The sequence below is a fragment of the Dipteris shenzhenensis genome, chromosome 23 (genome assembly GCF_047967505.1).
Source record: "Dipteris shenzhenensis isolate YYH24624 ecotype China chromosome 23, Dip_SZ_1.0, whole genome shotgun sequence".
NCBI lineage: Eukaryota > Viridiplantae > Streptophyta > Polypodiopsida > Gleicheniales > Dipteridaceae > Dipteris > Dipteris shenzhenensis.
Window position 1 is genome coordinate 45,489,970 of NC_141618.1, and position 144,179 is coordinate 45,634,148.

General features: G+C 42.9%; 2 protein-coding genes across 2 annotated transcripts; one reads left to right on the forward strand and one right to left on the reverse strand.

The window, feature by feature from the left end:
* Positions 1-50,789: 50,789 nt before the first annotated feature.
* On the reverse strand, positions 50,790-79,745 carry LPA2 (low psii accumulation2). Its single transcript, XM_087394592.1, has 2 exons — positions 78,887-79,745; positions 50,790-51,137 (listed from the first exon to the last, which is right to left on the reverse strand). The coding sequence occupies exons 1-2, from the start codon at positions 79,404-79,406 to the stop codon at positions 51,001-51,003; spliced, it is 657 nt and encodes a 218-aa protein (XP_087250718.1). The 5' UTR covers positions 79,407-79,745; the 3' UTR covers positions 50,790-51,000.
* Positions 72,928-77,998, forward strand: LOC147887455 (uncharacterized). The gene is made up of 2 exons (XM_087394057.1): positions 72,928-73,819; positions 77,757-77,998. Exons 1-2 carry the CDS (start codon positions 72,928-72,930, stop codon positions 77,996-77,998), a joined length of 1,134 nt encoding a protein of 377 aa, XP_087250183.1.
* Positions 79,746-144,179: the final 64,434 nt, after the last annotated feature.

A 144,179-nucleotide genomic window follows, 5' to 3' on the forward strand; every position in this document is an offset into this window, starting at 1 on the left:
ACATCTTCCTCGGCAATTCTGATTTGATAAAACCCAGAGTAACCATTACAGAAAGTATACATCTCATGACCACTTACCTTCTCAAGAATGAGGTCTTGAAAGGGTAGAGGATGATGATCCCTCTTGGTGGCAGCATTGAGCTTCTTATAGTCGATGCAGACCCGCCACTTGTTGTTTTTCTTTGGGATGACTACCACTGGTGAAACCCATTCAGTATTGTGAACCGGAACAATAAACCCAGCCTCTACAAGCTTCTGTAACTCTGAGTGCAATGCATCGGTCTGCAGGGGCCCTAATCTCCGATACTTCTGAGCCACAGGCTTTGCATCAGGCTTCAGCTCTATCTTGTGCTCTAGGGCAGTCACATGGCGAAGAGGTGGTAGCTAGTTGCAAAGAGGTCAGGGAAATCTTTGAACATTTCAAGAAACTCATCTTTCTCACCTGGAGTGAGGTCTTGAGAAAGCATTGATTCGAGCTGTTGAGGACTAGCTGTTATCTTTTCTGCAGGTGGCAGGGTCGGAGACACCCCCATCATGTAAACTTCCTCCTCTGAGAATTCCTCCCCCCCGTCTAATTCTTCCATGGACTCAGACACTGAGGATGAGAGAGTATCACTGTCATGCTCCTCTTCTTCTTCCGGTTCCATGGCACCAGGTTGCACCGGGATCTTCTCCTTGGAAGCACCAAAAGACATGTGTCCTGTCTTCCAATAGCTGACTGCATCACTTTTTCTCAACCATGGACTCCCGAGTATGGCTGGGTAACTTCTGCCTGTATCTTCAATGTCCACTACATAGAAATTGACAGTGGTGGTCAGCCCGTTGACAGTGATGGGCAAATCCTCAATGACTCCCATGGTGGAGAGTCGTCGACCATCTGCTACCTTGATTCGAGTGAACGCCTTGTACATTTCAAATTCAATTTCTTCATGATGCGGGGCACCATGATATTACATGCAGCTCCCCCATCAACACACACATTTTTGACACGGCAATTATCTATGATGACGTCTACAGTGTGTGGGTGCCGATCAATTTCTTCAGAGATAGAAGATACCTCTCATACCTTCCCCTTTTTCTTGCACTTCCTTGTTGAGAGACCTTGCTGCAACTCACGTCTCACCTTAGGGCTTAATGCTATTAGTTGAGGGAGTGTGATGCTTAAAGACCGATGAGCAAGGTCCTGAACGACCGAATAGTCCTCTTGCCCTGAGCCGATGGGAAAATCCGAGGGTGACCACTTACTCCTGTGAGATCTTTTAGTCTTCTCTGTTGGTGGGTTTGCCATCTCAGCATCTGAGGGCTCTGAGAAGGACATCTTCTTCCTGGGGTGGCCCGGTCCACGGTTTGGAGAGGGGTCTGAGGTAGCACGAGTTCTTTTCCCGAGATCAAGGATATCCACATCAGAATCCTCAGTGCCCGACTCACTTAGAAGTTTCACCCTTGGAATATTGGGGCATTCTGTGCGATAATGACCCTTCTGGTGGCACTCGTAGCATACAACATTAGCACGATCTCTTGGAGGGCGGTTGGCTTGATTTCTGATGCCCACCATCTCAAGCCAAAGATCATTCAGGGCCTTGGCTAGGTCATTGACTCCAGGTTCTATTGCAGGGGGGGCCTCTTTAGTTGGAGGGGCCACGAGAGTAGAGAGGAGGGGAGCTCGTGGGCGAGGCTGGGGAAATCTTCGAGGCGGAGGATGAGGATATCCACCTTGTTGAGGGTAAGCATCTAAGGGAGGACCATACATTTGAGGTGGAGGCGGTGGATACATCCCTAATGAGGGGTGGGGGTATGCCCCTGAGTTAGACCCCCCAGGTGGTTGTTGCAGGAATGGAGGGGGATGCGGAGGGACAATCGTCTTCTTTGAAGCGGGGTCAGACTGAACTTTGTCAAACTTTTGAGCAATCTCATGTGCTTGCACCATAGTTTCTGGATTCTCCCATTTAAGCTTGAGGCGGAATTCATCACTCGCTCCTGCTGCAAGGTAGCCCAGCACATGCTGAGTCATTCCAGCACGAAACCCGACATTGTCCTCCTGTGTGGCAATCAAATGGTCCAAGAGCACGGTCGTTCGATCCACATATCGACGCGCCGTCTCACCTTCTGACTACTTCAAATTTGCCACCTGCAGGTACACATTCTCCGGCTCCTCTTCTTTGCTAAAATACTCAATCATTGCTGCTGTCAACCTTGGCCAGCTTTGGCGAACATTTTCGGTTTGCTTCTCATACCACACTTGAGCCAAACCTTCTAGAAATGTGGGGAGAACCAATAGCCATCTGCCTTCAGTAAGAAAGTTGAGAGAAACACAACGGCGCTTGAAAGCCACAAGATACTCATTTGGATTTTCTTTTACCCGTCCACAAAACACGGGAATGTCAGCCATGCTTGGAAGATGGAAAAGAGGGGCTTATCTATGGACGAACAATAGTAAGAGGAAGCTTGAACTGAAAATCGGGTGAAGATACATCCAAAAAGCACACATAGGCAGGGTAGGGTGTGACTGGTGTAGTGTGAAATATTACACGAGAAGAATCTTCAGCATAGAATAGCACATAGACAATCTTAAAAGGACCAATCCTCATGATATCACATTGATCATTACACGCGAGGGTTAGAGGTGCGACGTTGCATGAGGTTGTTCATCAAGGCAAACAAGAATGCCATGACAAATGTCAGCAGTTGGAGAGCTTGCACATCACCTTCAGCTTCTTCCAGTTCTTGTAGTCACCATTCTATTTCTTCAAGGGGTGTGCGGTCTGGCATCCTTCTTTTGAGCAATGTCCTTGAGAACCCTCTTGATGATCCGTCAAAGTCGGTGAACTCGTATCAAGTATGCCCAACACTTAGTTTCATGATGACCACAACCTTTGCATTCCTTACAAATGATCACCCTCCTTCGTGGCTTGCGGCTTGGTTGGGGTGGCGCTTCCACTCGCATCATGCGTGATTGAAATACAAGCTTCACGTGCCAAGAAATCAGCAACAAGATTTTGAGCTCGAGGGATATGCTGAATTTTTACCTCTTCAAATTGGTTGCAAAGTTCCAAGGCTTGTTGATGTCGTGGAACCAAGCCTTTGCTCCGCACCTTCCACCTTCCACTAACTTGTTCACACACTAGTTGAGAATCTCCTTGCACCTCCAATTGCTTGGCATGATGTTCTTGTGCCTTTTGTAGCCCAAAAATGAGTGCCGAGTACTCAGCTTGATTGCAAGTACTTGCGGGCGAAGACTTGCTGTAACAAAACTCCTCACCACCCGGTGAAGTGAGCTTCACACCCACGCCAGCCGCCTTGGTCGAAGGTTTGTAAGCTCCATCAAATTGAAGAATCCAAGATGTCATCACACCAAGACGAGAATTCGGACATCCCAAGTTTCTCGGTAGTCTAAGATAGGTAGGAGGAGAGGGTGGGGAGAATTCAACACTTGAGCCAAACGTTCAGCACCAAATAAACTTGCTATTCTTTGTTGATAGTTTATCTTAAGCCCAAAAAGAATTACAATTTGAAGCTCGAAATGAGGCACAAAAGGCTGATTAGGTACAAATGGATTCCTTGGTCGAAACATTACCAACCATAGCCAAGGCCTAGAAACCTTTGTAATGAGATTGTGAATTCAGGACAAGCTTTTCCACAGGAATCAACAAGCAGATGCGCCAAATCTCCCCCCAAGCTTGGGGAGCATCCCACCCTTCGAAGAAGGAAACCGTTTTGATTACCTCTGAAGTAGCAAGTAGTTCGATCACCGCACAATGAGTAGAAGTAAAGTCAAAATCCTCCCAGCGTATCAGTAGTTCGTCACCATGAATCATCCACGGTGTGTCATTCCACCCGTCATCACCATCAATAATGCACTGGACAATCAGCCGTTGAAGGTCGACATGAAGATCAAGGAAGACATCTCATGCATTGGTAGCCGTAAGGTGCAGAGGAACAGGCACCAATTCCTTAAACGCGTCGAGAAGTGACATAAATGTCCACCCTTCTCGTGAGGCGTGCGTTCGTGACATGAGCTTGGAGAAGTTCTGAATTTGCAATCTAGCAAGAGATGTGGATAGAGCACATAAAATGAAATATTTTTGCTTTTTACAGCAAGAGCAAACTCCTTATGGTTAGAGAGTTACAGCTCCCGCAATTTCAATATATGAGCAAAAATCATTACATTTTTACCACTTCCAACTTGTTGGCCCAATGATAAGACTTTCTTTTGTGAAGGGGGAGGTCTTGGGTTCCAATCCTACTCTTTAATAAAAAGAGAGGAGAGGAGAGGAGAAGGAGAAGAGAAAGAGAAAGAGAAGAAGAGATAGGGGGGCGCGGGATCTGCTATTACTCTTTTGCAGGGGCTCAGGAAACAGTCCGCAACCAGAGCAGTCCAGAGAACTGTCGCGCAGAAAACTGTCCGCAACCAAAAGTCGCGGCAGTCTAGAGAACTGTCGTGCAGAAAATTGTTCGCAACCAGAAGTCACGGCAGTCCAGAGAACTGTCGCGTAGAAAACTGTCCGCAACCAGAAGTCGCAGCAGTCCAGAGGAACTGAAGCGCAGGAGACGCACGAATCGAATGCACGCGCAGTAGCTTAGAAAGAGCACAGATGGTATAGTTTTGTTGATGTAACCCGTATGAATAGAAGATTCGCCACCAGCCGTGGAGATTCGTATCCCAGCAGCCACACCAAAACTTTTGCCGGAAAAATTATCGAGATCAGAGGCTAGAGACTAAGTATGGCTACGCTCAAAGGCCATAGAGAAAAGGAGATCACGAGGGCGAAGGGATGTCATAGGGGTGAACAAGGAATTAGAAGTGGAGGGAAGGAAAAGGGAGACTATGACACAAGGGGAAAGGGAGAGGGGGAAGAGAAGCATGTACATGATAGGAGGAGGAATGTGGAGATATAGACATCAAGGGAAGTGAGCCATACTTTATTGGAAAGAAGGGATGAGAGGGAAATATCAAAATACTAGCTAGGTGGCTTTACAAGAATGAGCGTGTCTCATCAAGGAATAGCCCCTTCCTTTTATAGCCAAAAGAGGGGGTCTCTCCACATTAATGTATCCTCCCACATGCATGGTGTGTGTGGAAAAGTCTTCCATGTGGGCTAGGTGGGTACGCACTCTCAATTGTGTGCGACAACCCTTTGCCTCCATTTTCCACATAAATCAAGCCCCATATCTCAAGTCTATGATACTCCCTTGGTCTCTTTCCAATTTTATAATAGGTTCAAACCTCTAGGAGGACAAGTGGAGGGTTGGCACAAGGAATCTTGCCACCTCATCCTACTTTCCCCATTATTTAACTAGCTCTCTTTGTCCTTCTATACCTCCCCCACATGGGCCTATCCCATATAGAGGGAATAACTCAATATAATAGCCATCTCCACCCATTTTATATTGCTTCTCCCATGGACTTTGAGCCATATCTCCCTTATTGCATCCTAGGTGGAGGGGTGGCACATGGAGGAGCCATGCCACCTTGCATTTTATAATATTACTATTATGGATTACGTACAACACACCTTATGGGTCCTCTTACATGGAAGGGTGGCACATGGTCATGCCCTGCCACCTCAACCTTGGTCCCTATGCACACCATATTTTATTATTCTATTGCCACATATATAAACACACATACATATTAATGCCTTTTTCCTTAGACAATTTTATCCATAACAGTACATGGCACATTGGATAGAGGAGTTACATAATTTATGGAGAGGAGTGTGGGTCTTTGATATTTCTAGAGCTCCTAGACATACTAATGATATTTTGGTCAAGGGTATCTTGATGTGGGCCATGTATGACTACCTAGGATATGGAGAGTGCATAGGTACGTGATTGTGTCTTTACATGTATAATATAGGATTATGCTTTTATGACTCTCTTTTGCACGCATGTCTTATACGAACACATTCATGCATGCGTGCAAGACTTGCTACAAGTGGGTACCATGTTTGTCCTATTTGTGGACCGGGTTTGATATTGCTTGCACGATACTCTAAACATATGAGAAAAATGTTTATGAAGGTCATGCTCGATACCTTCTACTAGACCATCTCATGCGTGGAGGTCAGCTTGATCCACCACCACCATATTTGAAGGCAAGTGACTGGATTCAGGCTTGGAGGGTAAATGGAGAGGAACCTTCTCGTTGTATGAAGAGGCTATCAATCTTTCACGAGCTTCCTTATTGGGGTCAATTACAAATCAATCATCTCTTGGATCCCATGCATATCTTCAAGAATGTGAGGGCTACTATTTGGGCACACTTGGTTGGTTCCAAAGACTCGAGAGGAGTGTGAGAAGACTTGCGTGCTATGAATAGGATGTCTCGGTTTGTGGCCCCAAGTGCGTGCTTCAGGAAAAGTTATCCTCCCAAAAGCAACATGGATCCTCTCTATGAGAGAGGAGGCAGCGGTCAAGGTAGACATTGCCTCTTTTCAAACACCCATAGGGTACATGCGTTGCTTGAAAGGAGCATTTTCAAAGGACAATAAGCTTAGTGGGCTCAAGTCCCATGATTGGCACAAGGTCTTATAGGTATTCTAAGCTGTAGGATTAGTGTACTGATAATCGTGATGCGCTAGTGTAATTATGATTATGTTATATTGTTGACATGACTTCTTCGTTGCTTTGATAGTTCATCCTCCCAATTACAATAAAAGGGTGCTTACAAGAAGATGTTAGAAATGCTCTATTCAAGATCAGTGGTATTGTGAGGTATGCTTACTATCAAATCACATTGATTGCATTTTCTTTAATTTAAGCTGAATGATTTGTAGATTGATTATGAATATATCTTACATGGGCATGTGAAATAGGTGGATATCTCAAAAAGAGATCTCCATATCGAGCATCAAGAATGCTAGAGTGGAATCCATCGAAGCCGTATGCTTGCTTGAGAAGCACTTTCCCTCGAGCATTATGACAACTCAAGTGCACTTACTTGTGTACATAGTTGATGAGGTGGCCATTGCAGGTACCGTTCATAGTCGGTGGATGTTTTTTCTCGAGCGGTTTATGAAAACTTTAAAGGGATTTGTAAGACAAAGAGCAAGACTAGAAGCAAGCATGGCAGAGGGATGGCTTGTGCAAGAGTCATTAGTATATATCACGGAGTTTCTTGCATCCACAGATCCCGATATGCCGCAAGCTTGGCATAACAAGGATGATGATCGCATTGTTGGCGAGGTTCCCCAAGGAAAAGGGATTGAAAGAAATATGACCGAAGAGCAAATGGAGAAATTCAATAAGTTTTGTATCCTCAATAGCAAGGAGATGTAGAAGTGGATTGAGAGATACGAAGCGGCCAAAGCAGAAAGAATAAATGCAAGGACAAGATTCAGAGTAATGTACAGGCAATCGCAACCATATCCATGGGATCTCACCCTTCTCCCCACTCACATGTCACTTGATTGGCTACAACTGGCTCTATGTAAAGCCAAATGCGATGGAGAGACAATAAACGAGTGAGAGTGAGAGTTATCATCTAGATGTATGATGCATGTAAGTTTCTTACCTCTTAACGTAATTAAGTAATTATTTGTGGCAATATATGCTATGAAATAGATGCATCTTCATTGTTTTAATGATGCTCTTTTATAGTACAAAAAGTACAATGCATTATGGTCATATGGATGACATTTTCACGTGGAACGCATCGATTCAAAGAGAGTCACATATGATTGTGGAGTCATGGCTAACTTCACACAAGATAGTTGAGCAAGTGCTTCGGATACCAATCTTCTCTCCTCACAGTTGGATTATTGTAAAACCATACGCAAAATTTATGAAATTGATTTTAAACGATTTCTACTTCTAACTTCTTGAATTAACTACTTGGTTTGACCTCAAGCTTTTTCCCTATAACCTCTTCCTCTCCCCCAAGACCACATGTTTCTCCAATCTCCCTTGAGTTTTCAATGGAAGACACCATTAATGATTTCATCAATGAGCTTCAAGATTGAATAATCCAATTCGCACACCCATAACAGAGCCTTGGACATAGACATGCATCAATTATGCAAAGCAGTTAGGACAAAACACTTAAGGAAAGTGCAAGACATAATGAAGCCTTAGCAGTCATCCTGAAGGTGTCCCTCACCATTGACGACCATTTGCCCAACCTCAGCTTCAATCCAAATCAATAGATAGATGCTCAAATGACAAGTCGCCTCTTTCAAAGGGCCATATCTCTTCAATGGCATTATGTGTGTTTGTTTGAAGAAATGGTTGACACTAGCTTCTTAAAAACTGAGCAAGCAATCTATGGTGTTCGTGGATTACAAGGAAAAGATCGACAAGAATCTCACTCCATCTATCACCACCGCCATCTTTACCATACTCATTGGGTAACGACAACCGCATCACAACATTGTCTGCAGACCCAACCATAACCCGAGGATGGGTAATCGAGTCACGGTCCAGGGGAATTGTTAACCCTGTGGAAACAAGGGCCAGAAGTGGTCTAGGACAACAACTATGAGAGCATTGTGTGTGTAGAGTAGTGACAAAGCTCTGCTTGTAATATCTTGAGCCTGAAAGATCGTATGATAAATCTTAAAGGATGAGGATAGCCAAAATCCTCTCTAGAAAAGATCCAATCATACTTGCAAAGACTAAATCTAGAGAGAGAAATACTAAAAGCCTACACTTTTGGAGGTCCTTCCACTTTGTGTAGAGACCCAAAAGGTCCCCCTACTTTGTGTAGAGACCCAAAAGGTCCCCCCAAAAAGTGGAGGGACTCCTGTCCAAAAGGTCTCCTACAAAAGAGGTCCCACCATAAAGGTACCTACGGATTGTATAGAGACCAACATGTATAAATATCTCTCAATGGAATGAAGCTTCCACACTCTTTGGGGTTCAGTGTTCAAGCTTACTATTGTGTTCATGCGATTGATCTCCATTGCATCCATGCTCTCTTACACTATTATGTTCTAGCATGCCCTTACCCTTGTAGTCCCTCCTCCTCCTCCTTCTTCCTCCTTCTTCCTCCCTCCTCCTCCTCCTCCTCCATGTCCTCCTCCCCCCTCCTCCTCCTCCTCCCTCCTCCTCCTCCTCCTTTCTCCTCCTTCTCCCATCTCCTTCTCCTTCCTCCTCCTTCCTCCCTCCTCCTCCTCCCTTCTCTTCCTCCTCCCTTCTCCTCCTCCTCCCTCTTCCTCCCCCTCCTTCCTCCCTCCTTCTCCTCCCTCTTCCTCCTCCTCCCTTCTCCTCCTCCTCCCTCCTCCCTCCTCCTCCTCCTCCCTCCCTCCTCCTCAACCCTTACCTCTCAAATCTACGAAGGAGACTAGCTCTCCACTCCTCAACCTTGGACTCCTCCTAAACCTTGCAACCCCCTTTGAACCATGGAACTCCTAGTTAGCTCTCTCAACCCTATCCCCTTTCGAACCGTGAAATCCCCTTCTAAACCGTTGAACTCCTATGGAGGCGAGAGCCTCCATTAATCGTTATAGTCAAGCCCTCTTTCTCATTCATGCGTGCATGAGATCTGCTTTCCATGCTTTAGCCTACACCTCTCACTGGAACATGAATTGAGGACCTATGCTACAATTGTGTACACCTATGCTACAATGAGCAATGACACAACTGTAGGTGACCAACACCCTCAGAACCTGCACCTGGGTAAAACAGAGACAACAAATACATGAGATTTTGGGCAATCAACGTCCAGCACCTATCCAAAAAGCTATTGTGTAGGCCATGTTGTGCGCATGCATAGTCCCATACCCCATGTGGTGTATGGAAACACTGTGTGGTATCACATTGCAAATACCACATGATACATTAGTATACTGTGCCATATCTGACTAATCAACTGGGTTTTTTTTTGGACTGATTAAAAAAAAAACCTTCTTTGTATTTAGATTGTTTCCAAGTGGTTTTTAATCAAACAAATGTATTTTAAAAAACATTTTTAAAAAAACATATGCAAGGGCTATTGAACAAGAGGTGGACAAGAGGTGGTTATGGTTTAGCTGGATATTGAAAAGACTCATGGTTGATCTCATGGAAGGAAGTGGTTAGCACACACTAAATGGAAGGATTCAACTCAATAGTTCTAGATGAATTTTATGGCAGGTGAGGTGCTAGGAACTCCCCAACGTTTGGAGTGGCCTCACAAACCAATTGAGTGACCAAAATTCAATAGAAAGCCTTGGCTAGCACTAGTGAGAATTCCGGATGCTTTGTTGCCCTATAGAGGACAATTATTTTCTTTATGATCAAAATTCAATAGAATTCCTTGGCTAGCGCTTGTGATAATTCAGGATGCTCCGTTGCCCTATAGAGGATAATTATTTTCTTATTAGAAAATCTATCAATATTTTCAGGCTCCTCATGAATATATTGTACATTAATCATTAGGGGAGAATTGGGGTCTCCAAAGGGCTGCCAATTAGTGTTTCCTAATTTCAAGGGATTAGTAAGGTATTTGAGGTGTACCAATGGGAGTGCTCCTTTTGTGGGGCAATGCCATGTTGAGGTGGAGGGTGGGTAGACCTGCAAATAGCCCCTATTGGCTACTCCTCTTACACTGGGGACCACTCAAACCATCCCCCCCCCTCAACCCATGCTTGACCCTTCTCCCATATGCACCTCCCCCAAGCAAACCTACAAGTCATTCAAGAGGTGGTGGGCCCTTTTGGGGCTCATGCATAGTGCCACTTTTATCCCTCCTACAATATTGAAGATTGTAAACAATGTGGGGTGGAACAATTGTGGATTTTGACATTTTTCAATTAATAGTGGTGCGATTAATTTTGATGTTTTGAATGGTTTTGTTTCATGTCAATGTCAAGTTGTTTCCAAAAAAATCTTAATTCTTTTTATTTTTTATATTTAGAACATTTGGGTATATATAGGTTATAAAGTTACTTTAGCTTCAAAGTTTCACTATCATAGCCATATTCCTAGCTACCGAACTACCATGGATTCTACTAGGTCTGCCTTCCACGATTTCATCTCCCATACTCCATTAATTGAAAGAGAGGAGGAGTTATTTCCAATCTTTGATAAGAGAATAGATGTCCTAGGCACCTACTTGGGAGCCTGAGACGATTTTGAAGACCTCATCAAGTACATGCAAGACTACATCGTGAGTTTTGCATATCAACTTGATGAGTCTACAAAAATATGGGTCCCAATTGATTATTTGAAGTACTTGTTCAATCAAGAACCCAGGTTCGTGAAGCATTAAGATCACTTTCGAGCCCAGCTCACACCCCTAGGGTTTAGGGAGGTGGACACTGATGACCTCCTAGCATGTGGAGTCATCGAAAACATAGGAAATAGGTTCCTATCCTAGGATATGACCTTTATTTTCCTTCTCCAAGAGGGATAAATGGAAGAGGAGGCCTCGATCTCAAGCCTTGACCCTGCCTCTGCCCTTTCCAATCCTCTTATTTCTATAGATGAGCCCAACATCTACAATGAAGGGCCCATAGATGAAGAAGCTGAGGAGCAGGAAGCTGCATTGGCCCTGGAAGTGCTCCAGCGACCTCCTAAACCCCATTCTTCTTCTCAAATTCCATCCACCTCGGGCACCACCTCTATTGACCCCGCAACAATGATATGGTTTCTTGCTCCCCTTCTTATCGATGGAGAACAATACCTCTTTCTCCATGACATAGAGGTTATGTTTGGTCTTTGGGAGGGTGAAGCTCTTGGTGTCCTGTGTGGATATCAAGTGGACACGATTATGCAAGAACCTGGGTTTTTGTGAGCATATGATTCAATAGAAGAGGTTCTTGCTTTAACACTGGCCCAAATCAAAGATGCAGAGACATCAATCTACTCTGACCTACTTGATGTTCCAGAAGAAGCCTCCACATCTCACTCCAGATAGCAGGAGGCCTCTGGATCCATCCTCATTGAGAAAGAGGAAGGCTTTGAGCATGACGACTCCATAGTGGTAAGAAACTATGAGCTTTGAATTTCTTCTCTCTTGGTATACTTTTGCTTTAATGGAATTCTGATGTAATGTTGCACTGTTGCAGGAGGCATTTGAGGTCGATCTATTCTCATCTCAGTAATGCCTTGTTCGTAGTAGCTTCAGCCGAGATCACTCACTGGCACATTACCTTGGCCAATCAAAAGGGTGCTTTGTGGTTATCCACCAAAAGCTCTCTCCACATGGCATTGATGACCTCCTAAAGTGCAAGGCCTTCTCACAAGTGATTGGTCATGCTGACATCAATTGCAATGCTGACAAGGTCATTTTGGTGAACCGCATGGCTGCCCTCAATGCCTTTGGAACCGACTTTCAAGGTATGGCATTGACGGCAGCAGCCATGTCCTTGGCCAGCAATGACAATAGCATTGACTCTCTATCGACTAGGTTTAGAGCTAGGAGTGTATTTGGGAATTCAAAGCCCAATGTTCTCAGTGTTTTAGAAAAGAGAGAAAGGCTCTGAAGCCTTATTGTATAGAAATTTTATTTTATATGAATACATATATACTTTTTATACAGTGCCCCATTTTGTGTTGTTTTACGAAATTTATTTTATACTGTCATTGTATTTTGTAACTTTAATTATTGTTGGCATTAATATTTTCATTCACTATTTTGTTCAAAAGCATGCTATTAGATAAATATTCACACTATAAAGGTCATTTCTGAGCAATCCAATAAGAATCTCACCGCGCAACAGAAGGTAAATGTGTTCGACATTGCGCGGGGAGCCTAGAAATGCTAAAACCCGTTGTGGTGCATATCAAGTCAAACAAGCCCCATACATGCCATAGCGGGTTTTAGCATTTTTGGGCTCCCCGCACAATGTCGAACACATTTGCCTTCTACACCACGGTGAAAAAGCATCATTTGACCACTCAAATTCACATTGAACTTGCATAAACTGATGGAAAGCATCATGTAACATGTATAATAACATGGGAAGAGAAATAGAACATAAAAATATCTTTTATTCATTGGCCTCAAAGGGTAGAGATTTACAAAATGATTCAACTTACACTAAATGAACCTAAACAACATCTAGGGCCTAAGGGAGGGATCAAAGCAGATGCGCTTGGTGAGTGCAAGTTCATTGTCCATCACTGTTACTCTTTTGGCATGGATAGCACATAAGTTCGCGTCTTCAAAAAGACCTACTATCATGCTCCATTGCCTCCTAAATTGCTCCCATAGCGCCTAAAGTGAAATGCACATCACTCTTGTAATGCTGTGCTATTTCACGTACAACACACTGGAAGGGTGCACGAGGAATGAGATTGTCCACAGTGGTTTGGAACTTGCGGATCTCCTGAAGTGCCTTCACGCCTGATTTTTTGCACCTCTTAATTTTTGGGGGACCCTGCATTGGCCTTTGGACATGGCTCCATGGCCGCTTGTCTGCTTTGAACTTCTTTCGCCTCTCCTTTCTTGCAACCACCTCTTCCGACTCCTCAACCTATGTCTAGTGGGTCCTTTGAGGTGGCTTGTCGTGCCTAGGGGTCTGCTTTGTCCTTGGTCACTTTTCCTTCTCATGAGGCTATGAGACAGTAGGCTGAGGCTCTTGCTCAGCTCATACTAGCTCATATCTGATAATATTGAGGCACAGAGTGTTGATGGTGCTCTTTCCTGCAGTCTACTTGATTGGAGGATTGGGGCCAAGGTTCATTATATTTGCGAGCCTGCCAAATACTTCCTCTTGTTGTGGCCCCTGTAATCTCTCCATCTCTCTCTTTGCCTTTCTTGCTCCCCTTGTTGGTCTAGATGCTCCACGCTAGGACCCCACGGAGGAGGGAGGGGTAGATGATCAGGATTGACTAGACTATTTTGCCCCTCTTGGGAGATCTCTCTACTTCCATGGTTAGTTGTGTGGAAGGATTGAGAGGACCCCTGATCGTGCTTGGATCCTTCATCGTGTTGGGATTCCTCATGGTGCTGAGATCCTTGGGATCCCCCATGAGAGTTGGATGATGGGGACTCGCATTGCTTAGACTCCTGATGATGAGAACCACCTTCAAATCCCTGCTAATCATTGCCTTCTTGGCCATTGGGGCTTGTAGTGTGTTCGAAGGCCATGGTGTTGTGAGGAGGACAACAGGTAGCATCTAAATGGCATCTAGTGGGTCTAGCAGTTTGTTTAACTCATGCCATAGAAATGAGGGATTTTAGGGTTTTGAAGTGCTTTATATAGTCTTTTTTAAAGCACTTTAGGGTTTTTCTTTTAAATTAGGGTTTTTTGAGTGCACCCCCTCCCCCCTAGTCTTTTGTCGCCAGTTTAGTAATACTTAATCTTCACCACAAACCCACTCACCCCTCTACCCTACCATGTCGCACATGCAATTCTGCAATTTTCAAACAAATTTGTGAATTTTGGAATCTATAATTGACTCAAAATAGTGTTAACTTTATTCATCAAACATTTTACATTTGGGGCTCTCTTAGGACCCAATGCCTCCCCTATTTGACTCTACGTTGCAACCAAAGCGCAACCCCTTGGCTCCCTATTGAGGACTTCCAAGCAGCACATCTCCTTGTCTTCTTGACATGTTGAACCAATTTTGTGAGACTTGAGACCTCTACCTTATCACGCTTGAGATTCCTGGCCTCTAGACATCTATAAAACCAATCAAACATTTCATGTAGTGCATTGCTTCACTCGATACCACCCCCATGCCTTGTATTCTTGAAGTATGCTGCCTTTGATCTGTAGTGTAATTTCTCCATTCCTTGAGTATTCCAAATGGACAGAGGGCTCCATTGCTCCACAAACCATGGTGCATGTGTGTAAAGAATATGCTGTAAAGAAAAACATTGTATTAGAAACATAAACTGACTCAAGTTTATAGCACAAAATTTCAACCTAAGGAGGATTACCATGTAATGTGTAATCTGCGACTCCCCCCATGCTTCTACCATCATTGATATGAATTCTCCCAATGTTGTCCTAAATCTCTCATAGTAAAGCTCATCTGTTTGACCTTGTCTAAGCAAATTTATAAATGCATCAAGATTTGTCCACAGTTTTCCTCTCAAAGTAGCAATTCGTGGATGTGAAGCTTGATTTGTGGTGCACTCACACAAAGCTTTCTAGTACTCCCAACCTAGGGTGCTTTGAGCCAATGTATGTTTTTCTTTATCAGCATAGTGGTTGGACAAGAACCTCCTTTCCTTTCCTCCACCCATGGACACTCTAGCAAGAAGATTTTCTATCTTTCCTGATTGTTTCTTGTCCTGCTTAAGCTTCACATTGCCTCCGAGAAGTCCCATTTGTGAGAGTAGTTCTTCAACTTTTGCAATGCATTGTGCAGATACTTGCTATGGCCTCAAATTCCAAGCATAAACTAGATGGAGATAGAGTAACTTATCAAGTATATGCAATGCAGCATGCAAAGTACACAGTTGTACCTGCTCCAATGGAATTGGTAGAATGGGGTCCCAGTTGGGATCCTTTTTGTGATGATCAGGGGCTGCACTTTGGTTGAAAGAAAGGATGCCATTTTCCCACTGTAGGATTCTCTTTTGCATCTTCTGAGAGTGGGTGCAATACAAGCATGTCCATTTTGCATCTGCACCTGTATCACAACTGTACAAGCACTTGAGGGTCTTCAAATCACCAGCTAGATGCCATTCAACTTGAAACATTCCATGCCCATCCACTATTAATGTTTGCCCTACCTCTTGTCTTCAAATAATCGACCGGATGCTGGTTCTCTCCAAAAAACCCACTTCAATGTCTCGTGGCACTCCTTTGGGGTCTCAAAGGCTACAAGCCACCATATGTCCTTCTCAGATTGGATTGAGAAACCCTGCTCAACTTCCTCATCCCCTTGAGCAAAATGCAAGGCATTGTTCATAATACAAATGCTCACCCTCTCTAGCTTGTGCTCTTTTACCAACTGAGCTTCATCCATTTTTATAACAAGTACTAGCTTGCCATCTGTACAATGAAAGAGAAATACAGTAAGGATATAGAAATGAGAAGAAATAAAGTTGAATGTGAAGAGGGAATTTCTCTTACCTTCTTCTCTCATCCCATAGAATTTGACCATGGCTCTCTGCAAATTCTCTACGTCCATGTAAACATTATTGAAAGCATTCATCTCAAACATTTGGATGCCAGATTTCTTTTCTCTTCCAAGTCATTGTGCCACTTACACAATGGTATCCTCCAAGCTTTTCTCTAGCACATTGGTTTGTTTCTTGACATGCAAGCCTTACAGACCACAGTGTTGGCAATGGCATTGTAGATATCTTATACTTTTTCTCCATAGCAAACTTGAAAATTTTAAAAACAGAGTTGTAAGCTTCACGACTTACACCAGCAGCTTCACAAGCTCCAAGCACCTCCTTTGCTTGGACGAGGCCCTTGAAATCTGGGAACAGGGGAATCAAACCCACTATTCCTAGAAATGTTGAAGACACTTCTTCCACTACAGCCACCAGTCATGCATCCCTTGAACCTACCAATGCACAAAAGCTCATAGAAGGGGATACACAAAGTGACATCAACAATTGGATATAGACATTGGCTACAATAGTTAATTGTAAAACAACACAACTAATGTTGCCAGATGTGGATGCCCAAATGATACAACTAGAAGTATCAATCTAGGGTGATGAATTAGAAGTAGTGGAAATGCCAGTCTTCATGACAGGCATTGAATGGGACAGTGATCCTGAAGAGTCCATAATAGAAGGCTACAGGGCCGACATAGAGTGGGATCTGGAAACAAAAGCTGATAATGCATCCTTGGAAGGCCTGTGAAGATTGTGGGAGAGAGGGAAGGAGTCTCACTTGTGGCTTTCTCACATGCACAATGGGGGAATACACACAAAGGTGGAGGCTGAAAACAGTTTTCCTCTTCTTAGTTGTGAAAGCCAAAAGAACTCTAGTACAAAGAAAATAGAAGAACCCTATATGTGGGTCTCAAACCAAACTCAACTAACTAAGGTGGCATACTAACTGAGCCACAAACTAGAGTAGATAAGGATAGCTGTCATCCAGCTATTATTCGTGGGCGGTGTACCAACCGCATCTCCAGCTAACAAGTCGGTGACATAAATGCACAACAGTCACCCTGGCATATCGCGAGTGGAGCTCGATATCTCAACACTCCCCCTCGAGCTCAATCCCAATTCCTGCACACACCAAGCAGGTCTCTGAACTTGCGCAGCTTCTCTGCGCCCAATGCTTTCGTGAATATGTCAGCTACCTGATCCTCTGTGCTGACATAAACTAGATCAATAAGACCTAGTAAAACCTTCTCCCGCACATAGTGATAATGCACCTCAATGTGCTTTGTTCTAGCATGAAAGACTGGGTTCTTTGCCAAATGTATACTACTCATGTTGTCACAATAAATGACAACCGGCCCATCTGTAGACTGATGCATATCATAGAGTAGCTTATGCAACCAAGCTACCTCACATGCAGCCATTGCCGCACCTCTGTACTCAGCCTCCGTGCTCGATAAGGCAACTGTAGGCTATTTCTTGCTGCTCCAAGTGACTGCAACACTCCCAAAAGAGAACACATATCCACTGGTAGATCGCCTATCAGAAATACTACCAGCCCAATCAGCATCAGTGTATCCATGCAACTGTATCTGAACCCCAGCCTCATAAAATAGTCCATACTGCAATGTGGACTTCACATACCTGAGTATGCGTCTAGCCGCATCCAAATGCGATTTCCTTGGAGCCTGCATAAACTGACTTACCAACCCAATAGCATAGCTCAAATCTGGCCTAGCAATAGTCATGTAAATCAAACTTCCTACTATGCGTCTGTACATAGTAGGGTCTTCCAGAAGCTCACCTGCATCTGCGCTCAGCTTCACATTCTGCTCCAAAGGAACTGAAATAGGCTTACAGCCTGTCATCCCATATTTGGACAGCATGTCCAATCCATACTGCCTCTACGAGAGCTGTATCCCACTTGGTGATCTAATAACCTCAATGCCCAAGAAATAACGCAGCTCTCCCAAATCCTTCATCTTAAACTTCTGCCTCAATAGCATTTTCACATGAAGGATATCTTCATCACTATCACCTGTGATGATCAAATCATCAACATAAATGACCAGCAGCATAATCCCTTTCTCTGTTTTTCTCACATAGAGTGAGAAATCTGCCTTGGAAATCTGAAAGCCAATAGTGACAAGATATTGTCCTATCTTGTCAGACCATGCTCTAGGTGCTTGCTTCAAGCCATACAAGGCTTTCTTCAACCTGCAAACAAACTTAGGATGAATAGCATGAACATAACCTGCTGGCTGTAAAGACCTCTTCTTGTAAATCACCATGCAAGAAGGCATTCTTTACATCCATCTGATGTAAAGACCATCCCTTTGATGCAGCCATAGCAATGGCTGCTCTTACGGTTGCCATCCTTGCAACCAGGCTGAAAGTTTCTTCATAATCAATGCCATATGTCTGTGCATACCCCTTGACAACTAATCTTGCCTTGTATCTATTCACAGAACCATTTGCATTGTGCTTGATCTTATAAACCCACTTACATCCAATTGCATTCTTGCCTTTAGGCAAAGGCACCAATTCCCATGTAGCATTAGCATCCAAGGCATCCATTTCTTCATCCATGGCTTTCTCCCATTTTTCATTTCCCATGGCTTGCTCAAAAGAAGTGGGTTCTGGTTCCTGTATCACTTTGACCATATAGGCATAGTGAATGACTATAAATCCATCATATTTCAGCCTATCCACAGGATACCTAACCCTGGTAGACCTGCGCAAAATAGGCTCACTTCTAGGTGCTCTCAAAACATCCCTGGTCTTCCTTACTGAGAGTGCTCTCAACGGAAGCAAGAACAGAAGAAGGAGAGAGAGAGACAGAGAGCCACACAAGTTTGGTGGGTGCAGAACCACCCTAATCTTCTTTTTCATTCATTTATATATGTGTTTGAGTATTGTACATAACCGGGGTTAAGGCACAGTGACCTTTAACCCCCACAACCTCCCACTTAAAGGATAATGTGCCTTTAAGGGAGAATAACTAGTGAGCATACTATCCAATGCCCATCAATATACGACAATACTCAAACCGCTGACTAGGTAGACTCTTCGTCAGCATATCTGCAGGGTTATCATCTGTATGAACCTTGACAAGCTCTATGCGCTTGTCCTCAAGTACCTCCCTGATGAAATGGTACCTGACCTCAATGTGTTTGGTCTTTGCATGAAAGACCGGATTCCGTGCTAGCTGAATAGCACTCATGGAATCACTATGCAATGTCGGTACACCTGTATGAATCCCCAAATCTCCCACTAGCCGATCAAGCCATATAGCCTCCTTGCAACCCTCTGTGGCTGCAACATACTCAGCCTCTGTGGTAGACAAAGCAATGCACTTCTGTGCGTGAGACATCCACGACACTGCACCACCTGCAAAGGTGAACACATAACCAGAAGTGGATCTCCTACTATCCACATGCCCTGCATAGTCTGAATCTGTGTACCCAAGTACACGCATGTCTCCTTTACCAAAGCAAATGCACATCTCTTTGGTACCCTTCATGTACCTCATGATGCACTTAACTGCCTCCCAATGCCTCTTTCCTGGATTAGCCATATAGCGGCTAACAACTCCCATTGCAAATGCAATGTCTGGTCTAGTAGCTATCATAGCATAGATAAGACTCCCAACTACTGATGCATAAGGAACCTTGGCCATCATGGCCCTTTCCTCATCTGATTTGGGACTATCTGTATGACTCAGTTTCACATATGGAGGCAATGGAGTACTCACTGCCTTCCCCCCCTCCATATTGAAATGCTGCAATACTTTTGTAACATACTCTTTTTGTGAAAGCCAAAGGAGTTTCCTACTCCGATCACGCGTGATGTGCATACCAAGAATATGACCTGCAAGTCCCAAATCCTTCATATCAAAGGCCTCATGCAACTTCTCCTTTAATGCATCTAGCTCATAAGTATTCTTGCTAGCCAATAGCATATCATCCACATATAGTGCCAGGATTATCAGGCTACTATCCTTAGCCTTTTTAGTGTAGAGGCAGTGATCAATTTCACTCCTTCTAAAACCCTGGGACCGCCGAATGAAAGCATCAAACTTCTGATACCATTCTCTAGGTGCTTGCTTAAGACCATAGAGACTCTTCTTCAGCTTGCAAACTAAATGCCCTTTGCCCTTTTCTTCAAAGCCTTCCGGCTGCACCATGTAAATTTCCTCATGCAAATCCCCATGCAAGAAAGCTGTCTTGACATCCATCTGCATAAGCTCCATATCCTCTGATGCCACTAGTCCAAGCATGCATCTAAGTGTGGTCATCTTCACAACCGGAGAGAATATCTCATCAAAGTCCACACCCTTCTCTTGCTTGAACCCTTTAGCAACCAAACGGGCCTTGTACCTAGGCACATCATCACCTGTGACCTTCATTTTGTAGACCCATTTACATGGCAATGCTTTCTTTCCATGTGGCAAAGAAACCAAGTCCCAAGTGTTATTCTTCATAACTGAACTCATCTCTGATTGCATATAGCATACTCCCACTTACGTTGATCCTCACGCATCATAGCCTCTTTGTAGCAAGAAGGCTCCCCGCAATCAGTAAGCATCACATAGTCTACCCCTGGAACAAACCTATCAGGCGGTCTAGACACTCTAGATGATCTTCTCAAGGGCATTTCAGCTTGCTGTCCCACTTGCATATCAGCCACATTTGGCTCATCATTTCCACCAATAGATGATCCATGATCTACCCTTGATTGTATACCTGTGGGAGTACTTGGTGGTACAATTTCTTGCACATTTGGTGCATGGACAGCTTGCTGTCTATCAACATAGGCAGGTGGATTCACATCCTGGAAAGTGATTCTCCTCATTTTGACATCCCTCATGGGTGCCTTATGCATCTTCTTCTCATTGAAGACCACATCATGGCTGCGTATGATCTTCTTTGCTTCTGGATCCCAGAGACGATAGCCCATCTCTCCACTTTCACCATAACCCAGAAAGATGCATTTCCTAGACTTAGGATCTAGCTTCTTTCGAAGCTCTTTCGGCACATGCGCATATGCCTCACACCCAAATATATGCAAATGAGAGTAAGAGGGCTTCTTGCCACTCCATGCCTCTTCAGGAATACCACCATCCAAACTCTTACTAGGTGATCTATTCACATGCACTGTAGTCTTCATTGCCTCAGCCCAAAAACCACCAGAAAGACTTGCATTGGAAAGCATGCATTGCAACCTTTCTTGAATGGTACGGTTCATCTTTTCTGCAACTGGATTTTGCTCTGGAGTACGAGGGGATGTGAGCTCCCTCTTAATCCCATGTGTATCACAGAAATGCTGAAAGTCATGAGAGAGATACTCTCCACCATTATCAGTCTGTAGGCATTTAAGCGTTCTACCTGACTGATTCTCAACCAAGGCTAGCCATTTCTGAAATACCTGGAACACATCACTCTTCCGAGCTATAGCATAAGCCCACACTTTCCTAGTTGCATCATCAATGAATGTCACATAGTATTCAGCCCCGCCTAATGACCGTGTAGGCATGGGACCACATACGTCTGAATGCACCAATCAAGCATTTCAAACTCTTTCTTTCCCCTTCTTTTATGGGCTGATTTAGTCTGCTTCCCATAGAGACAATGCTCACAAAATTCAAAATCAGAGAAACTCAAATGTGGTACATAACCCAAACAGCATAAGAGTTTCATTCCATTCTGGCTCATGTGCCCCAACCTGCAATGTGCTTGGCTGCTCGGTTATTGCAACAACATGATCAAATACCCCTGATACATGTAAGGGATACAAAGTCCCACACTTGGCACCCCTGGCTAAAAGCATAGAGCCCTTCTGAATTTTCCAACTTTGAAAGCCAAAAGTGGTGTGAAAACCAGCATCATCTAGCTGACCCACTGAAATAAGACTCTTGGTCAGCTTAGGCACATGTCTCACATGTTTCAAAACAAATGCAGACCCATTTGCAAAAGAAAACTTTATGTCACCTGCTCCCACTATGTCACATGCATAGTCATTTCCAAGATGCACACAACCTGTCTTTCCACTATCATAAGTGGAGAACCATTCCCTATGGGGAGTAACATGGAATGAAGCACCAGAATCCAAAATCCAATCCTGGGAATATGCATCATCTGAAGTGGTAAGCAACTCTGCAGATAAACTAGACATGAAGAGAACATCATTGTCACTATCATGTGTGACTGCATTGATCTCCTCGATCTTCACTTTTCCTTTGTCCTCCCTTGGACTCTCTTCCTTTTGATTTGCATTCTTTTTCTTATCCTTTTGCTCTCTTTTTAGCTTGTAGCAATCCTTTTTCATATGGCCCTTCTTGCCACAATGGTAACACTCAATGTTCCGTGTCCTGGATTTGCTACGTGACTTCCCTCTTTCTTGGGACTTCCCCCTGAACTGTGATCTACCCCTTTGCACATTTAAGGCTGCATCCTGCTTGTTGCCATCCATAGACTTCCGTCTAATCTCCTCGGCCAACAAGCTACCGACAACATCATCAAATTTCAGTACTCCACCAGGTGCAGAGTTACTGACAGCTGTACGGAAGGTATCCCATGAGGATGGCAATGAACATAAGAGAAATATTACCTTAGTCTCCGCATCAAAATTCATTTTCTGAGCCTGAAGCTGGCTGAAAATAATATTGAATTCATTCAAGTGAGAAGCAATGGAGACCCCTTCCTTCATCTGCAGCTCAAACAACCTCTTCATGAGGTAAACTTTATTAGAGGCAGTTTCCTTCTCATAAGTGGCACACAGTTTCTTCCACAAATCTTCCGTAGTCTGCTCATTTACTACTGTGAAATAAACTGACTCTGCAAGATGAAGTCTAATAGTAGACTTTGCTAATGCATCCAACTCATTCCAATCATCCTCAGACATATTTGCAGGCTTAGCTTCAATCCCTGCCAAGGGTTTAATCTGCTTCTTTTGAATAAGCACATCCCTTATCTGTTCTTTCCACAAAGAAAAGTTTGTCCCATCAAACTTTTTAATGCTGAAAAACTCCTTTTCAGGCATGGAAGAGGATGCCATGATGCAAATAAAGCAAAATCCCAAATGCTAGTGCCTGCAAGAGAGAATCACACCAAATACCAGGTGCACCCAAATGTGTATGCCACAATAGAGTGAAATATCACCAAAATTCAAAGCTCAAAGCATCAAAAGATGCATCTGACTCATGTGCATATACTAGGCATCCATATGAGCAAATCTGGCCCAAAAGAAAATGCCAATAAGTGCCAAATGACTCAAGCATAAACACTGTCCACTGGCATATGCATCAATAATGTCTCATCCAAGAGAGCATAGCACTATCAATGCATCACTTGCAATGTTTCAAAGCTGTCCCTCAGCATAAAATAGCATCCATGTGCAAAGCGTCCATAAAAAAATAGCATCCCACAAGGCAATTTGGGCCTATCAGCGCATCCAACAAGGACCACAATGCATCCAAATGGCCTATAAATCATCCATTGCAACCCAATGCATACCATGAATGAGCGCACACTGCTCAAACTGCAACCAGAGTGATCTGCATAAGGTATGCTCAAGAAATCATAGTCCCACGGTAATGAGCGCTACTGAAAATAGAACCTGAGATGCCTCAAAACATGGGCGCCATTGCATAATCGGACTCAGCAAGAAAATCTGCAAATATCTCTCTTCTGCGAGAACTCCAAAATCCCAACCGATGAGTGAGAAATGGGAGTCAACACTTATCCACTGCCATGTGGCATAAATCTAAGGTTTCAAAACCTTAGAATGAAAAATGCATAACAGAGAGACGAAATCGAATACACAGAGATCTATAACTCTGAAAATCCTCCACCAAATCGCGCAAGAACTGATAGGTAGGGGTTTTTGGGCGTCCGGAACGCAATGGGATAGACGGTTTTGGAAACCGTGGTCTCAATCACTGGGTCCAACACACGGACTGAAAAACGTTTTTGGAAACAGAGCTATCTGTAAACTCCACCGGAGTGCGAATGATGAGCAACATAGAAGTTTTAGGACCTCCTGAGTCCACCGGAACTGATAGATCTGCAAATGGTTGCTCCAAACTTGAGTTCCAACACCCGGGCAAAAAACGCAGGAACTGACACAGTGAGTCAGAAATCCACTGAAATGATCCCAGATTCAAGAATGAAGGTGTTTCCAAGCTCCTGAAGTAATGTGGACACCAAAAGCAAGCAATAGTTGCCTCTACAAGTCAATATGGAGTCTCTGTCATCGAACGGAACAGGGAAAAGCTCAAAAAACGACTTTTTCTTTGAAAGCTCTTAACAGGCTCTCAAAACCACTTCGCAAAGCCAAAGTGACTTTTCAAAGGTTCCTCTAAGGTCTCTGCACACTCGGATGCAAGTAAAGTCGCTCACAAAGCTTCCCACAGAGCTTCTCCTTCCTCCCACAGAGCTGCTGAGCTTCAAGCATTCACGCACGCTCAGCTAGATCACTCGGGCTCTGATACCAGTTGAGAGTGCTCTCAACGGAAGCAAGAACGGAAGAAGGAGAGAGAGAGACAGAGAGCCACACAAGTTTGGTGGGTGCAGAACCACCCTAATCTTCTTTTTCATTCATTTATATATGTGTTTGAGTATTGTACATAACCGGGGTTAAGGCACAGTGACCTTTAACCCCCACACTTACTCCAGGTGTAACAACAGAAGGAATACCCAACTCATCATCAATGCTCTGTTTTGAGCCACTGGATTCACCATCCACACAAGAGTGACCTGTATTCACATCAAACATGGGCTGATCTACCTTCTCTTTTCCTTTTCGTGATACCTGCATACCACTCTCTGCATTGCTTTGAGGAGATTCTCTTGATCTCAATCTACCTATCCATGGTGAAATATGTGAACCACTGCTAGACGACACTACAGGTCCACTGATATTTTGTGATTGCTGCTGTGAATTCTGTGCAGCATTACCATTTTGTGCATCTACATCAATCATCACATTTACTGGTTTATACCAGCTGCTCATCTCATCAAAAACAACATCTCTGCTCACTGTGAACTTTTATGTAGAAGGGTTATAGCATCTATACCCTTTTTGCTGCAGAGAATAACCAATAAAGACGCACTTCTAAGCTTTTGGATCCAACTCGGACCTCAACTCATCTGGCACATGGACATAGGCAATGCAACCAAAAATTTTCAAATGAGAAATATCTGGTTTCCTACCAGTATACATCTCCTCTGGCGTCATGCCATGTATTGCTACAGTGGGAGTCCTGTTCATTATATAAACTGCTGTAGCAACTGCTTCAGCCCAATAATAATCTGGTAGATCTTTTTCATTTAGCATAGCCCGAGATACCTCTCCAATATGCCTGTTTTTCCTTTCTGCAATTCCATTTTGCTATGGGGTATGACTGCATGAATATTGCTGCTTTATACCATGCTCCTGCAAGAACCTTGCAAACTCATTTGAGAGGTACTCTCCCCCTCCATCTAACCTTAGGCATTTTATTTGTAGGCCTGTTTCTTTTTCAACCATAGCTTTGAAAGCTTTGAAGTGCCCAAACACTTCACTTTTCTTTTTCAAAAAATACACCCAAAGTTTTCTGCTGAAGTCATCAATAAATGTGACAAAACAGTGACAGCCACCAATAGATGTAGCTTTAGTAGTCCACACATCAGAGTGGATTAATTCCAATGGCTTTTTACTCTCTTGAACATGCCTAGGAAAAGGTTTCCTTGCCTGTTTCCCAAATTGACAGGCTTCACAAACCTTGTGCATTTCTGCAACCTTGAATTTAGGCAATCCTGCAACAATATTTTGGGCTTGCATTGATTTAAGTCGCTGTATATTAACATGACCAATGCGTTTGTGCCAGATATCAATATCTGCAATTACACCGGTCCCATGTGCAAACATTGCTGCACTCAATTCAGGCATGTCCGCATCTAACGTAAACATCCTACCCTTCTTCTTTCCTTTTGCTATCAAGCGACCATTATTTTTCATATCCTCAACAAAGCATCCATGAGAATTAAATCTGACCTGCAAGCCCTGCTCAACCATCTGACCAACAGAAACCAGGTTCTTGGTGATGTTTGGGACATGAAATACATCAGACAAGTATTTCTTTTTCCCATCTTGCATAAACAAAGGAATTTTGCCAATCTACACAATAGGATGTGCAGTATCATCACCAGTCTCCACAAATCCTAGTTTTTTCATTTTCCTTGCATCTTGCATCCATTCTGCATGACCTGTCATGTGGTTTGACGCACCTGAGTCAACATACCACACATCCTTTCGTTCTTCTGCACTTGTCACAGAATTGGTCATATGCTGCACCATAAATAGATGCTCATTTCTGTCATCACCCTGCCTACTAGAAGATGCATAATTGCCTTGCTGCAATTTTCCAGTCATAATGTCATTCTGCTTTTTATAGCAATCCTTAGCCATATGACCCATTTTGCCACAATAGTAGCATTCAACATTGCTGTTTGCATTTTGGCCTCTCTGCCATCCACCACGTCCTCTTTGGCTCCCCCTGCCTCTAGAGTTACCACGTCCTCCTGCATAGGCTGGTTTTCTTGCGTTTGCTGCATATTCTAATTTCTACCACGGCCAGATCGGCCTCCTCTACCTCTGCCTCTACCTCTGCCAGCATTTGAGTAGAAGACAGTTTCTTTTGAAGTTCCTGCTGAAGAAGATGCACCCCCATTTCTCTGCTCTTCAGAAATTAGAAGAGCAATCAACTCCTCAAAATCTGGAAATTTTTCACGGATCGCAATGGATGTCCGGAATTGTGCATAATCCTTTCCTAGACCATTCAAGGTCATAGAAACCAAATCGTCATCATCCACTGGCAACCCAATGGAAGCAAGTGCATCCGCAATTTTCTTCACCTTCATGTGGTAGTCATTGATGCTCATGTTTTCTCTCTGCACATTGTGCAGCTCCTGCTTGAGCTGCATTTTCCTGGCTTGCGTATTTGTGCTGTACATTTTTGCCAAAGTATCCCATGCCTCCTTTGGCGTACTTGCATCTTGAATATGCACAATCATGGAGTCCGAAATACTGATAGACAGCCAGTACATAACTTTCCTGGCTCTCTCATGCCATCCTTTGAATGCCTGCATTTCCTGTTGACTGGGAACATTAGGAAGAACAGGTTCTTCTTCATTTCCTGTAATGAACTCCCAATAGCCTTTTCCCATTAAGAAATTCGTCATTCTAAACTTCCATGCCTGGAAGTTGTTCTTGTCAAGCTTTTCAGTGACAATCTGTGAAGAGAATCAGATGCCATTACAGAACACTGCAAAATATTCTGTCACTGCAAAAAAACACAGCTTTTGCCTCACACGGGCAGAACTGCAAAACTGACGAAAGTGGTATTTCACCACACAGTCACTTCCTAGTGACGATTTTGCATCAACAGGCAACAAGCATGAATCTGCAACTCCCAATATCTCTGCACAAAGGCATACGATGCAATTTCTGCTGCAAATTTTCATCGACCCGCAGAACAGTGGTCGCACAGCAAAAACAGGGCCTTTTTCTGAGTGCCTGCGGAGAACTTCCGTCTCCAAAACGGGCCCCGAAATGACCTCGAATCAAAAAAATAACATCACTAAGGGCTTTGCCCTTACCCGCAGCATATACTGCGCTCTCGCCACACCGCGAAGGGCATCTCAATCTGAGACAGTGCACTCTTGCACTTCTGGCTGTGCTACCTGTAGAGATTTGCTCGCAAACTCGAAATAGGAAAGCAACACTGGTCCTCTTACCAGGACACCACGAACTTGGCTTGCTTTCTTGAGCTCCTTACCACGAACAAGGCTCTGATACCATGTGAAGATTGTGGGAGAGAGAGAAGGAGTCTCACTTGTGGCTTTCTCACATGCACAATGGGGGAATACACACAAAGGTGGAGGCTGAAAACAGTTTTCCTCTTCTTAGTTGTGAAAGCCAAAAGAACTCTAGTACAAAGAAAATAGAAGAACCCTATATGTGGGTCTCAAACCGAACTCAACTAACTAAGGTGGCATACTAACTGAGCCACAAACTAGAGTAGATAAGGATAGCTGTCATCCACTAGCTATTATTCGTGGGCGGTGTACCAACTACATCTCCAGCTAACAAGTCGGTGACATAAATGCACAACAGTCACCCTGGCATATCGCTAGTGGAGCTCGATATCTCAACAAGGCCAAGTATTTGGCAATGAATTGGCAATCCTCCAGGCACTCATGGCCCCCAAGATTGACCCTCCATCACAATCCAAAAGCAACTGGTCCAGGAAAAAGAAGGAGGGTGTACAGTGCCACAAGGCCAAGATAGAGCATTGATTTGAATTCAAAAGAATGCAAACAAGAGTGGTAGAATTGTACTTGACTAAGCCCACAAAAGCACATGAGTCCCCAAATTTTAAATGGGATCCTGAAGGGCTTGGAGGTTTTTGTATGGCCGAAGAATCACTCCTTGGGAGTGCAACTCCTATTGAAAATCCATCACTGGTCTCACAAAGAAAAAAGCTTAGAAAGTTAAAACCCAATGTGAGAATGAAGAATGAAAAGGTGAATAGTAACAAAAAAGAAAAACAAGGGAACACAGGTGAATTGGACCAAACATATTCCAGTGGAGCTAGTAGCAGCCAAGCAAGCACCTCAAAGTGCCATGAAGGCCTAAGGGAAGTTCCTGATTACTTCAAAAACTACACTAGAGGAGAAGCAACAATAGCAATGCCTAGACCAGTCAGAAAATCAGAGCTCAAAGAAATAGAGAATATTGAGGATACCCCAATTTATGAAGGACCAACCAAGACGAGGAAACTAAATCTTGCCTTGGACAGTGAAGAAGTAAAGTCTATGTACATCGGTGAATAGCTCACTCTAGAAGAAGAAAATGAATTGAAAGCATTGCTAATGGAATATAGAGATTGCATGGCTTGGTCCTACAAAGAAATGAGAGGGATTTCCCAAGAAGTTGCAATACATACCATATCAACAAGGGAAGGATCGAAACCAAAGGTATGTGGACCTTACAAGACAAATCCCAAGTATGGCACCCATGTCTATGAAGAACTAGAAAAAATACTGGAGGCTGGTTTCATTTATGAGATCAAGCATACTGATTGGGTGTCATCAATTGTGATTGTTCCTAAGAAAAACAAGAAGCTCAGAATATGTGTGAATCTCAAGAACGTCAATGCAACAACAATAAGAGATCATTATCCCCTACCATTGACTGAAACAATTTTAGAAAGGGTAGCAGGATTTGAAGTGTATAGCTTCTCGGATGCGTTCAATGGGTACAACCAAGTACAAATTGCACCTCAAGATCAAGCTAAGATAGTGTTTGCCACATAATGGGGCATTTTTGCATATAGAGTCGTACCATTTGGCTTATGCAATGCCCCATCTACTTTTCAAAGGGTAATGTACACCGCCTTCAACGAATTTCTCAACAAGTTCCTACAAATCTTCCTTGACGACTTGTGCATACACTCAAAAAAAAAAGATCACTTGAAATGCCTTGAAGAAGTGCTTAAAAAATGCAGGGAGTATGGAATCTCTTTGAATCCTCTAAAAAGCCAATTCTTGGTCACACACGGAGTAGTCTTGGGACACATAGTCTCTCGACATGGGATTGCAACTGACATGGACAAAATAAAGATCATCATGGAACTCCCCCCCCCCTCGCTAAATGCCAAGGGAATTCAAGTCTTCATGGGACATGTTGGATACTATAGAAGATTCATACTGAGGTATGCCATGATTGCAAGGCCCCTATACAAGCTCCTAGTCAACTTCATTTGGACAGATGAATGCGAACAAGCATTCGAAACCCTTGAGAGTGGAGATTGATCACAGCCCCTGTTCTAATGGCACCAAACTGGGACATAGACTTTCATGTACATACTGATGGTTCCAATTATATAGCAGGGAGTGTGTTATGTCAACCTGGCAAACACAACAAAGACTACCCAATATACTTTGCAAAGCAGATAGCTAAATGATGCGGAGGTGAATTACACCATAATAGAAAGAGAAGCCTTGGCAATGATCTATAGCGTGAAGAAATTTCGATACTATCTATTGGCTACTGACTTTATCTTCTACACAAATCATTAAGCCTTATTATATCTTGTGAATCGTCCATGTACCACAGGCCGGATCACTCGGTGGCTTCTACTGCTACAAGAATTCAATTTCAAAATCCTAGTGAGAAAAGGAGCTCAACATTTCATTGCCGATCACATGTCACAATTGAGGACAGGAGAAGAGCCGGAAGGAATAGAAGATGACCTGCCAGATGCCGCATTATTTCAAATAGACGATGTGCCTGATTGGTGTGCAGACATAATTGGATATTTAATGGCAGGAAGACCACCTCTTGAAATGAAAGTAGTGGATGCTATGAAACTAATTCTAAAAGCACCCTATCAACTCATTGTTGTCGGACAATTATACAAGATGGGCAAGGACCAGGTTTTAAGGAGATGTGTGATGTCACATAAGATCATGCCAATCCTCAGTGAAGCACATGAAGGCATTGCAAGTAGACATTTCCAAGGGGAAGCAACAGCAAGAAAAGTCCTTCTCGTAGGATACCAACACTTTGGTCAAATGCCTATGAATATGTCAAAAGCTATGATGTATGCCAACGAACTTCTAAACCACAACACAAAGACTTCAATCCCCTAACAACAGTCATTGCACAAAAACCCTTTGAAAAATGGGGGATTTATTTTGTGGGTCCCATCCATCCACAGCAACAAAAGGAAGACAAGCACGCTACATCATTGTGGCCATAGATTACTTTACTAAGTGGGCTGAAGTTAAAGCCGTCAAAAAGGCAAATGCCAAAAGCACAACAAGGTTCTTGTACGAGAATGTGATCACCCGATTTGGATGTCCCATTGAAATTGTGTCAGATAGAGGCACACATTTTGTCAATGAGGTTATTCAAGAACTCTTGTCTGGCTTTGTGGTGATCCATAGAAAGAGCACACCTTACTACCCCCAAGGGAATGAACAAGCCGAATCCACCAACAAAATTCTATGTATTGTCCTCACCAAGGTAGTAGAACCAAAGCGTTCTGATTGGGCAGAGAGACTAAATGCAACCTTATGGGCATATAGAACCACACTCAAGGTCAGTACAAGAAATACACCTTTTCAATTGGTGTACAGCCTTGAAGCTATGGTCCCACTAGAATTTGTAATACCTAGTCTACGCATAGCACTACAAGAACGTATGGGAGATCATGAATCATTGAAAGAAAGGCTCTACCAATTAGAGAAGCATACAGAGACCAGATTAGTTGCCTATCATGCCATGACAACAGAAAAACGAAGAAGGAAGGCATGGTTTGATAGAAACCTCAAAGACAAAGACATCAAGGAAGGTGACTTGGTTCTACTGTACAATACCAAAGTCCATAAGGGCAAGCTCAAATTTCTAGGTCGAGGACCCTATAGAGTCAAAAAAATGAATCCCATCGGAGCTATGCTGCTAGAAACACTGGATGGAGTCCAGTTCACAACAACAATAAACAGGAGCCGACTGAAGCGCTACTACATCAACATGCAAGCCATCCCCAATAATAATGAAGATTTGGGGGTCCCAAGTCTTCCATAGTTAGGACTAGATTGTTTCACGAGCACTCACTAGCATATGTACGCCTTCGCACATATAGGTAGTTTCAATTGATTTCAACCTAGGGCTCAAAGGTAATGACTGAGTCCTAGATGCCCTACGATTCCCTTAGCAAATTAAGCATATAGGAGGAATGCCTACCTCACTAGTTATGCATAGCGCACCCACACGTTTCGAGCACCACGAATAAATTGCACAAATAAAAGCCCCAAGAGATACTTGTTTTAAATCCACACACACAGCACCCTCATCACAAAAAGAGTAAAATGCATTAGCCACTCACAAAAGAAACATGCACTCTTAGCACATGGCACTATATTGGCACTGTCAAACTGGGACCTAATTCATGTATGCAATGCCAGGGTGAAGATAGTCCAATAAGATGGGAAAAAGGTTACAATGCCATCGGCAAAGCGACACCATGCCAACTGGCCTAAGCCTCAACCTCAATAGCCCTCCTCAAATCACCAACCTAAAGAAGGACATGGTGCAGAATCACCTACCCAGAGATCAGCACCAAAACGACCACGGCTAGTAGTTCTGAATAGTGATACTAATGAGCAAATAAATGCAACATGCCAAGAAGAAATGCCACAGAACCAAGGGATACTAGAGGGAGGAGAAATTGAGCCAGAGTAATCGACTATGCAGGATGCAGGTGTAGAACACCTTGAGGACCATACGAACAAAGAGCTAGCAACAAATGAAACAATACAACTTGTATGGCCATGAGTCTCAACGTTCGCCATGTCACCCAATGCTTACAACTTCATGTAGTCAAAGGGACTAGGTAGTCTTTTTGAGAAGCTAAAATAGTTCTCACCAACACTTGCGATGAAAAAATACATGTCAATTCATAACATCATATAAAAGCAGAGAGTTGGAGAAAGATAAGTATGGAACAGTAACATATTAAGAAAAGACCTTATAGATCTACCTTAGTAGATCCACTATGTAGGAGTCTTTCTCATTTCCAGATGCACAAGAAGAATATCCAAAGAAACATTTGGATGCAAGATTCTCTGAAATTCAGGATTTATTCCGACCTAACACAAAGTCACAAAGCGGGGGAATACACGATGATATGATTCTGGACCCCATATGAAAAGAGGCAACTAAGTTTTTGGCTGACATTTTTAATCATTCAGGATGAGAAAAAACTATATGTCAGTAAAAACTCTTACACTCCTTGGTAGAGCAAAACTACAAGATTGGGCTCAACACATATCCTTGTTGCTAACCAATTATGTATCCACTACCCATAATGGCAAAAGCTACATTGCCCATCTATTGGCCACCATAATAATTGGGTTTGCAATAGAGCAAGAGGATGACTCTACACCCCTCTCAACACAAGATATAGAGGACTTTGAAGCATTGATATTATCACCAGAATGGGAATTAGACCCTCCACCTACTCTCAATGAGGATAGCATGGAAGGGCAACAATCCGAATAGACTCCAGAGAATGACAATGTGGAACTCTGCCAAAGAATACTGCAAATCAGTTCAGTCTTGCTCCCGCAATAGAAGGACTTGAGCATGGAAATCCAAGAGCATACCATTCCACATAATGACTTTACAAGAGAGCCAAATAGCATACCTTTCCAGGAATCACAAGTCACCAATGTTGATGACTCCACGACTCTAGAGTCACAACCCCCAAATGTCTCTAGTGGCACCATACAACAAAGATCAAAATTCCACACGGACACATGGAAATCAACTGTATGTCCAATACAAGCAAGGCCATAGCACCTTCTAGATCATACAACATCATAGCCAATAGTTACAATAATGGTCTCAATTATTTGCTACCATGGTGTTTGATGAGTAGGAAAGAGAAATGGAAAGACATCTCCCATCACTCTAATCCAAGTTGCATAGTGCCAAGAATGAAATTATGAAGCTCAAGGAAAGCATGGCAGAACAAATGCAGCAACAACTCCTTGCACACAATCCTCTAGCAAAAAGTAGAAAGGATGCCCTACAAGCCATGGTTTCTCTTCAAGATAAACACCTACAGCTATCTGATGACTTGAACCAAAAGGAAAAGTCGAGTTATCCCTCTCCCATATGCAAGCCATTTGTGATGATATCAAGAAGGAATTGGTGCAATTAAAGGAAAGATTACTACTTAAAAGAGGATCAGCTCCATGCCTCCAATCTCCCTTGAGTTTTCAATGGAATACACCATTAATGATTCCATCAATGAGCTTCAAGAATTGGATAATCCAATTCGCACACCCACAAGGGAGTTGTTGGAGTTGCAACAAGATAAGATAGGATTCCCATGCCTGGTAATCCCATTGGTGGTTTTGGAGGCAATACCCAAACATGCAGTCAAGAGGAGGATGAAACCTCTCGGGAATTTCAATGAGTATCCGCCAAGCACAAATCACTCCAAACATCAACATGAAATTGAAGCCATAGCCTGCTTGGCGTAGAGCAAAGCTACTCAATAAAAAGTACCTCCTTGAATACATGCAGGCTCCATCTTCCTTTCGCACGCATCCCACATTTGATGCGATGCCCCATCGTTACCGGTGGGATGCCAATCATCATGATCTAGATAATGCAGATGCTCCTTGCAATTGGTCATTAATCAATAGAAAGTCTAAAATCAAATGGACAAGCCATGAAACACTCCTCAGAGCCTTGGACAGACATGCATCAATTATGCAAAGCAGTCATGACAAAACACTCAAGGAAAGTGCAAAATACAGTGAAGCCTTAGCAGTCATCCTAGAGGTTTCCCTCACCATTGACGACCATTTGCCCAACCTCAGCTTGAATCCAAATCAACAGATAGATGCTCAAACCAACAAGTCGCCTCTTTCAAAGGGCCATATCTCTTCAAGGGCGTTATGTGTGTTTGTTTGAAGAAATGGTTGACATTGGCTTCTTAAAAACTGAGCAAGCAATCTACGGTGTTCGTGGAAGCTCGCTCCATCTATCACTGCCGCCACCTTTACCATACTCATTGGGTAAAGACAACTGTATCACAACATCGTTTGCAAACACAACCATAACCAGAGGACGAGTAATCAGATTGGTTTAGGGGAGTTGTTAACCCTGTGGCAACAAGGGCCAGAAGAGTAGTCTAGGACAACAACTATGAGAGCATTGTGTGTGTAGAGTAGCAAGGCAAAGCTCCGCTTGTAATATCTTGAGCCTGAAAGATAGTATGATAAATCTTAAAGGATGAGGATAGCCAAAATCCTCTCTAGAAAATATCCAATCATACTTGCAAAATTAGGATCTAGAGAGAGAAATACTAAATCTAGACAGAGAAAGACTAAAAGCCTATACTTTTGGAGGTCCCTCCACTTTGTGTAGGGACCCAAAAAGTCCCCCCACTTTGTGTAGAGACCCAAAAGGTCCCTTCCAAAAGTGGAGGTACTCCTATCCAAAAGGTCTCCTACAAAAGAGGTCCCACCACAGAGGTACCTACAGATTGTGTAGAGACCAACATGTATAAATATATCTAAGAATGAAGCTCCCACTCTTTGGGGTTCAGTGTTCAAGCTCATGATTGTGTTCATGCGATTGATCTCCATTGCGTCCATGCTCTCTTACACTATCGTGTTCTAGCATGCCCTTACCCTTGCACTCTCTACCCTTGTACTCCCTCCTCCTCCTCCCTCCTCCCTCCTCCCTCCTCCTCCCTCCTCCTCCTCCTCCTCCTCCCTCCTCCCTCCTCCTCCTCCCTCCTCATCCTTCTCCCTCGTCCTCCTCCCTCCTCCTTCTCCTCCTTCTCCCTCCTCCTCCTCCCTTCTCCTCCTCCCTCCTCCTTCTCCTTCTTCCTCCCTCCTCCCTCCTCCTTCCTCCCTCCTCCTCCCTCCTCCTTCCTCCTCCTCCTTCTCCCTCCTCCTCCTCCCTCCTCGTTCCCCTACCTCCTCCTCCTCCTCCTCCTCCTCCCTCTCCCTCCCTCCTCCTCCACTCTCCTCCCTCTTCCTCCTCCTTCCTTGGCTCTCCTCCTCAACCCTTACCCCTTGAATCCATGAAGGAGACTAGCTCTCCACTCCTCAACCTTGGTCTCCTACTAAACCTTGCAACCCCCTCTGAACCCTGGAACTCCTAGTTAGTTCTCTCAACCCTGTCCCCCTTTGAACCCTGAAATCCCCTTCTAAACCCTTGAACTCCCGTGGAGGCGAGAGCCTCCTTCAATCGTCATAATCAAGCCCTCTTTCTCATTCACGCGTGCATGAGATCTGCTTTCCATGCTTTAGCCTACACCTCTCAGTGGAACACGACCCGAGGACCTATGCTACACTTGTGAACACCTATGCTACAATGAGCAATGACATGACTGTAGGTGACCAACACCCTTGGAACCTGCATTTGGGTAAAACAGTGACAACACTTCTGAAAACTGAAAAGGCTCTATCTTCTATAATTATACTAGAAGTCACTATAGAGGTTCCATGGTTCAAACCTCATCTGAGCAAGAAACGTTGGATACTATCTCCAACCTACTTATTACTTCAGTGGAACAGGAAGCAAAAGATAATCTCATCATGCTGCAAGGATCGTCTTGTATTCCAACCATGCCTCCTAGGGTGGCAAAATTTGATGTGTTTTAGAAGACTCATCAAAACAAAATGTGGACTCTTAACAATTTGAATCTATTGGACCCTTTGAGCATAAATATCTTCATATTTTGGAGTTCACTATCTAATGTGGAAGTGGAAATATGCAAACAGCCTGCTCTTAAAGGAGTCTCATTTACAGCTTTCAAGAAGGTGAGCATTCCTTGTGCACCAACACTATCTACAATTGATCCTAGGAAGTGTTCTAACTCCCAAGTCCTACTACTAGTTCGTAGAGGATTTAAATCCAATACAAAAAGGGATGCAAATTACAAATCTCTTTGGTGGAACTAGATACGACCATTCCTCAGGTGTTCTTGTGTTGCTGACAAATGTGGTGGCTCGCTCATTTGGGCAGACCATGTTATCTAGTATATGGTGAATCACTTGGATTTCTTTTACCCGGATATGAGTTTAGAAGCATCTTTCACTACATTCCTCAAATGGTTGAATGGACCTACAAAACCCATATTTGAAACCCATATCACATTTATTTTTGTAAGAGAATTTATGATTCAAACGGTTTTGTACTATGTGGAGTATCCAAAGGCCAAACTTTTTTCTTCAATGGATAGTGAGCAAGGACTCACCCTGATTGAAAAATTAATCAAACCCCCTTCCTTTTCAAGGGAAAGTGCCAACCTTATGAAGTCAAAACATGGCAGAGGCAATGTAAGAGGAAATCAGTCCCTTTCTAGGGTGGAGGTAGATCGTGAAGAAGTTTCACAAGGGGGGGATGTAATAATGGTGGCCAAGGATCTAGTTTTCCTTGCCAAGACATTGTTGATGTATACACACCACCCTCTAATACCCCCAAAAGTGCGGTTCTAATAATTGGTGATAGTACTTTGGCCTCAAGCTCCAGATCCAATAGGGGAAAAAGGCCTATGACCAACAATAACAATAATGTTCCTACCCTGGGAAAAGAAATCAAATGGTCATTAGTGTGACACAAGTTCTAGGTCTTTGATGGAGTTTTTTAGAAGATTGGTTCTAGTAAAGAATTCTATTAATAAAGAAACCATTGGAATCTTGCATCTTTATCACTCCTCTCGAGTTTTAGAGAGGGTATCTCTAAGGGATAATTTATTATCTGGCTTTAATAAGTTTTATCCCAATTGAACTAATATACTTTCCAATATCATTTTTGGATGGAAGTATGATAAACCAATAACTTGGATACTTCTTAACTCAAAAGAAGTATTCCATACTTTTACATGGGAAAATGAGGAAACTATGTGTAAATGCTCTACTTTTAAATGATTTAAACTGTTTAATATGGAAGTGGATGGGGGTAACAAAAATATGGGATCACATGTTCAAACACTAGATATTAAAAACTTTCAAAGCAAAACTATTCGACAAACACTTTGCAAGGGCCTAAATGACATCCCTTGTAAACCTTGTCTTTTTTCGTCGGCCCTTAATTCCCTCAGTAATTTTTGGAAGGATTTATTAGTACAATGCAATTTAGTTAATAAACACTATAAATCCCCTCCATCCTTCTTGATGTAGAGGGTGCTTTTGCAAAGTCCCTCACTGATGAAATATCCATCTATTTTAGCATACCATGCTCGAGGAGCCTACTTTAAGCCATACACATCTTTACTTAATCTGCATATCTTGTGCTCTTGATCAAGCATCACATAGCCTAAGGGCCATGTTACATGCAGCTCTCCCAAGAGGTCCCCATTCTGAAAGGTGGTTTTTATGTCTGCTGATGTGCAGCCATTGCAATCACACGCTTGATGATGGTCATCCTCGAAAAATTTTCTTCATAATCTATGCCCCTCTTTAACCATAGCCAAAGGCAACCAGCCATGCTTTGTACCTATCAATGGTGCCATCAGATTTGTGTTTTTTGACTTGTACACCAATTACATTTTTACCCCAATAGGCATATCCACCAAATCCCAAGTGTGTTTCTTTTTTATAGAACCTATGTCATCCTACATGGTCTACATCCAATGCACACTATCTCGTGCATCATTAAAAGAATTAGGTTCATGCACATTAAACGGATTGCTAACCCAAGATGAATATGAAAAGTTGTCGTTATCATAGTTTCTATGTATCTGTGTGTTTGGTTCCTGGTGGAGAGTACAAAGGAGCCAAGATGACTTGCAAGGTTGAACCTTCGTGTATGACAACATCATCAACATCTTGCTATGTAAGATGATAAGCCATACGCTAATCTGAGGCATTACACCATAATTGGAGTGATGCTAGACACCCCATTACAGGAAGTGCCTATCAACCACAAAAAGGTCTACATATATAATCATGCCTTTAAGGAGTTCAACCATTTCTAGTACTTATAGAAGCATGCAAGGAAGCTCCAAGGATGTTAGGAGAAACTGTTGTTGGTCATAAAACTGTTGTTGGTCATAAAACTGACCAGTTGTAAAAGCTTTTGCATTACTATTGCATAAGTAGAAAGCATAAGTAGAAAATAGGAAAGATTTGGGACAAGATCATTTTGTAGGCTTGGCCAATAGGTCTATTAGATTGAAAGTGGAATAAATTTGGAAACATAAAAAGGAAGTGCTTTTGTTTTATCAAACTTATCCACTATAAAGCTACCATCCCCCTAAATTTCAATACAAAGATTCATAAAATTTGTGGATAGAGTTATTAATTTATTCAAAACACAAATGGAGTTGTGAATAGTTTCCTTTATCTCAATGAGAGGTACCAAAAAGGATTATTTCGGTCTCTGATAGCATTTGGATAAAGAAAACCTTTTATACAATTATTGTTAATACATAGAATGTCATCAATATACCTAAACATGTGTTTAAAGAGTGGTAACAAGTCGACTCTACCAGGTCTCATGAGCCTTAAAATGGAAGAAGACTCATACCAAAAGAATATAAATTGCACCATAATGGGGAGCATGAAAAATCCATTGGAACTTGCTTAACCTGTTTCCAAACTCTATCCCTACATTGTATAAAACAATGAGTGATAAGCCACGTTTGTATTAAGATTAATTTATTTTGGTCTAGGAAAATAGAACCTTGTGTATTTGTCATAGATTTAGACCACTTTGGTTTACCCCATGTCCCATTTGACTCATTAAAATATGTCAAGATGAAGGGATGCATGGATTTTTGCTTAAAGGTTAGAGTAACCACCTTAGCAAGTATGGTAATCAATCCATCCTCCCCATATAGAGGTAAAGATTCATAGCATTTAGCTATATCTGCACAAAAGACATAATTGGATTTTGTTTTGGTAGATTAAGAGAAATCTCAAATATAGAGTTGATTATCCATAATAATGAAGTATCCACCTTAGAAAGGATTTAGCAATCAAGGTTTTATAATTTGTGCACATCTTGATGTTTTTTTAAAAGATATCTATTAAGTATTTAACTGAAAGCCTCATCTTTAGTCTTCAAGAAGTATATCCATATCCTTCTATTGTACTCGTCGATCAGCGTCATGAAGTAGTAGGAACCACCCAAAGCTTCCGTCTCCATCTTTCCGCAGAGGTCTATGTGAACGAGCTCTAGAGGAGCCTTTGCCCTACTGGCCTCTTTAGGAAAGGGCTGCCGATGCTGCTTGCCCATCATGCAAGCTTCACATACATCGGACAGATCTGTAATTTCTGGTAGGTCTGCAATCATTCCACTTTTATGCATCTCTTTTAAAGAACTAAGCTTAGTGTTGCTCACATTGGCTCGAGCACTGAAAGCTGAGAGTTCGTAGATGTTATTGCGCCATGTACCTTTACCAATGATCTTCCCTTGAAGATCCAAAATCCGTGTGCCATTCTTATCGAAGTGAACTTTGAGGTCCTGATCCGTGATCTCTATTCTACATATTCAGCGCCGTAACAAGACCGTCGTACTTTGGTGGGAGAATCTGTATGCACCTTCATGCTAGATTCTCGTTGGTGATGGTGATGCCAATCGCAGTCATCTGGTTGCACAGATTCTTCACCCTGGTGATGAACTTCTCTGCCGTTTTAGGCTCAAACAGTTTCTCGTTCGCGAGTGTGAGAAAGAGAGAGAGCAACAGTGAGAGCAAGAAACGGGAGAGAGAGAGAGCTGAAAGCTTAGTTGCGAACAGATGAGTGTGAAAGTAATACAACTGAAGGAGTGAGATAAGGTTTTGTCCTAGTGACAAAACCTTAATAGTCACTAACCATGGTTAGTGGACTAACTACGGTTAGGAGGAAAAACCTCTTAAAGAGGAAAAAGTGCCCCTAACTAGCTTATTAAATTACATTGGTCACTGCTGAATTATATCTATAATTCTAACACCCCCCTGCAGTACCGATGTCATGTACAAGGATGATTAATCACCAAAACGGATATAAGTTCAAGGCACTGCGAAATGCCTTTTCACGTGGAAGTGCTTTGGTGAAAATATCTGCAACATTGTCATGTGTAGACACAAAGATCATACTGATCTCTCCTGCATGCAACTTCTCTCTGACGTAGTGATAGTGAAGCTCAATGTGCTTCGTGCGAGCATGAAACACTGGATTCTTTGCCACTGCAATGGCACTCTGACTATCAGTGAGAATTGGAGAAGGACCCTCCAATGACAGATGAAGATCAGTAAATAGACGATGCAGCCAGACACATTCAACTATTGCTATGAAAGCTGTCCTATACTCAGCTTCACATGATGAGCTAGCCACTGTAGATTGTTTCTTGCTCAGCCAGGAAATGCAAGCTTTACCCAAAAAGAAACAATTGTCACTAGTGGACTGCCTAGTGTCATAACCACTAGCCCAATCTGAATCACTGTAGGCATGCATTTGCAAGTCACCCCCCCTGGGAAATAACAAGCCAAAAGACTTCGTGCCTTGCAAATAACGGAAGATGCGCTTAACCGCCTGCCAATGCATAGTTTTTGGGCTGTGTATATACCTGCTCACCTGAGATACTGCAAACTGAATATTAGGTCTAGTGTTGCAGAGATAAATGAGGCATCCAACAGCCTCACTATAAAATGTGGCATCAACTGATTCTCCTGCATCATGCATTGTGAGTTTCAGCCCCGGCTCCATGGGAGTGGCTATGGGCTTACAATCATGCATGTTAAATCTATCCAAGAGTTTCTGCACATACTTGGACTAAGACATAACAGTGCCACGTCTCTCTTGAGAGAACTGGATCCCCAAATAAAAGTGAAGCAGCCCCAAATCTGACATGTCAAAGTTGGTCTGCAAATCAGCTTTGAAATCTGCAATATTATCTTCATTGGACCCTGTGAGCAGTAAGTCATCGACATAAAGAATGATCACTAAAATTTCCCCCCCATCCTTCTTGATGTAGAGGGTGCTCTCAGTAGGACTATTATGCAGCCCCTTACTGGTCAAAAAGGCATGAATCTTGGCATACCATCCACGAGGGTCCTGTTTCAACCCATACAAAGCTTTATTTAGCTTGCATACCTGAAGTGCATTTTCTAAAATTTCAAAGCCTGGAGGTTGTTTGACATAAACCTCTTCCAACAAGTCTCCATTCAGGAAGGCTATTTTAATGTCCAACTGATGAACATTCCACTCAAAATATGTAGCCATTGCAATAATAGATCGGATGGTGGTCATCCGGGATGTAGGAGCAAAAGTCTCCTCATAATCTATGCCCTTTTTCTGAGCATAGCCTTTGGCAACTAGCCTTGCCTTGTATCTGTCAATGGAGCCATCTGGCTTCCGTTTCACCTTGAAAACCCATCGTGTACTAATGGCATGTTTACCTAGTGGCAAGTCTACGACATCCTAAGTCTGAATTTTCTGAATGGACTGCAATTCATCGTGCATGGCATTCATCCAATGCACATTGTCCTTTGCTTCTTCGAATGTTGCAGGCTCCTCCTCATCGAGAAGAGTACCTGCATATGCTGATTCCACTGAATTAGCACCTTCCATGTGCCTTACTGCACTGCGAGTCCTGCCAGGTAATGGAGCATCAATCTTACTCTCCCTGAGAGTCTGTAACATCCAATTTGGGACTGTTTTTGCTGCATGTATGTCTATAATTTCTTGCTGAACCACTTGTTCCACTGCCTATGGAGGTGGCAAGACATCCTGTGGCTGAACTGGAGCATTGGGAGGTGGCTATAAATTCTGATTTGCATCAGAAATACCAGCAAGGGAACCCAAGGAAATGGGTAGTAATCCCTCAAAAACATCCTCTGAAGAAGAAGGCATATGAAATTCAGCTGGAGTATGAGCTGAATTTTTTGCAAATATCACATCTCTACTGACAATGATCTTGCGTGTAGCAAGATTTAAGAGATGGTACCCCTTGCTTTTTGCACTGTACCCAACAAATATGCACTTAATTGCCTTATCTGACAACTTATGCCGAAATTCAACTGGCACATGAGCATATGCAAGGCATCCAAAGACACAGACATGATCCACTGAAGGCTTTCTCCCATTCCAGACTTCATAGGGAGTTTTTGTTTTCAAAGCCTTAGTGGGAGACCGATTTAAGATGTAGTTGGCACACATTAGACCTTCAAGCCCAGAATTTGTGAGGCATGTGTTTGCTTTTCAGCATATATCTGTCCATCTCCATAAGAGTTCTATTTTTCCTCTCAGCTTTGCCATTTTGCTGAGGGGTCAGCCTCACTGTGAGCTGATGCACAATACCCTTGCCTTTCAGAAAAGCATCAAAATCTGCAGACAAGTATTCCCCACCTCTATCTGTGCGCAATGTATGTATCTTGAGTCCAGATTCATTTTCAGCCATGGCTGAAAAGTGTTTAAACACCATGAACACTTCTGATTTGCGCTTCAGCCCAAAGACCCAAGTGAAATTGGAGTAATCATCAATAAAAGTGACAAAGTAGAGATGACCACCCAATGATGGAGTCCTCATGGGACCACAGATATCACTGTGTATAAGCTGTAATTTTCGGACAGCTTTAACTGAATTATCCTTTTTGAAGGGGAATCTGTGCATCTTGCCTAAAATGCACCCTTCACAGGCATGTGCAGGAGGTATCTCAAGAGGTAGCAATGCATCAACCATAGAGTGCTTTTGAAGTGTCATGAAGCTGTTGTAATGCATGTGGCCATATCTGGCATGCCATAACTCTGCATTCTGCATGGCAGCAGTAGGAGTAGAAACTGCAAGAGCATGGGCTGCTCTTTTCTCAAAAAGATCAAGCTGAAAAAGCCCACGCAGCAGAGTACCAGATAATCTCAAGGCATAATCATTTTCTCTGTCTCGGACAACACATTTGTCATCCTCAAAGATGACCTGAAATTCAGCCCTATTAAGAGTGGACACTGAAAGGAGATTCTTGGTGATACCAGGCACATACAAGACATCTGAAAGTCTGAAAACTGAGCCATCAATGGCGGTAAGCTCAACTTCTCTTGTACCACGTACTGAATATGACGAGTTGTTGGCACAAGTGACTTTCTTACCAATGGGAGGTGGATGCAAGAAAGTGAAGAGACACTTCCTAGAGGTGATATGCTTGGAGGCACCGCTGTCAAAATACCATGTATTCAGTGTTTCATTGACACTGAAAGCTGATGCATCCGTGGAAGGATCATAACTGCAAGTCAAAAAGGCATATGTATCATCATTACAAGTGGCTGTACTATCCAGAGCATCTGGAGCAGCCAGCCTAGAATCTAAAATGCAAGATAAAAAGGCATAATCCTGTCCAACAAAGTTGGCTGCAGCATCCCCACTGTCAGATGCATGAGGAGCTGATTCTGAAACAGCCATACAGGAGCTGTTTTTCATCTCTTTTGCAAGCCTTTTCCTGCATTTTGCAATGTGATGACCTGGCTTTTTGCAGTAATGACTAAAACCCTTCTTCTTGGGCTTACTTGCATCATTCTTAGCCTTTTGTGAAGGCTGTCTTGACCCACTGGAAGGCTGATTTACTGATGTCTTTGCCTGTCCCTTTCCTTTTGACTTGAACTTTGAGAGCATAGCTTGTTCACCTGCACGTGAAGCCAAGTTTTTCCTCGTCTGCTCTTCCTGAAGCAGAAGTCCTATCAACTCATGAAAAGTGAGAGGATTTGCACCCCCCCTCAATGATAAGTTCAGCGAGGTATGAAAGCTGAGATAAGTCTCAGGAAGAGAATTCAGGGTCGTGGTAATCATCTCTGAATCAGGAATAATCTCATCAATGTTCAATAATTGCTCTCTGAGATCCTGTAGCTTTGTGAGGTGGACTGACATGGAGTCACCCTCTTCCATATGTGTATTACTTAACTCTCTTTTCAAGAAAGATACCCTTGCATCATTCCGGGCTGCATACATGCTTTCTAAGATATCCCACACTGCCTTCGAGGTCTTACACGACCGGATATGCGGAATGATAAATCTTTTCACTGAAAGAGAGATGCATGACAAAGCTAAGGTATCCCTTGAATCCCATCTCTTTTGTTCTAAAGTGGTGGCTACAGCTACACCAACCACCTGTCCTCTGCAACTGCACCCTGTGCACGACCTCTTCCACCTCCTTGCTGGGGAGGGGTATTAGGTGCCATACCTGCTGGCCGGATCTCACCCCCATTTACATAATCCCATAAATTGCGAGAAATTAGAATATTGTATACCATAAAACTCAAGAGGGAGTAGTTGGTACCATCCAACTTGTCTTCCTGTGAAAGACCACCGAACTGAAAATCATTCTGATTTTGCTGGGCCATGTCTGAGAAAGAGATTACAGCAAATACAAAATTGAATTCCCTTGCTGGGAATGAATGCACAACTCCTAGAAAAACACAGCCAAGCACTGGCTGAAAATGCAACTCAGATTTCTGCAATTTCTCTGTCAAAAATCTGTCAAAGCATCAAAACTCTCCCAAAATCTACCAAAAGTGCTGCAAAACACTTACAGAAAGGCAGTGTGAACTGAAGTCTCCAAAATTGCTCTCCCAACACAAAAGCCCCAAAATAGGCCTAAAATTGCAACCAGAAAGGGGCAAATTGATCAAAAGTCCCAAATGTTGCAAGAATTGCGCTCTGTCTGCAAAAGCCCCAAATTTCACTGCGAAATTGTAGTGTAATCACAAAATCCTCAAATTTCTGCAAGAAATTGTATTGCAAAACTGAAAGCCCCAAATTTCGAGCTTGAAATTGCAACCAGAAAGGGGCAAAAGCACAAAAAGCCCCAAATTTTGCAATTTCAACAAAAAGCCCCAAATTTTTGGGCTAAACCAAATGTGATTGTCAGAAATCTGCCAGAGATGTACGGAGGACTCAGGTGTACGGTGCCACACGTGCTGTACGGACGATCTGTACACAGTTGTACGGATAGCCGTACAGTCTAGCGACGACTTGTACGGCTCTGCTGTACGACTTGTACGGAACAGAGCTGTACGATGATGATGACGATGGCGATGGAAGCGGGTACTATAATTATACCGGCGCTTCACACTTGTACGAAATGCACGACGAACGTACGGAATAGTACGGAAGGCAGCGCAGGTACGGACGAGCAACGCAGGTACGGACGATCTGTACGGACAATGAGCGATTGGAGCAGGGAGCTCTTGGGTTGGAGCTGGAGGCGAATGTGCAATAAGAGCAAGAGCAGGAAGAACCCGCTCTGATACCAAATGTGAGAAAGAGAGCAATAGTGAGAGCAAGAAACGGGAGAGAGAGAGAGAGCTGAAAGCTTAGTTGCGAATAGATGAGTGTGAGAGTAATACAACTGAAGGAGTGAGATAAGGTTTTGTCCTAGTGACAAAACCTTAGTAGTCACTAACCATAGTTAGTGGACTAACTGCGGTTAGGAAAAAAAACCTCTTAAAGAGGAAAAAGTACCCCTAACTAGCTTATTACATTACATTGGTCACTGCTGAATTATATCTATAATTCTAACAGCGAGTTGAGTCTCGAGATTCTGAATCCGCGTCTGATTCGTGGTCTCGCATTGATTTTTCAAGACCGTCCATGCCTCCTCCACTGTGATGACATGTTGAATTAACGCCATGACAGAATCACTTACACTGCAGACAATAGAACACAACGCATCTGCATTTCTTCTTGTCCACGCGAGAATCTCATCCGCAGTTGGTACTATATGTTGTCCTGCATTGGCTGGATTCGATCTCACAACCGGCTTCACGTCCACCCTAGTAGCAGTATCCCAAAGCTCGTATGCGCTTAGGATGGTCTTCATCTTGAACTTCCAGAGTGGATAGTTAGTGCCGTTCAACTTTCCGCTTTCGCCGAATGGTGGGATTTACAATCTTGCGGGCTGGGCCATCTCTCACAATCTGCTCACAAACAGAAACATACTACCAAATCTTCTTACTAGAGCCCAAGCTTTGATACCATGTAAGAAAACAATACGACGTCTGTGCTCAACAGATAACAGGATCTCGTATGCAAGAGAGAAAAGCAGATAGTATGGAGAATTAAAAATTTGATTATTGTAAAACTGATACAATAAATGGCGCTGCCTCCCAGCCGTGCGCTCCTGTGTGAAGCTTCGATGGCGCGCTGAAAACAATAGAGGACGGAGACTGGATACTAAGGAATCAGGGTTGCTATAGCCAGTGATAATGATGGGCTTCACTGGCTTGCTCTTATATAGCCACCAGTCGTAGTCGGTTAGACCCAATTGGGAGACCGACCCAGTAAGCCCAAAACGGCCGACTGGAGGTCGGTCCCGAAATAGGCCACCGACCACACGATAGAACCGTGGCGCAGAATGGAGCAACTAACCTATGGTCGCCGTTCGGCCCAGAGCTATCCGAGGTATCTGGGGCTCCAAACGGGCCCCGCAACCCGAGAGTGGGCTGCCCCAGGAAATGCTCCGTCTACCCTCAGTGCGGTCAGTCATGGGATGCATTCCCGCACTTGCATGTAGCCTAGTTGGCAGTGTGCCAACTCTATCTGAAGCCGTCCAGCCATCAGGCCACACATGGCCCCCATCTGGTGTCCAAACCAGGACCTATCGGATAACCAAGCTACTCAAATGCCTTCTCCTCATATGGGAGGCTTACAAGTAGAGTTAGCTGGTTCCCGCGTAGTTACACGACAAGGGCTCCAACACCAAAACTCCAATGAAAGGGATTATCTTGGGTGAGGCTTTGGCCCAAGAATAGAATCCTACATTGGCCCTACAAGAGTTGTGTCTTGATCCTACAATGAAGAGGGAAGAACAGAGACTGCCAAGTCACACTCTTGCATTGGGGCTTAGGTAGAGGCAGATGCTAAGAGATGGTACACGCAGCCAAAGGGTGCCTCAGAGGTGCCCAACTTGTGGGCAACCAAGAAAAGCTTGGAGAGTCTTCAATGGGCCCCAGGGGGGTTACACACCACCCAAGCAAGAATCTTTATAAAAAGGGAGCATCTAATGGGAAATGATCCTGTACTTGAATCTGATTGGTTGAAAAATGGGTGCCCAAACTTGGGCAGCCAAAGTTGCCTGCCCAAGAAGTCTCTTATCATGGACAAGAGGTGGGAGCTGACTCAGCTTTAGGACTACCCTAAATTTTTGATGTGTGTAAAGGGGGAGGCGCCCATCCACACCAATGGAGCATCCTGGCAAGTACTCTTTGGTGTGTAAAGGGCCTAAGCAAGGAGAAACGACAGCTATGGGGACAAGAAACGGCGACTGTGGGGAGGGTTGAGGAGGAAGAGGCTATGAAAATAAGAAAGAGAAGGAGAAATGGCGGCTGTGGGGAGGGTTGAAGAGGAAGAGGCTAGGGCAATAAGGGGGGGTGGGGGCAGGGCGGCGGGCCTGGCCTTACTGTGGTGAAACCGGATGGGGTCGAAGACAATGAGGGGAGCCGAGGGGTGGAAGATGAGCGGGAGGGGCTAAGAACGGACTCTCCTCGAAGCTTAAGCTCGGAGTGGACTCGAGAATTAGTCGAGATCCCGGAGTGGCGGTTGGAAGATCAAAGAAGACGTCCCCGTCAGCTATCTAAGGTCGACCTGAGGGGGCTCCCTCAGCCTACTCCTCCTACAGTATGTGGACTAGTGAGGGTCCTACTTGTTGACGGCATCGTGCCTTGCATGCTCATTCTTCAAGGTATGCTTGCTCGATTTCCTTCGAGCTATCTCGGTCTAAGCCCCCTCAAAAGGCTAGACCCAACACATATGGGATGCATGTTGGCTGCATACCCTCTTATTGTTGTCTTGCACGAGGCGACAGCTCTACCTATACTGTACAGTGTAGGCTCTCACATGTTGCCCCATCTACTTGCAGTGAAGGCACTACCCTATGAGTCCAGACACCTTGACGCTCTAACGGAAAGAGTCCCCATCCAAGGTGTTGAGGAAGATCTCCTTAGCCAAGACTCAAGTACTTTGCTATCACTCTGGGCCAAAGGATCCCATCATCCACGAAGACCAAGGCTGATGTGGAAAAACTCTCTAAACAGTGCAAAAGACCCTCCTATAAAGACAATGGAGCAGTACACCTTCGAAGGCCAGGGAACTTGAGGTCACTCACATGGTGCATCGAATACATGTCATCCACAGTGTAGCCATGGTTCCATGGTATGAAGAAAGGTAGGTATGGGCTGACGAAAATCGGTTTTGCTGCACAAGGGCATCGGTGATATAGGGGAAGCTCAAGTCAAGAAGAAAAACGCCTCCCATAGATGGTAACCTCCTGAATGTGGTCCCCTCTAAGGCAAGGCTCGCCTGAATCCAATCATGAACCTGGCTTTGAGTGAGCATGAGGCCAATAGTACGGCCCACAGTGCTCTGTCTTGGAGGGACTGGACAGCAATCTTCACCTGTTGCCCGTACACGGCAATCTTTACCTGTAGCTTGTATTCCTAGGAGAGAAAAATCCGAATGACTTGAGGAGTTGAGGGAGCTGGCCATTAGAGCCCCTGAGGAGAAGGTCACCACCAAGGTTCACTCCTCGAAAAAATAAACAAAGGACATGTTCCTGCTGTGCGGAAGAATGGGAAGCTGTAATGGGAGGAAAGACAGAAAAAGGAAGAAAGGTCCTGCAGATTTGCAGGAAATCAGAGCTGAAAAACAAACCCTCTTTCCCAAGGATTTCAGCCAGGTGGGGGTGCCCTGTTTCGACCCCTTCTGGGCTGGCAGCCAGCCAAGGTAGCAGAGGCTAGTGAGGCTGGGGGAGACGGCAGAAAAGGCCCCTGATAGCAGAAAAACGGGCTACTAGCAGGTGGGACAGAGGCCCATGCTCCAAAAACTGCTCCAAAGCAGTTCAAAGCAGAGGGGAGATCCCCCCAGCAGCTGCATGATGGCACCAGCAGCAAGGGGGGGCCTTAGAAAGGCTGCGCTTGAGTGAGGGCTCAAGGCCTAAAGCCTCAAGGGGTGCGGAAAGGGGGTGGAGCAAGCAGGGAGAAGGGGAGGTGGAGAAAGGGGTGAAGCAGGCAGAGAGAAGGCAGATAGAAAGGCACCTCAGGCAGGGAGAGGGGCAGAGAGAGGGCAGGGGTGGCTGGAGCGGGTGGGCTGAGGCAGGGAGAGGGGAGAGGGAGCAAGAGCAGGCAGGGAGGGAGAGCCGAATGCATCACAATACTTTTTTTAAAAGCCCTTTTTTTTTGCTGAGCACCAAAGATTTTCTAATCCCCACTATGTTAGCTTGTGTTTATATTAGAGGATTACCAAAAAGCGAGCGAGCCAAAAAAAGCGAGCGAGCCAAAAAAAGCGAGCGATTAAAAAAAATAAAAGATTTATAAATCCCCCATTTTAGTAGCAAAAAATAATAACTTATTCAAAAGTGCATATGTTCCCTCAATGCTAGAAGGTTAAACATGCATATAACTTTAAAGCCATTAACACTAATTTCACATCATCCATGAGACAGTTTGTATGTTTAATTTCCAAGTCATTGTTTGTATCAAAGACAAACGCTATTGCAATCAAGTTCTCTCTTTCCACTAGAGTAATTGAGATCATCTTTCCAAGGACTCCTTGCATGGATTAGTCTAGATTCCATGCATATGTAAATGCTTAGCTTTTTTAACTCTGTTCACTCTTGGAACAAAACCCATGTTTCTTTGTTACTGCAAAAATATCCTTCCCTAATGATTTAATCTTACCTCCCACTAATCTTACAATGCAGCAAATTGACCACAAAATCATATTTTGGTGCATTAAATTTTACTAGATGGTGCACAAAGACATGATAATCATCTAAAGTAGGCCTTGCCATTTGATTTGATATGTAACATGACCCTGTTTGGACTTGTAAATCAAAAGATACAGGGATGTGAAAATGTCCTCTTTTGGGCCAAAACAGGGAGCGCGTTAACGCGCTCCCTGTTTTGGCCCAAAAGAGGACATTTTCACATCCCTATATTTTGGCAAGATGTCAACATTAGATTGTTTTGGCCCAAAAGATGAGTTTTTAACATCCTTGCATCTTTTGATTATAAAATATAAATGGCATAATGTTACATATCAAATCAAATGACAAGGCATGATTTAGATGAATATCATGCCTTTTTGCACCATCTAAAAAACTTATGTGCATCATAATATAAATTTTGTGACACATAACCACCTTTTTGAATACTTTGTACTTCAAGCAATTATTTTATAAAAAACTTAGATTCTTTCTTTGCTTCCTTAATTTTCCAACCACTTCAACTAATTGTCGCTCGCTTTTTTGGACTTGCTCGCTTTTTCTCGCTCGCTCTATTGACTGCCTCTTTATATTACATCAAAACTTGAACATTGAAAGCAGTCTCATAATCACCTTCAAGCTCACAGCCCACTAAAAGTTAGTATACATTGGTACGCTACCAATCTGTGCATCAAAAATCCCCAATAGAAACTGCATTGTAGCTTGATTTCAAGCAACCTTGAACAGGTGAGAAAGTCACATATGGAATGTACAGAAAATGACTGGCATTTCAATGTGAATGTTCACTTTTTTGCACCACCCTCAAAAGATTTATACAAGCCATAGACAACAGCTCCAGCTAGGAAAACTCCAACAATGGGGGTGAAGGATGGATAAAGATACTTGAGTAATACATCATCCCACTCCTCAGGTAAAAGACCTGCACAAATCACAATGAGAAGCTTGAAACGTTTTCATCAAAACTGGTATGCTATTAATATAGATGAAAGAGGAACCAGATATCAAAGCATTCTTCCACTGATCATAAGAATCATTCCACTATACAGAGACTTCTAGCATTTGCCAAACACATTGATCTAGATCTCATCTTTGAAGGAACACAATTTTACCCTGGGAAAGCACTATTTAAAAGTATTTGAGTGCCTTGCAATGGAAAACAATGCTCCAGAATGTGCATAGCCTGGTTTTCTGTCGTGTGCATGGATTGGTATCTAATGTGTACTAAGGTACGAAGACTAGCTCAGGTAGCTTGGGGAGGCTTAGGGCTAGGCAGGCTTGATTCTCGGGTTAAGTGGCAAGGGTACGAACTAGTTAGAGGTCTTCGCTATTTTTGGTGCATTGGGCCCAAGTCTATATAAGGGGCCCAGAGGTTCAATTCTTAGAGAGCCGATGGGAGCAAGTTTCGTTCCCAGGTGCTAGGTCTGATCCTGGATTGAGTCGCGGACGCGCGCCTACATCTTAGCGTAGCCCAAGGCCCAGCAGTAGATCCCATGTCTCTAGGTGCCACCTCATGTGGTATGGGACATCAAGCTGGTTAGGATCTAGTCGGGAGTTCGTGCCAGGAGCTCAGCTCGTGGCTCAGAGGGGACATCTCTTGATTCAGGGTCGCATCCCATAGATGTCATGGTTGGGTGGTGGGCAGCTTGCTCAGATCCTCATGTTTGGTGTGTTCTTGTGTTTGCTTGCTGATTAGAGGTTTCAGGAGTGCTGGGGACTTCACTCTCACTTTTGACTAGCATCGTTCAGGCGCTCACGCATGTGGATGCTTTGGCTTCAGTGTTAGGTCCGAATATCACTCCAGATCCTTATCTCGGAGATTAGAAGTCCCGTACCAAGGAGGTGGTTGACACTTGGGTGCACAAGTGGCAAGTATACTTCTAGTTTCACCCTTACCCAGATGAAAAGAAGATGCAACTTGCAACAGGGTATATGTCAAGGAAGGCTTTATTATGGTGGAAGGAACTCCAACCAAAGCCTGCAACATGGATAGAATTCGAAGAGGTCTTCAGGAAAGAGTTTCTGGAGGAGGAGGAAGATTACAATATCATAGGCAAGCTCAAGGCCCTCGATATGTCCAAGATGAGCTTGACTTTTGAGGCCTATCTTCAAAGGTTTCGTGATTTGCAGACTAGAGCTACAAAGATGGATCTAGTTACCTTGTTAGGTTTCTTTGTGGATGGTTTGCTTGACTCGTACAAGCTTCACATTAAGAATAAGTATACCACTTTACAAGAGGCCATGAACTATGCGCGTATCTATGATGATACCATGGCCAACGCAAAGGGAACCACTATTGCCGACATGAGTGGGAAGAACAAGAGGAAGTTCTTCCAGTCTACAACTGGTACTGGGGAGTTGAAGTCTATAGGCAACGCCTCCAAGAAGAACTCGACTCAAACGAAGAATAGTCGTGCCCATTTCCTATGCACCTTTAAGTTAAGAAAGAAGGAAGTTGCTTCATTTGCGAGGAGCGGGGCCACATTCGGAATGATTGTCCTAAGAGCAAGAACCAAATGCAAGCGCCGGGACCGAAGCTCCATGTGGGACAAGGTACCAAAGCTAAGGAAGCTAATCAAGTTTTGATCACATGTATTTCTGTAAATGTCATTACATGTCCACTTTCTTGTAATTGCACTTTTAATAATTCGTTATTTGGCCCCCATGACCTTTTCCAAGTTTATGGAGAAGTAAGGGACCAAAGAGTTCACATTCTCTTTGACCCGGGCAGCTCTCACAATTTTGTTAATTACAAACTTGCGCAGAGGATGGGGCTGTCCACGATACCTAACGATCACACCTACGAGGTGCAGCTTCTAGCTTGGAAGTAGCTTTGGGATCGCAAGGTCGACACACTTTCTATCCGAATTCAAGACTACAAAGCTTCTCTTACATGCTATGTCATGCACTTGGAACATGTGGACTTGTTAATCAGAATAGAGTGGTTTAAAACCCACGATATTTGGATTGGATGGAAAGAGCATACACTCTCTTTTTTGGATAAGGACACCTAATTTTGTATTCAATGTGATAATATCCCCTCTTCTCAGAGACCTATTGTATTTGCGATGCAGCTTCAGAATATAATAAACACTTCTCATTATGATCTGTATCACTGTGTTTCTATTCCGCTTTCTTCATTTGTTGTCTCTGTTAATAACAAAAATGATTTAAGCGTGTTTGAGCACTGTGAATTGAGAACGTTGTTGGATGATTCATGGATGTATTCCTTGCTCAACTACCGGAAGGTTTACCTCCAGAACGGACAGTAGACCATCACATAGATTTAGTACCTGGGGCTCAACCTATTAGTATTCCACCTTATAGGATGAGCTAGCTTGAGGAGGATGAGTTAGCTTCACAGCTACAAGATTATTTAAATATGGACTATATTCGCCCAAGTAAATCACCTTGGGGAGCACCTGTCCTCTTAAGAAAGAAGAAAGATGGTTAGTGGAGAATGTGTGTAGATTATAAACGATTGAATAAAGTGACAATTAAAAATTGATACCCTCTTCCTCGTTCCGATGATTTGATAGACCGTTTGGACGGAGTGAAGTATTTCACTAAGATTGATTTGCGAACCGGTTATCACCAAATCTGTGTCTATGCTAAAGACATACATAGAACCACATTCCGAACTAGGTATGGCCACTACGAGTTTCTTGTATTACCTTTTGGTTGAAGTTATTGATTTGCGAACCGGTTATCACCAAATCCGTATCTATGCTAAAGACATACATAGAACCACATTCCGAATTAGGTATGGCCACTACGAGTTCAACCAAAAGGTAATACGAGAAACTCGTAGTGGCCATACCTAGTTCGGAATGTGGTTCTAGGATTTGGTGATAACCGGTTCGCAAATCAATCTTAGTGAAATACTTCGCTCCGTCCAAACAGTCTATCAAATCATCGCTTTCAACAAAGTATCCCAAAAGCAAGCAACATACTAACTTTCTCTTCTTGTCGTTGACGGAGTATGTCCCATTCGACCATCATGTCCCTCTTGAACTCTTTAGGCAAGAAGTGCTTTAACAACTGCTTCTTGAAGCGCTTCTAAGTGTTGGCCTGCTGTCCAACACTTGTCATGGTTGCCCACCAAAGTGAAGCACAGTCTTGTAGATGCAAGGCCACAAATTTGAGTTTGGCCTTCTCTTCATAGTCATCTCCTTCGAAGAAGTAATCGAGATCTCGGATCCAAGCCAGCAAGACTTTGGGCCGATCTTCTCCCTTGTACTCATTGGACTTGAAGATATTATCTCCAAAGGGTACTCTATATTTAACATATCTTCCTCTCCTTGTGTGCCCTGCAGAAGATGGACTTCGGAGCCGATTTCTATGTTGAGGAGGGGAGGCAAAGGATGACTTAGCCTCCCAATTGGAGTTATAGATGTCTGTACGGCCTCTTCCTTGGGATTGGGGTCCCCATTCGTGGGTTCCCTCATGGTTACTCTCCAGGACTTGCATTTGTTGAATTATATTGGACATGAGAAAACTCAATTCATGGAGACTACGAAGAGGATCATGACCATGGGTTGCCATGATGGCAGATTTGACTCAATCGAGAACAAGAAAGGACTCAACAAGCGAAAGACACAGAGTATGGGACCACTACCTAAGCTCTGCTACCAATGAAACCACTCTTGCTTTTCAACAATTCAAACAAAGTGTTTTGAAGACTGTTTTTATAGAATTCTCACAATGCACATGGATGCAAGTTGAATTGGAGATTGCATGAATGAGAATGCTTGCATTTCTTGATAAGTTTAACGAGCAATAAGAGAAATTCGACGATTGCACTCGAGTTGAGGGGCCAAAATGGGCCCCCCTTTATCCAGGCTCTTTTATTGTTCAAATGGAGATACAAGACCAAGGTGCAATGCACCTTACAAACTCAACTGAAAAAACAAGGGATGCTCAAATTGAGCTTTATACAAGGAATGGCTCAATGATAGACCTAGAGGGAACCAGACTCCTTAGGCACCACAATCCGCAAGGAAGATGCATGTGCATTCAAACTTCATCCAACATGAGTAGCATATTCTAGATTTCTAGGAAAAGAAATCACAATGCGAAAATGAGAATAGGAATTGCTGAAAACGAACAAAAAGCTCATATACAAACTCCTGTCTAATGCTTTCTCCTATGAGGATGGAGCCCTTGGTGCAATTGCACCTTATAAACTCTTGAGTAAAACTCTTGAGAGAGAGAGCACTCAGACACAACTGAAAATACAAGGGATGCTCAAATTGAGCTTTATACAAGGAATGGCTCAATGATAGACCTAGAGGGAACCAGACTCCTTAGGCACCACAATCCGCAAGGAAGATGCCTGTGTATTCAAACTTCATCCAACATGAGTAGCATATTCTAGATTTCTAGGAAAAGAAATCACAATGCGAAAATGAGAATAGGAATTGCTGAAAACGAACAAAAAGCTCAGATACAAACTCCTCTCTAATGCTTTCTCCTTTGAGGACGGAGCCCTTGGTGCAATTGCAGCTCCCCTTGCTGAAAAAGATCTGGATTCTGAGGCTAGAGAGAGGAAAAACTCAGAGAAGGGTACTGCAGTCTAGAGAGAGCAGACCCTAGAGTGGAGTAATGGTCTACAGAGAGAGTGCTTTGGCTGCTCCAAGGTAGGGGGCTGAGAAAAGGATGCTGCTGCTGATCCAAAAGTGACAAGAGAAGGAGATTTCTGCACAGAGAGAAGGCTGAAACTATAGAGAGAGAAGATGGTTGCTATAGAGAGAGAAAGCCTAGCAGAAGAGAAGACTGCTGCACCATCAAGAGGGCCTGAGAAGAGGCTGGCTGCACCAAGATCGGGAAGGGAGGAGGGATGCTGCACCAAGAAGGGAGGAGGGACAGAAAATGGACGTGGGATTTGTGTGGAATGAGGGAGGGAGGGCCTTCTCTTATAGGCCCGGCCCACCCCCTTGCCCAAGTTGCCAAGTCTTCCCAGACCACCAAGTGCTGGGTGAGCCCCCACACGTTATCTTGCATGCCACCCACCCCCTCATGCAGGGCCAAGTGGCTGGGTCAGCTGGGCCTTGCTGCCATGTCACCTAAAATTTCAAAGTGGTCAAGATTGAATTCTGACTTCACCAATGGATTCCTGGCGAGTAGTCCTACACATTGACCTATTCTAAAGTCGTGTTTGAGTTTAATTGACCTCAGTTAAGAGGTTTATTTTTTTGTCATCTTATCTTGTATCTCCATGCCTCTTGGCATGCCTCTTGGTTCACACCCAAAGCCTTGAGAAATTGTCTTGGATGGTTGTTAGGTCGGTCTACAATCCGTGCATTTGATTGGTCCCAAAGATGGGTACTCAGGTGGGGTGTGATTTCCTGAAGTCCTTTCTCAAAGAGAAGGCATCACTCTCGTGGGTCAATAAAGCCCATAACACTAGGCACGGGGGTCCACCCTCAAAAGCTAGACCTAGCCCCCATGACCTAACTGAAACTGCAGGAAAACTTTCATCTACTTTTGCAAAATATGCTATTAAATTGAAATGTAAATGAAAAATACCAAGAAAGGGGATACAAATTTGCTGAGGAGTGACAAGCCCGCATTGCTCCTCTGAGCTTATATAGACTATATGTCCAACGATCCCTCCACCTTACTGCTGGGGTAGTCAGCCTATGTGGGGAGCTCCTCCAAGCTTAGTCTGCAGCCCTCCAGTCCACTTTTCTCCTCCTGGATGTAGGCCCAAAAAGTTGCTGGTCTGCTGCTCCTTGCTGCTCTCTGAAGGCTGCTCCAAGTGATGAGTTATGAGCCCACATGGCTCCTCTTATATAGGCTCCAAGGGCCCTTCAAAACACCGACCAGCCAGCCATACCAGGGCCAAATGGATAGCCAACTGGGGCTCAGCCCCTTTCCTTGTAAAAGCCAGCCTGGTTGGCTGGCTTGGACCAGCCCAACCAAACCCCACGTCAGCTGACTTGTCAGCCCCTTGCCTTGGGCTGTTCCAGCCCTTGTTTTGGGCCCGGGATGATCTCCAAACAGCCTTGATATGAGGCACTATCCCGCCCTGCTTCCACATCTGTACAGCCTTGTTCCAGGCCCCGGATCTCCTTCAGACAGGCCCGTAGCTGCTGCTATACCCTTCTGTACAGGGGCTGACGTCTTCCCTGCATCATTGCAGTCATTACTTGCTGCACAATCTGACCCTCTCCATCCGTGGACAGCATCTGCACATTGTTCTACCAGATCTGCCCTCCATGGGGACTCCCCATTGCTAGGTACTCTCTCTTCTCTCGTCTTTTGCTTTGTCTGAACTACTGCCCATATGGCAGCCATCATGCTCTATAAACCCAAGGTACACACCACCAATGCACTCCTCATTTGGGGGCTCACAAGTGGGGAGGTGACCAACCCTAATCTAACAGGCTGTACACTGATTGCATAATCCCTCTTTCCTTCAAGAATTCTTTGAAGGAATCTGACATATATCCCCCCCCTATCTGTTCTCAATGTCTGCGCTTTGGACCCATGCCCATTCTCATCCATAGCAACAAAAAGCTGGAAGAACTGAAAGACGTGGCACTCACACAAGACTCACATACATAAACTAGTACTAGATCACCTAGTACTACACACTAACACACTCTTTGACTATGATATCTCCAACACCCCCCTTCAGAGCAAAGAGGTGTGAGACCCAACACGGAAGAGTAGACCGATCCCCCCTCCATTGGAATACTGCAAAGAGCAAGTCCAACTATCCAACACCTCTCGTGTGATAGTGACTTCTCAGTCAGCTTGCGATTGACAAGGGCAAACCATCACTCGTCATCCCCCCTTACTCTGAACTGGGTGGTCAATACCATCAACCAAAGTAAAACACAATACAATCATTTTTGGCCAGGGCAGAGGACCTCTTATTGACTCCAAATACATTCAATTTAGAGGGACAACTCAAGGCTGAGAACCTTTATGTGACTCGACACAAACACGCATAGCATAGGGGCCTAGAAAGCCCAACCTTGGTCAAATGGATCCTCATCGTCAAGAGAGAGGCCATGAACCTCTATTGTAGCTGCATGTATCTCCTCTAGGGGCTCTTCAGGTTCAGCTTCGTCTTCAGCTAGAAGATTGGCATGATGCTTCTCTTGCTCCTGTGCTTTCTTCTTGAAGCAATGGGCTTCAATGTGTCCTTTCCTTTTGCAAAACCTGCAAATAATGTTCTTGTTGGTCTTCCATTTGCTTGTGGAAGCAAATGCATGATCAATAGGAGAGGGAAGAGCGGCTTCCTTATTGCGAAGATCCTTCTCAATGAGGAGGGCCACCATATCATCAAATGTGGTAATGGCAAGACGAAAGATCTCAAGAGTGTACTCAAAGCGAGAAATGCCATGCATACTCTTCAAAAGGACGGCCATCTTATCTTCATCATTAGGAACACTCTTTAAACTTGAGAGTTGTTGAACAAGAGATTGAAACCGGGCTAGATGATCACTCAACTCATCACTCTCTTCCATTTTCAGATCATAAAATTTGAGCTTCAAGAAGACTTTAGAGTTGATGATTTTATTACCAAAGAAGTTCTCAAGGCGATCCCAAATCTCCTTAGCAATGGACTTGAAGTCCACATGATGAATGAGAGAGTTGGCCAATCTGCTTCCATAATTTGCATTGTTGCTGATCGGTTGTCTCAAGACGCTCTTCCTCAACAACATTCCAAACTCCTTCACGCATCAGCAATAGTTGCATCTTGGTTTGCCACGTGGGAAAGCCTTCCCCCTTGAACTTCTCCACGAGTAGGGAACTTGAAGAGAAGGAAGTCATGATGAAAGAGGGCTTCCAAAAAGCGTGCAATAAGCTGAAAAGGCCAGCAAATATGGTGGTTGGCAGAAGGCTCCAAAACACGAGCAGTCCTCACTTGGACAAGTCGGGTGAGGAATTATCTTTGAGATTGCTGGAGCAGCTGGTCGAAGGCTGGAACCACTCAAAAAACTCCACAGGCAGGTCTGAAAGCAAAGTCGACTGAAGTAATGCAGCTGTAGAGGCCTGTAGCAGAACCAATGGCTTGGTCTGCTCCAAAATGCACACAGCAGCACATGGAGAGGCTGGAAAAGCTCCGAATTGAAGAGGCTGATCACCACGCAGCACTTGGAGGCAGACAGATGGTCGGCTGTAGGGCTGGAGTCGCTTGGAGATGCTGACTATGAAGCAAAGATGGCAGCAGCAGCAAGGGTAAATGACCCGACCAGCAGGCAGGAAAGCTACCAAGAGGACCTAGGAATGAAGGCGGCTGGCTATGGAGGAAAAAAACAGGGTGTAAACCAAGCTATGGAGGGCGCATGTGCAGAAAAGAAGAGGCGAGGCAAAGGCGACTACAAGAGGAGAAGCAATGGAGGTCTGTGGTGCGGAAACCCTACGCGGGATAAGCCAGCAGAAAAGAGAAGGCAGCAGAGGCGAAAATAGGGCAGCTGAGCAGATTTAGGGTTAGGGTTAGCTCGTGGCAGCTATGGCTATGGCAGGGCTAAGTGGCTCTGATACCATGTTGGAAACATGGTGAAGAGAGAGAGAGAGAGAGAGAGAGTTAGGGTGTGAGGAAATGATGCACAAATGAAGACATAATGAAAGGCTTTCATTCATTCATTAAGTGTGACAAGACAAGTGAAGTACAAGCCTTATGTAGGCTACTCACACACACTCTAGCACCTAGTGCATATGGGATAAGTCCCATGATGACACGTGGCACTCATACAAGACTCACACACATAAACTAGTACTAGACCACCTAGTACTACACACTAATACACTCTTTGACTATGATATCTCCAATAAATCTCCGATAATAAATGAGAAAGTATTTCCGTGGATTTTATTACTGGTTTACCTAGAACGCGCAAGGGTCATGACTCCATTTGGGTCATAGTGGACCATCTGACAAAAATGGCTAGATTTCTAATTTTTACCTACTAGAACGACCATATACCTAGATGAATCCAGGAACATTCCCAAACTCATCCTCTAAAAACACAACATAGTGCAATTTCAATCTCACGAGAGTCACTCATAAGATTGAAAACCATAAACTCCATCACGCATAGCGGGGACTAGCTACTATGACATCCCCACTGACGTCATCAGCGCCCAACAGTGGGTGTGGACCATAGTATAAAAGTATGCTCTCACACATACAAATCCACACACCCACACATACTTGAGCATCCATTTATACGAAGTCTTCGTACTGAGTTTCTGTCGGCACTTCGGAGGTGAAGGGCAAACTCAGCCATGACGAAGGCTAGCACTAAAGGAGAAGGCTAATCAAAAAGTAGTCCAAATCTCTTCATTCAAGCTACAACTGCTTGTGAAGTCTAAACGATTTCATTTTAGTCTCTTTCAAATGAGTATCTAAATCTAAATCTAGCTGGCCATATCAACTGTTCAGTTGGCTCATGAGTTTGTGGACCACTTGTTTAGGCTATATGGTTTGCCTTCTGACATAGTCACTGACAAGGACTCAAAGTTTACAAGTAACTTCTGGACACTTGTTTTTGAGAAGTTGGAAACTACTCTATGTATGAGTTCCTTAGATCCTGCACAATCTGATGGCAATATAGAGAAGGTCAACCAAGTTGTTGAAGATATGCTTCGGGAATATGTTTCTAAGACACAGTCTTCATGGGAAGATTATTTCCCCATGATAGAATTTGTTCATAACAGTGCAAAGCATTCGAGTACTCGTTACAGTCCTTTTATGCTTCTGTACGAGTTTCAATCTAAGTCACCAGTTATGGTTGCGGTTCAAGGGAATTCAAAATGATGCTGCAAAGACATTCTTGCAAGACATGCAAGAAATGTTGCAGTTTGCCACGTCCTCAATCCCTACCAAAAGTTGTACTACTATCACCTTGGTCCCTCTAGATCCCTGAGCCTTGAAACCACTGTATGCTTTTCAACAACAAAGGATTTTAAAGACTGTTTTTCCAAAATTCTCACAATGCACGTGGATGCAAGTTGGATTGGAGTTTGCATGAATGAGAATGCTTGCATTTCTTGATAACTTTAAAGAGCAATAAGAGAAACTCAATGATTGCACTCGAGTTGAGGGGCCGAGACGGCCCCCTCCTTATCCACGCTCTTTTATTGCTCAAGTGGAGATACAAGACCAAGGTGCAATGCACCTTCCAAACTTTGACTTAAGCTCTTGAGAGAGAGAGGACTCAAACACAACTAGAAAAACAAGGGATGCTCAAATTGAGCCTTACACAAGGAATGACTCAATGCTGGAACTAGAGGGAACCGGACTCCCTGGCACCACAATCCGCAAGGAAGATGAATGTGTAATCCAACCTTCATCCAACATTAGTAGCATATTCCAGATTTCTAAGAAGAGAAATCACAATGCGAAAATGAGAGTAGGAATTGCTGAAAAGTGCTGCATTCTAGAGAAAGAAGATCATAGAGTGAGTAATGGTCTACAGAGAGAGTGCTTTGGCTGTTCCACGTAGGGGGCAGAGAAAAGGATGTTGCTGCTGATCCAAAAGTGAAAAGAGAAGGAGGATTTCTGCAGAGAGAGAGGGCTGAAACTGTAGAGAGAGCAAATGCTGCTGAGAAAGAAAGCCTGACAAAAGAGAGAGAAGACTGTTGCACCACAAGAGGGCCTGAGAAGAGGCTGGCTGCACCAAGATGGGAAAGGGAGGAGGGCTGCTGCACCAAGGAGGGAGGAGGGACAGAAAATGGATGTGGTACTTGTGTGGAATGAGGGACGGTGGGCCTTCTTTTATAGGCCCAACCCACCCCCTTGCCCAAGTTGCCAAGTTTTCCCAACCCACCAAGTGGTGGGTGAGCCCCCACACACGTCATCTTGCATGCCACCCACCCCCTCATGCATGGCCAAGTGGCTGGGCCAGCTGGCCTTGCTGCCAACTCAGCCTGCCACATGTCAGTTTGCAACGTGTCACCTCAAAACCCTAGAATTTCAAAGTGGTCAGAATTGAATTTTGACTTCACCTATGGGCTCTTAGCGAGTAGTCCTACACATTGACCTATTCTAAAGTCATGTTTGAGCTTAATTGACTTCAGTTAAGAGGTTTATTTGTTTCTTGTCTTATCTTATATCTCCATGCCTCTTGGCATGCTTCCTAGCTCACCCAAAGCTCTGAGACATCCTCTTGGATGGTTGCTAGGTTGGCTAGAATTGAATTCTGACTTCACCTATGGGCCTTCCCTTTACATTGTGTGTCTATTGATGATCTACATCCATATCAGTATTCTCTAGAGGCTCCTTTTTGCGCCTGACAGACTACAAGATTCATTAGGTCATCGGAGATGCCCACTGGCAAGTAAATAGCCTCAGGCCACCAAGATGGCTCGCTCCACCTAAGCAGGGATGGCTTCGTTCATGCATGGAGGTTCCTACAGCTCCACCTCTCCCACATGGCATGCATCACCATGGATCAGCTCAAGAGCTCGTCTACAAGGTTTCAGATAGAGGAAGGGAATGAGATTACAGCCAAATGACACCACAAACATCTGAGACTATGCACCCTTTGTCGCATGCATGAGGTGGAGATGAAGCACACGTACTGACATTGATGTCCCAGATACTACCAGATTCGAGAGCAAAAACATTGATGTTAGTCACGGGCCCGATCAAACTCATCGAACAGAACTCTCTTTTTCTCGGAGAGGCATGTCATCAGATGCAGACCACATGCAGCCATGAAACAATGGTGCCGCCATGTGGTAAGGTTACCAAGGAATGCTGTTCCCCCTTCCTAGAATAGGGGAATGCCATTCCAGAGTATAGGGACCCAAGCAACATCTGGAACATACCTCAAACGCCATGTGGACAGAGCAGATCCCAGGATGCTGGGAAGAATGTCATTATCAAACCTTTCTGGAAAGCCATTTCCTGTCATTCCAAAATCTGGTGCCTGGGAGGGCATCCCGCAGGCTGTAAAACAGTCGCAAGATGCCATTTTTGGCAGTGCATCCTTCACTCCCCCTAGCCTCTACTCTTCCACTCCCACTTCCTCTCTAGGCTCTCTTTCCTTCACTTTCGACTCCATGAGTCCACTCTACTTCTAGCCATTCCCATTTTAGATCCACGTTCCCTCTCCCAAAAAGTTTCCATACGACATTCCGAGAATGTTCTCATTCCCTGGTAGCTATAGCATGCAGGCGATTCAGAAAATGATATTTCTGTTAGAATTTAGGGCATCGCACGAGAGAGGGCTTCTAGGGGGGTGTACCCGCCCTAGCCAAGATTCGTGTTTTCTCTATGTGTGGGGACTGTTTGTGGTTGTATCAAGGGCTGTTTTCAGGACTTGGGGTCAGCTGGCTGGGGCTAACCAGGCCACCAAGTTTGGCTAACCCTAGTCTGGTCAATCGCCTGAGGGTCGGCCGACCTCTGACCTAGGGCGGGTCATCTGGGTCGGATGATTGACCTTGGCTCGGTCATTTGGCAACCTATTTATAGGGTCTTTCCTCAACAATGGACGTGTCTCATCCCCCCCACCCCCCCTCCTCACACACACACACAGTGTGTGCACCCTCTCTCTCTCTCTCTGAGTTGCACCCTCTCTCTCTCTCTCTCTCTCTCTCTCTCTCTAAAGGGTTGCTTTTTGACTCCTAGTCTGCCCTGCAGGGATGTATGGCAGCCCATGTTGGGGACCAGATTTGTCGGATATAGAGTGGGCCAGGGTGGAGCGGCTACAGGTTCTCATGTTATCACGGATGATCCGTGGTAAGCCATCCGTCCCTCACCAGATCATTCGGGCGGAGTTTGGGTCACCCCCATTATAGCTAGATGCTGCATTTCAAGTCATTACATATCTGTATCGAGTTAGGGAGTATGGGGATTACACATCTGGGTGTAGCAAGATACCATGGCTAGCACTGTCCTCTTCTATAGCACTTGCAGCAAGGGATCAGAGGTGTTGGTATGCACGCATAGAGAGATGGTTTGCAGGATTATTGCTCCACATGGACAGACTACCCCCTTTCCAGTCCAGCATGGATGCTCCTTTCTCTCCCCTCCTATCACACAAGGTCAACCAAGTTATCCGTGAGGATCTACTACAGCTACACACATTCACGACTTGGTTGAGCCCGAGTGATCTTCTAGTGAAGCTGGGCTTCTACAGAGATCACTTCTTACATATCATAGCGAAGGGTTTCATTGATCCACCAGGATACATGTAGATTCACCTACCCCACTCGTTGAGGATATCCCTTGGGCAATTCCGGGTCTCTTCACACAGACTTCTTGGAATCGGAGTCCTAGTGTGTGTGGTCCTAGTGTGCGTGGTCCTAGAGTCCTAGGACTGTCCTATAGGTGTGTGTGTGAAGAGTCTTGAGGCCACTTGTGCCACCTCATGTGGTAGATGTGATTCCTCACCTAGATTATAGGATCTAGATTCTCTTGTGTGTGACCTCATCTATGAGGTGTCTGTGTGGGAAGATAAGGCTTGCCCCGCCTGTAAAAGAGGCTATGTACTTGTTGTAAAGATATCAATCAACATCAGCTATTGTGCCTCAGCTCTTGTCTCCAATCATGTGTCTCTCACCCTCTCCCATTTTCAACAGCTGGTATCAGAGCCACCTTGAAGCGTTCTGCCCATTCCTCACCTTGTAGCTACTTGTAATTTCCTCCTCTCCTTGAGGTGATGAGCGTCATCAACGAGGAGCTGCGCTGCCACACCTGCGCTGCCACGCCAGATCTGAGTTGGCCTCCCTCGCAATCTGCTCACGCCTTGTTGTTGCCGCCTCTCCGCTATTTTCCCTGGCGCCGTACGTGGGAAGGCTGTGGGGTCCGAACCCACGCGCGCTTGTGCACCATTCTGCCCGCCATACTGCCTGCGGAGCTTCTACCTACACCCCGAGCCTTAGCAAGGAAGGTCCGTGTAGAGCTGCAGCACCCACCATCAGAGCACATAGGCGCCCGCATGACAGGCGCTGCATCCTAAGTACTACCGTAACCCGTCATCTCTGGTTGAGCGCAACAACTTGTCACCTACTCGCCATCTCTGGTTGAGCGCAACAACTCGTCACCTGCCCGACATATCCTTTGAAGTTGCATCGCTTCTGCTGCGTATCTCTTGGGCTGGTCTCCTGAGTACAGGTCGCGAGATTCTGATCTTCTTCGTCCGCCTCTCCACATGAGCTCCTACCCAAGCCTCATCATCGATTGCTCTTTAGCCTCAGCATCAGTGTACAAGAGCCCGTATCAGCCCGGACCTATGCCTCTCCATTGACCAGCAAACAGTCCGTCTGAGACATTCTGCATTTTTGACGATTTTTGGCCTCATTTTGGATGAATTTGTTGGGGCTTTTATGATCTGAAGCTCCCCTAGTGTTGCTAGAACACTATGCTCTAGGAAATTTTGAAAAGCCCCAATTTTCTGCAAACCCTAATTTTTGCAGCAACCCTAACCCAAAAATTTAGGGCTTTTCTGTCCTATGTCTTCCTTTGGCATAATTGAAGCTTCTACCATGTAAAATTTGGGCCTTTCTTGAAATTTGAGTAAACACTGTAAGGGATTTAGACACTGGCTGTAATAACAGCTTAGACCTTCCCACCAATGGAAGCATAAACAACTCCTTGTTCATCGAGAAATTCTCAGGGAGCAATTTCCCAACTTGGCAGACAAAACTCCGGCTTCTTCTTATGCGAGAAGGCATATGGAATATCACCAATGGCAAGGAGCCAAAACCCCAAGGTGATGATGCTAGAATCAGTTGGTGGGAGAACCAAAATGATAAAGCAATGGCTATCATTGGCCTAGCTTTAGCTGACAACCTTATCCACCATGTGGATTTTGATAAGACAGCAAACGACGTTTGGGAAAAGTTAGAGAATTTGTTTGGAAATAAGATCAATAATTTCAAAGTATTTCTCAAACAAAAACTCTTCAAGCTCAAGATGAAGGAAACTCAAACCCTCAATGAACACTTGAGCAATCTTGGGTCAATTCTCCAACAATTATCTGCCATCCGAGCCATTGTTGAAGATGATGATCAAGTTGTTGTACTTCTCTCCAGTATTGAAGACATTTCCAAGTACAATGAGATCCTTGCTGTCCTAAGAGTCAGCCGCAATATGAGCTTTAAGGATATGGTAGCTCATCTCATTGATGAGGACTGTAGGCTTACAGAGAAAGCAGAATCTTCCTTCGAATCTGGCAAAGCATTCTTTCTCAAGAATAAGCCCAAGAAGAACGGAAAACCTCTTAAATGTAATTACTGTCAGAAACTTGGCCATCTAGAGGATTGTTGCTTCAAGAAAATGGCAAAGGTACAAGCCAAAGAACATGCCAATCTGGTTGCGGAGCAGAGCGAGGACGAAGACGATGAAGCTACACCTTCTGGACTTGAGGAACAAGCCTGCACTGCTGCTATTTCTGGTCTATCCCTCCATGAGGTGATAGATGAAGAGTGGGCTTTCTAGAGTCATGTGTGTTAGGTACTCTGCCTTGGGTAGTCCCCCTAAAATGATGTAATAATTTGTCTTTTTGTGTGCCTTGTCCTATAAAAGGCTCCACTTATTTCCATGTACCCGTTTAGGAGAGAGGGGGGGTTGTTATGTCTTTCCTTTATCAGGCCTGGCCGAGTTCCAGGATGTTGGTGTACTCCCTAGACCTATGAGTTGGTCATGCATCCATGCTCACATTTGAGTCTCTGATCACGTTGACACCGAAGCCATGAGAGTGCTTGGTTCAACCTCTGAATTATGCTCAGCTGTTAGCCTCTGAGATTGCTTGGGATGCACAGTCTGGATGATGTCATAATTTCTCACCCTAGCTCCAAAGGGGGGTTTGTTGGAATCGGAGTCCTAGTGTGTGTGGTCCTAGTGTGCGTGGTCCTAGAGTCCTAGGCGTGTCCTATAGGTGTGTGAGTGTGAAGAGTCTTGAGTCTGGATGATGTCATAATTTCTCACCCTAGCTCCAAAGGGGGGTTTGTTGGAATCGGAGTCCTAGTGTGTGTGGTCCTAGTGTGCGTGGTCCTAGAGTCCTAGGCGTGTCCTATAGGTGTGTGAGTGTGAAGAGTCTTGAGGCCACTTGTGCCACCTCATGCGGTAGATGTGATTCCTCACCTAGATTATAGGATCTAGATTCTCTTGTGTGTGACCTCATCTATGAGGTGTCTGTGTGGGAAGATAAGGCTTGCCCAACCTATAAAAGAGGCTATGTACTTGTTGTAAAGATATCAATCAACATCAGCTCTTGTCTCCAATCATGTGTCTCTCACCCTCTCCCATTTTCAACAAGACTTCGTATCGAGACCGGCCGAGCAGAGCGGTTACCCAGGGAGAGGTGCATATGCACATTGTGTGACATGCAAGAGGTTGAGACAGAGGGGCTTGGGATGTTGGCTCGTGTCCTCTCCTACCCAGACCAGCGATGTTTGGCTGGTTTCATTCATGAGATGCTCAGACACTAAGATAGGATACTCCGAGCACGGAGACAGAAGCAGATCACATAGACCCCCATGAGGCGAGACCTCAACATGACTGCGACCCGGAGCCTGTGACCCAACAGCTCAGACAGAGGGTCGACTCACAAATCACACTTGGGGGCATCCCCTCCTTGTTTAGGGTCGGAGCCCTACCGACGAGGGTCGCAGTGGCCTTGGTTAGACGCAGAGCTATGACCAGGAGACGTACCAGGACTGCACCCTTGAGGGGGCGACATCGCTCTATTGCTGACCTCATGCCTCCGCTTCCACAGCCTCATCCATCCTGATGTTCTGTTGCTGACGATGATGATGATGATGGTTATGATGGTGATGCCAACGATGATGCTGAGATTGATGTATATATATAGTCGAGATATGACTATGCTGTACTTAGGACTTAGTATTGCCATTTTGCATTTTATTGCATTCTCCATTGGTGTGGATGCTCGTTTAGTAGCTCCACTACCACATCTCATTGTATTCAGGTTTTTTCGCTGTCTCATAGACCCATCGGTCTTCCAAAGACTTTAATAAACTTTCTTTCTTTCTTTCTTTCTCTCTCTCTCTCTCTCTTGCTGTCTTGAGTTTTACGCTTCCACATGTGCAACGTTTGACATGGTATCAAAGCAATTGTGTTTCGGAGCTCGGACCTAGGAGGTGACTTCTGCAGGCGTCCGTCTAGATCGAGGTTATTGTTAAGCCAGGCAATCTCCAAACGCAGAAGCCAGGGCCAAACAAGTGGCCAGAAAGGCCAAAAATGGCCAACCATTACTAGCCGACCAGAACTGGTCGCTCACCAGCTGGCCGACCTCCTGGGTCAGGCCTATAAAAGGCAGTAGCCCCCTGGCTACCACATCACTTTTGGAACAAGCTGCTGCACACCTGCGCTCCAGCATCTCTGCCTCTGCTCTTACATCCTCTCCAGCATCTCTGCCTCCTCTGCCTCCGCTTCAGCATCTCCTCTGCCTCTGCTCTGATACCATATAAAGAAAGTTCTTGGAGATAAATAAGACAACACTGAAGACGAAAGATAGCTGAAGAAGAAATATATATCACCAAAGGAACTCAATACAAGAGAAGAGATATCTGCGAAAGAAACTGTGGAGGAAGCGAACAGCAGTCGTCCAGAGCAGTCAACTGAAGTGGGCTCTGCACTAGCTCCACAAGTTGGAACTGAACCAGATCTGGGTCAGCAACCTATTGCCAGAAGAGCAAAGGTTTGCTGCAGATCTGCAAAGAAGGGCAGCAACAATAAAGGAGTAAGTCGATGCTGATCTGAAGCAGCTGCAGGAGAGGATGATGGAGCGGAAGCAGAGGAGGCAGAGAAGTTGCTGGAGCAGAGGCAGAGGAGATGCTGAAGTGGAAATGGTTCCAGGGGTGATCTATTCCTTCATCAGCCCTTTTTTTTTTTTTCCGATTACCCCTGGAACTTGGACATTCAGAGGAGGTGTTAAGCCAGGCAATCTCCAAACGCAGAAGCCAGGGCCAAACAAGTGGCCAGAAAGGCCAAAAATGGCCAACCATTACTGGCCGACCAGAACTGGCCGACCGGGTCAGGCCTATAAAAGGCAGTAGCCCCTGGCTACCACATCACTTTTGGAACATGCTGCTGCACACCTGCGCTCCAGCATCTCTGCCTCCTCTGCCTCTGCTCCTGCATCGTCTCCAGCATCTCTGCCTCCTCTGCCTCCGCTTCAGCATCTCCTCTGCCTCTGCTCCTGCATCCTCTCCAGCATCTCTACCTCCTCTGCCTCCTCTTCAGCATCTCCTCTGCCTCTGCTCCAGCAACTTCTCTGCCTCCTCTGCTTCCGCTCCATCATCCTCTCCTGCAGCTGCTCCAGATCAGCATCAACTTACTCCTCTATTGTTGCTGCCCTTCTTTGGAAATCTGCAGCAAACCTTTGCTCTTCTGGCAATAGGTTGCTGACCCAGATCTGGTTCAGTTCCAACTTGTGGAGCTAGTGCAGAGCCCACTTCAGTTGACTGCTCTGGAGGACTGCTGTTCGCTCCCTCCACAGTTTCTTTCGCTGATATCTCTCTCTTGTATTGAGTTCCTTTGGTGATATATATTTCTTCTTCAGCTATCTTTCGTCTTCAGTGTTGTCTTATTTATCTCCATGAACTTTCTTTATAGTTATTTGCTGATGTTCGAAGTGAATTGGAGCAAGTATCATTTTGGTTCGGTATGCTAGTGTTTGGACGGCAGAGAGGGACTGCTAAAGCGCATTGCAAAGAGTGGGTGTGTAATGAAGGTGGGAAAAAGATGGATTTTAAGGGGGAAATAGATGGGAGAATAGTAGGGGAAATGTGGGAACTGTGGGGGACTATATAAGTCAACCCAAAAGGATTGTAAGGGACTTTTTGATGTGACATCTAATCCTATCTACTCTCCCTCCTCCTTCCTGCTACCTGCTGCCTACGCTCACACTCTCTCTCTCTCCCTCTCTCTATCTCTCTATCCCCTCATTCTTCTCTCTCTTCCTCTCTCCTTCCCCTTCTTCCCCCTTCCTTCTGCTATTCTCTCCCCATCTCCAAATCTGCCCCTTCCCCCTTCACTATATTGGTATCAGAGCACCGCTCTCTGGCACCTTGCTTCCGTTGGCTTCACCAACCCTGCATTATAGCAATCAGTACGTTGAGACGCCTACAGATACAGCAAGGTACAATCAGCTCGTAGGCTGACAGACGCAGCAAGGTACCACCAGCTCGTCGGCTGACAGACGCAAGGCCAACGATACCAGTTGCTACGTGCCTATCTAAGCCTATCCTCGCATATTCCACAAGCCCATGACCAGTATGGGGAGCCGAGAAGAGTCCACGACAAATGTTTTCGGAGAGCTCCTCCTCAGCTAGGGTATTCCGGCTTGCCACCTACCTGCCTGTGCCTCTAACAGATCCGCCCTTCGTGGCTTGCACCTAACGACGCTCATGCACTGCTCAACTTTTAGTTGCCCCCTTTTCCTTTGCAGGCATCCCGTAAAGAAGCAGCCCTGCAAACCCAGCAGGCCCAAGCTACAAGTCGTCGTCCGTGGCATCTCGACCTCGGTGGCATCTTGCTCGTGGCATCGCCGTCCCCTTCCTTTTCGTCACTCCAACGCTCCTACGCCTTTGCCTTGCTCCGCCTGGTCGCCATGCTTCTGTCGCCCTTTCTCTCCGCCCTCTCACCAGGCCGCTGTCGTCTATCATGCCTACAACGCAACCACAAAGAAAAAAAAACCTTAGTCTTTCCTAAGGTTCCGTTAGCTAGGGTTTAGGGGGGTTGGTTAGCTACTTGGGTTTGGTTGGTTAGGTTAGTTTAGGTCTGGTTAGGTCTAGTTAGGTTAGTGATTGGGTAAGGTTGGGTTTAGTCAGTTTGGCTTAGTTGAGACCACCCTAGGTGTCTTAGTTGTCCTAAGCTCCAAAAAAAAAAAAAAACCCTCTTTTAGGGTACTCCTACAGCCCTATTCTGGGCCTTTCTAAGCCACCTTCGTGGCTCATTTTGAGCCCCGCTTCCAGCCTCTTCACCGAGCTTTCTTCGAACCTCTTCAACGACTGCATTTGAGCCTCTTTACTGACACCTCTCGAGCCTTTACATCGAGCCTTCGACACTTGGCACATTTTCCTCGTGTCACTCATGGCACCCAAACGTGCACCCCGGTCGGATGAGTCATCTCAGCACGGTGACGATGTTGCTCAGCAGGAGCAGATGCCGGTCACAGAGGGTGCATCTCCTTCACAGCCAGTTTCTGCTATGCCTACCGACACACAGTTTCTAGATGCATTGGCCTCGATGCTTCATGGGGCTTTTCAGCAGATGGGTCAGCAGTTGGGGCAGCAGCTCACCACTGCTATGGCTATGCACGATACAACTATCACCCAGATGAGTAAGAACATTGGGCAACAGATCACTACCGCCATCAGTATGCACGATAAGGGTAAGCAGCCCGCACCCCAGCACGGGGATCAGTCGGATAGCCAGGGTGATTTTCCTGACCCACACAGGGGATTTATGGCTGATGGCCGTCGCACTTATGATGTTGGTTCTATGCATGCACCCCAGCATGGGGATTATTTCATTGGCTGAGCCGTCCATTTTGGGCCGGCCCACTGGCACATTTTTGCCAACGGCGAGCATGCCTGGATTGGGTGTTGGGTTTCAGGGCAGTTGGGAGAGGGGCCAGTCCTCTTCTCAACCTTTTTCTATGCCACCCACCCACCGAGATGTTTATGGCAGGCAGACTCAGCAGGGATTGCATGCTTCGATGACACCTCCTGTTAATACATTCAGTCAGACTCAGCCTGCGTATCAAGGAGGTAATGCTTTCAGTCAGACGCACTTTATGCATCAGGGGAGTGGTTCTCCTAACCAGCATGATGCTGGAAGTGGGCAGCATGCAAACATGGATGATATGCTTTCAGATGCCTTACGTTCATATAGGGCTTTGCCTGAGGATGTTCGTAATGAGATGCCCTTTTCACAGTATGTGAGCTTCAAGCGTGAGTATGCTGGTAGTCACTATAGGAATAACGCAGCCAAAGATGTGAAAGATAAAATCTCTGTGCATAAGTTTAAGGGTGACACTCGCACTCCCAATGAGTTGGAGGAGTGGCTTCGTGAAGATAAAATCTCTGTTCATAAGTTTAAGGGTGACACTCGCACTCCCAATGAGTTGGAGGAGTGGCTCACGAAGCTTGAAGATTATTTCTGCTTCTACCCTAAGAATGATGAGGAGAGGATCATTTTTGCTGGCATGCATTTACACGATTATGCACAGTACCTTGCTGAATTCTATGCACTGTCACAAACAGGTACGGTCCAGGAGTACTTGCAGCGTTTTTGGAGACTTTCTTTGTTTGTATAGGATATTTCTGAGAAAGGGAAGTTGCTGCGTTTTATACAAGGCTTAGATCCCTCTCTAGCTGCTGATGTGAGAGCTCACAATCCTCTAACCATTGAGCGAGCAGCCCAGCTTGCTGAGGTGTTTGAGCCAAAATATGCTGGCAAGTACAAGCATGTGTCACATAGCTTCTATGGTACTGCTTATGATGCTGACAGGAAGACAAATTCTGCTGATTGGATTGATAAGAAACCAGCAGCTGCTTCCTTCCCACGATATCCAACGGTTTCTGGAAGTAAGATGCCATATGCAAAGCCATACAGCCCCATCGATGCAAAAACAGGTGTCAAACCCAGTGCTGGTTTTGGCAAATCAGAAGTTAAACAACATTCCAGAGCCATAATGGACAGTAGGAAGAAGGCAAATTTATGCTTTAGGTGTGGAGAGAAATGGACACCTGAGCACCGAGATGTGTGCAAAATGAAGAATGTCAGCTCAGCCAAACTCAGCATGATAATTGAATTATCTGATGATGATGAAGTGGCTGATGTAGCAGACCCCCATGATGTCTCTCATGAGGAATTGACAGGAGTTCATGATGCAGATGAGTCTCCTGACACAGATGCCACAAAGGGGACTGCTTTTCCTTTTGATCCGGGTGGGGCTATTGAGCAAACCACTCATGCCATGCATGAGATTGATATTCAGCCTACATGTAGCAGGAAAGGCTGTAAGCCAACACTCTCTGTGTTGGAGCATCAACCTACAATGCCTTTTCCTGTCAGAGGTGATGCTAATGGTAATGTTCCTGTGGATGATGAACAGATTTATTGGGATGCCCAGTCTACACCATATACCATCTCACTACATGCCTTGATGGGTGCCAAAAGTGCTAACACAATCAGGTTGAAGGGAATGATTAATGGCAGATCTGTCCATGTATTGGTAGATAGTGGTAGCACTCACAGTTTCATTAATTGTAGAACACTGCAAAGATTGGGATTAGTTGCTACAGAGATAGACCATGGTCTGAAAGTGGAGATCGCGAATGGACAGCACATGATCAGCAGACATTGTTGCCAGGATGCCAGGATCAAGTTTTCTGATCATTATGAGTTTGCAGGTGATCTTTTGGCATTGGATATGGGACCCATAGATGGTGTCCTCGGTTGTGATTGGCTGAAATCCCTGGGGAAAATCAGTATAGATTTGAATGCTTTATCTCTTGAGTTTTGCCACAAGGGTAGAACTGTTACATTGCAGGGCATTGTGAATCAGAAATTGCAGGTCATTTCAGCAAGGCAGCTAGCTAGGGAGCTCAAGAACGAAAGTGCCATTTACGCATTGAATGTCTCTGTACCTCAGGAGGGTGGTATTCCCCATGTGGATAATTGTGAAATGCAGAAATTGCTCTTAGAATTTGGGGATGTGTTTGCTGATATGCCATCTCAGTTGCCCCCAAAAAGAGATGTTGATCATGCCATAGTCCTGGAACATGGTAGTAAACCAATAAACAAGGCCCCGTACCAACTCTCTAAGGTTGAACGGGAAGAAGTGGCAACACAAGTGCGAGATTTGCTTGAGAAAATCGTCATTGCTCATAGCATCTCGCCATTTGCATCTTCAGTACTCCTGGTGAAAAAGAAGGATGGCTCTTTTCGTATGTGCATTGATTACAGAGAATTGAATAAGACCACCATTAAGAACAAGTTTCCTATTCCCAGGATTGATGACCTGCTGGATGAACTCAAGGGTGCTCAGTATTTCACGAAGATTGTTTTGAGGTCAGGTTACCATCAGATCAGGATGAAAGAGGGTGATGAGCATAAGACTGCCTTTCGTACAGAAAGAGGATTATATGAGTTCAAGGTGATGCCTTTTGGTTTGACTAATGCACCAGCCACCTTCCAGGCACTCAAGAACAAGATCTTACACCACCTTCTTTTCAAATGTGTGCTGGTATTTTTCGATGACATTCTCATTTATAGTAAGGATGCACAGGAACACATTGACCATGTCCGACAAGTGCTAGAAATCTTGAGAATGCATCAGCTTTATGCCAAGGCCAGCAAGTGCACATTTATGGCAGAGGAGGTTGAATATCTTGGTCATGTTGTAAGCAGGCACGGAATCAGGGTAGACCCAGCTAAGGTGAAATGCATTAAGGAGTGGCCGCAGCCACAAAATACCACGCAGCTCAGAGGTTTCTTGGGTCTTGCTTCTTTTTACAGGAGATTCATTAGGCACTTCGCCAAAAGGGCTGCCCCTCTCACTGATTTGCTGAAAAAGGATGCCTTCCAATGGTCAAAAGCAGCACAACTCAGCTTTGATAACCTCAAGGATGCCCTTAGCAATGCACCTGTATTGGTGTGCCCTGATTTCTCACGGTCTTTCATTATTGAGACGGATGCCAGTGGCAAAGGTTTAGGGGCTGCCCTAAAACAAGAGCATGGTGTGATTGCTTTTGAGAGCAGGAAGTTTAATGCCAGAGAAATGAATTATCATGTTTATGATCAAGAGATGCTGGCAATCTTGGCCTAATTTATCCATGAAGCAGAAGAGATGGCTGGCTGCAGTTCAGTCCTATGATTTTGACATTGAATATAGAAAGGGGAAAGAGAATGTGGTTGCTGATGCCTTGTCCAAGATGTGGTCATGCAAACTGTCTGCCATTTCCACGCTTCATCAGGAGTGGATACTTGGGATTCAGGAGGAATACATGCAAAATTCTGATGCAGCTCCTATTTTTGTGGAGTTACAGAGTCCATCCAGCCAAGGACATGTTCGATTTCAGCTCCGCAACGGACTGTTATGGTGCAGGGACAGAATTTATCTTGTGCCAGACTCCAAGTACAGGTTGATGGTATTACAGGAAATGCACTCATCCCCTATGTCAGGGCATACGGGTATCACAAAAACATATGAAAAAGTCAAGGAGAGCTTTATTTGGGATGGTTTGTGGCGAGATGTGGTTAAGTTTGTCAGTGAATGTTTGCCTTGCCAACAAAATAAAGTGGACAGCCGGTTACCCGCAGGCCTTCTGCAACCGCTACCCATTCCTGAAGGCAAATGGACTCACATTGCCATGGACTTCATTACAGGCTTGCCTTCTACAGATAAGGGTTGGGATAGCATATTTGTGGTGGTTGACAGGATGACTAAGCAGGCCCATTTCATACCGACTAGGACTCGGTACTCCGCTTCACAGGTTGCCTGGCAATTCATTGAGTATGTGTTCAAGCACCATGGTTTTTCTCAGGAGATTGTCAGTGACAGGGATGCTAAATTTATGGGTCACTTTTGGCAGGAGTTATTCACTGCAGTTGGTACTTCCCTTGCGCCTAGTACTGCTTATCATCCACAGACCGATGGACAATCAGAGAGGGTGAACAAGTGGTTGGAGGAGTATCTAAGGCATTACTGTCATGACACGCAGAAGTCTTGGGACAAATGGTTAGCATTGGCTGAATTTTGCTACAACAGCACCAAACACCTCTCTATTGGCATGAGTCCATTCGAGGCTATGTATGGATGCAAAGTGGGAATGCCTTCCAGGGTTGCAGACTTGGCTGTGAAAAATCAGCAAGTAAGGAATGATTTGGAGAGTATGAATGCCCTTCTCCAGTTGGCTAAGAGGAATATGCAGGATGCCCAAGCCAAGCAGAAGAAGTATGCGGATGAACAAAGGAGGTACTTATCTTTTGAAGAAGGGGATTATGTGCATTTACGTCTCCATAAGAATCGATATTCCTCGCTCAAAGGTAATACCAACACAAAGCTTGCCCACAGGTATTATGGCCCCTACAAAATCATCCGCAAAGTTGGGCAGGTAGCATATCAGTTGGAACTACCCAGTACCTCCAAGATCCATAATGTTTTCCATGTATCCTTGCTGAAACCACATGTCGGACAGCATGTCCAGGTTCTTCCTGAGTTGCCTCCTATGGATGAAGAGGGCCACATAATCTATGTGCCGGAGCAAATCAAGGGCTTCAGAGATCATGTACTCAGGAACAAAGCCTACACAGAATACCTCATCAAATGGAAAGGTTTAACGGGAGATGAGAATTCTTGGCAACCTGAGAGCATTGTGCAGGACTACCCCTATCTCCTACAGAGCTGATCAGTTTCTGTTGTATCCTTCTCATCCAGGGCAGCCTCTTGGAAATTTTGAGGGCAAAATTCTTTGGGAAGGGATGGCTGTAATGAAGGTGGGGAAAAGATGGATTTTAAGGGGGAAATAGATGGGAGAATAGTAGGGGAAATGTGGGAACTGTGGGGGACTATATAAGTCAACCCAAAAGGATTGTAAGGGACTTTTTGATGTGACATCTAATCCTATCTACTCTCCCTCCTCCTTCCTGCTACCTGCTGCCTACGCTCACACTCTCTCTCTCTCCCTCTCTCTATCTCTCTATCCCCTCATTCTTCTCTCTCTTCCTCTCTCCTTCCCCTTCTTCCCCCTTCCTTCTGCTATTCTCTCCCCATCTCCAAATCTGCCCCTTCCCCCTTCACTATAGGGTGGATAGATTGCGGGCATATCAGGCTGACACAAGGATATTGTTTCAGCCCATATCCCATCAGTTTGGGTCTATCTGCTGCTGTTCGGAGGTCAGAGAGGAATTGCTCAAGCACGTGCACAGGTTGGCGTAGGGATATTGCTTTCATTAATATTCCGCCCACCCTTACTACATTGCGCATGAAATCATCGCCTCTGTTTTGAACAAGATCGGTTAAAGATCCAGTTGGGGCTCACATAGCTAGCTGCTGGAAGAGGTCAACTGTTCCGGATCGCAGGAGCTATCAGAGGAGATCAAGCAAGCTTGGGGCTCAAGGTGTGCCTAAGAGAGGCTGAAGTAAGGCATGGATGAGAAGCGGAGAAGCCCATCCTCCTTTCCCTGCCTCTTCTTCTTTCCCACCCACTGGCTATTCATCCGACTCTCCAAATTAAGTGTAGAGTGCTTGGAGTGGGACCACGGGACCCCCATGCATGAACAAGGAGGACAAACTCGATGAAACCAATTACACTCATTGGAATATGAAGGTCTAGTTCATCCGTAAGAGTCTCTCGGAGATCGTCCAGGGATACGAGCCGAAGATCTCGATCCATGGAGAAACTGACCACGATTCGGAGGATCATGACTCCAAGGCACACTTGGCGTCGGTGCAGGCCATTACGAAGTCAGCAATACATACCTTGACATTTGCCTCTGAAGTGTGGTCTAAGTTGGAAGATCTCTATGCTAAAGATTCCTCTATGCGGGCTGTCAGTTTGCAGGGCCAACTCCACAGTCTTTAACTTACCCTAGGTAGCATGATGCAGCCGCTCTTAATGGAGGCCAAGGTTATCCATGACCAGCTTATGGCAATGGGTGCTGCTTTATCCTCTCCTCAGTTGGCTGCCCTTATCCTCACAAAGCTTCCCCTTGAGTACGATATGGTTTCTCAAGCGCTGCGGTGCCAAATTACAACAAATCAGTTGGATCTCAATGACCTCTACTGGATTCTCTTGAAGGAGGAATTAGTTCTCTTGTCTCAGGATAAGTTGTAGGTAACCCTAGGTGGTTGCTCAAGCACTTTCGACACTGCAGAAGAAAGGACAGAGCTGGTGCTATGCTTGTGGGAAGAGAGGTCACCTGACCAAAGATTTCCAATCGACGGACAAGGGCGAATCAAAAGACAAGGATCTGACCTGATGACAAGTCTTAGGGCATCTCATGAATGAGGGAATCTTTGTAGGTGTGCCCACCCTCGACAGGAGTCGTATTTTCTCCGTGTTTGGGGCCTGTTTGAGGCTGTATCTGGGGCTGTTTTCCCATGACTTGGGACCAGCTGGCTGAGGCTAACCACAGTTGGCTAACCTTGGTCGGGTCAAACGGTTGACCAAGATCCGGTCAGCTGACGTCGATTCAATCAACCTTATCTGGGTCGGTTGACTGACCCTGGGTAAGCCACTTGGCAGCCCCTAGGTCACCCATTTGGCAGCCTATTTTTAGGGCCTTTCCTCCACAATGGACACACACACACACAGTTTGTGCACCATGCTGTAAACCAGAGCATTTCTGAGTCGCACTCTTTCTCTCTCTCTCTTGGTGTCTCGAGTTTTAGGCTTCTGCATGTGCAATGTCTGACACTTTCATGGTGGGCAGATTTGTGAAATGGTCTCTCAAATATGTTGCAAGTTGACCACAGACTATTTGGGAGATACCAAGGAGATCTCGGTGATGGGCTCTGCAGACTCCATCTCGATGGATTGATAGGCATGTTTACATCCTACTTGCGTTAATCTAACTCTGCGGCTAGCTTCCTTGGGAAAATTTAAAAAAGTTAAGCGGTAAGAGAAAGGGGTTGAAAAGCCATGAAGAAGCAGCTCAGTTAAGCAAGACTGGGTGAGCTTGAAGAGGGGCAGCCTTTGGGGGGGGCGGGGGGCACCAAATACCTGAAGCTGCCAAGATAATGCCCTCCATGAAAATTGCAACGCCAAGAAATGCCCAAGTCAAGTTGAAAGCGGTCTCCAATAGCTGGGCCTGACGATCGCTTTGAGGAACGATAACAGGTTTTACAGGAGCAGGCCGCCTTATTGTAGTGGACTTCTTCTCCTTCGAAGCATTATCTTTCGAAACTTTTGAGCTCGAGATTGTAGGACCAGCCCCAAAGCCTCTTGCCGTGCTAGAGAGAGAATCATTTCCTGCTTTGGTCGCTTTCTCGCTTCCAAGCGAACTGGAAGGATCTCCTGCTGGACTAGCAACCTCCTTTTCAACCTCTGATCGCCACCATCGAGTTGTCAAAGTTCTAGTTTTCGAAGTAAAAGTACTAAGTCCAGCTGTCGACCCACTTCTGAGACGAGGTTTATGGCGTACCTCCAACACTCTATCGGATAGAGAGGAGGATAAACCGCAGCTAGCCTGAGGCACATGGCTTTCACGGACACAGACGATGCAAGGGAACGTGCAATTCATGTCTGAACACAGAGAGGGAGGAAGAAAGCTAACGACCAATGCAGGTGATTAATTGGGCGCAAATGCCAGACCCAAACGACTCATGTGTGATCTTCCGACAATCTGATGATTGTATTGCATCATGCATTCCCTGCGGTTCTAATTGCTTCAGGTGCAACTGACCAAAAGCACGTAAATACAACTTCGTAGTAATCGAACAACGTGCTCCGGGTTGGGCAGAAGATTTCGGCAGTGGAGATTCGAACTCCGACAGAAACTACAAAGATTTTCGTTGGAACCACCGGAATTTTTTGCATGAGACAATATCTATGTGGATAAGCTTGTCAACAACCAATCAAAGGATGAGGTCCCAAACACCTTCGAGTCACTTTTGAATAATAGCCTGACAAGTGATGCTCGTTGGTTCTTTAACCTCAAATAATGTTCCATTTCTTTGGTTCTAGGCAAGCTTCGGATCCACACGGTCACGCAAAAAACCGGCACTGTAAGAATGCAGCCAGTTGCTCTGTGTCCACCACGAGCAATTGCCTGTTGGAGCCAATTTGAGTGCTACATCTGGGGGCTTCTCTTCTTTAATGTGGTGAACCACTACTTCAAAGGAGCACCCCTCCTCTAGAGGAAGGGTTAAACTGGCGAATGTGAAAATAGTTCACATTTAGGGTAAATACACACCGGCCCATACTTGCCCATGCGCGAGAAGAGGTGGGAAGTGTGTAGTTATAGCCATTTGTGGCGGGCACAAAAATAATTAAGAATGAAATAATGCCAATCAAATAAGCATGGCCCATGGGATGTTCCTCCACTTGAGAGATTTGGGAGGTCTCCTTCTTAGAAGAGGTTCATTTCTACCACGGGATCGGGTAAGGTATTCCATCATACCTTTTCCTGCCGATGAGGATTGTGTCTAGGAACATACAAGGCCTTGGTGGCATGCCACATCGCCACCGTCGACAGTTGATTCGTGACCATCTTCATCTGGGTGTTACTTGGGGCACTACTGACATTCTTTAACTTGGGAACACAAGGATTGTGTCAAGTAAGATGCTTTTAGGCTACACTTTTTGGTCACCTGCCTGCAAAGCAGGCACTAGGGGTGGTACATGCATTTCAGCTTTAGCTTCTTTTCTCCCCTTGGTTGTTGGACACAAAGTCATTATCCCCTCCAGAGTTCATTGGGTCCTTCTTTTGATTGGGGGATGTAAGGTTGGTTTTCTCAATCTTTATGCCTCGAACAACATAGGGAATTGCATCCTTATGTGGAAGGTGCCGGTCTCCTTGACGCCCATTGTAGATTCATGGGTTATTGGAGGTGATTTCAATATGGTGGAGTTGCCTTCAGATAAGAAAGGGGGTAGAGAAGGTGGTATTCACTCGTTGGAGAGAGAAGCTTGGGATGCCTTCCTATTCCGGGTTAGTGGCAAAGGTACATGGTTTGATGATGCCTTTCATCCAGAACCACCACAGTCTCTCCTGTTTTCATGGTTAAACAAGAGACTACAGATGACCATCCATGCAAGGATTAATATATTTTATGTTGATCATCAGGCTTTTGATAGAGGCAAATTAGTATGCATTTCTGCTAGAGTATTCACCTCATATCACTTTCAATGGTATTGATGATTTCAAAGCCTTGTATGCAGACGAGGGCCTCACAGAGGCATCATTGCAGATCAAGGTTCTCACACTCAGGGTGGATAGTCGTCCCCTTCACATGTGGCTACATCCCTCACTAGTCTTAGTGATTTCTATCATCCGATTGCTAGCACCAGGAGACATTACATTATCAAATGTGAGGTTGGAGTTCGATGGCAATTGGTAGCCATGCAGAGGAAGAGTAGAAGAGGCCTACAAATGCTTGGATTCGGGAGCGCCTTGCCGAAACAAGGGCAAACATTGTTAGATCAGAGAGGAACGTATGCCTTTCATGCACGAGAGTCTTTTGGGACTCAGATGGGAGGTAGATTCAATACGCACTTCTTCCAGGTGAGACACTATACATACACTAATGGACATTTGGGCGACCATGCAAGGGTCCTCACATGCAGCCGCTGCTAGGAGAGCTATATATTTTAGAGAATGGGGGGCTCCCCTTCCTTGAGACTACTTCACGGTTGAGATGGCATTTTTAGCCTCAACCTTGGTTGTGTTCTATCTCCTTCTGAGGAGTGTTTCTCATGCACGACATTTTCGCCTTGACCTTTTGCTCTCATGGGATCTCTCTCTCTCTCTCTCTCTCTCTCTCTCTCTCTCTCTCTCTCCCTGCCTCCCTCCCTCCCTCCCTCCCTCCCCCCCCCTCTCTCTCTCTCTCTCTCTCTCTCTCTCTCTCTCTCTCATGGCCTACTTGATGGCCAAACCTTGTTGGGTTGATCTTCATAGTGGACAACTTGTTTACTCTAAGGTTTAAGCTTGGGATTATGGCAAACAATGTGGCAAGGTGGCGCACAATGTTTTATGAATTAAGTAGGTCTAACGATATGAGGTGGTGGCTTCTTCTATATATCGACCTACTTCAAGTATTAGAGGTCTCTTCCTCCAAGCTCTTCACAAGAGACTTGTCTAAGCTCATTTGCAGTAGGTCTAGGTTGTTGATTGTCCTCGACTTTTGGTAGTAGTTTCTTTGAGTCTTTGTATGTAGTAGCAAACCCAGTAGGGATGAGCCATCGTCCAACTTAATTTCAGATTGAGATTTCATATCATCTCATGAATTGCAAATCTTTATTTGTAGTCATTATTTCTACAAAACGTTGAGTAAGGAGTGATAATTCACATTGCAATATCTTGCACTATTAAAGCTTGGGTACATTCTCCAAAATTTCCCAACATTGGTGTTAGAACATCTGGTTCTAGAGGATCTGTGAGACTTAGATTGAGAGTGTCTTGTCTTGACGATCCGAGTTGTGGAAAAGTCTATTGTCAAAGGTATTCGAATTTGGTCTGTGTTGTGCGCTATAGAAACATGATGCACAATGGCTTTACAAGTTGGGAAGATTTGTAACTACTTTGTAGACTGGTAGCTCATGATTTTTTAACAGCATTAGAATGGCATTAGCTCCTATAGAGGATCGATTTGATAAGGAAGTGATTCCCTACAAGAAGATTTTTAGTACTCAATGCAAAGGTTTTAGAGCTTGTTTAATGGAATTTTTTCATCAAAAGAAGATGTTGCAGTATGAGTAGGTCAGATTGTTGGAGGTGAATGTGCACTTTGAAGTTGACATGCTTTTTCCTTTGGTCCTGCCCTATGTGGGTGACCTATGCTTTTTTGGTCTTGCCCTACGTAGATGGCTGGATTTTTTCCTTGTTTGGTCCTATGTGAACACTTTTCATTTGGTGGATAGCCCTATGTTGGTATATGCACTTTATTTCAAGATTCTTGTGTTTTCTATTGCAAATGTTTTCATTGTTGTCTTCTATCCCAGTCCTCAAATCAAGGGGGGATTGTTACGTTGATCTTCGTTGTGGACAGTTGGTTTACTGGGGGAATTGCCCATGCAATCAATGTGGCAACATGGCAAACCAATTATATTAAGGGGTTTTTTTGAATTAAGTAGGGTTCAACGATGAGGCAGTGGCTTCTTCTACCTAGTGGGTTGCTTTGAGCATCAGTGGTCTCTTTGTCCAAGCTATTCACATGAGAGTCATCTAAGCTCCTTTGTAGTAGGTCTAGGTCGTTGATTGGTAGTAGTGTCTATATCTGCCAATAGACCTAGTAGGGGTGAGCCATCGCCCAACATAATTTTAAATTGAGATTTTGGTTTGTCTCTTGAGATGCAAGTATTTCCTTCCAATCGTTCTTTCTACAAAACGTTGAGTGAGGGAGTGATAATTCATACCGCAATATCTTGCACTACTCAAGCTTGGGTAAATTCTCCAAAATTTCCTAACAAACCTTAGGTGAACCTTATGGAATACTTCTTAAGCAACAAGAGTGAGAATCTCTCTCTCTCTCTCTCTCTCTCTCTCTCTCTCTCTCTCTCTCTCCCCCCCTCACTCTTTCCCTCCCTCCCCCCCCCCCCCCCTCTCTCTCTCTCTCTCTCTCTCTCTCTCTCTCTCCCCCCCTCACTCTTTCCCTCCCTCCCCCCCCCCCCCCCCTCTCTCTCTCTCTCTCTCTCTCTCTCCCCCCCTGTCTCTCTCTCTCTCGTGGTCTCTCTCTCTCTCTCTCTCTCTCTCTCTCTCTCGCGGTCTCTCTCTCTCTCTCTCCCCCCCTCTCTCTCTCTGTCTCTCACGTGGGCGTGTGCGGTAGGAGCAATGCAATGTTTTGGTACTATATAGTTCTCAAAAGACTTTCGCCACCATTTCAAGAAGGAAGTTATTGGAGAGATACGAAAGCTTATTTAATTTAGTCTTCAAGATTGAAGGACACCACTCTCTGAGTAGATGAGAAGGCAATAGCTAAATCGGTACAATCCTTGATCGATGCATTAGGTGTATATGGTCAAGGCAAGCAACATCATTGTTGTGAAGAACACATGCCTATCTCCCTAACACTATCATTTATGAGCTTGATGTTTCACTACTACCACTTGCACCTTGTTTTATGGTTTTTAATCCCTTTTTAATGCAATATACATTGGAATCTCTTCAACCAAAAGCTAAAGCACTAAAATAAATGTAGCAAATACTGATGCATTGAAAATGCCATTAATATAATTGTGGATGTATGTCAATATAATGTATTAACAAAGATTCAAACCAATATAATTATATACGGCAGTTTTGATGGTTTCCCAAAAAAACTTGAGGCATTTTTTGATGGTTATATCAACACCATCTACCCTTTTTTTTAAATTTAGGGTCGGTTAGGGCTTATACTTGCCCTAATTTGCCTTTGTATGTGTGTGTGTTCTTGCATATGTGCATATGGTTTTCACACACAAAATCGTGTGTGCGTGCATGTGTGTGTGTGTGTGTGCATGCGCACACGCACACACTCAAATGTACATACATGTATATGTGTGTATAGTCTGTGTATACCAAGAGTGCTCAAAGGTACTATTATAGAAGTTGTTAAGAAAATGTCTCTTTCATTACATAGGGACACATTCCCAGAGTTGGTCTACCCAAAAAGCTCCACCAAGTAGCTAGCCATCCTACGAACTCATCATTGAATCAATTCTCTAAGACTTTCTTCAAGTTGTCTCCTATCTCCTCAAAGTAGCTAGCCATCCTTGCTACTCATCATCAAATCCATCCTTACTATTATCCTCAACATTGTCTCCTACCTCCTCGAGCTGAATGTAATCTTCATCTTTCTCCAACTCATTGTCATCGTCACATTCTCTCCATGTCTTCAAACTAGGCTTCACAAATGTGGGTGTCTATCCCATTTTTTACACAACATTAAAGACAAAAAGAAGGTTTGCTATGTGAACCTTATCACCTACAAGCATAGCACTAGTGGTCTAAAAGGTAGGCTACACTAAAGGACACCTCAGTACAAGCAAAGTACTAGACTAAAATGGAAAAATATTGGAAAATAGGATGGTTTTGGTTGCCCTTTTGGGCTCATGATACAAAATAGGGCATCTTGTTGGCTACCATTAGGGCTCATGATACAAAATATGGCATCTTGTGGAGGCCATCTTATTTGACACAGGATAGGAAATAAGGTGGCTTATGGTTGCCCTTTTGGACATAAGGCAAGACATAGGGCAACCCATGCCCACCTTTTTGCACATAAGGCAAGGCTTATGCTAGCAAATGGCTTCACTTTTGGACATAAGGTAAGAAAAAGGGTAGCCCATGGTGCCCTTTTTGCACGTAAGGCAAGGCTTATGCTAGCCCATGGCTTCACTTTTAGAAAGAAGATATGAAATAGGGCAGGGCAGCTTTTAAATACAAGGAAATTTTAATGATTGCCCTTTTGACCATTCGATAATTTTGATGGTGGCCAAAGTACAATTTGGTGGCTACCCTATTCTTTAGATAGTCTCCCTACTTTTACAAAAACATTATATTTCCGTATACTACATGCATACATACATATGTATGTATGCATTGTGTGTGTGTGTAAGTGCCCGCGTGCATATGCGTATATATGTGTTGTTGAACCCCCTAAACATGGTCATCTGATTTTCAAAAAAGGACAGATTTTCAAAAAAGGACGATGGGCGACCCATTTGTCCTAGTCAACATTATCTTCACCAAACTCAGATGACCATGGTCATAGAACTTCAAGCCAACCAGGGACATTAGTGAGAGAATTTCAGGGCTGGCTTTATGGTAGCCATCCTTCTGATGGGTAGGTGTAGATGAATGTAAATGAAGATGGGTAGTATCACCATGTCGTATCAGAGGGGACTTCATACAAGGGAGTGGATGAAGCTAAGTAAGGTTGTCCTTATTGTGCTAATGCAAGTAGTGGGTGCATAGAGTTTGGCCAAAGAGCCAGGTGTACTTTGATTTTCCAAGGGGATATTGGAATACCAAAATATTTCAATCATTTTTCTCTTGAGAACTTTCCATTGTCTTCTTTCTTTTCCATGCATTTCAAGCAACAATTTTACTTGTTTTGCATCCAACAAGTCATCCATCGTATGGAACCCAACATGAATACAAACTATAATAGCAATCCTAGAAAGAAAATTGAATGAATTATCGACCACGATTTGGGCTTAACGTTTGGCAATCTCTCTAGGGAATGAATGGTCTATGCTAGACGAGCTGGTGATGAGAATAGTGTGAATGGACTAGTATGAATGTAAGGAACAATGGATGCAAGAGCTCATCACCAACAAAGATATTAGTAGTACAATTTCTTGGGCCACACAATAGAGAGTGTTGGTTCATCAAGCACAAGAGGACTGTAGAGGTCCATCGAGTGGAAAGGGATGGTAGAAGGCCCTACCAAGGGGAAAGACTGCAAAATACCAACATGGCCAGTTACTTGCATAGCCAAGAAGGTCAACGCAAAAGTGAATGCCAATTGTGGAAAAAGTAGTTAGACATGCTATAAAAACATGCGACCAAGATGACTACACACAAACTATCGGAGTGGGGTTGGAGGAATCTAAAGTGAAAGCAATCACAAGATCACAAGAAAAGGGAAAGTTGAATTCAAAGAAGTAGAATGAGCTAGGGATTTACTAAAAGGAACAGAAGAAGATGGTGAAAGAGACTAGCCAAGCCCTCAAACAAAAAGAACCCCTTGTCAAGATAAGGGAACCACCAAGACCTTTGGATGAATGGAGGAGCCAACGTGAAGCCAGATGGACAAAGGAAAAAATGAAATAGGCAATAATGATGAGGTAGAAGGCATTCTACTAACATAGAATCAAATCAACAATGCTTGGCAGAAAATTTGGGAGCCAAACGTGATGATTTCCATCAAGCAACTACTAGAACTCGCTCCTACCTACATGAAGTTCTTCCAAAATCCCTTGATCAACAAACAAGCTATAGTTGAGCCATTAACCACAAGGGTGGAAGTGACTAGAACGATGATTGGGTGCAACAACGTACCCATGATGACATTAAAATTCAAAATCACACAATAAAGGAAGTTCTCATGTATGGAGGTGCCAGAGTAAACATCATCTCTGAGGAATTCCAAAAGTGGCTCAAGCTAAAAACCTTGAAAACATCTCCTTCCAAATTTCACATGGTGGATAAGAGGTTAGTGATGTAGAAGGGTATGATCATGGATGCATGCTTGAAGATCACGTCACACTCATACTGTTAAGATGGATAATGAGCAAGGATAACCAATGCTAAATTGGGAAGGCCACGTCCAAAAATAGCCAACGTGTTGCATGATTGGGGAGCTAACATGCTCACCATTGTAGACAATGGGCAAGGTGTGTGACTATCAATGGGAAAGAGCACCGTCCAAAAGGAATGCAAGCCGCAATGCCTCAAAGATATTTCCAATAGCCACTATTGATAATGAGGGTAGTGATGGAGATGCAAGTGGAAGATGAAGTGGCCTTCCTCAAAGAATTCACCAAAGATGAAGAGGGACAAAGTGTAGGCCAAGAAGAGCCAGTGTATTGAATCAGATGAACCAATGGAATTGGTTGAATCATAGAAGGGCAAGCTATCAAGGACAATAATATGGGTTCAAGAAGAATTGAAGTTGATCAAGATTAGTGAAGAACTTCCCAACATGTAACTCTTTTTAGAGTACAAGGATGTATTTGCATGGGAATACATACACTTGAAGGGGGTACCATGGAATTGATCAAATATCAAATTCATCTCATTCTAGATGCAAAACCTAATTCAAAATCCTAGGTGCCAAATGAAACCCAACTATGCCAAGTTGGTAAAAACCAAAATCGGCTACTAAGGGCAGGATTTATTTACCAAGTAGATACAACAATTTCTTGTTTCCAATTATGAATGTGCCAATGAAAAATGGCAAGTTGAGAGTCGGTGTAGACTACAAAAAACTCAATAGACAATCAAAGACCCATTCCCATTGCCACTCACAAACAACATCCTGGCAATATATACTATAGAAAACTCAATAGACTACAGATAACTCTTATCTACCAAGTAGATACAACAATTTCTTATTTCCAATCATGATTGTGCCAACGAAAAATGGCAAGTTGAGAGTTGTGTAGACTTAACTCAATAGACAATCAAAGACCCATTCCCATTTCCATTCACAAACAACATCCTCAAAAAATAGGCTACAAAAGACTCAATAGAGTATAGATAACTCATTAGACCCATTCCCATTGCCATTCATAGACAACATCCTAGACAAAGTAGTAGTGCGTGAGATATATTTTTAATGGATAGATGCATTGGGTACAAATCACAATGGCTGAAGAGGATCAAGAAAAGAAAACCTTCATCATCAAATGGGTAGCATACTCCAATGAATTCTTAGCAATAATCGTAGAGGACATTTCTATCTACAATATGAAGAACACAAACTAAAATTTCTTGCAAAAGGTTTTTCAAAAATGTTGTGAATGATTGGATATATAAATGCCTGTGACAATCACTAAATATAAAACCATGTAATACATGAGAGCAAATACACCTATATTTAAAAATTTACATTATTTTTTCCTTCTTCTATATGTATATATGTTGTGATTTTGAACTTAAATCTCCCCTCCATACGTGTACATACCATAATTATATAGATAAGTATTCAATTATCCCTTCTTTTCCATAAATGGCTGGTAAGTAAACAATTCCCTTCCATTAATGAACCTAGTATGTTACATATTGTAAAAAGTTTCCACCTTGAGGACAAATGTGTGTTTTATGTGTCCTTAGTAGGATCTTTGTTAGTGCGCACAATTTCAAAGGGAAGGCATCACATCACTGAGAAGTTTAAGATAGATGCCATATTAAAGATGAAAGAGCTAAGCAAGGTCAAGCAAGTTTGGTCATTTGCGGAGCTTCTCAGCTTATAGAAGCATTTCATGAAGTGTTTCTTAGCTTCTATAAGAATTTCATCAAAAAATTTGTTGGCTTAGGTGAACCCCTACATCACCTTACAAGGCAAGATAGCATGTGAGATGGAAATTGGATCCATTTTGCCTCAATCTGATGGGAACTAGGATTTCCCCATCTATTACACAATTTGAAGTCCTCAATATTAGAAATGAATTATTTGACCATCAAAAGGGAGGCCCTAGGGATGTTGTATAATTTTCAAAAAAATTGGCACTATCTTCCTAGAAACCCATGTATCATATATGTAGACCACCAAGCATAGGTCTACCTAATCAACAAACCAATCATGAAGCAAGGGTTGATCACATGGATGCTACTATTGCAAGGATTCAGCTTCTAGATCATCCACATTTAATTTGGTTTAAGAGCCCAACTTTCTAAGGTCAATGCCATTACAACTCACCCATCCATGGGTACCCTTCCAAAAATCGGGATTGGATGCCATCGATCCATTGAAAGCCCTAACTCATCCAAGGGGGAACAAATACATTGTGGCAACAACCAATTATTTCACCAAAGCAGCTAAAGCAAAAGCCTTGTGGGACATCACCATAAGCACAAAAGGGTTCTGTATGAAATTATCATCTGTAGCTTCAGATATCCCATTGAAATAATGTCGGATCAAGAAATTCACTTCATTAATTTAGTGATTGAGATCATGACAAACGAATTCTTAAGAAAGCACAAGAAATTAACAACATACTATTTGAGGGAAAATGGCCAAAGGCCAAAGCAATGAATACAGTGTTCAAAACAATTCCCTACAAAATGGTAAAGAGCACTTAACATGATTAGGACCATAAGCTCCACATTGCACTATGGGCCCCTTATGGGCTTTTCGAATGGCATTCAAGGTCATGATGGAAGCACAATTTATTGAGACTTTATTACAACTAGCATTTATTATAGAAGGTGGAATTCCTTGACCTTCATCCCCTTGCTTTGCTTTGGCAATACATCCCCTTCTATGTCATCCAAGATGATGTTCCCATGGTCAAAACATTTCTTGATTTAGTATGGTCGACCCATACAAAGTGGAGGTTCTTCTTCATTGCTGCCAATGGTCAACTATATTGGTTCCATTCCCCACAAAAGGGAGAATGGCACTAGTCTTTGAATGCTCATTGCTTGGCATGGTGGCCATGCCATGCCTTTCTCCTCCATTAGGTTACCTTTATGACTGGCATACCTTCGCTGCAATTTGTCGATCTTTTATTGTCAAAGTTGAATTTGCTTGAGTAGCCATGATAATCCACAAAATGGGTGCAAATCCAAAGGCATTATTACATGTCAAATTAAGATTAATACTGCAATTAGGCAAGATCATGATTGGGGGAAAAGCCAAAGTGGTTCATGGATAACATGCAACATTACATGGCTATGCCATCACTTTCCTATTTGAATCAGATGTCATACAAGCAACCTCATCCTATTTAAGGCTTTCTTCTTTGATATAATCAACCTGGACTTACTATAGCATATATGGAGCACAAAAAACTATTGGGGACCAAAAAGCACCTTTAGAGAGCCCTTGAGTGGGACACCACCACATAATCCATAACTTAGAGTAATGAAAGCAAATACAACTCATTTGACAAAAATAATTGGTGTAGCCAATTGTTGCAAAACTACTGTGGGATTGCTACGATGTGCACTGGTGGGTGGGATTACAAAAGCTATGAAGGCTCACAATGACATCATGGAATAGCCTACAAGCTTGTTGAGAATTTTTCACTGCATGAACATTATCATATGGGAGGGCTCCAATTCTCAACACAGGCATTGCACACCCCCTTAACTGCGCCAATATTACTAGATCTATTGAGTGGTGGTAGTGCATCACATGGACTTGGAGGCTATATATAGTTAACCCACTACAACTACATGCTGCAGATGTAGAGCATGTGGCACTATATGTGGCCATGAATAGGATGCATCTATGCCAACCAACATAGATGGTCTAGAATACAATTGTAGTGGCATGAGTCAACCACCACGATGGCCATATCAACCAGCACTACAACTAGTACTGATGGAATACATGGCACTGCTCATGCTCGTGGTGGAGGAAGTGGCATATGTCAATGGCTAAAATTATGGTGGCCCATGTCAGCCACCACGATGGTTGAACTATCCATGCCCACTACCACAATGGCCATACCTAGCAATGTCAACCCCATCGCACAACTACTATAGGCACATGGGCACTACCTCCTAATATAGTGGTAACATTGCTAAGTAGCATGCAAAGAGACTTTGCAACAAAAAAAATTAGGGTGTTGGCTTATTAAAATGGCTAAAATTTACTAACCATCATCATTGGGTTTTAAATTTTTTTGCCTTCCTAAAATTTCACATGATGCAAGACTCACCATCATCACGGAATTTAGCCGTACTATTTATCTAAAATGGGGTATAACTTTGTTGCCTTGATAAAATATTAAATGAAAGTTCTAGCCTAAAATAAAAAGTTTTGTAAAATGATATCCATTAAATTCATCCCAACTCAACGAAGCAACCCAACATAATTAACTTTTTAAAAAGGTTACACATGCAAATTCACAATATATAACTAGAGCACTACCTCTAAGGAGCCAGTGCTAATAATCATGCTACTCTCAACACTATAAAAGACAAAATAATTTATAGATTTAAAATTTTATATTACAAAAGTCTAGAGACCCCATGAAATAGATTCACCATTTGGCATTAAGCAGACAAAAAGAGCTCCACGAGCTTCTCAAATTTCTTCTAATCGATTATGAGGCCTACAAATGCAAATTGTAGAAAATACCCTTGAAGGTGTCCAATGCCTAATCAACAAGGAAATGAGGCCAAAAAATACCTTCGAAAAATCCTCATAAAAAATATAGGGTTTGATAAAGATATCGGTTCTTATTAAATATAAATTTCTTATATTTCAATCATGATTTTTAACTGATATACTATTAGAAATAGTGATGTGTATATTGACAGAATATAGAATATTGGCATTTTCAGCCAAATCTATTAATATTTTATTGTTTTTAAAGCAAAAAACAAACTTTTGGTATGGTTTTGGATTGCTTGTAGCTGTGTAGATAAAGTCAGATGAAGGTCCAATATGTGGGAGTCTAGAATGGCTTCTTGAGAGGATCAAGGATTTCATCAAATTTTTCATGTTTGCGATAATACATCATTCAGGGATGTCAATTTGTTCTCACAAAACTTGCTTGCTCTCTTTTGCATGCTTCTCCTTTGCTTTTCTTGATTTTTTTGTAAGACTAACATGTCAAGTGTTTATTTTGTAGCCTTCTCTCGCACAGACCCTACCACCACCTCTGCCTTCTCTTGCATAGACCTCTCTTCTTTTAGCAGGTAAGAGTTTTCTAATGTGAACCTCTCCCTTGTTTCAATCTCTAGAATTGGCCATGTCTATACTTCTATTATACTTTTTCAAGGTAAGTTCTCTCTGCACTTCTATGTACATCTTCGTCTTTTGTGGTGTCCATCTTTCTCACTAGTAAGATTGCTAATGTAGGACTTTTCTTGTTTATTTATGCATATGGAGATATGGCAACCCATAGATCTAGCATGCTAGCTATAATGCATGTCCTCTTGTCTTATGCTTATCCAAGGTGGGTGATTTAACAACTTAGCTTACATGTGAGTATGTCTGTCCAGCACAAATGGTGCTTCCTCAAAGGAGGTCTCATATGCTAGCGTTTTCTCCATAATCTCATATGCAAGTGTTTTCTCCATAATCTCATTGATTAAAATTCATAGCTCCTAGTAGACATAATGTGCTCCTCCATGAAATCATCATTACTATGGGGGAATAATGATGTCATAAAATCTATCCACGTAATCCGAGAGCTATCTCCCATGATAACCTCCTAGTAGTCACATCTGTCCTTATTACTGGGCTAGCTGTGTCGTTCCCTCAAACAATGAGAGCTACGCCATTGGACACCCCAAAACCATCTAATACAAGCCCATGACCACTCAAATAGAATTTTGAGCTCCCTCTTTGAAGGTTTTCCCTATTTCATAGATGACATGTGATAATTATAGAGTATGATTATGGATCTCATATTAAGTATAAACAAAATCATGTTTATAGTACTTGACCATGAAATTCTTGAGGATTGGTGTTATCAATCCATCAATAAGGAAGATTATGTTGTTGATGCACTACATTAGGAATTTCTTATACCTAAGTGTTTAGAACCATTAGCAGAGTCTGGGCCTAGACCTGGTATATTGAAAATCTAGTACAGTCGGAGTACTGCTCTTGTATATATCTTTTTCTTTTAATACATTTGCACCCTTTTATATAGGGAAAAAAAACATTGAAATTGCCTTGAGTGATGCCATGATGAAGCAAAAGCATTTTGTTCTAGTTATGGCAGGCAGCCTAGGGGGAAGTTTGGTTTTCTTGAGCCCTCATTAAGCCACATGTATAATTTTGTTATGTTTGTATGACCATGGTCCACAACCTCCTCCTCCATTAAGGCCACCACATGGCGTTTATCCCAAATGCTAAAAGAATTAACTCCAAGGGATTCTTTCAAGCTTGAGCTTCGTATCATCATTGCTTCCTCTTTTAACAAACATTGCTTGAGCTTGCCTAGTGATTTTTTCAAGCTTAACACCACGGGATTCTTTCAAGCTTGAGCTTCCTCATCATCATTGCTTCCTCTCTTAACAAACATTGCTTGAGCTTGCCCAATGATTTTTTCAAGCTTGAGCTTGCTCATCACATAGTTGCTTCCTCTAGTAATAAACAAACGACCTCACACTGCATTAGAAACCTCCATATTTTATCCACCTCACTCCTCTCTTCAAACTGTATAATTAAGATTCAAAATCATTGACGGTCTACGTTCTATATCCTAGGCTCTAGACTCTAACTAGCCTCTAATCGCGTCACAACCCAACATGTCTCACGTAGCTACACCGACTCCCATATTCCGAATGCATCTCTATTAGTCATGAGAAGTGTTTAAATATAGTAGCTACGACTTCCTCATTAGTGATATCCAAGAATCGAGCAGCCGGCTATTTCTTTTCATCCTGAACGTCGCTATAGCTTCGAGTTTTTCTTGTGATTACGAGATGATGCACCTAGCTAATTAAGCCCCAATTCGCCTCGTCTCCCAAAAGGTTGTAGGTTCCACAGGCTAACATTTGTAGCCTTGAAGTGCTCTTTTACCAAATGCTCAGCCCTACCCTGCCTCTCCCTTGCGCCTTGCCCTCATCCTCCTCCCAGATGTATTGGACATGGGTAATTGTAATTTGCCCTTAGATCGCTGCACCTCCACATCCGCTAAGTAGCTCCTCTGTGCCATGCTACACAAGGAACCCAACCACAGGCCCTCATTGTAAAAGATTTGATGCTAAAAGCCCATTTGATGTAGTTTTGGGAGGAAAGCTTAATTGTTGAGCATCTAGAAGAACCAACATTGTAGGTTTTCTACAAACTTTGTGTCTATTAAGGTCTCTCTTTGTCCAGGGGTAGTGTATCATAATTATGATGAGAAGGTAAAAGGTACACCACAAGGGAAGATATAACTGATCACTTTCTCCAAGTGATGCTAGTATACTACTGCAGTTTTGGATCCAGATGTAGCCTATAGATGCACATCAAACCCATAGCTACCCTTTGCAATAAATTTGGACAAAGTTGCTTAATTAGTGCAAAAACAACGCTTGGAGACACCAAGCAGCTTGCTGTGGACATTGACTCTTTGAAATTTCCTTTCAAAATTTCAAATAACTCGTCCAACATAATTGTTCTAAATGATACATTCATAAATCTAAGACCTGGGGATCTAGTTGAGTCAAGCAAGCTTGATTGAGGTGCAAATTGTGGCATGGAAAGTCTTTTATAGTAGGTGAAGCATTAATGAGAACACAAACTTTTAAGGCCGTAATATTGGAGGGATTGTGCTTCGCCATCTAGGGATGCTAGAAAATGCTATACAACGAGGGCTTGGGGGTGGGTTCCCTATGTAGCATGACGTGGAGGGGCTGCTTAGTGGACATCGTGAAGATGCATTGCCAAGGTGGACGACGATCCAAGGGCAACTGCCGATCACCCATGTCACTAGCACATCTTAGGGACCTTGGGAGGAGGCAAGGTGCATGGGAAAGGCAAGGTGACATTGAGTATTTGGTACAAGAGCACTTTGAGGACCAAATGTCAACCTATAAGGAATATGGCAAGCCACCACTTCTATAACAAAGTAGCTAGGCATGCCAACGTGGTTAGGGGTGGTAGCAAGCTAAGGGTGTCCACTTTCGGGTGAGTGTGACACCCGCTCGAGTGAAAATACAAAGGTTTTGCTTCGGTCTCCAATACCTCGATCGAGGTATTAGCTCCAATGAAAATCACACACGAGGACAACTGAGCCAAGCCAATACCTCGATCGAGGTACTGGGCTTTTTCACCGGATCGAGCCTCTACCTCGATCGAGGCTTGCTGGCAAGCCACCTATACATGCCACATCTACCTCGTTCGAGGTATCGTGGCAATCCAGCTCAACCTCGATCGAGGTCAGGTGGCATGTCCAGCATACCTCGATTGAGGTATGTGCCATCCGACAGGGCAGCCGACAGGGCAGATGACATACCTCGATCGAGGTATGCTGGACACATGACTTGGCATCTCGCTTCTGCCGACATACCATAATCGAGGTATCGTGGCATGTCAAAACCTCCATCGACGTGGATGTACCAAGATGTATGGGCATGTCACAATACCTCGATCGAGGTATCGTGGCATGCCAATACCTCGATCGAGGTAGATGTACCGAGATGTATGGGCATGTGACAATACCTCGATCGAGGTATCGTGGCATGCCAATACCTCGATTGAGGTAGATGTGCCGAGATGTATGTGCATGTCAAGAATACCTCGATCGAGGTAGCTAAACCCTAATTTTTCTTATAAAAGGAGAGCGACCCCCCTCATTCCGCATACCTCGATCGAGCTCCTCCTCATCCACCGATTTCGGATTTGCGGGACTTCGACGGAATTGCGCGAGCGACGGAGAGCCACCAACGGACATCGACGGAGATGGACGGAGCCGGAGCGGGAGAGTCCAGGTAGGGTTCTTTTTATGTAGCATTTTCTTTTTGGTAGAATTTGATTAAATTTTAGTTTATAAGAAAAATTATAAAAAATTTCTAAATTTCAAATGCATTTTAATGTTTTTTTGAAATTTATGAATTACGACATTTTTTATTTAAAATGTGAAAATGAATTTTTTTTTAAAAATAGAGCTATTTTTAGTAAATAAAAAAACGTTCATATTAATAATTATAAAATATTTATAAATTTGAAATGCATTTGTAAATTTTTTTAAAATTTTTGAATTACGACATTTATAATTTAAAATGTGAAATTTTTAAATTTAAAAAACATTTAATGAGGCATTTTTTATTCAAAATGTGAAAATGTTCTATATTTCTGTTTTTTTATTGTAGCATTTTCTTTTTGGTAGAATTTAATTAAATTTTAGGTTATAAGAAAAATTATAAAAAATTTCTAAATTTCAAATGCATTTTAATGTTTTTTTGAAATTTATGAATTACGACATTTTTTATTTAAAATGTGAAAATGAAAATTTTTTTTTAAAATAGAGCTATTTTTAGTAAATAAAAAAACGTTCATATTAATAATTATAAAATATTTATAAATTTAAAATGCATTTGTAAATTTTTTTAAAATTTTTGAATTACGACATTTATAATTTAAAATGTGAAAATTTTAAATTTAAAAAACAATTAATGAGGCATTTTTTATTCAAAATGTGAAAATGTTCTATATTTCTGTTTTTTTTATGTAGCATTTTCTTTTTGGTAGAATTTAATTAAATTTTAGGTTATAAGAAAAATTATAAAAAATTTCTAAATTTCAAATGCATTTTAATGTTTTTTTGAAATTTATGAATTACGACATTTTTAATTTAAAATGTGAAAATGAAAGTTTTTTTTTTAAAATAGAGCTATTTTTAGTAAATAAAAAAACGTTCATATTAATAATTATAAAATATTTATAAATTTGAAATGCATTTGTAAATTTTTTTTAAATTTTTGAATTACGACATTTATAATTTAAAATGTGATAATTTTAAATTTAAAAAACATTTAATGAGGCATTTTTTATTCAAAATGTGAAAATGTTCTATATTTCTGTTTTTTTAATGTAGCATTTTCTTTTTGGTAGAATTTAATTAAATTTTTTTTATAAGAAAAATTATAAAAAATTTCTAAATTTCAAATGCATTTTAATGTTTTTTTGAAATTTATGAATTACGACATTTTTAATTTAAAATGTGAAAATGAATTTTTTTTAAAAAAATAGAGCTATTTTTATTAAATAAAAAAACGTTCATAGGAATAATTATAAAGTATTTATAAATTTGAAATGCATTTGTAAATTTTTTTTAAAATTTTGAATTACGATATTTATAATTTAAAATGTGAAAATTTTAAATTTAAAAAACGTTTAATGAGGCATTTTTTATTCAAAATGTGAAAATGTAAAAATTAGGTTTTTAAAAATCATCTTTGGAAAAAAAGAGATTAAAGTTATTTTTTTAAATTAGAGCTATTTTTATTGAAATAAAAAACGTTTAAATCTTAGTTTATAGGAATAATTATAAAATATTTTTAAAATTGAAATGCATTTGAAAGTTTTTTTAAATGATTTTTGGAATTACGTAATTATTTATTTAAAATGAGAAAATGTAAATATTTTGTTTTTAAAATCATCTTTAAAAAAAAAGAGATTAAAGTTTAAATTAGTGCTATTTTTATTAATATAAAGAAACGTTTAAATTTTAGTTTATAGGAATAATTATAAAATATTTCTAAATCTGAAATGCATTTTAAAGTTTTTTAAATTATTTTTGGAATTATTTTTAGTCTTCAAAACCATCTTTTAAAAAATCATCGTTTATGTGGAATATTATAGATTATATAGTTGGTTAAGAGTTGTTTCATAATTTAGGTAGAGTAAGTAGGCTGTATAAAACACCACATGGGCATTATCCCTAAAACACCACACCACATGGGCAAAGACCCCAACACTAGAGTGGTTAGATGCATAAGCATATGGCTAATTGGATCTTGTAAATGCACCAGCGCATCGAAAACACATACGTAATTTATGATTGTCCAAAGGTCTCCTCTCTCCCCAAGCATGGGAACCAAGTGATGATCTATAGGAATGGCCACTAGTTGAGGTGGATTGCCCAACCAAAATAGATAATATTGAAAAGGCTTAATTATTTTCTCAAAGTTCTCGCTTTAAAAGGTCTGTAGTGTGAACCCGCTCTCTTTTTTAATGTGTAGTCCGAGAAATACTAGATGCGCCTTGCTTGTGTATCGTTCAAAGTAATGTATTAGGTATCCTTCTATCTCCTCCATATCTATTGCAAACCCAAGGCAGTAAAGCATTCAAAGAAGGTCTTATTAACCAAACCTCTCCACTATCTGTCCTTAGTATAGGGGCCATAAGTGGACAATGTGGTCCTTACACCACATGTGGAAAAGTTTCATATTGGATAAAAAGTGAAAAAAGGGAAACATATAAGAAAATATTTGAGACATCTAAGTTTAAAAATGCAACAACTAAAAAATTCTAATCAAAATTAAGAATTATTAATAATATTGATTAATATTGAGCCACACATTTGGCCCATCTACCGGTAGGTGCATAGGATGATCCCAACGACATCCTATGTTGAGAGTTCACGCTCAACATCATGTGATCATGTGTGATGCATAGCACCATCACGTGATCATATGTGCATAGCACTAACCTTATAGAGTGCTATAAAGGAAAGGGTTAGATCCCCTAACCCTAACCCTAAAAGGGTTTGTATATATTCTATTTTTTCAACTAATTCTAGTGTACAGTTAGTCATTTGTGGTGTGCTCTCTAGCTGTGCCCTCTCTCCTCATCTCCACTCTTCTCCTCTCCCCTCTTCATATTTTGTCATGGTATCAGAGCATGGTTCTGTCTTCCGTTGAGACATTGAGTTTCTTGAGAGTGTGAGAGAGATTGTGAGATTGAGAGTTCTCTTGAGTGATTGTGAGATCTTTCCCTTCACTTCCGTTGAGAGAAATTTCCGTCATTGAGAAGAAATTTCCGTCCATTCTTCTTTCTTTGAGTTCATTCTTGAGAGATTTTAGTTCCTTCCTTTGAGTGTTTCTTGAGTTGAGAGAGAGAGAGAGATTCCGTTCATTGCATTCTTGTGAGAAAAAGATATCTGTAGAAGTCCTATCGAGAGAGAAGGAGCCTCTTCGACTACAAGCGCGCCATCCACAGAGGTTCGTAGAGGAGCTAGAGCTCTAGATCTAGCGACGGCTCTCCACGCAACAACGAAGCGCCCCTCCATCTGCACACAGCCGCGAAGGCTCCCATCAACAACGCTCCTCCGCATGCCAACGCTCCTCCAACTCAAAACAGCGCGAATGCCATAACAAGGCTCTCAGCCTTCTTCAACAGTAACTACGACCTCTCCATCAACACCCACGAACTCCATCGACTCTGACGTAGCCTCAGTGCCAGCGACCTCCTTCGTGCAGCGCTCCAAGCCTCTTCGTCGAGCGACGCCTCCAGAACACCCCGATAAAGGTGGCGATCCGGAGAAGTTTAAGGAACTTGCCCAGGCTTATGAGGTTCTTAGCGATCCCGAAAAAAGGGAGATTTATGATCAGTATGGCGAGGAGGCTCTAAAGGAAGGAATGGGTGGAGGCGGCCCCTCTGTAAACCCTTTTGACATTTTCGAGTCTTTCTTTGGGGGTGCAAGCGGTCATTCCTTTGGAGGAGGTAGTAGTAGAGGAACTCGCAGGGTAAGGAGGGGAGAAGACGTTGTGCACCCTCTCAAAGTTTCCCTCGAAGATCTTTACAACGGAACGTCGAAGAAGCTAGTGTTGTGCAAGGCTTCTATGCCCACAGGCTGCACCTCCTGCGCACAGCCTCTCCGTCTCAGCTGCAGTCCGCCTCTGCACCACCTCCTTCTGTAGCTCCGCCTCTCGAATGGCGGCGTTCTTCGTTGCCTGTATCTTGGCCTAGCCTCTCTCTAACGAAAAACGACGACGGAATCTTCGAGATTCCGTCGGCATCTCCAAGATTCCGATCGACCTCCTTGTGACACGTGGACTTATCCACTCACCCTATCACAAGGGTCACCACACAAAGGTGTGGTCAATCATCTGACACGTGGCAGACCTTATCTGCCACGTCACCATCGGAGCCACGTCATCAGCGCCACGTAAGCAGTCCACGTCAGCACCGACTGCCACGTCACCTGCCACATCACCAGTGACACGTCATCAGGCCACGTCACCTACCACGTCATCAGTGACACGTCATCAGGCCACGTCACCTGCCACATCACCAGTGACACGTCATCAGGCCATGTCACCTGCCATGTCATCAGTGACACATCATCTGGCCACGTCACCTGCCACGTCATCAGTGACACGTCATCTGGCCACGTCACCTGCCACGTCATCAGTGACACGTCATCAAGCCACGTCACCTGCCACGTCATCAGTGACACGCCATCAGGCCACGTCACTTGCCACGTCATCAGTGACACGTCATCAAGCCACGTCACCTGCCACGTCATCAGTGACACGTCATCAGGCCACGTCACCTGCCACGTCATTTGTGCCACGTCATCTGCCACGTCACTTGTGCCACGTCATCAGTGCCACGTCATCAGTGACACCTCAGCACTGCCACCTCAGCACAGAGCTTCACTGGCACACCTCTTGCTAAGCACAGTGCCACATCATCACTGCATGTGACTCACAGTGACACATCATCATTGAGCACCATTTGCACTCCTTTTGCCCCTCCACCTAGATCAAGTCATATCTCTTGATCCAGGAAGAATTTGAGGGTGCTCCAAAAAGGAAAGTCGCTCGATTTTTCGTGCCCTACGCGCTCGTTACATCACGCGCACATTTCGGCGCAAGTTACACTCACATTTGAGCTTCGCCGACAAAACCACTTCCTTCACGCACATTTGCCTCTACATCGACGCATCTGACCCAGCACTTAAAAAGAACAAAGGAAAAGGAATTATTTGCTGTTCTTTCATTGATCGACGGTTGGTTTAGATCTAGATCAGAGTAGACTAGATTGCCATAGAGGGGACGCTTTGAATTCCCCAAGTTGCCAATCTAAGCCATGCCCGAAATTCCCGACTAGTACCTACTCGGAGTCAGTCCATACGCTCACATCCGATTTCACATCATTACATTACCTGAAATCTTACGTTCATCAGTTCAGTGAGCAGACTTCAGAGTTCAGAGGCATTGCAGATTGATTCAGTGGGCAGATAGCACTTGATTTCACACACACATGCCACCATTGTAAAGCCTATTTGGCTATCTCACGGCATCGTGCACATCATTTTTCAGCCTTGTAAAGCCTCTTGGCTATTCCCGGCATCATTGCCACAAGCCTTGTAACACAGGTCAGATCTTATTTACTGCAGTTCTATCTTCACCGACGGTACAGAGATTTCACTTGGCATCTTCAGTGTATTTGCAGTTGATTCATACAGAGTTTTCCATGACACTTTTTGAGTACATTGTTTGCACCATGTCGACTAGCAACCTCAATCTGGAGGCATCTGCTAAGTTAGACAACTCCAATTACGGTACATGGAAATACCGAATGGAGACCATTCTTGTGCTTCAGGACAAATGGGAGTATGTTGATGGATCCATACCTAGACCATTGGCCGATCCAGCCACCAGTAGCTCTACTCCATCTGTTGTCACAGCACCAGCAACGGGATCTACATCGGGATCTACATCTACACAAACAGTTTCCGCATCAGTAGCGGATCCTGCCATTGCCCGAGCTCAAGCAGAATGGGATAAGAAAGACAAGTATGCCTATCACCTGATCAAGCAGAATGTGCAAGATGTCATGCTAGGACAGCTCAACACAGTCAAGACATCAAAAGAAGCATGGGATATGTTCGCAGCTCTCTACGAGTCCAAGAACACATCCAGGATTCTCACCTTGAGAAACCAGATCAACCAGAGTTTCCGCAATAGCAATGAAACCGGTCATGCTTATGTACTCCGCATCAAAGACTACAACAATCAACTTGCAGCAGCAGGAGAGACTATGAATCCCTCAGAAATGGTTCAAGTAATCCTGAATGGACTAGGAGAAGGATATGAGAATCTGGTCCAGAGTATTGCCATCCAACGGCAAATTCCAACACTGGAAGAACTTCAGTCAGTTCTACTTGGTGAAGAACTCAGGACTCAGGCCATTCAAGCACGTAAAGGTCATTCTAATGATCAGGCATTCACAGCTTCAGACAGAAGCAGAGGCAAAGGCAGAAACAGAGGTAGATCATATCAGAAAAGTGGTCAAAATCAAAGTCAGAATCAGCATCAACATCAGCAGCATCCTCAGCAACATCAAAATCAGCAAAGAGGAAATCATTCCAACAGAGGAAGATTCCAAGGACGAGGGAATGCATCCACCAATGTGTCAAACATTCAATGCAACTATTGTCACAAGTTTGGACACTATGAAAGAGATTGCCGCAAGAAGCAGTATGACCAAGGCGGTCAATCCAGCAGTAATAGAGGGAATTCCAGAGGAAGAGGAAATCATCGTGGTGGACATTCTAGTCACAGTCATTTTGCAAATGAACATGGCAATATGTTTCTTGCAAGTGAGGAATTGCATCAGACTGATACAATGCACCAAGACACTGATTTCAATCCCAAAGAGGATTTCAGCTATCAAGTCGACCAAGTGGAACAGGATCCTTGGTACATCGACAGCGGTGCATCATCTCATATGACAAATCATCAGGAATGGTTCACATAAATGAAGCCATTAGAAGGTCAAAAGAATGTCATCTATACAGCAGACAATACACCGAATCCGGTTCAAGGGACAGGTGTTATCCCTATGAACAATTTCACTGGTACAAAAGGATTAGTCAAAGATGTGCTCTATGTTCCGAAGCTCAGCAAAAACCTTTTGTCAGTAGGTCAAATGACGGAACACAACTACAAAGTCATCTTCGACGGTGATGAATGCACTATCAGAGACAAATCCAAAAGAGGTCAGCTAGTAGCAAAAGGTGTCAAGGAAGGACGCTTGTACAGGATGCTAGCTACCGTACCAGATAAACATGCCATGTCAGCTCAAATGCAACAGATGCCACTATCTGCAAAATGGCATAAGAGATATGGTCATGTCAACTTCAAGTACTTGTTAGATCTCAGGAATCAAAATATGGCAATTGGGATTCCGAAGCTACAGTTTCTTGGAAAAGTTTGTGAAGCATGCTGCTTCGGCAAACAAAAGCGAACCAACTTTGTCAGAAGTACCTCTCGTGCACGAGGTATTCTTGATTTAATTCATACAGATGTATGGGGTTATGCCCAGACCCGCAGCATCAATGGTTCACTTTATTACTTGACCTTCATCGACGACTACAGCAGATATTGTTGGGTCTACTTTCTGAAAGAAAAATCTGAAGTGTTTGCCAGATTTCAAGAATTTAAAGCCATGGTAGAGAACCAAACAGGCAGAAAGATCAAGGTCATGAGATCAGACAGAGGAGGTGAATACATGTCTTCAGCCTTCATGAACTTTTGCAAAACTCACGGCATTCGAAGACAATTCACATGTGCAGATACTCCTCAGCAAAATGCAATAGCTGAAAGGAAGAATGGGACTTTAGCAGACAGTGCTAGAGCAATGCTTAGTGAAAAGCATCTTCCGAATCAGTATTGGGCAGAAGCAATAGCTACAGCTAACTACTTGCTTAATCGACTTCCTACCGAACCGATACAAGGTATGACTCCTTATGAAGCATTCACTGGACACAAGCCACGCATTGGGCATCTCCGCATATTTGGTTGCATAGCATATGCCCACATACATGATGATCATCGCAGGAAATTGGATGCGAAGTCACGCAAATGCATCATGGTTGGCTACAGTGAAGAAAGTAAAGCATACAAATTGTATGATCCCATCAACCGCAAAGTCATTATCTCCAGAGATGTAATCTTCGATGAGGAATCAGAATGGAAAACCTCACCTACACAGGAGATAGAGGCATCGACTTCACAGTCATCTACAGAACAGGTTGATGAAGAAGAGCAAGAATTGCCAGCAACACCCCAATCAGCGTCACAGCAGCTCAGACGGTCTACTAGGGAAAGCAGACCACCAGCCAGATTGACATATGCTCAGAAAGGCAAAGCAATTCAGGTGGAAACCACCAACTATGCTCTTATGACTACCATCATGGCTACAGAAGAGCCAGTGTACTTCGAAGACGCAGTAGATAAGCCAGAATGGCAAACTGCAATGAATGAAGAAATGGATGCTTTGTATAAAAACAACACTTGGGAATTATGCGACCTTCCACCAGGAAAGAAGGCCATAGCCAACAAATGGGTCTACAAAGTGAAGTACAATCTAGATGGCAGTATTCAGAGATACAAAGCCAGATTAGTTGCAAAAGGATTTGCACAACAATATGGCCAAGATTATGATGAGACTTATGCTCCAGTAGCAAAGATGGATTCCATACGGTTCTTGATATCACTAGCGACACTCAGTAAATGGAATGTGTATCAGCTCGATGTCAAGAATGCATTTCTCAATGGTTATCTAGACGAGGATGTCTACATGCAACAACCAGCCGGTTATGTTGAACCAGGACAGGAGAACAAGGTTTGCCATCTCAAGAAAAGTCTCTATGGCTTAAAGCAAGCACCCAGAAGTTGGTACAGCAGAATTGACAAGTATTTTGCTGATCTGGGATACATGAAGTCCAATGCAGATCATACTCTCTACTACAAAGTTCAAGGGGAAGATATTACTATTGCACTTTTGTACGTAGATGATCTGATTGTGACAGGAAGCAAGGATAGCTTCATCCGAAAGCTAAAACAAGACTTATCTGCAGAGTTCGACATGAAAGATCTTGGACTTATGCACTATTGTCTTGGAATTGAGTTCTGGAGAGATTCAGATAGCACATTCATGAGTCAGCTCAAATATGTTGACAGTCTCCTGAAGAAGTTTCATATGGTAGATTGCAAGATTGCAGCCACTCCCATGGAACAGAGTTTGAAACTTACTAAAGATTCAGAAAAGCCTACAGTCAATGACAGATACTACAGGCAACTCATTGGATCTCTTATATATCTGACAATCACACGGCCAGATATTTGTTATGCAGTAAGCTCACTAGCACAGTTTATGGCAAATCCAAAACAGTCTCACTGGAATGCAGCCAAAAGAGTCTTGAGATACATCAGAGGTACAAGACAATTTGGGATAGAATACAGAGGAAGTCATCCACGGTTGCATGGATACTGTGATAGTGACTATGCTGGAGATCATGAGACCAGGAGATCGACACAGGGATATGCATTTTTCCTTGGTCAAGGTGCTATATCATGGTTGTCAAACAAACAGCCAACTGTTTCTTTGTCTTCGACTGAAGCAGAATATAGGGCACTCACTACAGGTGCATGTGAGGCTATATGGCTCAGAAGACTATTGTCAGAAACAGATTACTTTGATGAGTCAAAGCCAACAACAATATACTGTGATAATCAATCGGCTCAAGCATTGGCCAAAAATCCAGTATATCACTCCAGAACAAAGCACATTGATGTCAGAGAGCACTTCATCAGAGAAAGAGTGTTACTTGGTGACATCACACTGCAGCATTGTGATAGCAAAGAAAATGTTGCAGACATCTTTACCAAACCACTCGGTAAAGAGCTATTCGAGAAACACCGACTAGCTCTTGGTTTGATGCAGAGGAAGGACATTCCCATTAAAGGGGTGTGATGGAATGTAATGCTCAGTCCTTCTTCGATTCCCCAGAATCATCATCTTGAGGGAAGGCCTACTTCATGATGTTGATCTTGAGGGAAGGTGTTGAGAGTTCACGCTCAACATCATGTGATCATGTGTGCATAGCACCATCACGTGATCATATGTGCATAGCACTAACCTTATAGAGTGCTATAAAGGAAAGGGTTAGATCCCCTAACCCTAACCCTAAAAGGGTTTGTATATATTCTATTTTTTCAACTAATTCTAGTGTACAGTTAGTCATTTGTGGTGTGCTCTCTAGCTGTGCCCTCTCTCCTCATCTCCACTCTTCTCCTCTCCCCTCTTCATATTTTGTCATCCTACCTCATCAAGGAGTACGTACAAATAGTTTTCATTACGTAAATAGATTATAAGTCATATTGAATAGAATATTATTTTCATTACCCAAATAGAATATTAATTTCCATGTGTTTTTTTTGTGCATGCGCCAGCCAGCGCACAGGTTCTAGCACCACTATTCGTATGCAGATAGAGATGCTGAGAGCTGAGATGAGGGCACTGCAGGATGCTAGGGCACCCCCTCACTTGGTTGCGAGTCTGGATTTAGTTATTGAGGCTCTGGGTCGATTGGACACAGTTGAGGACATTGTGGATAGCTTTCAGGCACAGGCTGAGGCGGAGATCACTGATGGTGGCTTGGATTGGAGAGCCATTCGACAGTTGTTTGAGTGTGAGTCACATCACAGGCAGGCCTTGGAGGATATGTTTTGGGATGGTCACACCGAGGCGATGCGACCACGATCAGGGCTCCCCTTGCATATTTTACGTTGTAGGCACCCCATCATAGCAGCACACATTTATCCGAGATATCTCACTGCGAATGGTAGTCGATTGCCTCACAACCGTCAGATAACCAGGTCGTTTGCCATGCAGCTATACGCTGAGTTTGTGCTTGGTCATTGGGTGGACTACCTTAGTACCCGTCCAGGATCAGGAGTGGGACATGGTAGGATGGGGTGTCAGGAGCGTCAGATTGCAGGTGTTCGGCGTCGACACGAGGCACCAGAGTTGCACACCATCCCTGCACCGGCATTGCGAGCGGTGAGAGGACAGATTAGGGGGGATGTTCATTCAGTGGCATCATCCTTGCAGCACATGGTCTCTGCCCTATCGAGATCTATTGTGATTCCACCTCCCCCACCTCGATCATCGATGGAGCCTCCCACATCTACACCACCTCCCACATCTACGCCACCTCAGCACGAGTTGGAGGCTCGAGACACACGGATTGCAGAGCTGGAGGCATTGTTGGCCGAGTCTAGGAACGAGGTTAGTTATTTTGATTATGTTAGTTTATTTTTTTGTAGTGTGTTTTGAACTGAAGTTTTTTGGTTAATTCTCACCATGTACGTGACATACATGTTTGCATTGCACGCACATCTATTGCGTCAGGAGATGGAGTCTCGCATACGACTGTTGCAGACAGATTTGGAGGAGCAGAGGATTCGGACACGCATAGCATACCATCGTGCAAAGCACTATATTTTGCAGTTGAGGCATATTAGTCGTGATCCATCTTGCCATAGGATCGACCCCAGCGTGGCCCTATACCCTGCTCCTCCTACCCTTCTCCTCCTATAGATGTGCCGACTAGGATACCCATAGACGCAGCAATCATAGCCAGGCTTCCTACTGCCACTTGTGTCCTTTGCCACGAGGAGTTTGACACCGTAGGGTGGTTTGGACTAGGGTGCGGCCACATCGCACATCTCCATTGCATGACCCGTCACATGGTGGCACGATCAGTGTGCCCTGTATGCTTTGCTGACATTGATGTGGCGACATACAGAGGACTGGGCATGGATGATCTATATCCTGGTCATCGTCAGGCTATTGATCCATTCGCCCGCGTAGTCTTGACAGAGCACTACAGGGAGGAGGCACAGAGAGCGTTGCTGATGCAGGAGGGTGCTGATACATCGGTGGTTGCATCATGCGTTCCACGATGCTTTTCGTATGGTGATTTTATGCCAGGTGACGAGGCACGAGCAGAGGAGGCACGCCGGATTGAGCGAGAGGCAGAGCTGCAGACATCATTGCAGTAGTGGGTGGAGCAGCAGCTAGGGTGGGGCCAAGACCAGCATCTTTCACATGTAGAGACGATTACTCGCGCTGGATTTGAGGCACAAGTATTCGCAGATGCACGGCTATGGGAGCTGAGACGCGCGTACATAGAGGAGGCGAGGGAGGCAGAGATGGCAGCGGTGGCACGTGCAACATGCCCTCCTCTTCATCAGGATGAGGCTGGCCCATCTCATGCAGGTGATGAGGCTGGCCCATCTGAGCCGGCTTTGCCTGAGGGCACACAGCGGACGGTTGGGCAGTGGGTCATACAGGAGCCACGTCAGCGTTCCACTAGAGGATCATATGTAGAGTTATCAGATTCGGATTCAGATTGATTGTTTAGGCTTCACACGTTTCTTGTATAGGGATGCACTTTTGCAGCATGATGATGATGATGTACAGATTCATTTTGGTACTTTCATGATATTGTTCCCACTTTTATGATGTATGAGCATTTTCGTACTTTCATGATGTTCTTCACACTTTGTTTATCTCAGTTTATAGTTTGTTTAATACATAAGGTATTTAAAAAAGAATGCCATGTGAAGTAATTGTAAACATTAAGCATTGAAAAAGTGTTCAAGTTCCAACTTTATCATTTTGAATATCATATTGAATTTCGTATATATCAATGCTTGCAATTATTACACTAAACCTAAGAGCCGTGCGAAGTTTCATCCCCATGTGCGTATTTAAAATTAAGAGTATGATTTTGAATTTCAAATATCTCAATTCACACATCTAATACATAATGTATTTTAAAAATAATGCCGTGTGTCGTAATTGTAAACATTAAGCATTGAAAAGGTGCTTGCAAAAATGTATGCATTATACCTTCCACGTGGCGCAAACCAGATTAGTTGGAGACCAAATCTTGCGTGGATGTACGTCTAGGGTAGCCTAAGAGGCGTGTGAAGTTTCGTCCCCAACAGTTTTTTATAGTAATCTAGTTGCTATATACTCGGTCATAGCGATCTCTCCAAAGCTTACAAACTTTCCCATAGGTTTTTTTGTGCGACCCTCACATGATGCCGATCCATGCGTGATCGGTCTGGACCCCACCCACATGCATGCACTTCGATGTTATACTTCACCCAATCCGTATCATGCACAATCTTCTTTACTACATGTGAGATTTTGGATGTCTCAAATGATAGCAACATGGGGAACTGGGTTGGGATTTTTGAAAGACCATCATGGAGGAGGGATTCCATATAGAATCTATTTGAAAAAAAAGAACCAAATACACACATATAAAACACACATTACAAATCATATCAGGGCACTCATTCAAGATATGTTAAAGAATTCATGGTACAAACAAGCTACATTCACATTCACTTCTATTTAACAAGTCATATATATCGCACGAGAATTATATTCCTAAAAAGATAATTCTAGGAAACTTTAATGCATCCACTCTCCTTTATTTCACAATCTGCGTCAATCACATGATGGACAAATTGATGTAATGGGGTGTACCTAGGGGTACAAGGTTTGTATGGGTGTGTGTCTCACCACATGGTGGTTAGTGTGACTAGGTTTGGTTGTAGAAGGTTCCATTAGGTGTGATTGATAGATTCATGGGCTTGATTGAGAAATCAGTGGAGTGATTTATGGATCTAGATGCTCTATTGAGCTCACATGTGATGTCACTCTTGGATGTAACTTGTGCCTATATATGCAGGATATCTCTCATGAATAAAATCCTCCATTTTGCTTCATCTTTTGAATACTTCTTGCTACTCCAACATGTGGCATTAGAGCTATGTTCACCCTCCTTGAGCCCTCTTTGAGTGCCATGTCATCATCTTCTTCACAATGAAGGATTTCTCCCCTCTCTTCCCACGTTTTATCTTTAAGCTTGTTCTCCTCCATCTCTCAGCCATTTCACACAACCTCTGAGCCCAAGATTCCTTGTGATGGGGCAAATCCTTGGCTAGGAGGAAAGTGCTTGAGTCATGCCGGTGCCAACACGAATACAGTGCATCGAAGTTTCACATAATTGTGCTTGCTGGAGCCACCATTCATCAAATGCTCTGAGCTGAAGTTAGGCAAACTTATGAGCTAGTTGCTGATGAAGTTTGAAGCAAATGCTCTAGTAACTAAGACGTGGTGATGAAAAGCCCACTCAGCATTTGAGCTAGTAGGGTTTAGTCGTGCTAGTAGGGATTGCTTCTACGTGGCACAAACCAAATCAGTTGGAGACCAAATCTTGCGTGGATGTACGTCTAGGGTAGCCTAAGAGGCGTGTGAAGTTTCGTCCCCAACAGGGTTTAGGATTTAGGATTCAGGGTTTAGGGTTTAGGGTTTAGTCGTGCTAGTAGGGATTGCTTCTACATGGCGCAAACCAAATCAGTTAGAGACCAAATCTTGTGTGGATGTATGTCTAGGGTAGCCTAAGAGGCGTGTGAAGTTTCGTCCCCAACAGGGTTTAGGATTTAGCGTCCAGGGTTTAGGGTTTAGTCGTGCTAGTAGGGATTCCTTCTACGTGGCGCAAACCAAATCAGTTGGAGACCAAATCTTGCGTGGATGTACGTCTAGGGTAGCCTAAGAGGCGTGTGAAGTTTCATCCCCAACAGGGTTTAGGATTTAGCGTTCAGGGTTTAGGGTTTAGGGTTTAGTCGTGCTAGTAGGGATTGCTTCTACGTGGCGCAAACCAAATCAGTTGGAGACCAAATCTTGCGTGGATGTACGTCTAGGGTAGCCTAAGAGGCGTGTGAAGTTTCGTCCCCAACAGGGTTTAGGATTTAGGGTTCAAGGTTTAGGGTTTAGGGTTTAGGGTTTAGCCGTGCTAGTAGGGATTGCTTCTACGTGGCGCAAACCAAATCAGTTGGAGACCAAATCTTACGTGGATGTACGTCTAGGGTAGCCTAAGAGGCATGTGAAGTTTCGTCCCCAACAGGGTTTAGGATTTAGGGTTCAGGGTTTAGGGTTTAGGGTTTAGGGTTTAGTCGTGCTAGTAGGGATTGCTTCTACGTGGCGCAAACCAAATCAGTTGGAGACCAAATCTTGCGTGGATGTACGTCTAGGGTAGCCTAAGAGGCGTGTGAAGTTTCGTCCCCAACAGGGTTTAGGATTTAGGGTTTAGGGTTTAGGGTTTAGGGTTTAGTCGTGCTAGTAGGGATTGTAAAAATGTATGCATTTGTCCTTCCACGTGGCGCATACCAAATCAGTTGGAGACCAAATCTTGCGTGGATGTACGTCTAGGGTAGCCTAAGAGGCGTGTGAAGTTTCGTCCCCAACAGATAAGTCCACGTGCGTATTTCATTAGTATGTGCGCCATTTTTCATACGTAGTCGTGCTAGTAGGGATTGTAAAAATGTACGCAGCTGTCCTTCCATGTGGCGCATACCAAATCAATTGGGCACCAAATCTTACGTGGATGTACGTCTACAGTAGTCTAAGAGCCGTGCAAAGTTTAATCTCCAACAGATAAGTCCACATGCATATTTGGTTAGTACGTGTGCCATTTTTCACACGTAGTCGTGCTAGTAGGGATTGTAAAAATGTACGCATTATACCTTCCACGTGGCGCAAACCAAATCAGTTGGAGACCAAATCTTGCGTGGATGTACGTCTAGGGTAGCCTAAGAGGCGTGTGAAATTTCGTCCCCAATAGATAAGTCCACGTGCGTATTTCATTAGTACGTGCGCCATTTTTCATACGTAGTCGTGCTAGTAGGGATTGTAAAAATGTACGCAACTGTCCTTCCATGTGGTGCATACCAAATCAGTTGGGCACCAAATCTTGCGTGGATGTACGTCTACAGTAGCCTAAGAGCCGTGCAAAGTTTAATCTCCAACAGATAAGTCCACATGCATATTTGGTTAGTACGTGCGCCATTTTTCACACGTAGTCGTGCTAGTAGGGATTGTAAAAATGTACGCATTATACCTTCCACGTGGCGCATACCAAATAAGTTGGAGACCAAATCTTGCGTGGATGTATGTCTAGGGTGGCCTAAGAGTCGTTCGAAGTTTCATTCCCAACAGATAAGTCCACACGCGTATTTCGTTAGTACATGCGCCATAGCTCATATGTAGTCGTGCTAGTAGGGATTGTAAAAATGTACGCATTGTACCTTCCACGTGGTGCATACCAAATCAATTCAGACCAAATCTCGCGTGGATGTACGTCTACGGTAGCCTAAGAGCCGTGAAAAGTTTAATCTCCAACAGATAAGTCTACATGCATATTTGGTTAGTATGTGCGCCATTTTTCACACGTAGTCGTGCTAGTAGGGATTGTAAAAATGTACGCATTATACCTTCCACGTGGCATATACCAAATAAGTTGGAGACCAAATCTTGTGTGGATGTATGTCTAGGGTGGCCTAAGAGTTGTGCAAAGTTTCATTCCCAACAGATAAGTCCACATGCGTATTTCATTAGTACATGCACCATAGCTCATACGTAGTCGTGCTAGTAGGGATTGTAAAAATGTACATAGCTGTCCTTCCATGTGGCGCATACCAAATCAGTTTGGCAACAAATCTTGCGTGGATGTACATCTAAGGTAGCCTAAGAGCCGTGCAAAGTTTAATCTCCAACAGATAAGTCCACATGCATATTTGGTTAGTACGTGCGCCATTTTTCACACGTAGTCGTGCTAGTAGGGATTGTAAAAATGTACGCATTATACCTTCCACGTGGCCCATATCAAATAAGTTGGAGACCAAATCTTGCGTAGATGTATGTCTAGGGTGGCCTAAGAGTCGTGCGAAGTTTCATTCCCAACAGATAAGTCCACACGCGTATTTCGTTAGTACATGCGCCATAGCTCATACGTAGTCGTGCTAGTAGGGATTGTAAAAATGTATACATTGTACCTTCCACGTGGCGCATACCAAATCAATTCAGACCAAATCTCGCATGGATGTATGTCTAGGGTGGCCTAAGAGTCGTGCGAAGTTTCATCCCCAACAAGTAAGTCCACATGCGTATTTCGTTAGTACGTGCACGAATTTTCTTAGTCACGTTTTTAAAATGTCCTAAAGCACAAAACAAATTATAACATTACTACTAATAAACAATTTTTTGTATTACAAACACAACAAATCCCATTGAGAAGACATCGGACATCATGTAAAAAATAGAATCTAATACAATGATGTGTATGAACGTGTATACAGCCATCATAGTGAAATACAAAATATGAGTCCATGAAAATTACAATGGTATGGTCACACAGTGAGCCTATACATATCGAATACAAAAAAGTGTAATCAACTAGTGATACCCAATAAAAATCAATCTGATCAACTGATGATCCCAAAAAATATGATATGTAATGTGCTACTCCTCAGGATCAGCTCTCATGCCAATAGTTGCAAGTATGCTCTCGTGATCCGCCACTGCAAGGCGCCATCGTGGAGTGGACGTCGCCTTGCGAGTGCGAACATGACTCAAAGTAATCTTGATCCCAACAACAAGATGAGAATACATGTATGCCTCCTGATCCGCCATGTACTCCTGGAACTCAATATAGCGACCACGCCTCTGTATCTGCTGAAAATAGTGGCCACCTACGATCATGCTATGAGCATTGAAGTGCATCCCATGCCCATCCACTGTATCCTCATTCAGCACACTCTTCAGCATAGAGCATCACAACAAGTAATAATCCACACCCTCCTCATTGCCCTCCGAAGCAATAACCGCGAAGATATCACCAATACGCAAAATATCTGTAAGCTGGTCATAATCTCTAGAGGAACTGAATCTTGCATCCTGATCATCATGTATCTCCTCCCAAGGCTGGAAGGGAGAAAGCACTCGCCGTACCCATGGATCGGCCCATGGTATCATGGAGCACCCTCCCCAATCATCATCAATGCATGCAGAGCAAAAACATGCAAACCGTCGAGAAAAGATCGCGGGGTGAGACTCACCTACACTCCTGATGGAATGGAAATCAAGAGTGCCAGGCACAGAACGACAATCAAAAGGCCTAGACCGATCAAGACTCCCAATGTCCACGCACCAAAAATACCGGCTCACCACCCTATCATCACGTGACTGAAACGAGGAGGTAGCACTAGTGGGGCTGCACCACCGCACCACATCATGTGCATCCTTGAAGCGATCAGCACTGTGACGCAACTGGTATCGACGCAAAGCATGCTTCACGCAAGCACCTGCACCATTGTGCTCTCCCTTACCGTGCCCTGTCTCGAAGTAGCTCCATGTAATCGGAATGCCTGTCTCACGGTGCCATCTACAGAACCAATAAAACTGTCTAGCGGATTTGAACTGACCACCGCAACCGTCTGACCAGATCCAGCGCCGCTACCATGTGACACCATGATCCCTCAAGAAACTGTCATGCAAAGTGAAGCAATGCTGCACAAAATGGGCATCATGCGATCGATCATCACTAATGTAGAAGTGATACTCTCGTACAATGATGCATGAGTCCATGGTGCTATCAATGCCATCCACATGAGCCTGTGCATGACAATAGCTAATGTGCACAAATATAGCAACCTGCAATATGGCATTGAAAAAAAATATGACTATTGAAATAATTCAATATAATGAGGTGAGGAAAAAATCAATACTCAATCACACGTCACCTGTTCGGAGAAATAATACTCCGATTGGATCTCATGCTGTGGTGCAAAGGTGTAATTCTCCGCAAAGTCCACCACTGAGACAACCACCCCTGTAGGAAATGTCCTCAAACATGCACGAAACTGACGATCCTCCCATTTTGCAGTGTGCGAGTGGCGTATGTAGCGGTACAGCTTCCCTCGAAAACAGTCAATGAATACAACACGTGGTGTCTCCTTCCCCACAAGCTGCAACCTCCTTGACTGTGCACCACCATCTAATGTCAAGGTACAGTACTCATACTGCTGCTGCCAACGAACCATCTGCACATCACAAGTATCTAGTGCAACTCGTGGCACTCTAGCAAAGTCACCACACAAAGTACACATGCCTTCCACACAATCAAGGGAGTGGAATAAAGCATCACCATCTCGTGTACACAATATGGAATGAATGAAGTCGCGAGGGCTAGTAGGAACCACTCCCCTATGACCATCAAGGGAACGGAATACGTCATACATCAATCCAAAATCCACATGGTAGCGACAACAGCATGTGTCACGCTCCTAAGAGCATCGCACAAACCATGGCCTGCATCGCTCAAATGACCTCTGCCCAATCTTGAACTCCGGGTGCGCCTCTACAAACTGAGTGTACAACTCAGTCTGGGTACACTCCAAAAAACATGCACCATGCTCAATGTACACACCTCGTGACACCCTCTTCTGCAATGCCTTCTTGAACACCGGGGATGCTCTGCAATGCTCCTCCCAAAACTGTTGTATGAAGGACCTAGTGGAATCATCCAACAATCGATCGCTGCGAGGTGCACGACCACTCGAAGCCCAAAGAGCATCAGTCTCACTATCCTCTAGACTCTGCCTCCTAATGATGCCTGCTCGCAATGTGCACGGTGCAATCTGAAGAAGATGTGAAGCGGTACGCACATGGCCTATCATATGAGGTCTACTAATGGCAGCCACAATAGCATGACGTGCTGCCAAGGCATCACTGGAGTTCCTATGCTTAATAGAAGCATAGGAACGTCGAACACTGCTAAGGACCTCGCTAGATACAACCCTATCTCTACATGCACCAAGACCAACAAGCCTCCTACACTCTACCAAGTCAGGGTGATCAATCAGGGACATGAGAAGAGAAGACTGTGAAGCTGGTGTGAGGTCACAAAAAAAAGACTGCATAATCTTGCTAGTACGACGACGGATAGTGGACTTCGGCAAGTCACGTCGTGAAGCAACACTACTGCTGCAAGGTGGGGCAAGGGGATCAATGGGAGATGGTAGGGTGGACAGGGGAAGGGAGGCGCCAAGCGGAGCGGGGGGAGGGGGAGGGGGAGGGGGAGGGGGGAGGGTGGAGGGGGAAGAGGTAGAGGTGGAGGCCAAAATGTAGGTGGCTAGGGGAAGGGCGGAGGCTAGAGGTAGGGGAGCGGATGAGCATGGGGGGACAATGGAGGTGGGGGTGGGGGTGGAGGTGGGATGTAGAGGTAGAGCTGGAGGTGGATCAATGGTGGCAGCACAAGCTCGAGCTCTAGAGGCTCTCTTGTGCTCACGAGCCTTCCGCTTGTGCTCCTCGTTAATGAGATTTGGGGGGGGGTTCCTACATCTTTCACGTCTACTAGCTCTACGGCTTTGAGAACCCATTCTCAATGAAAGTAGGATGGAAGGTGTGACAAAGTGATGAGGAGGCAAGAATGGCTAAGAATGGGTGAAATGAACCAAAACGTGGTGTCTTATAGAGAGCCTCAACTACTAGATTGCTCTTCATTATTATTGGTGGAGAGGTGCTAAGATTGAAACTAATTGGCTAAGTTTTGGTGCTAAGATTGATACTAATTGGCTATGTTTTGGTGGAGAGGTCTGGTATGCCCAGAGCCCCGATCATATACCTCGATCAGACCTTATACCTCGATCAAGGTATTCAGTGCATTACGCATGTATGTATGAACCTCGATCGAGGTATCCCTAGGTGTCCTCGGTCACATACCTCGATCGAGGTATTGTATGCCTCACCCAGGTTATATACCTCGATCGAGGTATTGTATGCCTCGCACATCGTCATGTGTATACATCTGGCTGATGTGGCACCATGCATGGTCATGATGTGGTAATATAGTCTCTTCCTTCATGGTCATGATGTGGTACTGGGCCTCTTCGATGACATTGAAAGGTGATGTGGCATGATGAGTTGGCATTCATGAGGTGGTAGATTGACATGGCAAATTGAGGTGGAGGGATTGGTGACGTGGTAAGGTTGAGGAGGTATGCCAAGGTGGCATTGTGTGATCACATGGCTGATGATGTGGAATGATGAGGTGGCACATGTGGCAGCACGTGTGGCAATGTAAGGTGACATGGCAAGGAGTGATGTCACATCTGCTTGATGAGATGGCACCATGTGGTCTAACAACATGGCATGGTTTTGATGACTCAGCCTTCCACATGGGCAGCATGCAGACTCCAAAGGCTTGCCACTAGGGTCGGTGATGCTCCTAGCCTACCTCACCAAGCCTAATACCAAGCCTACCTTGTCTTGGTATTAGGCTTTGGTGGCCCTTTTTCCCCCACAAAAGGGAGATTTAACTGTTGGAGGCCATATCGTACATTTCCCTTACTCAAATTTAACCAAAATTTTTTCCTCTTATTCATCATGCAGAGGACTAAAAATATTGACATTTTTGAAATGTTTGGTTATGTTTGAGAATTACTAGATTTATTTTTAATATTCTTTATTGATCCTCTAAGGAGTAAAAGTAAAAATTAAACTTCAATCTTCCTAAATCTAACCATTGGATTTGGGATTTGATGATTCAACCACACACCCTTATGTGCCTACTAACCTTCCACCGAATTGGATTTGCTTAATTATTCAAAATACTAAAAAAATGTGGTGTGCTACTAAAATGCATGTATTTTATGACTTTATTTATTATAAATAATTATTTATAATTAGATAAATCATTCAAAAAATTACCAATAAATCAAGTTAAGCTCTACATAATGCAAAGAGACCACTTACAAAGTTTCAATAACATTTAATCTAAAATGAGTGAGAAATTTAGAATTTAATATGACACTCTCTGTTCGTGACAAACGTGTGACCACCCTGGAACCATGCCGTGTGACACAAAGAAATTTTTTGTGTGTGCATCGAATTTTTGATCAGACTATACGATTGTGTGCACAATAGCAAGTGTGATGTTGTGTCAGAAGACTTCAAAGACTAGATCCATAGGGAAGTAGGTGAGATTTGCATTTTTGTGTGCTAAAAAGCTTGTTTTTCCACCTCCTAAGGATTGGGGAGTGAACAAAAAGTGGACACCCTTAGCTTGCTACTTCCCTTAGACAACCTCTAGGAGGGGTGATGAGCACTAACACACCGAAGTCAGCAAGTTGCATGGAAGGAAATTGAAGGGGTGGACTAGGAGGACATTGTGGGGCTAGATGTCTTGGTGCATGACGAGGCGCCACCAGTGTCAATGGGAGAGTGCATAGTGAGGATGTCGTCTTGAGGTGAAGAGAGGCTTCAACACTTCTTTGAGTGCTTTTCATAGCTTGTAACATTTGTGATCTTAATGTTTTACATGAGTTTCTATAGGCATTATGATAGGGGACTTGGATGGATGGCATTTGTTGGTGCTCCTCTGTTCGAGCTCCCTTCAAGAAGTAAAAAATGAGCACTTGCCTCTTATCGATGTAGCTATCTAAGTTTGTATTTGAGAACTACAAACTTAAACCCTTCTCAAGTCCATGGAATGAGATAGCTTAGTATGTGGACCAGGGAGGTTTGTCCTTCATTGCCCTTGAGATTTTGTATTTTCATTGTATGTCAAGTCACGATAATAGAAGCCCTATGCAATTGTGAGGAGCGCTGTGTAATATGACATTTCACGGGGATCTGGCGAAAAGAAAGCTGATATACTTATACAGTGCATATGTTTTTTTCCCCCTTGAGTTATCTAGGAAAATATTAAGGGAGAGGGACTCTTAGTCACGACTGTAATATGAGGAGCGCTGTGTAATATGACATTTCACGGGGATCTGGCAAAAAGAAAGCTGATATACTTATACAGTTCATATGTTTTTTCCCCCCTTGAGTAATCTAGGAAAATATTAAGGGAGAGGGACTCTCAGTCAAGACTATAATACTTATACCTAGCTTATTTTTCTCTAGGACTACTGATCATATAATGCTATGATGTATATGCAATTTCGACTCTAGTAGGGCATTTTTAAGTCTTAATGAGTTATCATGGATTATATATTGCTACTGAAAACTTAGAGGTGTGTAATATGACATTTCACGAGGATCTGGCAAAAAGAAAGCTGATATACTTATACAGTTCATATGTTTTTTCCCCCCTTGAGTAATCTAGGAAAATATTAAGGGAGAGGGACTCTCAGTCAAGACTATAATACTTATACCTAGCTTATTTTTCTCTAGGACTACTGATCATATAATGCTATGATGTATATGCAATTTCGACTCTAGTAGGGCATTTTTAAGTCTTAATGAGTTATCATGGATTATATATTGCTACTCAAAGGAGAGATCCTTGTGATCTCTAAAAAATTATCATTATAAGTGTCTCCTTCTTGATCAGAAAATTGTTGGGTTTGACATGGATAACATCCGTAGCTGGGCCGTGAAGCCTACAGTCCCACATCGCATTGTATTCATGTTCTAACATGCTATGCTTGTGGATGGATGTAGGTGAGTCCAGCTACCTGCCTCAAATTTTTGATACAAGGGAAGGAAACTGAAGAGATGCATACAAACAACTTAGACCAGTTTACAATGGTCCTTGGCTCAAGTACAATGGCCAATGAAGGATACTTTTTGATACCCACCATGGTTTTTGACAGTTTTTTACACTTTTTGATATTTACTTAGAGATTCCATGAAAACAATATTAATCTGGATATTTAACTGTTCAATGTAACCTAGTTGTTACACAAACCAGACCATTTCAATGGATGTTCATGTCCTTGATCAATCTATACTTTAGACAGATTGGAACTTAAGACTGAGAAAAATGTAAGAATGACAATACTTGAATTCTGCATTATATATATAATTGGTATGGAAGTTTCAAACTGTTGAACTGATAATAATGATGCCCCTACAATAGAATGGTATGTTTGCACCAACTTTAAATGCAGGATGCATCACCTTCATGCACCTATTGCAAGATCAAGAGAAAAAAAAACATGGGAATGGGGAGGCATTGGAGGAAAAAATGATCTTTTACATAGGAATCAAGAGGATGTAGTAGGGAAGAAGTAGATTATAATGTCTAAGTAGGTAACACACACATAGTTTAGTATAGTGTTGAAGTAGCACCACTCACTATTGGATCTTGACACAGTAATGGAAGGGGATTCTCCCTTATCAATGGTAAAAAATATGGTGGTCCTTGAAATAATTGGAACAAGTACTGCAGCCCGTATGGAAGTCAAGTATCACTACCAAAGACATTTATACATAGTCATCTCTATGGTATACTTGATGGGAGCCTATGGATGATTATACTATGAGGTTCTTCTTCTTCTTTTTTCTAAACTACATTGGAAGACTATCTAAAAAGGGCTCATATATTTACATGATTTTCATGGAAGAAATGCATGAGAATTATAAATAATTTGACATGGAAGTACTCACGTGGGAATGAAACGACCCCAGTGAAATGAACCGATTGGGTCGGCTTGGTGCAAAAAATGGCTATAAAAACCACCCGCACATTTGCTACTCATTGCACAGTCTCCTAGTAAGCTTGAAGCTAGGGATAAACGCTGAGCTCTCTCTACTCGTAGCCACAGCCGATGGTATCCTAATACTGCATCTAAGTGCCAATACGGGTCTTCCACTACTCCTCTGCTTATGCGCTTCTGCTTATGCGCTGTGCTGAGCCAAGCTCGGATCTTCTACAGCACGGGTTCTACTTTAGAAGCATCCACAAGGACTTCCAAGCTCACGGATGGACTTACAGCCTCCTTGATGTAAAAGCTAAACGTATAAAAGACACGGAAGGATCAGTAAGTGATAAGTCGTGGCTATAGGGAAGATACTGTGGAGGCTAAACTACTAGCTAGCAAGATGTGAACTGGATCTAGATCTCCATTCGTGAACTAGTCTTTTACAAAACGTACTTTTTAAGCTACAATCGTTGCGTACACTTTCCTGCAACTTGATAGAGACCTTCTAGATGATAGTCGCTCCTATGTAGCCTGCCATCAATTTATAAATTCTAAATCCCATGCTAATGGTTTCCTAGTAAACCACGTGATGGCTGCTATGTGGTTTTTTAATCAGCAAGCTACGTCCGATTATCACCGGAATTGGCTGGTATAAACAAGCATGGCCTTTAAAACTTATGCAAACTAAGGGAAGAAGCACGATATAGCTGAGGTGATGTTCATCAAGGTTGGCACTCTCTACCATATTTGTAGTAAATACATGGTATAAATACTCTAGTGAGTTACGATCATCATGATTGGTTTTTTGACACTCCTTGCCTCTTGATCTAGTATATTCGTACATGACCTTTTATGCTTGACGAGGTGGTGATTAGAGACGAATAGTAACGGTAGCAAGAAAAAGTTCTTTATACAGAAAGCTTGAATTGAGGACTTATTACAGACTGGGCATCACTTCCAGACCTTTTTTAGGTATGCTACAATATCACATAAAACTTTACTTTTCATGGATTGATTATTTTGAACATCATGGCTCTGTACTTTTAGCAAGAATGGCCTTTAATAGTGTGTGATTATAAGAATGACTTGAACATGGAAAATCAGGGTTGTAATACCTTTGGAGTATTAAACAAGGTTTGAAATGTATGACCACGCTCCTCTAATGACACTATTGATTCTTTCATTAGCTATAACGGAAAGATCAGTGGATGATATTCATTAATTGACCTTTGGTCATGACTTTATTATATCTCTCTCACCCTCTCTTTTCCCCTTTCTTGGGGTAATGATGATTCATAAAGGAGTGAATAACTTTTTCACCATACATATGGAGCATTTGGATACCTGTGAATTAAATATTGGGGTGCCATAGGATGCACCACCATCCAAGGTTGACTAAATTTGCTACTATAAATAGTGTAGGATATTGGGACATCGATAACATGTGGAGATACATATTGAAGCCTACAGTCCCACAAGTAAGGGTTCTTGTTCTAACTTTTCCTTATTGTGGATGGATGCAGGTGAGTGGAGCTCCTTCAATATCATTCGGTTTTTATAATTGTGTAATTTTGTAAAGCGTCCATAAGGACTGCCAAGCTCATGGACGGACTTACCGCCTCCTTGACGTAAAAGCTAAACGTATAAAAGACATGTAAGGATTAGTGAGCGAGAAGTCGTGGCTATAGGAACGATATATAGTAGAGGCTAAACGACTAGCCAGCAAGATGTGAACTAGATCTAGATCTCCATTCGTGAACTAGTCTTTTACAAAGGTAGGATGTTCTTTATATGCTACAATTGTTGCGTCCACTTTGCTACAGCTTGATTGAGATCTTCTCGACAATAGTCGCTCCTTTGTAGCCGGCCATCAGTTTATAAATTCTAAATCCCATGCTAATGGGTACATGGTAAACCACGTGATGGCTGCTATGTGGTATTTTTGTCAACAAGCTATGTCTAATTATCACCGGAACTAGCTGGTATAAACAAGCATGGCCCTTAAAACTTATGTGAACCAAGGGAAGAAGCACGATATAGCTGAGGCGACATTCATCAAGGGGTTCACTCTCTACCATATTTGTAGTAAATACATGGTCTAAATACTCTAGAGAGTTACAGTTATCATGACTGGTTTTTTAACACTCCTTGCCTCCTGGTCTAGTATATTCATACATAACCTTTTATGGTTGACAAGGTGGTGATTGGAGACGAATAGTAACGGCAGCAAGAAAAAGTTCTTTAAACATAAAGCTTGAATTGAGGACTTACTATGGACTACGCATCACTTGGACCTTTTTTGGGTATGCTACATTATCACATGAAACTCTACTTTTCATGGATTGATTATTTGGAACATCATGGCTCTGTACTTTTAGCAAGAATGGCCTATAATAGTGTGTGTGATTATAAGAATGACTTGGAATGAAATGACCCCACTGAAATGAACCGACTGGGTCAGCTTGGTGCAAAAAATGGCTATAAAAATGACCCGCAGATTTGCTACTCATTGTGCAGTCTCCTAGCTAGTAAGCTTGAAGCTAGGAATAAAGACTCAGCTCTCTCTACTTGTAGCCACAACCAGTGGTATCCTAATACTACATCTAAGTGCCAATACGGGTCTTCCACTACTCCTCTACTTATGCGCTGCAATGAGCCAAGCTCGGATCTTCTATAGCATGGGTCTTCTACTTTGGAAGCGTCCACAAGGACTTCCAAGCTCACGGATGGACTTACAGCCTCCTTGATGTAAAAGCTAAACGTATAAAAGACACGGTGTGAAGACTCTTGCAGATTGGTGGCCATGCTAACACAAGGCTTGGACTTCCTCTTTGTTGAGGCATTCTATTGCTTGAGGCTAGCGATCTATGCTGGCAATTCTTCCTCTATTCCTTCGACTCCTTAGCGCCACCATTGATGGCAGCGCTGGCGAGGAAGCTAACTCCACCAGTGAGCATGGACGGAGTTGTGGTGGTCCGTTTGGAAGCACAACATTGAAGTTGTGGCACCATTTTGTCAAGGAGCGTTGGAGTCGTTAACACTACTGCTATTGAGCCCAGTCATTGGAGGCCTGCAAGCATGGGTGCTGTTGGAGCTAAGGTGCTAGCTAGGGAGTCGTCGGTGGGCAGCCTTCGATGGAGAGCCATTTATGGGTGAAGCCATTGTAATGAGCATCGTTTGGCCCGTGAGGTTATAGATGGAGCCGTGGACACTAGAGGTGCCCTTGAGAGGATGGCACGAAATAGGCTATTTCAAAAGGAAGAGATGTGAGCAAAGGAACAAGAGCATCCCAGCACTAGCAGCAACTCCATCCCGTGAGCAAAGGAAGAGCAGCCCAGTGATAGCAACAACATCCATTTTGGAGAAGATGAGCTATTGGAGAGCTTGTGGATTGCATGTTTGATGCAGTTATATGCTTGGGAGATAGCCAGTATTGCATTTGAGGTCTTGGAGCTAAGCATTGGTTGATTTTGGTCTCTTTGCGGGACATTTTGCAGAAGTACGCCTTGTGGACATTGTGTGGGATATGTGCTTATGCACTATGCAACTTCTTTCGGTTGCAGTTGAGCTTTGTTAGCTTGTGTTTTCCCGTGCATGTGGATCCTGTTGGACATAATTTGGCTGCATCTTGTTCGTGCTGGGCATTAGACAGCGTCAGTTTCTTTCAGTTGGCTTGGCTCGGGGACAGGTGTAGGTCTCCTCGAGTGACAGTAGGCTAACAGAGACTCAGGTTAGGAGTTCTCTTGTCAGAGGCCATTGCAGATACTTTTGTCGACTGAGGACACATGCTTTGACAGTGGTACATGCCTTGTTGAGATGCATTGACAGTTCGTTGGATGCATGGTTATTTGCCTATGTTAAATACATATGGTGGTACGGTGATGTATTGAGATCCTGTTAGATTAGCATTGTTTGGAGTTGTTTCAGGGCTGGTTTGTCAACATTTTGGGGCTGATCTATTACCATATTCGGGGCTGATTTTATGGCATTGTGTTTGCCATTGGTCAGGACATTACAATTGCTATTGTTGCTGTTTTTTATGACAAAATAGTCATTTTCAGGACTAAATATCTCTTTTGTGGTGTGGAATTGCACTTTGTGCCGAACTGGAAAGTTGTAGTTCACATAACATACTACAACTTTGCTTTTGGAAGCAAGTTGATCCGGTTTAAGCTGCAGGAGTTACAGCCTCTGCAAGACCACAAAAAGTTGCAGTCTACTGTCTATTTGTGACCTATGTGCAGGAAGCTGTTTTTCAGGTGAGAATATCTGAGAATCCACAAGGATTTGGCTCTTGACCTCAACTGATAAGTTGTAGATCTTTTTACAAGCTACAACTTTGCTGTTTACAGCTTTGGCATCCAGTCTTTCAGTGAAAAGATATCGCTGTGTCTGACACCTCCTTCTTCTGATGTACCGATGTTAGATCCATGTGCTTCATGTCATATGACTCCTCATAGGTCATGGTTCAGTGCATATCAGGAATGCATTGTGGAGAGTGGTTTGATGGGCATTGATCATTCTATAGATGTCTATGGTTATGGGGATATCCACCTTGTTATGCCTAGTGGCTCTATTCTTGTTCTAAAGAGGGTTAGACATATACCAGGACTTGCTACGAGCAAGATCAGTATTGGATAGTTGGTTGAGGCAGGTTATCATGTCTCTTTGGGTGATCATGCATGGAAGATTGCTAGAGGCAATATGGTTATGGCTAGGGGATCACGGGTTGGATTCTCTTATGCATTGCATGTATCAGGTGTCTAGGATAAAATGCTTATGATTAGTAAGCAGCCATCAGTTAGTTTATGGTATGCCAAACTTGGACATATGTCTACTGCAGGTATGGAAGCCCTTACAACATTGAGATACATTCCTATTATGGATGTCTCTCAAATTTTATGTCATGATTGTGATGATGATTAGCAGTCAGGATCCTCTTTTGTGAGGAAGACAGTCAGTGAGAGGTATGTTGAGCCATTGCAGTTGGTTCATACTGCAGTTTGTGGGCCTATGCCTACCGTTTCACTGGGTGGTGCCTCTTACTTTGTGACATTTATTGATGCTGCTACAAAGTACATATGGGTATACCCGATTCGGCAGAAGCATGATGAATATGATACATTTCAACGCTTCTTGGGTAATGCTAAAAATTAGTCAGGAAAGAAGCTATTGAGCTTGATGATTGATGGTGATGCAGAGTTTACCTCTTCTAGATTTCAGCATCTATGTGATACACTTGGTATCAGGAGGGTGTTGTCCACTCCTCATCTTTCTGCTCATGATGCCTTGGCAGAAGGCATAAATCAGATCCTATTGGATAGGATTGGTAGCATGCTACGGTATGCAGGTCTTACCGAATGCTATTGGGCTGAGGCATGTAAGACAGCTGCATACTTGCTTAATAGGTCACCCAAGAGATCTCTGAATGGTAGAGTGCCATTTGACTTCTTGACAGGCAGGGCACCATGTTATGAGCATTTATGTGTGTTTGGCTGCGAGGCTTATGCTCATGGTTCCCGATCGAGGAGGTGTATCTTCCTTGGATACATTGAGTCCAGTAGCAACTACAGGTTAAGGGATTGTTCAACTAGAGAGTTGATATGTAGCCATAATGTCTATTTCAGAGAGGATGCTATGTTTAGACAGCCCAGGACTGTGGATAGTAGGAGAGTGGTGTTCCAGGAGGGTGTAAGTGCACTGATACCTCCTAATTCTATGTAGGGACAACCCATATCCCTTGGAGTGGGAGGTTTTTCCCACGGTGAGCAGGTTATAAAGTTGGGATAGCCACGATTACTTCCTGAGTTTGTCAGAGACGGCAGTCAGATGTCTCTAGTATTCCACAGGTTTATACTCCTATGGAGATTGTTGATGCATCTTCTATGGACAGTTACAATTTACTCCCAGGATGCGGAGTGCCTCTTGCAGATGAGGATGAGGCTATGCATGATGAGGAGGATACCTTGGCTAATGATGCCCGGTATGATCCATTGGCTGGTTATGCCAGGACAGATGTGGTTTCTGCAGTTATTGACTCGGGTCATATTGCGCATGGGAAGGAATCATTGATATGTTTGCTTCGTAAGTGCCTCCATGGCCAGAAGCAATCCCCTCGAGCTTGGCTTCATAGGTTTGATACCATTATGAGAGCTCAGGATGTGATGCGTAGTGAGACAGGTTATGGTCTCAGTATTCAGGAGGTTGCTATCCTTCTGAGGTTACTTGCCATATGGTTCCTTATGGACAGGGATGCTCTACAGTGGGAGCTGCATGGTCTTGATGATGTTTGTCAGATACTTGGTTGTTTCAGTATGGAGAGGGGGAAGTTACTGAGTACTCCACTGCCTATATTGGCTTCATACTTGAAACACTGTAGGTTCGACGATCACAGATCAGTTGAGCAGCAAGTTATGGTTGATATGGCAGCCATAGTACTTCATGCATCCATGACTATGTTGAGACTTGGTTCTCACATGTTTGCCATTGGGGCTACACTTCCAGTTCTTGCTTCCGTTGCAGTGGGAGTTGGTAGCATGATTATGGTAGATTTTGGTAGTAGGGAAGCGGTTGTGGACATCAGGTCCTTATGCTTCTAAGAGTAGCATGCAGGTGATGCAGGTTGGGTAGACGAGCAGAGGTCTATTGTAGGGCATGTGCTTATGGTCACAGGTGGTACAGAGACATTTTCTTTGCACAGTGACAGTTCAAGTGCTATGGACTTAGCACAGGAGCACGTGGTGGTGAGAGTTCACTCTCCCAGTGAGATCTGGCATGAGATCTTGGTTGACAAGCATCTACAGCTTGTCATTTTCTATCCTGCAAACCTGATGTCTGCTAGCAGCTTATCCTCTATGCACTTTGCACATTGTAAAGTGCCGATGGGCATAGGATGACGGTCTGGTCATCTTGTTTTTCAGCCTATGGGTGATTGTATTATATGCGTACTATACTCCCTTAAAGGCACACTGCCTTTAAGTGGTAGGTTGTTGGGGTAAAGGGCAGTGTGCCCACTCACTTGTACAGTGTCCATGGATACTCATATATATATGATAGAGGAATAAGCTAGAGTAGCTTTTGCTCCACCACTCTTGGTGTCTCCTTATCCCTTTGTGTGTGCTCTCCTCTCCCACAAATGATGCTTTTGTTGATGGTAATTTGCACAAGATAAGTATAAAACAAGAATTCCTACCTAAAGAAGAGGTGTATAGTAAGAAGGAGAAGGGGAAAACCCAAGTGAGGATGACTCTTTTACTAAGATACCTACCCACTTTCACATGGAATTATTAGCACAGTCTATTTAGGATGGTGGTGAGAGGGAATCCATCTCCACTAATCCCTTTGTTTACATTCATGATGGCATGAGGTAGGTAGGACCAAGATGATCTACATTGAAATCCACATTAATTTTCAATGGAAAAAAGGACCATTGTATTATATCTATGAAGGGCCCATTAGGGACTGAAATTCCAGTCTAAAGATATCATTATTGTTGCCACATGGATCCCATTTGGCAAATGGAAAATTTGAGGAAATCTTGGTGATGAATGAGATGTGGGATGATTTATAAAATAAAATGTTTGTTTGCTAGGATGGCAATCATAGGACTCAAGCTTGGATGGAAGCTATCAAGGGGAACTATTGGTTTGATGCATCCAAGCACATTGCGGTGAAGGCAAGCTTTGTATCCATTGGTCCTACAAATGAATTGCGTTTGATTGGATACTTGAGAGAATAAACAAGTATTATACGTGGATGTTTTGATTAGGTGAGTTGTGATGTTAGAATTTGATGGTATAACTCAACCTCTTGAGTCTAAGCTAACTTAGACAAAATTGGGATAGGTGGGACCATCAATGTAAGGGAGAAGGCTAGGGTCCATGTTATGGGTGTGTATTATGACCCAAAGGTTGTGAGTTGGATCTCAACTTATAGACGTAAGTCATTCCAGTTTACATAGTTTGATACCATGCTTGAATTTCCAAATTTGAAGTCCTATGTTAAGAAATGGCATCAAAGTCTAGTTTGTGGGTACCCAATTGGTTTGATTTTCAAATTTATTTGTTTGTATAAAACGTATGGTGGTGCAAGGTCAAAGAGAAGATTCCACATCCACACTTCATATGGTTCGAGAGTTTGGCGAACCAATTGAGGAAATTGACTTCTCTTAAGAGATAGAGATTTTCTTCTTTGGGAAATTTTTTGAATCTTTAGGGAGGAGCTACTACAAAACAATAGTTACTTTTGTGTCTTGGCATGATATGCCAAAAAAATGGCTAGGAACATGGACGCTTATGGTGGATAATATGTATGAAAGGAAATTTTGAAGAAGGGATGCATCTATGGATGACATTACTTTGGAGGAGTAGCCATGTCTATAACCCTTTGTTTTGCATCCACTCTAGGATAAATATTCTTAGTCAACTCCTTTACACTTTTTCTCCATTACCCATCCTGCATAGCCTCAAACCCCACAATGCTAGCCTATTCATCCCTAAATACAGAGCCTATATGCTAGAATTTGGACACAGTGTTACCTTGAGCATCAAGTACTCTATTTGTAGCCTCCCTCTGGTAATTTTTCCTAACACTCTAGAAGAGAAACTTTGAAGGACATTCCCCCAACAAGACCTTTGCATGTTGTGCCTGGCCAACTCTTCAGCTCTAATGGCATCCTTCACCTTGATTAGTAGAGTATTTACGAACACATCATGCTAATTAAGTTCTTGGGCCTTCCTTAGGTAGGATCTACAATCAACTAGTAACCCGTTGAGGCATTTCTTCTCTTGACACATTTCAGACTCCAAGACTTTAGCTACTTTCAGTACATCCAAAATAGCTTTGTCCCACTGTGCACATGGGTCATCAACATCCCTAAAAGAATCTCTCCAATCCTTGAACACCTCATCAAAGAAGCCCTTCCTCTTCGGTACCTTATTATCAAGCTTATAGGGGATATCTAAAGATCTACCAACTTCCTTGGGATGAGAGAAGGACCAAAGAACTCGGTAATGATCAGAAAGGACAGAATCTAATAGCACCTTGCCACCCAAAGGAATTCTCAACCACCAACCTTCTTCCAAAACATAAAATCAATCCAGTCTACAAGCTCTATGTTCCTCACCCTTATGCATGTTACTCCAAGTAAAATCCCCTAACCCCTTAGAATCTCACTCATTGCAATCCATTAACCTCTTATTCAAATATAACCCATCCCAATAGTATCACTCAACCCCCCCAACCACCTATCTGAGTGAGATCGATTGTTTTGAGGTTCATCTAGAACCTACAAAAGTAGTGCAGGCTCATAGTTCTAATGCTCTCATCCCTCAAAAACAGAGAACTTCTAACAAAAAACTCATAGATATGCTGCAACATTACACGGTCGTATACTGGATGTAGAACTAACATTACGGATTGCACAGAGAATCATCATTGCAACATAATTCAGAAACTTACAACACTATAGATCAATAGATATGGAAAAAGAAATAGTCATTTGGTAATGTAAATTGCTTATAGCTAGAGCAAAATCTCTCATCACAACTCAAAATCCTAGAACGTCTCATTCTTGCTCTCATACGTTTCCAAGCATAGGATGGAAGAGGTACACTTGACAAGTGACCCTTCATATTTGTAAGCACTAATTATGCATAAATACTACTAAAATACTATCCAGATATTATCCACCTATCAGTGGCACACCTTGTGGATAGGAATTCGGAACACATTCCTAGACTTTAACCCCCAAAAAGCTTGGTGCAATACTAAGATTCAAACTACTCCGACACATAGTTGCTTATATGGATTACAAAAAGAGTATCTACCTTATAGCAAAATTGAAACTATATACAAAATTTAAGCATATCATGATTGTATGTTTTTGTGTTTAAAAACATAGTTAACTGGTGTTTGGTGATGATAAGTTGTGTTAAAAGACACAATTTTGATGATTGATTTAAGAAGAAATATTTACTGATCTAAAAGATTAGTTGGATGAAATCTGGGTGCTCAACAAATGTCCGCAGCCTTAGCTGCTGTGGCTTCTTCAACTTTCTCTACAAGGAAACTGGCCCAACATTTTCCTCTCTTTCTAGCCTTCTCGATGAATCCACTATACATGCCTATTTCTTTTGCTCTAAAAAATCACAAATATTATCAAGTAATTTGAATATGGCTTTTGCTCTGCAAATTCTTGTAAGTCAAAGTCCTCATGTTCATCATCGAACTGTGTGTGTACAATTACCTCTATCTGTGCATCCCCTTCCTCTTCCTTTTCAACTAAATCTACTATCTCTATTTCCATTTTAGCTACAGGGGCCCTCATGACCTCTCGCTCCTTAGAAGTTCTTAGTTCATCTTCTATAATTTATATTCCCCCAGACATGGATGCTGCTAATAAGATCTGTTTCGATTTCTTTTCTGCATATAACTCCTTTTGTAACACTTCCAACTACTCTTGTAACATTGTTACTCTAATTGATTTTGTAGTTTTGATATGCTCCCCAAATGATTGATCGAGTGTGATCATCAAGTTTTCCTTGATATTCAGCCACGTCGTGGTCATGTAATTATAGAGTCTCCTCTAAAGTTCTTCTACACGGTTACTACTCATAACATGCCTTAATTTCTAGTGTATTTATAGAGTCTCCTCTAAAGTTCTTCTACACTTTTACTACTCATAACATGCCTTCAATTTCTAGTGTGTCATCATCATTCATTACTACTTTAGAGTCTCCTCTAAAGTTCTTCTACACTTTTACTACTCATAACTTGCCTTCAATTTCTAGTGTGTCATCATAAATTCATTACTGTAATTTGAGCCTCCACTTCTGATAAGGCATCCAACCTGGCCTGCAATATTGTATTCTTAGTAACAACTTCGCATTTCCCTCCATTAATATACTCAACTCTTTTGTTAGAGTATTTTTCACCTCTGCCAGCCACCTTTGGACATCCTCGACAATATTTGTTTTTGCAACCAATAAATTTTGCAATTTTTTTATTTTCTCCATAATCTCTACATGTCTTGATCTTCCTGATGTTGTTGAAACAACCGGATCCTCTCTTGAGTCCACATGGTTTTCTCATATGTAAGTTGTCTGCTACTGTAGTCTGGTAAGCTTATTATGGATGTGCTTTTTGAACTTCTCATGGCCTTCCCTAAAAGACTTATACATTTAATGTTATATTTCCAACTCTTCCATCAGTATTTGCACATTCTGAGACTTTATCCTCTGTTGCAGGTGAAATGTTCAAAGAATATTGAATGAAGAAACTATTTGGCTTACTGCCAAATCAACCTACTCTTCAGAGATTTCTGTGGTTGCCCCTGGTCCTAAAGATATATTTGGAATACTTAAAATTGGTACCTGACACTATTGTTCTTCCACTTTATCTGGTGAAGGAATCAAAATAAAATCCTGACACTTTGTTGCTTGGTCTTTCTCCATTATTCTAACCGGAATCGCCTCTACTAGATTGGCATTTTCCTTCTCATTCTCCTAATCTGTAATCAATGCATCCTTTTCTTTAGGCGATGACTCTAGGATTTCCATCCCTTCCTCTTCCTTGGACTCTGATTTGGTGCCTCCCTACTTGAACCTAAGTTTCATGAGCTTCCTTGTGGGGTTAATAGCATGGGGTGGAGATGGAAGTACATCCTCTACACTTTTAATCCTAGAACATCTCATTGGCTCTCATATATGTTTCCAAGCGTGGGATTGAAGAGGTACACCCGATAGGTGGTGACCCTTTGTATTTGTAAGCACTAACTATGCATAAATACTACTAAAATACTATCTAGATATTATCCCCTATCATCGGTCCTCACCCATCAACTACAATATGTAGCATAAATATGATTAAAACACTATAATACAATTCAACTTGGATCGAGTGCCAATTATGATGGGCACAAAAGCACACATTAACATTTTAAAAACAATTAAAAGGCATCTTAAATTTAATTTATCGTGCAACATAATACTTCAAGCGATTTGTGTCAGCCTAAGAAAAGTTCAAAAGCAAACATGATTTAATACTTTAAATACAATCAAAAACCAGCAACTCAAACTACAAAACATTGTTTTTTGTTTTGTCTAACATTCAACTATTTTATCCTAACCAATGAAGTCCAACCCATATATAATCACTCAAGTAATCCTCTACCTCAATAAGCACCGTGGATCTCTTATACATTCATAATTTAGCTAACCAAATTAATCACATCATGAATAGGACCAACCATAATGGAAGTTGAATCAAATTAGGTAGATGGAAAGTTTTCAAGGCTCAGTAAATACCAAATACAACAACAAAAGTCCTCCATCAATTAATTGTATAAGATATATCAAACTCCATCCAAGGTCATGAATTAAATGTAGCAAATGATATCACTTAACTTTTCCTGCTCATAATATGTTAAAACAGAGATTACATGTGTGTGGGGTCATCAAACATTCCTTATATATATTTCTTCTGCTATAAAAATATAATAATACCTACTATCAAAAAAATTGTAATTTCTATGTGGCCTATAGCCACGTGTGTCTTCCAAGTCTAGTTATAGCTTCAAAAACTCAAAATATAATTCCAAGAAGACCCACATTTAACATTTCCATAGAAGGGTCAAAATAATCCTCATTATCATGGCTCCCAGGGTCATCATAAAACTCCAAGTAAGGAACCCATGTAGAAGCATCGTCAAGTCAAAGTACATAACATCACCCACCTTTACTTCTACAAAGAGCTTTTTCTCACATCATCTTCCATCTTCCAAGTTCACCATTCCACAACCTCTTCTCTAGTCTATATCTTTATACCATTTGTATCCAATTGCTCAGTATTAAGTGCATGCTTTATGTGACTGCATTGGCATTGTCATATTCTCACTTACCATGACCACTAGTAGAAAAGTTCCACATCATGTTAAAGAGAAGTACCTAGCAGAAACAAAAAAGTAAAAATTACATTATATAGCACTATAAAATATGCATCATCTTCATAGTGATGTAGAATAAATAATTGGGCTATAGTAGCAAATGAAATACCTTAAAACAAACTAAAATAAGTGTGCTACCTTGAATTGAGAATCGAGATGCTACCCCATCTAACCCAACCCAATCTCTTTAAAAATCTAGGCCTTTATATAATAGCCATTTTTAGTGGAGCATAAACCAATGTTGTATGGATTGTGTTTCATGTTTTTGTCATGTGAAATGTAAAAGATGGATCTCTTTTTTATCTCTCCGAATTATTAGACTTCAATCTACATTTTGAAAGCATGGTTCTCTATAAATTCAACAACTAAATCACCACATCATGTAGAAAAACGTTTATGCACCAAGTTTAAGTTGAGTGTGTTGCCACTACCCATGAAAGTTGTGGGTAATAAAAACCTCTAAGTATTGCGAGAATTGTGGGATGCTGATAAATGGAAATATTGTTTCTAGCATTTAGCTCATGTGGGAAAAAGAAAGGTTTTGGACCTTTATCACATTTGCAATATAAGCACTCAAGCTTGTGCTATTCAACATCCTCTTTCTATGAACATATTATTAACTTTCACATTTTAGACTTGAAAGAGTAGGTGCTAGTGTTGGCAACATACTTTTCTTCCCATCCATCCTTCAATTGCTTTTGGGTTGCTTGCATTACACCATGTAATTTTCCTCATCATTCATTTGTAGGGGATGTAAGTACTACAAAATGGTCACCCATTTCAAGCATGTTAGCCAACTTTTCTTTATCAATTGAGTATGTTATATCATCCTACAATACACTTCATCATTAGTTTGTAGGGGATGTAAGTTTTACAAAATGGTCACCCATTTCAATCATGCTAGCCAAATTTTCTTTATCAATTGAGTATGTTAGATCATCCTGCTCTAAGTGTATTGCATTTTTTATATTAATGGGCTCCAATCTATGCGAGGTCCATAGACCTACATGAGATAAATTGGTACATATATCCCATGTTTCATCCATGCAAAATGAACAAAAGCATGATAAGCCTCTAAACAGGGCAAGTGTACGATATTTGTGACTGAAACCTCAAAAGCAATATGTTGAGCGAGTTACTTTGATGGTCTTGCAATTTCATGCATTATACCTATCAACAACACCTAGCTTTGCTTCCACAAAGAGCTTTTACTTCACATCATCTCCCATCTTCCAAGTTAACCATTCCACAACCTTGTGTGCAGTGTATAGCTTTACACTATTTGTCTCCAATTGCTTAGTGTTAAGTTCACACTTTATGAGTACATTGGCATTATCATGTTCTCCCTTGCCATGACCACCACCAAAAAGGTTCCACATCATGCAAATACCATTCATCAATAAGCATTACCTAGCAAAACCAAAAGAGAAAAAAGTATGTTATATAGCACTTCAAAATATGCACATCTTCATAGTGATGCAAAATAAATAAGGCATTGTAGCAAATAGAATACCTTAAAACAAAGTAAAACAAGTGTGCTGCCTTAAACTGAGATGCTACCCCATCTCACCAAACACAATGTCATGTGACATGTAAACTATGGATCACATTTTTAGCTGTCTCGATAATAGCAAACTTGAAAAGATGATGGAAGAATTATTGAACTTCATTCTACATTTTGAAAGCTTAGTTTTCTATGAAGTTGACAACCAAAATCGCCATGTCATTTGGAAAACTTTTTATGCAATCTTTGATTTGAGAGTGCTACCAGTAACTATGAAAGTTGTGGGTGATTAAAACCTCTAAGTGTGTAGAGGACTTTGTATCCAATAATCAAGTTGATGGCACTATAATCCAAGAGGCTCTTGATGTTAGTGGAGTTAGCAGGAAGGGATATAGTTCGATTTTTCATGCGATATCCTCAACTTTGAAAGATCAAAGGATTAAACGAGTTTTACTGCCAAATCCAGCAACCGTGTGGAGGATAAGAGGTCATTTGAATGAAAGTATAGATGAATTTATTGGGCAGTATATCCATATTGAAGAAATATTTCATGGTGTTAAAGGAACCACTGTGTATGATCCTTGGAACAATATATTTTTAGATCTGCAACAACTTCAAAAAAGAATGGTCGAGTTTTATGGAATAACATTTGAGGAGTGCAAAGGCATTTTGAAATTTGTTATCAAACTGGATGAGTGTGAGGTTGTAAAGGAAAAGAAAATGGAAAGAGTTACTATTACATTGATGAATGGAGCGATTGATACATCATTGACTGAAGCGAGTTCGAAGTATTTTAGTGTGCAGTCAGAGAAACACATATGGTGGTTAGGCTCGTTCCAGGTATGATCATGGGCTGTTTTATACTTGATTTTGGTCATTGTTTTCAAATCTGATATAGTAATACTTTTGTTTTCTATAATCTCGCAGGTGAAGACCGAAGACCATGAAACACTAGATTGGGTGTTTCATCACACAGAAATACCAACAATAATCAAAAGACAAGTGCAAGGCGAGAATCTCCATGTTGCAGGAAAAGGTGATTTTCAAGTAGAGTGGCACATGGCCGGGGATCTTAAAACACTTAAGTGCATGTATAACATTAGTAAAGGAGGCAACTCAAAGTCTCCTTGTCTTTACTGCAAAGAATCAGCTCAAGTAATGGATTCAAAATGGTGGAAGAGAGCACCTAATAGAGATAAAGTTGACCCTGACTTCAAGGCCATTCTGGACATTCCACTATGTAATGTTCACATCTGCACATTGCATGGTCTATGTCGAATTATTGAGAAATTGGTATTTTTATATATTGGATTTGCTTGGAAACTCCGTCCCGAAAAAAATAGAAAGGATGCTCTTCAAGCATTGGAAAAAGTGTTATCCGATATAGGTCTGCATGGAGGAGATGTTCAAATCACAAAGGATTTTAAAAAGTCTACCAATGGCAAGGAGGTACCAATCAAGCCCTCTATTGGTGGTGTTAAGGCAAGAAGATTCTTGTCTCGACCCAAACACAGTAAGCAAGTAAGGCAAGGTAGAGCAGTTTCAAAGATTAATTATGGATTGTGGAAGCAAGTCCATAATGCTGTGAAAGATCATGAGGCAGATGGGGAAGCACGAAATAGGAAGGCAGAGGTGTGGAGGTCTCTTGATCAACTCTTCATGTTCTGTGACAAAGTAACATGGACAAAGAGTGATTACAAGAACTTTGAGGAGGCAATTAAACATTTTGGGAAGTCAATGAAAGACGCGTGGACAGCCTGCAATATAACTCACTACATGGTAAGGTTCTGTCTTTTTTTTTTACTTAAGTGTGATCCTCTTTTTTTTATTACTTACTATGCATTCTTATGTCTTACAGCATATCATATACAACCACCTTCCCTATTTTGTCAAAAAGTATGGATGCCCAGCTATTTGATCTACCCAAGGCATGGAGAAGTCTCACTACATGGCACGTAATGCATTTTTTAGACACACACAACACTATGGAGGGAGTCAGAAGGCGAATAGTCTGAAGGAAGTCTTCCAATGGTTTTACCGAGGCATACTACAAAGGCTGCATGCTAAAAGAAAAGTTGCTAGCTCCAAAATCAAGCTTGCTTTTCTTCTAGCCCAAAAGCAAAGACGAAGACAAGCTCTAGACAATTCAATTGCAGCAGAGAGACATAGACAGTGGAGGGAATCGAAGATATTTAGAAACCATAAATGGACAAGTAAACATGAATAGGACTCATTTGTAACTTATTGGGGTTATGTCCACATGTTTTCAAACTCATTCAATAGAAATTTTTTTAGTGGAACAAGTGACTCTTGGTGTTATGCATGAAAAAAATTTCAATGTGAAACATATGATCTGAACTTAATACAATTTGTTTACAATTTCAATATATTGTTCATTTAATATTTAACGACACCACTCTATGTAAATGTACAAATCATTTCATCATCAACTTATTAATCATTTATACAAGATCATACCAGATATCAAAGACTTTATACAAATCAGTTCAAATTTAATATAATGTTTGTGCTATATTCGATGACTAAATCCTATTTCTCCCAGGGCCTGTTCATCGGAACTCTCTTTTTGATCTTGATTGGAGTCTTTTTCTTCTTTATTGGCTTGATGTCGACTGTCTCTTTATCCTTTTCTTCAGCTCTCTCCACCTGTTCCTCTTCTTGGACTGTGTGGCCTGATGCGATCATGGGTGGCTCTCGAAACCTTACAATCTGGTGTTTTCCATAACCCTCCAGATATTTGGGGTCCTTAACACCACATACTAATGCATAAGAAGTGTAAGACAAAAAGTAAGCAGCCCTAGAGGCCTGCTTATTCACATAATCTCCAAATATATCTATGGCAGACAACCTCTCTATCAAAATGATCTTTTCCTTTTGCCATGAAAGAGCATGTCCACCTAAAGCCCTGGACAAACATTTTAGGAAGTAAACAATGGCTTCTCCATTGTTGCTCAACTGCCTATGGTAAATCAAGATCTTGGCACTGCCTAGATCATGAATATAATGAGCTAGGCCTGACATTTTGCGAAACCCAACCTGCCTGCTTCCACTTGATCTCTGGAGGAATGTGTCATCCTCAATTTGTAGCTGCAACATATCAAAGGATTGGAGTGAGACAATACACAACCTACAAAACTAAAGTTAAGCAGAAGTCAAAGTATATGATTTGAAGTACCTTCTCATTTTCATCAGCAACAAGCAGTTCATCTTTCCAAAGATTTATCCCTCTCCCTTCTTGTACAGCCTCTTCTCTAGTCTTTTCTGTGTATAGAGCTGAGAGATTCATAGCTTCCTGTGTGAGCTGGAAGGCAGCTTCATCTGGCTCTTGGAACTTTTCAGCCTCTTTGAAACAAAATGAAAGGGCCTCTACAGGATCAAACATTGTTTCCAAAGCCAGAAGTGATTGGTCATCCTCTATGCCAACCTCCTTGTCAAGCCTTGAAGCCTGGGCAATAAGGGAAATGGCATAGTCCTCCCTCAAATCAAACATACACTCTATATCATGGAGGAAAACATAATCCTTTCCACCAATCAACACACCTGGAAGCATGGGCACTGCATAGTTGCTGCTCTGAACATCAAAATCTTCAACTGGCTCTGCTCCCCTCAGAGTTTTATTCCTCAGTTGAACAAGGTCAAGAGCAGCCACTTGCAGCCCCTCATCCTGAAGGTTGATATCTTCTTCTTGCTCTGCCATTTCAGAGCCCAAAGAAACATCCTCCTTTTCAGAAGCTTCGGATGTGTCTTCTTCTTCTGTTTCCTGCCCTTGTTCATCCAAAGACTCCTGACTGAAGACAATGTACATGAGAAATGCCATGCTCTCCTCCAGCACTCTGCACTTTCTGGTGTGCAAAGTACAGTTGAATTTATAGTGATCAGGCAGGCTGTCAAATCTTCTGCTCACATGGTACCTCAGCCTGTCATTGGAGACAATATGATTAATGTGCACAAAAACCTTTTCACCTCCCACAATTCTTCCTGCCTCTGTCAGTTCTTTGAAGGCATCCCAATAGTCTGAAAGAAAATCTTTGTGTTGCTCCAGTACAGAGCTCATTGAGAACTCCATGTTGAATATACTGTGGTATAAATGGAAGTTACTCTGAGCCTTGCATTTGTGAAGAAACTCAAATAGGAGCAAATCTGGAGAACTGTCCTCTTCTGGTTCCATTTGTTTTTTGATGGAAGAATCAGCACTCTGCTCCAGCCTCTTCTTTTTGCATGTTCAAAAACTTATATACTATGAATTCTATATGCTGACATATGCAATCAGTGAATGCATTGTATATCACCAGATAATTCCTTCATGACATCTCATCACTCACCTGGTGATTGCTGAGGTTTTATTATAGCAGCAGAAAAGTCCAGCTTCCTCTTGAAAGGTGGGGCCTGGGAGCCAGCTGTTCCAAAACAAAAACATTTCTCATCATCAAGGAAGATCTCCACAGGGCTAAAGGTAGCAAATTAATAGGTAGAAGTGAGAAACAAATAATACACAGGAATTTGCAGCAAAATGCGATATGGGCTGTTTAGAGAATTGTAAACCACTCTCCTCGCATTTTGTTGCAAATTCTCAAATTCTGGTCATGTGCATGTCAAATCAAGAACTTGGTTCATCTCAGTGATTCCTGGACACTATGATCTCATATGCAAGAGAAATAATGGAATGAGTGATACTATTCATGAGGAATGTGTCAACAACAGGAATTTGCAGCAAAATGCGATATGGGCTGTTTAGAGAACTATAAACCACTCTCCTCGCATTTTGTTGCAAATTCTCAAGTTCTGTTCATGTGCATGTCAAATCAAGCACTTGCTTCATTTCAGTGATTCCTGGACACTATGCTCTCATATGCAAGAGAAAAAATGGAATGAATGAAAATTTTCATGAGCAAGGAGTCCACAACAGGAATTTGCAGCAAAATGCGATATGGGCTGTTTAGAGAATTCCAAACCACTCTCCTCGCATTTTGTTGCAAATTTCTTGTTTCTGTTCATATCAACCTACAATCTAATTTCTGGGTGATTTACCACATTGTGGAAGAAGGATGGAGCTGAGTGAAGACATTGGGACATAAAAAATCCAATGGATGGAAGAAATAAATGTTGAAAAACATTGAAACCAAACTAGAACTCTGACCTTTTTTTTCCTTTTCCATGCTGATTGAGTTGCACTGGTAAATCTCCTGCTCTTTCTCTAGCTTGAACCTTGCACTCTAGGTAACCTGGAGATCTGGCAGTACTGTCTTCAGGCAGGCTGCAGTCTGGATGGAGTGTGCTGGGCAGGAAAGAATCAGAGAGAAAGGATCAGGAGAGAGTCGTGGCAGGGATGAGAGATTGGAATCCAGGGGAGGGAAAAGTGGTTGTGGTATTCATGATGAAATAATGAATGGCACAAGTTCCAAGGAATAAAGTGTACTTTCACACGTGCCAGATTTCAAACTCTAAGAGATCTGGGTCCCATCCACACGTGTGAAAAACGACTAGATTCCACACGTGTGGGATTTAGTGATTCTTTAATTCATTTTGCACTTCTTTGTGGTATCCTGTTTTAGAACTCTTGCCCTCCAGTCTCTGCTCTCTTGCCTCCCTACCTCCATACTCTGCAGCATCAGCATCTTGTCCAGCAGCACAGAATCATCCTCAGCACAGATTACTCCTCAGCAGCACAGCACATCCACAGATAGACTCCAGGTCAGGAACAATGGGTTCTCCCCTTAGTCTCTGCAATCTTTTTGCCTAAAATAGAAAAAATACATACTGTATGGAAATGCATAGACTCAAACCAAGACAAAGAAATCACTGTAGGAAAGCAGATCTTCAAGTGTGATATTTGCATGTGATCTTCTTGCCTAACCTCCATTCATACTGTATTTGGTTGGAGAAACATAGAAATCACTGTAGGAGTGCACCAGCATGTCATTTAGAAAATTTGCAGCAAAATGCGATGTGGACCTGTTTGAAATTCCAAACTGCTCATATCGCATTTTATTGCAAATTTCTCTATTTGGCTTCTTCCACCCCTGTGATTGCCTTCTCTTTGTGAGAACATGTTCTGGTTTTTTGACTTCCATAGCTGTAGTCTTCTTGCATAAACTCCATTCATACTGTATTTGGCTGGAGAGACAAAGAAATCACTGTAGAAGTTCACCAGCATGTCATTTCAGAAATTTGCAGCAAAATGCGATGTGGACCTGTTTGAAATTCCAAACTGCTCATATCGCATTTTATTGCAAATTTGTCTATTTGGCTTCTTCCACCTCTGTGATTGCCTTTTCTTAATGAGAACATGTCTGGTTTTGTGACTCCCCTTAGCCTCTGCAATCTTCTTGCCTAAAATAGAAAAATTACATCCTGTATGGAAATGCATAGGCTCAAACCAAGACAGAGAAATCACTGAAGGAATGCAGATCTTCAAGTGTGATATTTGCATGTGATCTTCTTGCATGACCTCCATTCATACTATATTTGGTTGGAGAAACATAGAAATCACTGTAGGAGTGCACCAGCATTTCATTTAAAAAATTTGCAGCAAAATGCGATGTGGACCTGTTTGAAATTCCAAACTGCTCATATCGCATTTTATTGCAAATTTCTCTATTTGGCTTCTACCACCCCTGTGATTGCCTTTTCTTTGTAAGAACATGTTCTTCATGTCTTTGATCTCTTTCCAATCCTTTGTATGCAGTTTTTCAGAGTGATGGCAAGAACCAAATCAATTGCAAGGCAAGTTGGCAAAGGACCAGGTCTTGCAGCAACAGCAGCTGGGACAGGTTCCAAGAAGTTTAGTGTTCCTCCAAAGGGAAGAGCTTCACATGGCAGGAAGGGTAAGCCAATGAGCTTGCTCAAGCAAAAGGCCAAAAGATTGAATAAGGGTGCAGGTGTGCTTAGGGAAATAAGGAGGCAACAGAAAGCCATAGGTTTTGCAATACCCAAAGCACCCTTTCAAAGACTGGTGAGAGAAATTTGTGACAGTTGGAACCTTGGGTTCAGGTGGAATAGAACTGCCATTCTTTCCTTGCAGGAAATGGCAGAGGATTACCTGGAGAAATATTTTGAGGATGCAATGCTTGTAGCAGCCCATGCTCACAGGGTGACTTTGATGGCCAAAGATTTCAACACTTTGTCCAAAGTGAGATGGAGATATGACAAGCTGGTTCATCCTGTGGAATGGCAGGACATCAAAATGAGAGATATATTGCTAATTCCACCTACAAGGAAGGTCAAGGTTGATGAGGTAAAGGTTGTTGAGGTAACACACTCAAAGAACACCAGAGGGAAGGCTGCTTATGAGGACTCACTGAAGCAGCAAGTAAAAGAAACAAAATCTGTGATAGATGTGGAAACTGGAAAGAAGGAGCTACACATACATAGAAGGTTGAAGGAGCTGGGCCCTGATGTAGTTGTACATATTGAGGATGAAGTTTCAGTCAATGATTTTGATTTGACAAAACAATGCTTAGCAGCATTGGCTAACAAGAATGAGTATTGCTCAGATACTATCATTCTTGCAATGCTCTAGTAAGTGTCTTTAAATTTTACATTTTTTGCAAATCAATCCTCCTTGTAACTCTTTTATAACCTACCCTAATTATGTTCTGATCCTATGCAGCATGATGAGAAGCTGGCTTCATCCCTCTGTACAACATACAGTCCATATTGTTGATCCAGCCATTTCTTCTAGATTAAGAGATGCAAAAGAGACTCCCATGAGTATTTCCAGCTGGTTCAAACACTGCAATTTTGAAGTAATTGACATTTTGCTACTTCCATATCATAGCAGGTATGTGGGTGACTACTTCTTTTAAGATTCTTCTTTAATATTGGGAACTCTTGTAGCCTTTCATTTGCTTATGCTTTTTTCCTTATGCAGTGACCACTGGAGTTTTGTGTCTATTGACATCCAGCAGAAGCAGTGCTTTCTATTCAACTCTCTAAAAAACACACACAGAGAGCTGAAATTGTAGTGTGTGTGCTTTCTGAACTCAAAACTTCATTATTTTGATACCATACTAACTAAATTATACATATTGCAGTTGTATTAGAAGGCTATTAGATGCATTGGATCATTGTCCTCCAAATGTCTCTCTGTTGGATTCAATAGAGCCATTAAGTCTAGAGGTAAAAAGTCTATTAAATGCTATGTCTTTGAACTTATTGAATAATTTTGTTTTGTGCTGATGCTCACAGTTTCTAACATTTTTTTCTAACTGTACAGACACCACAACAAAATGATTCAAGTAGTTGTGGATGGAGGGTGCTGATCAATGCAAAATATATACTTTCAAGCTACTTTGAAAAGGAACAGCCAGATCTGGTAAGGAAAAATACTTTTCATTTAGCTTGAATATAATTCATAATGATACAAAGTGTTCTAAATTATCCTCTGCCATTGCAGATGAAAGAGGATAGCTTCAGCCCCAACTATGTACATAATTTTAGAGCTCATACTATTTTGAGGTTTTTGAGCTATGCCTCCCCCAAACCTATTGTAGCAGCTACTGTGGAGCTGGGTGAAAGCTCTAAAGTACAAGAAGGTGTCATACACCTTGATCCCACATATGAAGCACCTGATGTTGAGGACCAGAAGCCACAGGAGCAATCACAGAGTGCTGAGGAGGAGCAGACACAGGAGCAAAGACCTGCTGTTGATGTTGAGGAGAAGGTGGAGAAGCAGCAAAGAGAGGCTTCTGGGGCAGTGGAGGAGACAGGATGGAGCACGGACAGGATGGAGCAGCAGAGAGAAGATCCTCCAGAAAATGTAGAGCAGCCTCTGGATGAAACTGTACATAAATAGAAAATGGATGTTAGAAATATGTTCTACAGATTCAGCTAAACAATTCTGTACAAAATCTTACTTGATTGAATACAAAACCTTTCTTTATGGAGTATGTGTGATCTCAATTTTAAAATTTTCTATGTCTTTGCATTTAACTGAGCTCTCTCTTCTTCTGAGTAACTGCAAAAAAGCAATATGAATTAGAGTGGTAAATTAAACTAATAGCAATGCTTATAGAGACTAGGATAAATCAGATGGTGTACCTTTCTGTTCTTGTAGATAAATAAAAAGTCGTTTGAGATAGAACCTTCAGTCTCAAACAGAATGTCACTGCGTAATTGAGCTAGGGAGCAACATTCTCTTAACGAGATACTGGCTACCACATCACCATTCTCAAGAACATCAATATCAATAAGTTTATTTTGTGCACCAAACGACTCTTCATCTTGGTCCATTGGGACAAGCTTTGAACCTAGCATTCGACTGCACTTGTAATAAAAAGAGAAAATAAAATTTTGTGATGCAACCATGTACTTCAGTTGCATAGAAGGTTGGACCACCTCACAAAACACTGAACTACATGTCTTCTTATCCCAACCTTTATCCAAAAATTGTGGCATGCATGCCGAATTTGTTGCTTTAACTGTGAGCATTGTTTTTGAAACCTTTACTGGAAAGGTATTAAACAAGTCTACAAAAACTGTGAGAGGCATGCACAAAGAAATTTTTACTATCCTAGTGGCAATATTGGGCCTCAAAGCTTTCTGTACTTCTGTAAAAAGCTTCGCCCTATATGCCTCTGTAACACTAGAATGTGGGTGAGGCCAATCCACCGAATTCCACGCCGGAAGGTCTTGT

What these genes read in the sequence shown, in the direction of transcription:
- LOC147887455 (XM_087394057.1), top strand. Translation starts at nt 72,928, where the DNA reads ATGAAGAATGTCAGCTCAGCCAAACTCAGCATGATAATTGAATTATCT. An exon ending in CTCTGTACCTCAGGAGGGTG is followed by an intron (nt 73,820 to 77,756) that starts GTATTCCCCATG and finishes AACTTACCCTAG; the next exon opens with GTAGCATGATGCAGCCGCTC.
- LPA2 (XM_087394592.1), bottom strand. Translation starts at nt 79,406, where the DNA reads ATGAATTGCACGTTCCCTTGCATCGTCTGTGTCCGTGAAAGCCATGTG. An exon ending in CATTATCTTGGCAGCTTCAG is followed by an intron (nt 51,138 to 78,886) that starts GTATTTGGTGCC and finishes TGATTTGTGCAG; the next exon opens with GTCTTTTACCTGAGGAGTGG.